At 37.2% G+C, this 144179-nt stretch overlaps 4 protein-coding genes and 1 long non-coding RNA gene across 5 annotated transcripts; 2 read left to right on the forward strand and 3 right to left on the reverse strand.

The window, feature by feature from the left end:
- Nucleotides 1-24229: 24229 nt before the first annotated feature.
- LOC134649612 (uncharacterized) lies at nt 24230-30616 on the forward strand. The gene is made up of 2 exons (XM_063504440.1): nt 24230-25185; nt 30493-30616. The coding sequence occupies exons 1-2, from the start codon at nt 24265-24267 to the stop codon at nt 30511-30513; spliced, it is 942 nt and encodes a 313-aa protein (XP_063360510.1). The 5' UTR covers nt 24230-24264; the 3' UTR covers nt 30514-30616.
- Nucleotides 30617-35519: 4903 nt separating this feature from the next.
- LOC134649670 (acid sphingomyelinase-like phosphodiesterase 3a) lies at nt 35520-103634 on the reverse strand. The gene is made up of 10 exons (XM_063504508.1): nt 103276-103634; nt 74044-74161; nt 47634-47702; nt 47180-47339; nt 46448-46647; nt 44221-44378; nt 38920-39094; nt 37292-37404; nt 36736-36920; nt 35520-35764 (listed from the first exon to the last, which is right to left on the reverse strand). The coding sequence occupies exons 2-10, from the start codon at nt 74111-74113 to the stop codon at nt 35545-35547; spliced, it is 1350 nt and encodes a 449-aa protein (XP_063360578.1). The 5' UTR covers nt 74114-74161; nt 103276-103634; the 3' UTR covers nt 35520-35544.
- A 1599-nt stretch (nt 103635-105233) lies between these two features.
- LOC134649490 (uncharacterized) lies at nt 105234-107072 on the forward strand. Its single transcript, XM_063504246.1, has one exon. The coding sequence runs from the start codon at nt 106029-106031 to the stop codon at nt 107055-107057; it is 1029 nt and encodes a 342-aa protein (XP_063360316.1). The 5' UTR covers nt 105234-106028; the 3' UTR covers nt 107058-107072.
- A 10267-nt stretch (nt 107073-117339) lies between these two features.
- On the reverse strand, nt 117340-117847 carry LOC134649866 (uncharacterized). The gene is made up of 3 exons (XR_010096996.1): nt 117707-117847; nt 117538-117615; nt 117340-117380 (listed from the first exon to the last, which is right to left on the reverse strand). It is a non-coding gene; the product is annotated as an uncharacterized LOC134649866 (long non-coding RNA).
- A 9263-nt stretch (nt 117848-127110) lies between these two features.
- On the reverse strand, nt 127111-129315 carry LOC134649867 (centrosomal protein 20-like). The gene is made up of 3 exons (XM_063504702.1): nt 129152-129315; nt 127860-128013; nt 127111-127327 (listed from the first exon to the last, which is right to left on the reverse strand). Exons 1-3 carry the CDS (start codon nt 129245-129247, stop codon nt 127146-127148), a joined length of 432 nt encoding a protein of 143 aa, XP_063360772.1. The 5' UTR covers nt 129248-129315; the 3' UTR covers nt 127111-127145.
- Between the last annotated feature and the right edge of the window lie 14864 nt (nt 129316-144179).

Below are 144179 nucleotides of genomic sequence, written 5' to 3' on the forward strand. Positions count from 1 at the left end.
AGAACATCGACAAATTATGTTCAAAGAATTAATATCAAAACAGATGTCATAATTAGGATTGGCTACTTTAAGAAAGGGACAGAGAGATTTAATCCTCTCGCTCTGCACGTTTTTCTCATTCCTCCTTGTCAAGCCAAAATAAACTATAAAATGATAGTAACACAGTACATTGTAATATTCACTTTTTCCACGGTATCATGTCATTGTAAATTACTTATGTGAAATTGTAGTGGCGTGCGACTTTCAAACTGGAGGTCACGGGTTCGAACCCCGGCCCGTGCAAGTGAGTTTTTGTAAGTAGGGACCTTTTTTAGTGGTACTTAAATATAATAACTTTTCGTATTATTGAAATAAAATATTTTATTCAAACTTAATAATATAATAATTCAAACGAATAATATCTATTAGTTTTTAATATTTATTCAATTATTTTAAATTATTTGAGCATGAAAAATACTAAATAATTTTTATCATTACAATAGAAAAAAGCAAAAAATATATTCTTATAGATATTTTATTTTCAAACAAAAATAAAGCAAAAAGTTACGGTTAGATTCTGATGGCTAAATACCAAACAGCTACCGATACATTTCCATATCTGTCGAAATTTCCTAACCCGTTGTAACTGACAAAGAGTATAGATTTCGACGTAGCATGACGTAGCTAAGCAAACACGCACACATGCGTAACGTATAGGCCTGTAAGAAGGCACCATCATAGGTTTACCTCCGATTCCGTTACTACTCAATGGAGTTACGACTCAACGTTTATTGGATATTAAAATTTTACGTAATTCGGAGCGCTGCGCGAAGTGACATAGGTCTTACCTCTTTGAGGCACGACGGCCATCTAACATTACTGGCATAAAGGATGCATTTATGACTTTGACGCATGACGGAAAGAGAAACCGAACTGCGTAAAATGGGCGTTTGCTGTTGAATTCATAAAATCAAAAATCGATAATAAATCCATCGGTAAAGGATAATAAGTTAATATTTAGTTCTTTGAAAGTTAAGACGAGATGAAAACCTTTGCTGTAAGGTGGATTGTGCTGGATATGGATGTGTTTTCTAGTTGCACGAAGCTAAAACCGAAAAATGAACACGTAAGTTTGGATTTATTTTCTATCGAGAAAATTTTAAGCATTCGTGTTTCGACTACTACGAAATCACTTATCATATAGTCAAGAAACATATATCCGAAAATCACTACTGTTTGTTTCCGGGGCTAGCCACTGCCACGTTTCTAAGATCCTGTTATTTTTCGATGCACGGCCTTAATGAATGTTGAGTGGGGGTAATTAAAATTTAAATGCTTTTCGGAAAACTTTGTAAGGCTTACCCGTGCCAAAAATGGGTCCTTATTATAATCGTTAATCACTAGAAAACGCGCGTAAGGGCTTTTTTTAAATAATTATCGTGGCTGGCCCAATTAGAACTTTAAAGATACGTCAAACATTACGTCTAGATACGATATGGATTAGATTTGTCAGTGTCAAAAGTGACGTTTCATCAAACAAAAAAGTCACTTTTGACACTGACATATCTAATCCATATCGTATCAAGACGTATGATAAAGTTCGAATCGGGGCGATAATATTCTGCTTTTCCAATAATAATTAGAAAATCTTCGTTTAAATTTTATTGTTATACCATAATATCGGGCCAGAAAAATGGTTTCACGGACTAGGTATTCTTTAATATTCATCATGATATCGAATTCGTCTCAACACAAAACACGTTTTTTTTGTCTTTATAGCTCCGAAATATTTCTTGGGGAATGGTAGAGTTTATAGTGGGTATAAGTAGTGAAAACAAAAAAGTACCCTAGCTATTATTCTGAAACAAACAACAATTTAGTCATAATGTTAACATTCAAACTACTACAAAACTAGAAATATTATTTTATGTATTAGAAACATAATTCATTGCCTGTTTTTTTATAAAATTAGATAAGAATAAGATAAACAAAATTTAAGGATAATTTTCATTAAGGTGCCTACTACTCATAAAATAATGATGGATGTAACTCGTTAACGCGTCATCCCTATACATGTAGCAGAGATATAAAACCTCAGCTGCTTAATTATTTAGCTATGTTGGTTAACCTAATTCAAGAAAACAATAGTTTAAGTTTTAGTTTTCTGTTTTTTTTCTGTTATGAAACTATAGGTCTATTCTTATTGTCTTTAAAATATGTACCTGGGTGATTCTTAAATTGTGTCCAGAATTATTTTTTTAAATATTTATATTTATTTTTCACATATTGTTTTTGATTCATATGATCCATATGGTGAAGCTTAAAACCCTCAGGCAAGGTAAATAAAATTAGTACATAAACACGGTTGTGACAAAGTGTTCGTCAGTCGTGACATTTCGGCATTTTGGCGGCCAAATCGACTATTTTGATTTATATAATAATTTTAACATAGCCTAAGTCACTCCTATGACTACGATAAACCTAATGACGGCTCATACGTTGAAATCCGTCAAACTATAAAGGCTGTACAGCGTGACAAAGAATTCGATACACATCATACATTACATACAAGCGAAAAACATTTTTTTGCTTTGGCAGTCGCTCAATAATAGAAAATAATCTGTAGCTAATAAAAATACATTTCTGAAGAGTTCATATATGCCTCTAAATTAATCAAACGAATTAAGAATGTCACGACCATGTGTCTATATGTCACAAACGTGGACTCAAAAGTCCATGGCGATGACAGATTTTTGAGGCCACGGTCGTGATAATTTGGAACATGTTCAATATTACATAAACATTTCCTTTGATTTTGCAAATGTTAAATGATTAGCTTAATCTCCAATGTGTGAGGTATATCTTATGTTACAAGCAATAACGTGAAACTGCTACTTACTTTTAAAACTCAAACGCGGCGATGACGCGTTAAGGTTGACCGTTTTTTCAAATGACCACAAAAAAATAATTTTCGACAAAACTTCTCACTTCAGCCATTTGCAAACCTGACAACAACAGTGTTGCTGTTCTAAAAAAACTTTAATAAGGCTGCCAGTAGTAAAGATAATTTTCTACCGAGTATCGCATGTTTATATTACCACACGCGGCGGTGACACGAATCCTGATCACAAAATGTATGTTGTTAAAAATTATATAAAGTCGTTATATATGCATACAATTTTAAAACAGTGTTGTAGAACAGGGATTAGTGTTTTATATTTGATATAAATTATTGCAAAATCTCTTCATATTTTTTCAAAAAAATATATATTATCACAAAATCCGGGGAAGTCACACTACACGGTCCGTGACATTTCGCACTTGTACTTGTAACTTGTAATGTTTTTAATACTCTTAGGACAATACATTTAGGTTGACCTAAAACTAGAGGTAAATTGCTAAGTATATTGATATTGAGTTTACTTATTTTCTTAAAAATATATGCTATTCTTACATGTAACACAAAAAAAGCATAAGAATAAGAATTACCCACCTACATAAACCATGTATGACCGTTTGTTTCTGAATAAAAAAAATAATAATAATAGAGGTAAGCGCGGAGGCCCCGGGTTGTAATTCTTGACCGCCAAACCAACTAATTTTGCAATATAATGTAAAAAATCCCTTTATAATTTATTGCTCTTTATGGGAGCTTGAACATACACTACTCTGACACGTGTATCTCTCTACGTGTATGTGAGGTGTGCAATAAAGAGTATTGTATTGTACTCTGTTGATGCACTTTTATATTTTCACTATGTTGACAGCTTTCCAAAGCAACAAAAGAGCGGTGCTCGACCAAGTGGCGAAAAGCTTAGATTTTTACGATTATTGTTCTACGTGTAAGTATACAGTAACCGGAGGTTGCACGTTTGCCTTTAATCCTTTTAGCTCCCTTTATGTGAATGAAAAAAGTCAATGAACTCTTGCGGTTTCCAATCCCACGGATCGGTTTAATTTCTTAAGAGCTAGAGCTTTGATTAACTGCTATCCAAATAGAATATAAAATGTTGAATAATTGCAGCATTTAATCCTCGGATCACTGTGTGCTTGCTATAAGGATTTTCAGAAAATATATAATATATCTATCAATTATTCTCTTTGCATGGTTTACATATTTAGTTGTCGAGCTAAAAGTAGGTATTGGTTAAAATCTGTATCAACAATTCAAGCAAAATTGTTCGTTGCTAATAAAACTCGCGGCATCACCATCATCGCGAATGTTATGGCTCCTCTATACGATGGGCCAACGCAGGCCACTCCAAGGGACGCATTTATGTGTTAGAGGGAGCAAGTGATATTGCTATCTCATTCTACCGCATGGCTGCGTCCCTTGAAGTGGCCGGCGTTGGCCCATCGTGTAGAGGAGCCATTAGTCGTAAATAAGTAAAATCTATCTTGTTGCTTGGGTGTCAGTGCTTAATATGTCGGTGGCAAACAATCATACGGCCCGCCTGATTGACGCTTATAAACACAGGAAGTGTCACATGCACGTCGTCGAGCTTTTAAATGTCTGTTCCCTTCTTTTTTGAAAGACGCTATATTTTACGTTATAAAGGTGGCAATTATTATTGTCAACATACAGAGCTGAAATAAGAACGTCGAATTTTCCTCCAATCGCCTCGCATTCTCAAGAAACGTGTTAACGTCCTTGAAAAAACATCGTTCCGCAATTTCATAACAGTCGTCACGTGGAAAAACATTGCGGGTAGAGTTTTAGTAGAGGGCCGCGAGACATTGAGCGAAAAAGTCGTGGCCCAAATGGAATCCATTAATCCTGGGCTCCCCGTGTCGGGACTTATCTTCCCAGCTCAACTTCCTGACAGGTAGGCCAAGCCTTGTGCTATAGTTTCTGTAATAAATTTGTGAAATGTTTAATGTTTTTATAGTTTTTAGGAAACTACAAAACTGATACAAGCTAAGCTGAAACCAATATTCAGTTGTACCTAACATGAATATAACATGCACGTGATAAAAATATAAGTACGTAAGTCAGGTACAGTAAGAAATATTTTAAGAATTTTATTCACTTGCAATGAGCTTTCCAATATTTTATATTTTTAAGAACAGACAAACGAAATAACGAATAACCTTAAAATTCAGTACTCAGTGGTAAGGCAGATTGGCACATTAATTTAACGATACGATTCGGTAAATCTCATTGTAAAATAAAAATCTTGTTTCGCTCGTTACTGGGGGCGATAAATTTTTAAGGCCAGACAAGTGGAGATAAACGGTGTGAGAAAATTTGTACGTGACGCGGACTGGCGTTATCCTGCCAATTCAATTATGAATATTAATAGTTAGACCAAGATAAGTCTGCAATAATTTTGATAGCACACGTAGTGCAAGTGTTATAAACGTCATAATTTCATACTGCCCCCTTAAGCCAAAATTTAATGCAAACATATACTTTAAATTCTTTATCTTATAATTCCATTTTCATCTATTTTTTTGAGATACCGCTAATTGACTTAAGGGGGCAGCATAGAAGTTTGACGTTTAAAATAACACTTGCACTGCGTGTGCTATCAAAATCGTTGCAGACTGTTCTTATGGTCTAACTCTAGGTGCGTTAGATAAAATGTTAGAGGCATTGTCCTAGTTGTAGATTTGCCCTATAAAACGGATCAATAAATACCTACTTATCACAATATTATGTCAATTAAGAGTAAATTTAAGAGTAAAGGACAGTCCTTATAAAAGTCCCCTCACATCTACGACCACTGGCCACCTCCTGTCATAATGTTCATGTAAGTACCATAACAATAAGTGCACTTGCGACGCTCGTGGTTTAATTTTAGGATATTTCGCTTACTCGCGTCTCCGCCTCGCCTCTCATTTGCTCACTTATTAAACAAATAACTATTGTACGGCTAAGGATTAGATTCAATCTAGTCTTCTAAAAATTATTTGATGTACTTGTAACTTCTTTTGATTTAATTTCACCGCATAAAATTTTTCCATTTTATATTTTCATATATTTGAGTAGTAGCTTTAAAGGTTATCCTCTTTTCCTAAGACTTCGCAGAGATGCTGGAGTGTTGACTTAACTCAGACTAGCCATCTTGGCATCTCGTCTAGCTGCACATTGAATTACCATAATACATTTTATTCCTGCTACAAATGTTGCTTTATATGAATGAAGGCACTAGAGTTATATGCAGCATTCATTTTGATGTAAGATACATTTTACTGCAGTGCAAGAATAACATAAATTACGCTAACGTGATTCTTATTCAGACTTAAAAAAATATGATATTGATTTGTACATAATCTTATCGCTTTTAGCCCAAACAAATATTTAAAAAGGTTCAAGAGCAGCCCAAGAAGATTACATTACTTCAGATTAAATAATGTTATTTTATTATTATACGTCTCTTAAGTTTTTTAAATTATGAAATACCTATGTATATCGTAAGCTAGCAAACACAAAATAGCTAACCGAAAACCATTTAGTATTTCTAGCATAAAAGTTTAATTTGAGACCTCAGACCCAAATTAGATACATTTTGTGTCAGAATAAGGCATCTTTAGCCAAGTAGGTGTTGACGACGGGAGAAAAAAAATGTTGCAACCAGTTTTACATACATACGAAAATCATTACACATATTTACAACGCGATACACATATATTATGATTGTTCTATGTGTCGCAAATAACAATACATACAACATACTTCCGTTTCAACCGAGGTCTCGTTGGTTACATTATAACATTTGACACCCTCACGACAGTCACGACATCAATATTAAGTGTTAATGATTCCATATTTGTTCATAAAACAGAACGTCTCCGTTTAGCACATACCTACCCTTATAAAACCCTTGTCCAGCAAGTCCGTGCTGACGCGTTTACGTCAATTTGTATCGGCAAATGTGTTGCAATATGTCTTACGATATGGACCGGATGGGATATCCCTTCGAGACCCCCGCACTCTAAAAGGGTGTGGGCAAAAATGAAAACTGACACTTCAAGAGTGTCCTGTGAGTAATAACGTGGACGTAGGTAAAGGTTTCTGTTGCGAGAATGTACTATTTGAGCCATTCTACTTTTCGTTGTGGGTACATACGTTTTTGAAACTTTTTTGTAAAATGCATATTTTAAAATACTTGGCCACTTTCACTTTCTATTTTGTAATGAAGAATGAGGCTTAACAAGGCTATCGGTTTCGATAGTTTTGTTAAATAAATAACTACTGTAAATAGTTTTAATCATAGTAAATCAGTGGCCCTTGGTTGTCTCCCGGTTATGTATGAAAATAAGCCATACTATATGAATTTGGTTCAGGTACAATTATATGGGAATACACATGCATTCAATAACTATCATACTATTTCTCTGGCAATAGATTATTGGTCACGAAAAAGTAGAATGAGCCATTTATAGTATCGCCTTTTTAAAATCAGTATTAACTATGCTAAAATGCGTTTTCTACCGTGATAGCAAATTTTATTAAATGCTTCAATTCGAACACGTTTTTGATAATTGATATTTATAAGTATTTAGTTAAGAGTGCGATTTATTTTTAGATTTAATAACAATGTAATTATTTTATTGTTACATTATTAGTTTTAAGTACTTGTCCACTTTTTAAATCAAATTAAGTTTCTACAAAGTGCTTTGGTGAAAATTAGAATTAACTACCGTTCAATAACTTACTAGATAGAAAACTATGTAGTTTAGACTGAGTTCTAGTCGCCACCAAGGTTTTCACTTACAAATGCATTCATTGTCTCCTGAAGTTAAATGGCTCCTCTACACGATGGGCCAGCGCCGGACATTCCAAGGGACGCATTTATGCGTTAGAGGGAGCAAGTGATATTGCTATCTCATTCTACCGCATGGCTGCGTCCCTTGGAGTGGCCGGCGCTAGCCCATCGTGTAGAGGAGCCAAAATACTCTCGGCCAATAATAAAGACAAATGCAGTCGCAAATGTTTATCGCTCGTTCATCCTTATGTCCTTTTATTACAGAAGACAGACCGTGGCGGGGTGTGGCGCTCGTCGTTTGCATTAAAAGGACTGTCCGGGCATTATATTAATGGATAGCTCCGAGTAAAATATAGAGTATAATACGAGATTGTGGTTTTATGTGAATTACTCTCATAACTTTAGCTATGTTTATTGAGGGTACTGCTGTGCGTGTAGGTTCGTGGTTCTTTTATATAGGTTATAATTATATAAAAACGGAAGCCATGCTTAGTACTACCTAAGCTACCTACCTTTATTTCTTTGACGCATTCACTGCCAGCGCGAGCTACGCGCTACGCTCGTAGCCGATTATGTGATTTACCCATTTTGTAGCAAAAGGTGCCTACGAACAAAGACCGCCAGTGACCAGTGACTGTGTTAGTAGTTTCGTCCTTTGACTGTATTAATGAAAATAAACTTTCACTTTAACATTACTCGGCATTTCAGCACTTTTCTTCTTCTTCTTTTTTTCGTTTATAAAAATCAGCCTCCAAATAAACACTCTGTTATAACCAATCATGTAATTTTAAGACTGAAAGAGTTTAGGATGCCAGCGCAGATTCTACACTTCACAGCCGAGTCTAAATTGATTATTTGAGAAATCTCGGTTTACGAGTCCGTTAGAACCACATCACACCCGCCGTGGCTCAGATAAAATATTGAACTCTATCATACCGTTCCATTTTTTTGCTTTCACTACTTTTTATAACGTAACTCTTAAAACAATGTTTGGAAGCTCTTAGGTGCCGACTTGCTCCAGTACTTATTTAGTAGAAGTATCAGAAACGCGGAATGACTTTCGTAACCTTGCTAAGTACAAAACAGATGAAATATTTTCAATTAAACTAAATACAAACTATTCTAAAATAAAACTAAACTAAACTAAATCTAAAAAGAGGCCCTGTGGCAAGGTCCTTATAAAAGTACATAAACTTGCTCCACTTGGTTCACAGGTATGTATAAACAAAACATAAACTAGGTAGGTTAATAAATATAACACTTTAAACTCTCGCGTTTGTACACATATTTAATTACACAAACGGGTCTACCGCGATATAATTTCATTGTTTTTACCTTTAATTCCGACGTTTCAGCTGAGTTGCACCAGCTGTGGTCTTTCCGTGACCAGCTGGTGCAACTTAGCTGACACGTGAGTGACACGTCAGAATTAAAGGTAAAAACAATGAAATTATATCGCGGTAGACCCGTTTGTGTAATTAAATAGGTTAATAAATACCCAATAAAATTCAAGAAGTTTTATTTCAGGCAATAAGTAAAGATTTAATTATAATATACCTTAAACTTAATTATACATAATATTATAGCCAATCATTGAAAAATCAGTCTTCAACATACTTAAGGTACCTACAACACGTCGTCGTTCTACATTTATTATTTAACCAAAAACTTTGTCGATTAAATACTATCTACTTTACCATTATAGGTATTCAGTAGGTAAAGATATTTAACTAAATAGTTCCTACGTAACGATAGTGTTTATGAGATGTTAGTAAAATCCAAGCACGATGAATTCGGGTCAGAACGTCGGTATGCGCGGCGTACCTTAGGAATAGGCAGCGGCTGGCAGCGGGCCCAATGGGACGGCGGTTAGCTGAACATCAGCTGCGATGACCGAGTGCTGGCGGCTTGAGCTCCCTACCGAGCTGTGTACTTGATTGGTTCACTTAGGAATTTGTTATAAATATGATCTAAATTAAACTTTTGTGAGACATATTTTAAAATATTCAAATAACAACGGCTCACAATACTCAGATGAATTATTTGTCGCTATTGGCGAAATATTTTGGACCCATCAGGGGTCCTTCTTCAGGCTTGAGTGCTCACGACGCCGTGCAATGCGCGCGCCGCCCAGCACAGTGCTTAGCGACAAATAACTGAGTGAGTGTAACGTGAGTCTAACTGTTATTATTTAAATATATGGTATATGTGTTAGATCGGCACGAACAATACAAAAAAAACAACCAGATACCTACATTACCAATCCCTATTTGTTTATAATTAATTAAATTAAAAGTTTAAAAAACCGATTTTGATAAAATATGTCTAAGAACTACCACTAGAAAACATGCTGTCAATTTGAAAATAAAACACATCTAAATTGGTTTACCTGTTAAAGAGCTACGGTTCCACAGGCAGACCGCACACATAACGGTCAAACTTATAACACCTCTTTTTGCGTCGGGATTAAAAAAATTGACTTCCAAGATTTTAAAATACATACATTTTTCGTTACATTTTATTACAATGTAGTACCTATAGGTACTACTCGATAGTTCAAAAATGTATACCGACATACTCGATAGTTCAAAAATGCTCAACGAAATTGATAAAAAGTGGTGCTCTGCCGCTCGTCAATTCCGTCGATGATGCACTATACATTTTTACCAGTTTTTTTCATATATAGACTAGCACTTATACATATCAAATCTGATTACACATCAGTTTTTATCCTAACCTACGAGTAGTACCAAGCAGTTGACAGCAGTTTTTCTTTTGATTTTTGGAGGGTTTGTCGATTCCTAAAATGCCCATACTATGGACACGCCGGATTAATATCCGGCGTGGCAGTAATCTGCCAACGTCGAAATAAACGGACCGGAACAACGAAATTGACGAGCATATTCCACTGAATTATGGAACTCATTACCAGCTCCTCATTTTCGTCACACTAAGCCGGAGTTTAGGAACAAAACAATAAAAGCAAAAAATTCCCTTAAATAAAAAGCCATATAAATAGGGTGCCCAATTTTTCCAAAGTGTCTCATCTTGGGATAGGAAGCAAACGAGAGCTCGGGAATTATACCCCTCACTAATTGCTTCTCCCCTCTTCCGTTTCCTTCATACATTTTTCGTACGTCGCGGCCTGAGCAATTTAATCCTGCTTTTACGGTGCCAGTCGAATTACTGAATAAATGCGAACTCGTTGACTCTGTACATACAGCGGGAGTTTTCTGAATGGAACTGTATAATCTTGCTTCGCCGATTCGTGGAATCCGTATGAGGAAAACTAATATTCCCGCTAAAGTATGTTTCTTTTTTTGGTCGTAAACATGTGAAATTTCATTTAACTAAAGAATGTTTCAGGACATTCATGCTTAAAATATAAATAAAATAAAAACTACATTCGAGTTCAACTTTAACCCATATCGAGATAGCCATCTCTGTCAGCTTAAAAACCAATTGAAAATTCATTGACACCATCGAAGATCATCATACTTTTAGACCAAGATAAGTCTGCAACGATTCTGATAGCACACGCAGTGCAAGTGTTATTTAAGTTATTTTAAACATCAAACTTCTATGAAATGATGACGTATAAATAACACTTGCAGCACTGCGTGTGCTATCAAAATTGTTGCAGACTTATCTTGGTCTAACGCTACACTGATCTCTACTGGTTATTCAATTGCCTGTCAGCAATTTTACTGTATGTAAAACGATACTAAAATAAGGCGAAATACGCTAAGTGACTTTTGACAATGACATTCAGAGCGGTCACTTTGCCAGGATGGCCCACAGACATGTCATTGTCATCGCTGACGCTTGGATGGCCCCATTTAGTAATCATTTTTCCTTTTTTCGTCGTACCTATATAATGTAAGAAACATTTCCATTTTTGGAGATGATTTTTAATACAAAAGAATGTTTTCAGCTAGCAAAGACACTGACAAAGGTATTTGTCTGACCCGTTTCTATTGTGATCCGAAAAAAATAGAGGTTATTACTTGACATTAAGCCAGTGAACTGATTCAGGGCTGTCTCCACGATCAAGATTGATAGCTAGGTGCCAGAGAGTGCTTTCTTGTGTTTACGGAAAGTTTTTAATGGATTAACCGAAACAAAATTTGACGTGTGTTATTCGACAGTTCTCAAATTATACTCTTTATTTATCAATTGTAATTCCTCTATTCAAATTCTTAAGAGTTTTATTTTAATATTGTTAGACTAGTATATATTGCCTATTAGTATAGTATATATTACCTGTATCCTATAACGGCTATAACAAATTGTGACGCATCACACTGTATATAAAATTGTTCATTCAATCCAAAATCAGAAGCAGTGTACTCAAGAAGCAGATGTATGATCACATCTGTATGTATAATCCAAACAAGCGAACAACGGATTTGTGTGCCGTGTTAAATGGGCAAATATTGGTGTTTGGAGTGTTAGCCGAAACGTGACTGGTAAAGAGTAAGAGCACAGTAAATATGGCTGAAACAGCCATGCAAGCTCGATAACTTTGCATAAGTAGTTTACGAACAAATAGGGAACGAACGTTTGAATCTCATGGTCTAAGTCAGGGATCGGAACCGGTTTTTTGCAAAAACTTAGAAATAACCATATTTTTCGAATTATTTTATACTCGAAATGTAGGTCTCAGTTGTGTTTTTAGGTTACGACTTCGTATTATTAGATTGCCCAATTAGAAATGAAGTAATTAGCAAAGAACGAAAAAATACCGTTTCCGTTCCCATACAAAAAATACCGGTATCCGATCCCTGGTCTAAGTCGAAAACTTATTTCTGACGTTGAGACTTCACCTGACGAAATTGATCCCTGCAGTTCCATTGGGCGTCGGAAATGCTGTCACACAATTCACACTAACAAATCGGAGGGCTCTCTAGCACCGTATAGTATCAACTTACGTATGCTCACTATAATATTTGCTAAAATTTATTGGAATAAATATTGGTTTAAGAAGAGGTCACATGACCACACAAAACCCTTTCGCATATTCGGCTAATATATAACCGTTTATGTTAATTATATTTGTCCACACAAGAAAAGTCTAAATCTTAGAGCAAATATGCATAGCAAAGTCGAATTTACGGCCTTACAAGTATCCTGTCAACCTCATAGATTACTACACGCGTAATAGTAATAGCTGCTTTTATAATATTAATTATTTTCCGCTATTGTGTTTTACTGCGTATACTTAATACGCTGTACCGTAAACGAAGGGAGCGGTTTGCACAAGAATTCTTTGGCTAACCCATCCAACACGCCCTTTGAAGTATGGATCAAGACGCGGCTAAGTATTAAGCGATCCAAGTTCGCAAACAAATTTATTAATGCTGATGGCTCCAAAATTGTGATAAATTCATTTATATAACTTGGATGAAATTCGTGGTTGACTTATTTATTGATTAGAGTAATGGAAAATTAATATGTATCGGTTTTTGGATTAAACGAGACTGAATGTCAAAGTGGTATATTTTAGTATTTTCGTTTCTTTGATAAAATCCCTTAGAAGTTTAATGTTTAGGTGGCAATCACAGCCAATTAAATTAGAATTTAGTATACTAATTTATTATCGGGATTCATCCCAGCCACTTAATCAAATATAGCAATAATATAGCAGCTTATATATACTTTTCTTCTTCAAAGTATCAATAAAATACGTGCCCTAATATGGGGATTTTGTACGCGTTTACTACAGTATAGTACTATTGTAACCAGGGATGTTGCGAATGCAGATTTTTTGACATCCGCGGATACGGATGCGGATGCGGATGCGGATGTCAAGTTTAGTTACTTAGAAAACGTCAAATATTAATTTTTTAGTATTTTTTTATTAAAAAAAAACAAAACGTTTAGTATTTGAGCAAGAATAGGTGCATTATATTTAATAAACAGTAACTTGGCCGACTTTTCTGGATCTAGACGATTTCGTTATAGGTAATGACGAAATTACCTAGCACTTACGCCGCCGTTAAGACGTTCCTTTACCCACTTGTTCGACATCCGCATCCGCATAAGCTCTGCATCGATTTTATGCGGATGCGGATGTTGAAAATAATGCGGAAGTTCCGCGGTTGCGGATGCGGATGCGGATGTTCGCAACATCCCTGATTGTAACAACAGAACAGTTCTGCAGTTCGCTTGTCTGTCCAGACGATACAAAACTCATTCGATGTAGGTACTTACGAGGGCTGTTTGATAAGTACCCGTTTTCCAAATGTATTAATATCACGGGCCGAAAATATGTATACAATCGTTTTAAGCCATTTTTCAGAGGTGGGAAAATTTAAAAAAAAAACAGCATTCTTTTGTTTTTTTCTCATTTGACAGCGATTCAGTGAAAGCGTGAACTTAAAATTGTGAAAATGGAGAAAGAGCAGTATCGGTCTGTAATTAGATTCTTGTTTTTGGAAGGAAAAACATGTGATGAAATAAAAGTAAGAATGCAAGCGGTTTACCATGAATGTGCTCCTTCTATGACAACCGTCAGATACTGGTTTAACGAGTTTAAGCGGGGGAGAACAACCGTCTTTGATGAGGATCGCCCAGGCCGCCCAATTGAGGTGACTACAGACGATATGGTTAAGAAAATTGAAAATATCGTTTTAGCCGACCGCCGAATTGAACTTCGAGAAATCGTTGATGCTGTAAATGTTCCAATCGAGCGGGTACAAAACATATTAGAAGAAAAATTGGGTATGAAGACAGTATCGGCGAGGTGGGTGCCGCGTTTACTCACGGAGGAGCAAAAACGGAACCGACTGACTACTTCGGAGCAGTGTTTGGCCGTGTTCAAACGTAACCCGAAGGAGTTTCTGCGTCGTTTCGTGACCGTAGACGAAACGTGGGTCACCACTACCCCCCGGAAATGAAAGGGCAGTCGAAGCAGTGGATTTTACCGGGTGAACCTGCGCGAAAGATAGCAAAAATCGTTCCATCGGCTGGAAAGGTCATGGCGACCGTTTTTTGGGATTCGCCGGGTATTATACATATTGAGTTCTTAGAAAAGGGGAAAACGATAACAGGGCAGTACTATGCCAATTTATTGGATGAATTTGACGCTGGGTTGAAGGACAAACGACCCCATTTAAAAAATAAAAAAGTACTGTCTCATCACGACAACGCACCAGCTCATTCGTCTAGAGTTGTGATGGCTAAATTAACACAATTACGCTACGCCCTATTGCCTTACCCCCCGTATTCTCCAGATTTGACCCCATGCGATTTATTTTTGTTTCCCAACCTGAAAAAATGGCTCGGTGGTAAGCGATTTGGATCAAATGACGAAGTCATTGCCGCCACAGAGGCCTATTTTAATGACTTTCCGAAATCATACTTTTTGGATGGTTTATTGAAGCTTGAATATAGGTGGAACAAGTGTATAGAGTTAAAAGGAGACTATGAAGAAAAATAAATGCATATAAACAAAAACAACTGATTATTTTTTTCATAAACGGGTACTTATCAAACAGCCCTCGTATGTTTATTTTAAACTAAAACGAGCCAGTTGTGCATATTGCCTTATTGAAGAAATACCTTATGATCGTAAGACGTCGTTGGCTCCGCTGGCTCGGAATGAAATGCATGATGCTGGTCTGTATAATCGTCGCCGTCGGGTTTTATTACTTTATGAGATTCCTGCATAGACTGATAATCTTGTAATAATCAAAATCCATAATATTATACATCCATAGGAGGAAAAGTTGAAATCTTGGTAACTATTTAATAGAGACGGGATCTCTACGTTTAGGCATGGTTAACTAATCGTTTCATGAAAAGTAGGTAGCAAATTCTGTAAGTAGCTATACTTACCTAATAGATTTTTACCTACATATCTGTTTACTTAAACCTAATTCATCAAACCATTACAATAAAATATAGGATCTATATCTGAATCCCAAAAGTCTTTTCTCCTATCTTTGCATTCCCTAATATTGTTTGTCATAATGATCAGTTGTCCTAACACTAAAAACCCTAATTTTGGTTTCCTAAATTATTGATTGCTTATCCTAATGTTATTAAGCATATTTTCTTTTTTGCGAGGGTCGCAGTTCTAACCCTAACCTAACCCACCTTTGTGGCAGCAAGTTCTAAAACCTAACCACTTTTCAGAACCTTACATTATGGAAAATAATCGTTATGACAATTGATCGTTAGGGCATGTGCCCATTAAGACAAACCAGTTAGGGCAAGTGACTTTAGGACAAACGTTGTTAGGTATTCAGAATGACACCCTAAAATATAAACCTTGTAAAAGTCTGCAAGTTTTTCCATAGGAAAATGTTGACATTACACCAACCTTGGAGGATACAACTAAACGGAGTATCCATTAACAGGCTTTCCCCTCTGTCGAAAATAGGCGGCCAACGGTCATACACAATGTATGGACTGACGTTTATCTGACATGGCTATTTTTACGTTACGCATACATTTGACGTTCCCCTCCCCCGCAAAAATCGGCAGACTGTTTTGTACAGAAAATTACAGACATGGCGTCTCCGTTTGATTATATCCTCCAAGACACCCACAGATCACCGGTTTTTTTAAATGTCCCATGCGGTATCAAAACTTTAACAACATCCACGAAATAGTAAGAAGCGCTCACTTTTTTCCACTGAAACTTTCTCAGCTAGAGAAGAAAGTGGGGAAATAACGAAATGTCTCTCCGCCTAGTCAGCACAAAATTTCTTTTGAGACGGCTGTCCTTGAGAATTAAGATTGATGAATTACCGTGTTGTTTTACTTTCACTTTTAGAATTTTATTTTTATACGGGTAACTGGAACAGCTTAAGACGTTCGAATAACACCGAAGTTCTTGTTCAATCATTATTTTTAAGCAGTCGGGATTTCTGCCAGGATTTAAAGAGGAATTAAACGAGTTAAGACTTGAAACGTTTGATGATAGAGAGGTGAGCTGTATGATTCGATATAGAGATAAAGTTTGAATGCCGCATCAGATATTTACTACACAATACTACCGTTGCTGTCCAGGTATTATATAGTACTATGCCTTATGGGAAACTGTCGAAGAGATAGTTCAGATCCGGAAACCGCTACCAACTTTTAGTATGTTGTTAGGCATGGTATTTAGTCTCCAAAACTGCCGGGAGACCCAATACCATGCCCAAAAACATACTAAAAGTTGGAAGCGGTTTCCGGATCTGAACTATATTCCCATTAGGCAGTGCACTAATATGAATCACGACTCTAACGAGCTAAGTAATACGTGCAAACTTGAATTTTGATTTTAACGAAGTAAGTTTCGTTTCTCATTGAGCTACGTTTTCAATCGGCAATCGGCCAATCATGCAGTAGTTGCATGACGAACGTATTGACCAATATCACTTAAACTAAAAAAGATGTCATATGTACCTACTAAAAAAGTGATAGTCCTTCAGTAGCGAAAGCCGAATTCGAACCGGGCGTCTTCAGCTTACGCGACTGACGCCCTGGGACCCCATTCCTCTTATACAATCTTACAAAGATTAGGCGTCTTTGACCAAGTCTAATTATCTTTCAATATAGCTTAATTAGGTATGTTAAGATCAAAAATGATTGTGCAAGATAGCACAACCTTTTTGTATAAATTTACCTTTTTTATTATGTTTATGGTTTTGATACTTTTTTGTCTATTTTTATTTGTCAGAATACATTTTTGTTTTCTCCTTACCAGTGCCTATTATATACAGTCGTTTATAAAAATGATAACAAATTAGTAAAATTACCTATATATTTAAAGGTTAACATTTGTTTAACTGGTATGTACCGATAATAAAAGTAATGTGTTTGCCAGTTTAAATAAAGAGCTTCAAGGAGCTTTTTATAGCAAATTGTAAAATTTGAATATCGGTCCGTAATACGCCTCCAAGTCGAATACATATTTACGTCAAAGATATTCCGTTTGAATGACAATGGAACGGAATGGATTACTCTTCGCTAGCGTTTTCTTGGAACTGTAGCTTATAGGAAGCATTATTTACAAGAGAGTGTATTATTTATTAACAATATTAATGTCCTCTGTACATAAGTATTTATGATTGGGATGCCAAAACTAATGTAGATTACATATTAACTCACATTTATACACGGGTCTATCGCGAAAATCATTTAATAATTACCTTTATTTACCGACGTTTCGACACAGGTTTCACTGGTCATGGTCGCTGCTAACTGATGTCGCAGCAAAATGTCAAAACAGAGATTTGTGCAACTACCCGACGAAAAGTGTATGAATGTGAGTTAATGTGTTCAAAACGCGAAAGTTTTAAATATTATAATGTAGATTAGATTCAAAATATGTTTCTAATAAATATGATATAGGTACTTAAGGTCACAACGCAATTACATTTAGATAAATGCATTCTTACGAGGCATTATTTATAAAATGATACAGCGATTCCGCAGTTCATTATTTGCAAAGTGAAAAGCCATGTCGCAGAACCGTTTCCAATTTATATCCCTATTTAGCGCTCTCTCAGACCCAGTGTCAATTATTGAATGCTTGCCTTTTACTACTTAGCGCAAAAAGCATGATTAAAAGTTGGTACCTAGAACTTATTTAGATGGTTATGAGTTAATTAAATACGCCAGCTATTCCTTATTCACGCAGAGGTAGCTAATTAAGCCTGACCAGAAATATATGATCATTGTCAAGAGGACGCTATCATTCTCATTCTATGGTGACAGTTCAGTATAGTATGAAAAAAATAGTTTCATTGAAATTCCGCAACATGGCGCGTGATTATATATTACGACTGGTCAGGCTAGTGCTTTTCTCAAACAAATGCGTGGAAATATTACCTATACCTATAAGCCAATATTTATAAGTAACCTAAAAGTTCAAGATAGGTACTCAGGATCTCTTTGCCTGGCAATGTGTCTCACGACGCACTACGAGTGCCAGCGGGTGGAGCAGCGGCAGCGTCATAGCTCCTCTACACGATGGGCCAACGCCGGCCACTCCAAGGGACGCAGCCATGTGATAGAATGAGATAGCAATATCACTTGCATCTAACGCATAAATTCGTCCCTTGGAGTGGCCGGCGTTGGCCCATCGTGTAGAGGAGCCATCACACGCGCCGCGCGCTAGCTGGTGCGTGCTTCGGCGCACAATACGAGCGGCGAGGGGCTACTACCGGCCAGCAATGTTTTATGAGAATTCGTTGCCGGCATGTTTCATTGTTGTCAGTGTGGACCCGCTGATAAGCACACAGGTTGCTACTCTATTTTAAAGCTTTTAAACTACCCCCATTCGTATTTACACTGTCCATTTGGACGGCTTGATGTAACAGAAATGCCATTACGGCTTATTCAATTGAGTGTTCGATGGCTGACCATTATTTCCGTTAAAAGAATTTCCATGTATCTGAATATTTATTGTCCGTGGTTTAAATAACATTCAGCAGCGAGCCGAATGTTAGGCAGGGTTGATTCTTCACTAGGGACTAGGGTTTGCAATCCGGATCCGAAATGTATGGAATTATCCGGATCTGGATCCGGATCCGCGGATATCTCATACATTTCGGATCCGTCGTGCAAACCCTACTAGGGACCTTATATTGGAACTGGAGGGTCCTTCCTTGTCATTCCGTTGAGGCAAGAAGTCGATTATTATGACCTTGATTGACAACACGGTGGAAACGCCAATTATTTCTTCAAAGTGAATGTGATTCCATTAAATCAAGATGTTGAGTTATTTTCAAGAGAATAAATAACTTCACAGGACGAAATGAGTTCAAGGACGGTTGGCGCCTCAACGTAGGTAACTGGCTTAGGCCATAGAGAAATAAGTAAGACAAGAGTGCTCACTCCATACATCAGTTCAAACTATTAATTTCAGTGTCTACATCTAGCATCGAGTAGCGGAACTATCAGTACTGCTACTTGACAATAGATGTAGCACCGACCGGAAAGTCTTATGCTGTTGAGATATGACTTTCCGGTCGGTGCTACATCTATTGTCAAGTAGCAGTACTGATAGTTCCGCTACTCGATGCTAGATGCTAATAGTCTTTTTGGTACTAAAACTGATGTATGGAGTGAGCACTCTATGTATTTTTTTTCTCTATGCTTAGGCGGAGACACGTTTTTTTAAGTTCAATATTTTGGTAAAACATGACGTACCTACCTAATCTATGCCTTCACTATTCCACAGAAGAACTTGACGAAAAAGTACTCACACATTTCAAAATTACTTACCTAACGTCTCTAACCAAGCGTCAACGTTTCCAATTGCCAAATCTTACCAAAACCAACAACGACTAATACAGAAAGGCACTGAAATATTTATCAATCAATTTCCTTTTCAGTATTCACATCGCATCACTGCGGATCGACTGAGTAACCCACCGTTTACCTTAACAAACATGGTATTTTCTCAATAACAACATTGAAAAATGAACCTAGACGTGTGGGGCTTAGAGACGTTAATCGATTTAAGGAAAATAAAAACATGAGCTTGGGAAAACGAACAGAAATGTCAATAAAAACACGTTTCTGCTTTATTTTGTTAACACTCCGGAGTCCGTATTGTGAAAGCTACGACATATTCAGATTTGTAAAATTATGACACCGATTTGAATTTGATTTCACTGTGTGGCGGCGCCACTCATATTTCACGTACATATACATGTTTATATGATCGTGACGACAATACTATACCTGAATAGCAATTAAGTTGCTATCATAACATTCGAATCTGAATATGCCTCTTAGTAGTTGACTTAGGTACCTATGTATTTTGCTTTTTGTATTAATTGGATGTATGCTTTCACAAAAGTCGAAAAATTTATATTGATGCCTTTCTTATCAAAGGGGTGATAGCTCAAAATACAGTCCTACCCGAAGAAATCATTAGTGTAAGGCCTGAGTGGACGCTCGAAGCGGAGCGTTCGGCGGGGCGTGCAGCGTGGCGTCGGGCTCACAAGTAATTTGAGTAGCGTGCACTAAGGTCGCTCCTATACGCTTGCATTTGTTTAACATGCACGTCGCACGCCCCGCTCCGCTGCACGCCCCGCTCCGCTGCACGCCCCGCTCCGCTGCACGCCCCGCTCCGCTGCACGCCCAACTCGAGCGTCCACTCAGGCCTTACACTTAAACCTCAATTGTTTTTAGAATAACGATTTAAGTACTTAACAAAATTGCAAATTAACAATCATATATTATTTATTGAATTCATTTATTTCCTTACAATAGATGTCTTTAACCCTTAAATGCATAGTGTTGCCAAATGTCTACAAAGCATTCGACATCTGACAGCTCACAGATTAAGGGTTAAACAAATTCTATTTGGTCCTATATATTATTTCAATAGTAAAACTAATAAATTTTCCGAATCATTACATAAATTTACGCAGTATTTTAATTTATAAAAATTACATTTGTTTATAGATGAAATGTCGAAAAACTTGGAAGTTGATGATTTTTAGTATGTCATTTTGGGCAGATTATTCGGGGTTTGTAATTATTTTATATTTAAAAACTTTATCATAGGTATATCACAAATAGTGTACCTTTCTAATGGTAGTAAAAAATTTCATATATCTATTACTGAAAATTACATATTTACATAAATATGATTTAGCCAATTCAACTTCTAACACTGATTTCGCAGTGAAAATCGAAGTTATATTTTTTTTACTATTTTTCCCAGAATCGGCAAACAATTATGTGATACATATATCAATTTCGGGCAAAAAGAAAAAGTCATGCATTTAAGGGTTAAAGTAAATTTGTAGAACTTATAGTTTGGAATGTGTGGCGGATATTATGACGAGATTATATATAGGTAGCTAATAATAATCTGTCATACAACGGGGGACTTCAGAAACATCTAGGACAGGTTATGGACCTACAAAAGTTGAGCTGTTAAAGAGCACCAAATGATTGTTAGAAAACTTTTTGTTATCTTGAATATTCAATAAAATACCCGTTTCATTCATAAATATACAAATGAATATATTTTCTGTTTCAAATGTCGATTAAACTTGTACGAGGACGACAAAACTGCTTAAATCTAAGCAAAAATCTGGATATATTGCACAATGGCTGATATACGAGTCATTATTTGTAAAGCGACACGGAAGCGACGATAAAACCATCATAAAGCGATACTTCATTAGAATACGCTCCAGCCTCGGGCAAAGAGGAAATTGTCAACAAGCTCGCGAGCGTATTTCCTTTTTTTAGAATTTATGAATATCGTGAGTGTTCCGGATTTCATATTTTCGGTAAAAGATTCATGACACATTTTTAGGTTAATCACTTTCTGGAATTATTCTACTGGCGAAATTCAAGTCTATTCTCAAATAAACAAGTACCGGAAAACATAATTCTATATTCAGATACATTTGCATGATTATGACGGAATAATGGTAATGTTAAGATCCAACAGGAGTGGTCATTTCTCCATACAAACGTACTCGACTGTTTCCTCCGTGGGTTTTGAAGCTAGAGTAATGTTTTTTTCAACACAGATTAATATTGTCAATATCTGTGTCGGACCGTTTTGCTTTTTTTGATATTTTTGTTTTTTAAGGCGCTAGAGCCCTTCAAAAATGGCCAAAATGGCCTAATTGACTATGCCGCAATGAGAGGCGCGCTATTCAAAACTTATATCAATTAGCCAAAAAAGCAAAACGGTCCGACACAGATAATGTCATAATCATTTAGATATCCAAATTTGGTTACGATTGGTTATATTTTGGAGGAGGAAACAGTCGAGTACGAAACCTCGATTTTTGAGATTTTTACGCAGGATTTTTCGCCTTGTCCTTATCGCACTAGTTTTAGGAGCCGCTTCCGTTAGCGAGAGGGGTATATTTACCTAAAATATTTAAATCTCAGCTCCTGTTGGCTCTTAATTTTACTTTGCACGGTTGACATAGGTACGGTGGGTGCCCCAACTTAAGTACCCAAGGTGTCATACTTCGTTTTTTTTTAGCATTAGAAATAAGGTAAACAATCTTGATGTGTCTTTTAATTGAAAAACGCATTTTAAAAATAAGTTACGGTAAATATGTAACAATTATGAATCTAATACGATCTTTTATAGTCTTCTGCTTTCATAAGTAATAGTTATTGATTTTTTTAAAGTGTTTTTCAATTAAAAGACATGTCAAAATCGCTTACCTTCTTTCAATTTCTTTGTAATGCTAAAAAAACGAACTATAATTGTATAGAAAAGTGGATACTTATGTTATGGAACCAACTGTACCTACTTAATGAATACACCTTAATTAAAGTAAACGTATTAACTCACATTTATAGACGGGTCTAACGCGAAATTTATTCAATTACCTTTATTTACCGACGTAAAGTAAAGGTAGGTAAAGTAAACGTCTCGTCAAAAACAGTCCGTTAACTTCGGGCACCTCCGGCGAACAAAGGGTGAATCACATATAATTAAAGTTTACTTAATACACCCAAGAAAATCATAGATGAATTAAGTGTATTTTTAGTTTACTTCCGATGGCTCGGGCACGTAGTACGGATGGGGGAAGATCGCGCAGTCTGGAGGGCGTACTCTGGAGTACCAAGTGGCGGAAGGCCGTCTGGACGCCCTAGGTACCGCTGGAGAGACGAAGTGCAGAAAGACCAACGAGACGAGCCAACATTTTGACCCGCGACCTCCGGATTGAAAGTGGGACGTCAGATCCACTCGGCCACCACCGCTATGCAGTATATATCATATTTTAATGAAAATTTAATGAAAACCTGGCAAAAGTTATTTCATACAGTTACTATAGCTAAAATTTCGATTTAAAAATAATATTACTCAATACCTATTATGGAGGTAGGTACGCTGGGTACGAGTAAAATAAATGGGGTTGAAACGTTACCCCGTTATGAACGTTTGAAAACACAATTACCCTGAAACGACTCTCTCTGCTATATTTGGCCAATTCTCAAAGTGACATTGACTCAAATTTACCCGATCAGATATATGCAATTTGTAAGCGTCGCTGGTTTTATCACGTGAAGATTCCCTTTCCCCTTTCGATACGCTCTGACATTAAACCGGTGTTATTTCCAACAAAATGCTTGATAAATTTTATGATACACAGCACGGTAATGTACCCAGGGGTGGTATCGTATTTTCCGCATAAGCAAGTGCTATACGAACATCTTGTCATGCAAATTTATGCAAAGCGCAAAAGTCGATACGAAGTCTCTTGATAGAACCCGGACTAGCATCTTGTAATGTGTATGTGTGTCAAGTTACACAACGTACTTCACTAACTCCATCCATTAGTCGTGTGTGAAAATCAGCATCATTATTGGCACTTGGTAAATAAAACACATTTTGGGTTCCCGTTGGTTCACTGTCATATTATGTATATGTGGGTAAGGATACTTGGTGAGAGCTACCCGCCTCTAAAAATAAACAGACAGTCATTGCTCGATCTTGTTGTTTCATTGAGGTGTTCCCTATACTTTTACATGGCGCAGCCGGTTAAAGTGATAAAAAGTGATAAAAAGTGATAAATTAGAAAGCGGAAGACAAAAAGAAAGTTAAGATTGTAAGAAATTCGGAAAAAAAACCAAGATGGAATCGGTTCTTACTCCCCCGTTGCCGTTTAAGTTTGAGGAAAATGTAACCAATATGGCGTTCGGCAGTTTGTGTGAATCTTGGGAGAAGTGGAAGAATGGTTTTCAAATATACGTGAAGGCATGCGAACTTAATAAGAAAACGGAAGAAATACAAATGAACATATTTTTACACGTCGTAGGGGAACAGTGCCGTGAGATAATAGAACAAAGTACGACGAAATGTACAACACTAGCGGCCGTAATAGCTCTAGTCGATAATCATTTTAAAGCGAAAAAAAACGTAACGGTCGAGCGTCATCGGTTTTTTACTCGTCAACAAGGTGAACATGAGTCCATAGACCAGTACGTCTTTGAATTGAGAAAATTGGCTCAGTCATGCGAGTTTGGTACCCTAAACGACGGATTAATAAAAGATAGGCTGGTATGCGGAATCGTGAGCGCAGCGATTAGGGAGCGGTTGCTACGCGAGGACGACCTAACGCTAAACAAAGCGTTAGAAATATGTCGGGCTGCCATAGTGTCGAAAATGTATTCGGAGGACATTAAACGAGAGTGTACAAGTGAGAATAAAGGTAACGAAGTCTGTGCGGTAGCTAACAAAGAAGTGTACGAGTCGAGTCGGTCAGGTGCAAGAGTCGAGGCAAAATCGAGTCGTAGGACGGGTACCGGACGAGGATGGCGCGGGCGCGGATGGGCGCCTGGCTCGGGGCGTGGCGGCGCGCCGGGCGCGGCGGGCCCGGCCGGCGCTCAGCACCGCGCGCCGTACGCGCATCGCGGAGGCGGGTGCGGCCAGTGCGGCGGCGTTCACAAGAAGTACGACTGTCCGGCATATGGCAGGAGCTGCATGAAATGTTCCAGACCGAATCATTTTGCCAGGATGTGCAGGGTGTACATGGTGGAAGAGTCCGAGGACCAGGTAAATAATATTAAAAACCGATGTTGTGACTGTTGTGAGGAGTGGAACACGGAATTAAAAATAAATAATGTACCTGTGTGTTTTAAATTAGATACGGGAGCAGAGGTTAACATACTCCCCAAAGATTATTTGATAAAATTAGGTATTTCGAGTGAGGATTTGTTAAAAACAAATACAAGACTGACTGAATACTCGGGTGCTGGTATTAATGTCATAGGAAAGATTTTCTTACGAGTCAGATACAAAAATGATTTATATGTATTACAGTTTAAAATTGTTGATTTAAATTCCTCGCCGATACTGGGACGGGATGCGTGTAAAGAGCTAAATTTGGTCAGGCGAGTTATGTCTGTCGAGCAGGCTAATGATAATATTCCGGATTTTATAAACGAATACAATGATGTTTTTCATGGTATAGGATGTCTTCCTGGCGAGTATAAAATTCAATTAAAATCAGATGCGGTTCCGGTCATTCATGCACCGAGGAAATTACCATTTGCGATAAAAGATGCGGTAAAAAATAAGTTGATAGAGATGGAGGCTCAGGATATAATTGCTAAAGTTGAGGGTCCTTCGGACTGGGTTAGTAGCATAACGGTAGTTAAAAAATCTAACGGAGATTTGCGAATTTGCTTGGATCCAAAAGAGCTAAATAACGCTATAAAGCGGGAACACTTTCGACTTCCAACCATCGATGAGATTGTGTCAAATTTGTCAGGCGCGAGGTACTTTAGTACCCTTGACGCGAGCTCAGGTTTCTGGCAGGTGCGGCTAGACGATACTAGTAGGTATTGTACATTTAACACGCCTTTTGGAAGGTACAAGTTTTTAAGAATGCCATATGGAATCTGTTCTGCGTCTGAAGTGTTTCACAAAAAGATATATGAAAATTTTGATGATATTGAAGGGGTATGTATGTACATAGATGATTTATTGGTGTATGGCCGTACTAAGGAAGAGCATGATCAGCGGTTGAAAAATGTGTTAGAGAGGTGTGTGAAAGTGAACCTTAAGCTTAATAGAAATAAATGTCGGTTTGGTTTGCAAGAGATAAAGTATTTAGGACATCGCATAACAAAGGACGGTCTGAGTCCGGATGACTCACACATAACAGCAATAAAAAATATGCCTACACCCATGAATAGGAAAGATATTGAACGATTTTTAGGGCTTATTACGTACGTGGGAACGTTCATACCAAACTTATCAGATAAGACTCAACCATTAAGAGAGTTATTAAAAAAGGAAGTTGAATGGCATTGGGATGAGTCTCAGAGTAGATGTTTTAATGATCTTAAAGAATGCTTGATGAAGAGACCAGTGTTACAGTATTATAGCATGAATGAGCCAATAACTGTTTCAGTAGATGCGAGTAAAAGCGGCCTTGGCTGTTGTCTGATGCAACATAACCTACCCGTATGCTATGCTTCCAAGTCGTTAACCAAAACGGAGCAACGATACGCTCAGATTGAAAAGGAATTGTATGCTTGTTTGTTTGCATGTGAGCGATTTTATCCGTACATATATGGAAGATCGGATATTACGATCGAGACCGATCATAAACCATTAATTAGTATAATTAAAAAGCCCATAGTGGACTCGCCATCTCGCTTACAAAGAATGTTATTAAGGTTGCAGCGTTATACGTTTAAATTGGTATATAAGCCGGGTAAACATCTGTATATAGCGGACACGCTGTCGCGCGCATACGAGCCGAGCGCGAGCGTTGAGCATGCTGGCCGCGAGGCGCTGCACGACGAGGTGTGTGCTGTGGAGCGAGCGCTGGCCGTGGTCGCCGTCGACCACTTCACCGACCACCAGTTTGTCGCGTTACAAAAACAAACTGATACCGACGACGAATTGGTGCAGTTAAGAAAATGTATTTTAAAAGGGTGGCCGGATGATAGAAAAGATTTAGTTGACGTATTAAGGCCCTATTGGACGTACAGGGATGAGTTAACTGTGGCACAGGGGTTAGTTTGGAAAGGTGATAGGATAGTCATACCTAGGTCCCTAAGAAAGGATATGTTAACAAAACTACATATAGGACATATGGGCAAGGAAAAATGTAAATTACGAGCGAGAGAAATAATGTTTTGGCCATGCATCACTAATGACATAGATAATTTGATAAATAATTGTAACATCTGTTTGTCGCATAGAAAAAATAATCAAAAGGAAGAATTGATTCCACATGAAATTCCAGATGAACCGTGGGTCAAGATAGGCGTGGATTTGTTTCAGACACAAGGGGTTGACTATTTATTATTAGTCGACTACTACAGCAAGTTTATTGAAATTACTAGGCTGTCGTCAACAACATCTGATTACGTAATATCATCACTTAAAGATATATTTTGCCGCCAAGGGATACCTAGCATAGTGATGTCAGACGGTGGACCACAGTTTACATCTTTAAGTTTCAAAAAATTTGCTGATGAATGGCAATTCACTCATAAAAAGTCGTCTCCAAGATATTCACAGTCTAACGGTCAGATAGAGAGGACAGTTCAAACTGTTAAAAATATTATAATTAAAACGAGTGAAAATCGCACCGATTACAGGCTGGGCCTTCTAGAATATTTAAATACGCCTTTATCTAATGATTTAGCATCGCCAGCTCAACTCCTGCAAAGTAGAAAAATGAGAAGTATAATTCCAATGTGTCCAAAGCTATTAAAACCAAAAATTCAAAACTACGTAAAAAATAAGTTACTTAATAAAAAGCACATACAGAAAAAATACTACGATCGTAACGCTAAAAACTTGCCTAGTTTATCAGTGGCGGACAAGGTTAAAGTTCTATTGGATCCAAATAAAAAAGGTTGGTCATCTGGAACTATATCAAAAGTTTTAGGCCCACGCAGTTATAAAATTAAATTGTTAAACGGTAACGAAATAATTAGAAATCGTCGACATATTATTAGCGACTCGCCGCACAGAAGTGACTCGCCTGATATGGATTTATTCTTTGATTTAGATGACGTAATGCCGTCCCCGTTATCAAGCGCTGCCCCGCACATTGTAAACAACACTGTACCAATACCAACTAACCAGAGGCGTATTTACAAATTTGGCGCCCCGGGCCATTTTGATTTGCCGCCCCCCTTCATCAGTGACGATATAGTATTTTATGCAACCGTTGTTTAAGAGAGGTAAAAAAAGGCGAATGGCGTGAGTAACAATTTGAGGCGAAGCCGAAAATGGTTAATAAAGGCGCCACGAGTATTTTTTGACTCAGTTAAACAACATTGCATACAATACTTTTTCTACGACCAAGCACTTACTTTGAAATAAAATTGTAAATTTAACAAATATTTTTAATTCAAGAAGTAGCAAAAATGGAGGGTACGGGCGGGAAAAGAATGAATGAATGAATGAAATTAAAAAAAACATGTCTGTGGTTCACTTATTTGTCAGAGGTGACATTTAAAATAAGGTTGGCAACACTGTATTTCATTCAATATTTTTTAAGTGGTCATTACACGAAGTATCGTAAAATCGCCAAAAAGATACTGCGTGTATGCACAAATTCTTTTTTGGGGAACTGACTAAAGACATGTCTTGACAACTATAAGGTAGGGTTTTAAAGGTGTGTTAGGTGTGTGCACGACCCTTTAAATGACAAATAAAAGTACGGGAGTAGAAAAAAGTATTTTCACCTCAGCAGCTCGAACAAGGGTACTTTGCTTCTTAAAAACAGTGAGCAAAATGCGATTTTGCTCACTGAGTGAGACAAAATGACGTTCAAGTGACTTTATAGTCAAATGTCATTTCAACATGCGGGGTTAAATACAAGTTCGAAATACTTGGGTTCTATTATCTCTGTCCCTTTCACACTGTTAGCAAAAAGAAACAGACAAAAAAATGTTAAAACCACATTCAACGGTATATTCACGGTTTATAATAGACCCCCGAAAAACTTCAGACCGCATCGTTTCAAACCACGTACGAGTATGAATTCTTAATAACTAATTAATAAAAATAAAGTTTAAGATTTGATAAAAACTAATAAAATACTATATTTTAGGTATTGTACAATTCTCAGTTCCCCTCCAAGCTGTAGCTAGTCAAAAAGACCTGGGTATCACTATTTCACATAATTTGAAATGGGACACGCATATAACCAAAATCACCAAGAGAGCAAATTCTATGCTGTATATTTATGATTCGGAAAGGAATATATAAACGTGAAAGACCTGACTGACTGACTTAAATCAACGCACATCTTAAACCGCTGGGACTAGAAAGTCCAAATTTGGCAAGTAGGTTCCTTATAAGGTCTAAGGGTCCACTAAGAAAGGATTTTTCAAAATTCATCCCCTAAAGGGGTGAAATGGGGGTCCAATTAAAAAAACTCTCCTGCGCGTGCGAAGCTGCGGGCAAAAGCTAGTTAGAATATATAAGTCATACCTTCGTCCTTTACTTGAGTACCTATGCTTTTTAGATATGGTCCCCCTACTTTAAAAAGGACATCACATTGCTGGAGAAAGTTCAGCGAAGAGCAACCAAAATGGTTATTTCATTGAAAGACAAGCCATACGAAGAACGGCTTCAGGAATTAGGTCTTACAACATTGGAGGACCGAAGGAAGCGAGGCGATCTTATCGAGACATACAAAATCTTGTCTGGACACTACAATGTTCCTAATATTATAGACCTATACACATCAAGCCAGAATGTAAGGTTAAGAGGACACTCCAAAAAACTTGTCAAACCTCCGTGTGCTAGTAATCCTAGAAAACACTTCTTACCGAATCGTGTGGTAAATGTGTGGAACTCTCTACCAGAAACTGTTGTTAGTGCACCATCGGTCAACACTTTCAAAAATAGACTGGATACACATTTTAGAACTTTAAAAAGTGCAAAATAAAATAAAATACAAGTGCTTCGATATACACGCATCAGCTCCAAGAGCTGCTAGTGTATCAAATAAAATAATAATAAAAAAATTAAAATAATGAACTCAAAAAATACACAGATCATCACGCAAAATTAATTATTTTACTTTTAAGAATTTCTACCATACTAATACTTCTTGAACGAAAATGTTGCTTAATTTAGGTACTTGTTGGTAGATATTTTAAGCAATTGGTGGGGTTTGAAGCGTTCGTTTGTTTATTAATTTAAATGTCAATTAATAAAAAATATAGCTAAGTTTGATTATAAAAGGCGCCCAGAAAAAGCCGCGAGGGGGCGGCTTCGCCGCCCCCCCGAGGCCTGCCGCCCCGGGCCATGGCCCCCTTGGCCCTAGGGTAAATACGCCCCTGCAACTAACGGTAATAATATTGTTACTCGTTCCGGCAGGATAGTGAGGGCTCCAGATAGATGGGGTAACTGGATCTAACAACAGATGTCTATGCTCAACGGAGGACGGGAGACGCATCCCAAATAACTTCTATGTACTAAAATAATCAACATAGAATACCTATTGTATTCATTACAAATTATAAACAACTTATTTGTCGTAATAAGCATTGAAATCAGCCTATAAGTAAAACTTAATTAACGTGTAGTAAATAAAACTGCAATACTATTTTATGTGTAGGTATGCTGCATGAACTAGTTAGTATGTATTAAGTACGCATGTAAGTTTTTATGTTATTAGTAATGTAAAATATTGTTTTAAGTAGATAATCCTTAAAACATTAATGTAATGATGGGGAGAAGTTCATTATTGTATATTTTAAATAAGTATCTGACATTCATGCAGTTAATTGTGAATGAGAGTTGTTGAAATTATATGTTCGAAGTAATATTACTTATTATGGAAAACGTACTTTTGTTATTATAAAACCAAACACATTGTTAACCTAATGTGCAATTATTCCGTGTGTTATGTTTGTATGTTACTTGTTATTATTATGCAATTACAATTAAGTACATACTAGCTATTATTAATAGAGACTGTAAAATAATTAAATTTATTTCAGAAGTCTGTCATGTCATGTCATATTAATATAAAATCAAAAATGTAAAAAAAAAAAACATGTTGCATGATATTTGATATTTAATTTTTTTTTCTCTTTTTGTTTTTGAAAAGGGAAGATGTCATATTATGTATATGTGGGTAAGGATACTTGGTGAGAGCTACCCGCCTCTAAAAATAAACAGACAGTCATTGCTCGATCTTGTTGTTTCATTGAGGTGTTCCCTATACTTTTACATCAGAAAGTTGCTTCTGATATTGCATTTTGTGTCTTGTTTGTAATCTTGTCGCTATAAATGCCTCAAGTATTAACTGAGTTAACGTGTTTTCGTCGTCTGAATATTCATTCGGTGTTTAATATTTAACACAAACCTTGGCCGACGGATTATTTTCTGCTTGTCATATCACTCCGTCTACCCAGGAATATTGAAGGTTTAAGAGATATAGGCATCAATTATAATTTAAAACTTTTATTACGTGTTGATATACAAAAGCGTTTAACTCTTAGAAATATAATCAGTTGGTGAACAGTTGAACCACTAGGTATTCGGGTAGCTACCAAACTAGCTGTAGGTACTTTATACAAGTAATTTGCCATAGCTATTTTCAGATTATTCTTAAATCATCGAGTCATTATTCAACAACAACCACACGCAATCCACAACAAATACAACGACAAACTTACCTCACTAAACTCGCAATAAACATATCAATCAAATACTCGATTTTTCACCACTCAAGCATTACTTGGACGGTGGCCATTTTTACTTGATGATTACCATTTTCTGCGCAGGAACTGGCAGTAATTTCGTACAAAATGAGCCGATGTTGGCAGCGATAAACACCTTAATTTTGTCGTTTTCACCTCACTAAAATGAATATAGTATTTATATTAATAATGGATAAGATCAAAGGTCGGCTGTCGCGTGTGCTTTTCCAAAAGCTGGCAACTGTTGTAGGTAATTCGTATTAGGTAGGTACACTGGCCGATCAATGGGGCATGTTTATAATAGGTATATGCGATGACGTCCTCGCTTACTTTATACATTGATATAAATATTTACAAAAGCAATAGCGGAGCATCTAATTTTTCTGTAGATTAATTCAAATTATATCAACGTAGCTGATTTAAAACATCTACGAAGGTAACTTTATAATTATTTATTAAAACGCCAAATATTGATTACAGTCGTTTATTCAAAAATTAATTATCAAGACACCCAGCAGAGTAGATACGGGAACATCCATAATATGTATTTATTACAATAAAGCAAAACCAAATCTACTACGAATACCGGCACAGTCGAGTGCGGAAAGTTATGAATCCTCTTCTCGCACGAGAAAGATGTAAATCACTTCAACGTTTTATTTCTCTTCCGTTTACAAAGCATAAATCACAAAATTTTAATAAGAATTCGGAAACTTTTAACTTCCATCAGCGTTTTCCAAGTTATTTTGCTCTCGACTGTACTATACATAAAATGTTGCATTGGTGAGATTAGGTTTTCAAACGCATTTTCGTTAAAATGCGAAAATTTCGGCTCACGGGCAAAGGTGGATTTTTTATTATTGTACTTACAGACATTATTTTACTAGGTACGTCAGTGATACACAAGCACTCATCCGGCCTGATGGTAAGCGGTTAGTGGAACCTATGAATGTTTAAAATGTGTATGTAACCATAAGTTGATTATCTACTTGTTTTTTTTATGGACAGATACCACGAAACTAATGTTAAATCCTTTGAGACCCAAAATACAAGTAATAATAAAATTGCAAAGAAAAAAACTTCTTTAAATGGCCACTTATAATATGTAAATGTTAAAAGTAATAAAACGCAAGAAGCCTTAGTTTACTTAGAACTAATTGTTCCTCATTTACAGTAGACCTACAATTCTAAATTAGATATCTATGTACACGGCTCAGATTATGCTCACACTTTTCCGACAGTTTCATATTTATTTAACGTACAAATACTTATGATAAAATCACATTTGCCTCCAAGCATCGCATGCCAAATGAATCTTAACCTCGTGCCGCCCACCATACAAAATTATAGCCAAGGAAGTTTGAATCTTGTTGTATTTTCAATTGGGTTGAATTTCATTTGTTCGAAAATATTACGAGACAAATGAAATGCTACCTTCTTTGTTATTAATTAAGGTTGACATTCCATCGAAACTGAGTGTATATCCTAATGTACATTGGGCGGCACGAGGTTAAGTACCTAGTACTATTTATGTTAAATTACTTACTTCCACTACCTACATTTAATAAAAGTTCACTTCAAATATTTATATACCTAGTTTCAAAATCACTTTTGAACATGGAAACATGAGTTCAAATAATAGCTCATGAAACAATATTTTTACGGAATCAAAATAAATTTCAAAATTAAGATTACGTAAGTACGATACTTATTTTAATACTGGCGTATAAAAATCTCCGACATTAAATAGGATATATAGAATTATGACTAGTTACATCATATTTACATTTCAACAAACATGGTCACCAATTTAGGGTCGTTTGATTAATTAACAGACTTGTGACATGACATTTTGATCTACTGTGTAGTTAATTAGACAAATCGTGTCAAACACACGCATGCGGGGACTAAAGGCAATACCCATTTATTAAACCAAACAATTACTCTATAATTATAGCTGTCTATCAGTTTTATTTACTTAATGTAAACAAACGAAAATCACACTTTAATTACCATTGTTTACCTACTCTAAAAATAGTATAGGTTCTGGTAACGTAATGATCATACCAATTCACTAGACAGTAAATATAGAAACCTTTTTTAAAATGATTATTTTATTAACAATAATTACATTTAGAATTTATTCCTTCGTCGCCTATTAAAGATTATTTAATATCAAATTTAATTTTAAGGGTCTCATACAACAATAACATAATAGGTACCTATTAACATTTTAAATATCGAAGACTCGAAGAACAGCGTACATTTTTACATTCAGTAACTAGGTAAAATTGTTAACTTAATTATACTAATGTATAAAATAAGTACGTTTAGAAATATTTTAACTTATTTCAATATTTAGCAATATCACAAATTGCCATCTGAGCGTGTTTACTTGGCTCTCGACTCGTTTCTGAAAAAGTTAACTTCATAAACCGAGTGTATTACTTACAATACAATTTATAAGGAAAAGTACCCAACTGTCCGGCTCCGATTTGATTGAATTTGATATACAGTATGTAACTGAACGAAAAGCAATTACTTAAAAACCCGTTAATGTTTAGGTCCTACTGAGCAACTTTTACTATGGGACCAACCCCGAAAACGCGGAAAAAAAATTGGAAGAATGTATGAAACATTTTGCTGGTCTGATGTTGAAATTTCCTATGAGAGAGTCGATTTTTTTTTCGCGATTTCGGGGTTGGACCCATAGTAAAAGTTGTTTAGTATGACCTAAACATTAACGGGTTTGAGGAATTGCTTTTCGTTTAGTTACATGCTGTATGTTAGATAGTAGTATAAAATAACAGTCACGTATTTCTTTTAGCTACTCAATCTCAACCTATTAGGAGATAGAGTTGGGTACCCACCTGTCCTTGTTAGCAAAATTATATCAATGACATCGTAAAATAACATTCAATATTTTTGAATGTTACTTGAATAACAAACATAGTAATATTACGTAATAGCTCTTGATTTCATATTGTTTTATTCTCTGAACAATCAGAAACAAATGTTAGATGTATCTCCAGTTATAATAAACTCTCGAACCGTGGCTTTTACCTGCCCTCCTTGAGGCTTATTCTGACTGTAATAACAGATTATTTTTATGATCTGTCACTGTTGACCGCTGTGTGTCACTTTCTTACAGATAGCTAACAGAAAATATCGTTAACAAGTCCAGATCCAATTCATAACCTGTTATTACAATCAGAATAAGCCTTCTCATCTGTAGTAAAGCCACTCACCTGAAATCTATATCAAAGTTAGCTGAGAAATGGACGCAGTTAGTAGTAGAACTCTCTGAGCAAATAAGTTCGAGGGAGAGGAATGCTTTTAGTTGTTAAATGCGATATTGCTTCAGTTGCTAACACACGCCCTTGCGGCCTAACGCAGTGCATAAGCTGCATCCATTTTATGACCTTAGGAATAGAATACTCATGAAGTGTTTTGTCATGATTATGGCTTAATTAATACTGTCGCCTGAACAAACATGAGTTCGAGTCTTATTGTTAGAGATGCCAACGTTTGATCCTCCTAACAATAAGTACAAATTCCGGTAGACATAGTAGCATAACGGCCAGTTTCAACCTGGTATATAATGACGCGGAATTTGTAATTTAATAGTGACTGTCAAACTCGAGCTTGGCTCTTTTCGGTAGAGATGCCATGACATTTGAACTTCCCTGCAAAATCCAAATCGATTGACATCACAATGGTCCTATAGCAAAGTTAGTACAGAAATAACCATAACCAGGAGCACAGCGATGGGTGTCTCGAGCGAAGCGGCCCGCTTGGCGGCGGCCAAGGCGCTGGCCGCAGCTTCTACGCACTGGCGATATGCGGCTAGCTCAAGGCAGGTGATGGCACAGAAATGCTGGTGAGCACACGCGCCATCGCACTCTGAGCTATCATGCTTTACGCTGTAGGCGCGGATGTACCTGTAGATAAAACAATTATGAAAACCTAAGAGACAAGGGTGATCTCAGCAGAATTTTTAAGGACCGGAGGTGGTAATCGGTATGAGGATATATTATGCAATTGGATGACTTTTTGCTTTTCGGCGATATATACTGAATCAGGTTGTACTCAGTGGTGTTCTAGACTGATTTGTATAAGTAGTCTCATAGTGGCAGGCATATCCTCAGTTTATCAGTCAGGTCATCGAACGCGTCAGCCATAACTAGGCAGGTTTTATTCGTAGTGCTGATTTAGGTGGTATTTTGTAGTGTTCTAGACTTACTTGTTGAAGGCCATGGTCTCATGTGGCGAGCCTATCCTCAGTTTGTCGGCCAAGTTGTAGAGCGCGTCGGCCGACACTTCGTGCAGGCCGTAGTATTGAGTGAGGTTGTATTAGGTGGTGTTCTAGACTTACTTGTTGAAGGCCATGGTCTCATGTGGCGAGCCTATCCGCAGTTTGTCGGCCAAGTTGTGGAGCGCGTCGGCCGACACTTCGTGCAGGCCGTAGTATTGAGTAAGGTTGTATTCTGTGGTGTTCTAGACTTACTTGTTGAAGGCCATGGTCTCATGTGGCGAGCCTATCCGCAGCTTGTCGGCCAAGTTGTGGAGCGCGTCGGCCGACACTTCGTGCAGGCCGTAGTATTGAGTGAGGTTGTATTAGGTGGTCTTCTAGACTTACTTGTTGAAGGCCATGGTCTCATGTGGCGAGCCTATCCGCAGCTTGTCGGCCAAGTTGTGGAGCGCGTCGGCCAACACTCTGTACAGTGCAGGCCGTAGTATTGAGTGAAGTTGTATTATGTGGTGTTCTAGACTTACTTGTTGAAGGCCATGGTCTCATGTGGCGAGCCTATCCGCAGCTGTCAACCAGGTTGTGGAACGCGGCGGCCAACACTTTGTGCAGTGCAGGCCGTAGTATTGAGTAAGGTTGTATTCTGTGGTGTTCTAGACTTACTTGTTGAAGGCCATGGTCTCATGTGGCGAGCCTATCCGCAGCTTGTCGGCCAAGTTGTGGAGCGCGTCGGCCGACACTTCGTGCAGGCCGTAGTATTGAGTAAGGTTGTATTCTGTGGTCCACTCGGCTGCTCCGCCGCGGTTGGCGGCGGCCAAGTCCAGGTAGTACTGAGTGTAGTCCAACACCTATTAAAAGAAAAAAACGTTTTATCTAATAATTTAAGCACCACGAAAGATTTATGCCTCTAAGTGAAGTTTAGTTAATAGTTTAATAGCTTTACAGTAGCCAAGTAGCCAACTAGGTAACCATGATACGTTAAACTATGAGTATACAGGCTGGGATTTTCATACTAAATGTATGAAGAACATTTTCTTTCATTGTTGGCTTTTCTAGTGAAGTTAGAAGTTGTAAAGCAAAGCTTAAACTCAGGCCACGCTAACTTTACACGAACTTAACAGCGATAACGCATACATATGATAGGTACATATCCCTATAAAAGCTCTATAGGTACTTGATGTAGCACTTGGCATGAAACTTAACGTGGGTGACTACGTACCTTGCCAGTGTTGGTGTCGAACTTATAAAGTCTAAGGCCGGGATTAGAGGCACTAGCTGGCTCGCGGTGCGGACTCACCGACGGCGCCAGCAGTGCCCACGACACTGGCCGATCTGCAACAAATTTAATGTGTTTATATTGTTTGGCAAAAGTTGCTTGTCAGTGGAGAATAGGCAGAGATAATCATACTGTATTTCTCTTATGCTAATAAAACCCTAAAAACAGGCATGAATATAGTTAGCATTAAATACTGATCCTAATGTTTAAAGGAAATCTATAATCCAATTTGTCCTTTTTGAAACGTGACGTGCATCGTACGTCACTCTGAAATTTAAAAATAAATATAAACTTTTATCTCATCGGCATTTCAGCCTTTTACGGGCAATAAACGCCTATTAAGGCCTTTTTTCGTGTACGCCACTTATCCCAGTCAGGAGCTAATTGCATCCAGACAGACACTCGCCACTTTCTATTTATCACTTTTTTGCATTTATTTTATAGCAGATTAATTCGGGACGAAAACAAATGTGGCGTTCCATGCCTAAACAGTCCTCATGATCCATGCCCATAAGAACCCTTTAGGCATGGGACGTACCCATTGATGCAGTAACGAAGCCGACAAGCTGTCAGACACAATTATCAGTTTGCGGAGTCTATAATTAAACCTGATCATTATCATTAATAGATCAAAGTAACAATATTTGATACGTGACCTGATCAGTAATCACTGATATAGTCTGGATTAAACCTTAATGGAGGAAAGTGGGAGGAGAGTAATCGTTGCGTCCGAGATTTGAACGTCGAGTGATAGTTTCGATACGCTCTGACGTTACTTTCAACAGATTGACTGAGGCGATGCACTGATTAAGTAGTTAGCAATACACAACATAACTATACCTTTTCTAGACAAATGAGAATTCGTGAGTTCAAGTCTTGCTTGATTAATAAGAGCAAAAAAAACTCTACGTAAAAAGTACAAATAGGGGATGTAAATAAGGTATCTTATAAGGTGTCGTTGCCAAGAAAAAGGTCATGTCATGCTTGTATACGCTGGTCTGTAGTATATGATGTTAGAAGCAGACGCCCCGAGTCAATTGTTACTAGCAGACACTGTTATCAAACTTTTCCAATTAGCACGTTGTGTCTCGTCGCCCTAGATATTTGCCTAAAGCCACGACGTCACGCGTCCTATACAGTTTCGCAAACAAGGCTACACAACCATATCCAGGCCAATTCGAAATACACTGACATCAGAATGATGTCTAAATTATGTAATTAAGTTATCGTGCCTTTCGCTCGTACTTGTCTGTATGTGTATTGGCGCGAGCGAGACGCATGATAACAAAACGACATTTAGATATCAGTTTTATGTCAGCGTATGTTCGAATTGACCTCTTAAATTTAGTACCTACGTGATTATACAAAATATGTTCATACACTGCCGCTTTTCAATAACATAATTAGAAGCAACGATTGACGACAGTGTTCCTGGAAAGGAACCTTTCACTTGGGCTTGCCAAATTTGACTTAAAGGGATCCTGATGTGGTAAGGTCTTCATCAAAGTGCAGGCTAAAAAGTAACCAGCTTCTCGACAGCTGATTTAATTGCCATAAATATCTGCACTGACCGTTATCATAGATGACGCGAAAGGTGTCAGCGTGAAGATGCCCGAAGAACTGTCCAGCGATGATGCGCGCGTGCCGACGGACGGTGCGCAAGTATTGCGCGTTGGCTCCTGTGGCGTGTGCGTCGTACGCGTGCCGCGAGTCTGACCCGGGCGCCGCGTGACCCACTATGTACACCTGAGACAATTACAATGGGTAATTTGTATTTAATTACATTAGTCAAGAAATGGGCATCTCGTTCGGTCATCTCCCCCCTCCCCCATTTCATATCTATATTATTGTACCTCTATAGACGGAATGAAATGATTTAAAATGAAATGAAATTGTTTTATTCCGGAAATCGCTTCCATAAAATTACAATAAAATAAAATTAAAATTAAACTATTAGACTGTGCAATAAAATTAAATTATTCACTAAAGTCTACAGATAAATACAAATTAAAACTTAATAAAAACAGCGCCCGCCAGGCGTTATTATACAACGTTTGAATGAACGTTTTTAACACGATAGCAGTGACAACGTAGCAAATGTGTCAAGAAAATTTATAGCGATATCGCATGCGCTACGTCAATGCTGCCGCAACAATAACGTTACAATAGTAAAGCTACTCACTCACCATTCGAATTTACCACTTAGGCTCAAATTAATCGACAGATTTCATAACAAAAAAGCGGTTCATTTTCGATGTGATAACGTCTTATAAATCGATAAACACGGGTAGCATGCACGAAAAAGTGTCACGTTGTGGACAGATCTCCATGGTAACGTTGTGGACAGATTTCCATGGTAACGTATAAAAGTATGCAATTTTTCATCAATATTTTTTATGACGTTATCACGCAAAATTATCGTCCGTAAACCGACTTTATAGACAACCATCTTTTTTTAGAACACGGCACATAGCTGCTAATCTTTTAGAAGCAAAAATAACAATACGATTTTCATCTAATCAAGGCGCATGCCGCCTAATGAAGGCTGACCCACTTCTGTGCGTATGAAGCCACTCTCATACATCACCCGCTGTATCAAATTACGCCACATCCGCAGTACTGTACCTTAGTTATTTGCATCCCCTATTTTATGACTGCCCGGACTAAGGAAACGCTATGGAATTTGCTCGGAATATGTCGACGGAAATATAATAATTAATAATTCATTATTATAACAAGAATTCAAAGCCCACGGTAGAGATAAACTCAAGCTCAAGTAGTATTGTACATAATTGTAAAACTGTCAATAACATATCAGTAGGTAATAAAATAGTCATACTGATTGTCTTTTTTAGCCAAGAAAGCAAATATTAATCGTGAGATATATTTTAGCGTCAGGTTTTTCGCCCGCCAACCCTCATATTAAGACACCTTTTCTATTATTCCATGTCCTATTATTTCATAAGCATAATTATAAACTAAACTTAATTACTAAACCTAAATACGTCTAAACTTTAACATGTATATTATTATAAATTATACATGTACCTATCTATAAACATGTACCTACTGTTACCCATCCCGGGCTGCTCCCGACGCAAATGTACCCATCACGCCCGCATTTTATTCTTATTTTAATTTTATTCTACGTAACGCCTTAAAACTTTTGATAGGTATGATTTAAAAATTCTGTTATCTAAGGTAGTAAGTAATGAATATTATAATAATGTTCACTGTAATCATACGTTTCATAACTATCCTAATAAAAACACAGAAATAAATCCCTATATACCATGTATGTTTCTAAATACATACATCAAATTACTTCGATGCAAGTAATGGCGCCTATTTGTGTGATTCACGGGCCTGGCGCGATAATTCATACCGTTGTTCGTCGAGCCGAGAATTATGTGGCAACACTGGAATATGTACTAGGTACCTACCAAACATATCATGCTTTCTGAGGTAATTGGCGTACATATTATTGAATCAATTCAATATTAATATTATGCCCATGTGACACGTAGTTACAAGGTAGGTGTCAGTGCTTATATTATTACAAAAGCAATTAAATGTGTTGTCAAACTTAAATAAAAAAATTACTTACTATGTTAAATACTCATACTTATTAAGATTTGTTTTATTTTAACTGATTATAATTAATATTTTTAAACCATACATTTATAAAAATACTGCCTAGTTCTTCATTTGACTTAACTTTAGGAACGCACCAATAACTGCCGTAGGTACCTATTCGAACTTCAAGATATTCACAAGAGACGACACGTACTAGATCCATTCTAGATACGTTATAGTTTAGATTTCAACTAGTTCTCTTTTGCAGCGCAATTCGGGCAACCAATGTCACTTTTACGATAGATCGTGTTAGATATCTATTAGATGTGAATTAGATCTCTAAGTAATATCTTGTGGAAATCGTTCAAGAGTATCTCCAGAATCGCAGAAATGTCAAATTTGACAGGTTAGATCTTAAACATATCGTTATCGTATCTTGGCGATGTCTAAAAGATATCTAATAGATGTCTATTACAAAATCCGAATCGGGCCCTAAGTTTAAAACGCGGGCGAGATGTAGGAATGCAGGGGCTTTCTTTTAGCCTTTTTTCAGCTTCAAATGCTAATGTAAAATCACATTTTTACTCTAAAATGAATATGTGGAATCTTCAGATTCAGGCCCTGGATTTACTAAGTCGTCTTTAGGGTTCCGTACCAAAAATGTATTCCTATTGGTCTCTAAATTCGGTTTCGTACCTAGTTCCTAAAAACGAATTTACCTTGCCTCTGGAAATTATAATATCCAATATTCCTTCACTATCCCATTGGATTAAATATGATAGGTTGTCCTTGCCGTGTAATTATTGGATATTACAGACGAAGTAGCTTAAGGAGGTATCAAATTTGGCTAAATTACTATCTTTATCATAATAATACGGGAGATAATGATTGGTATAATACCAAATATTGTACCTACGTTGTTCAAAGGATATCGCAATTAGGCTCACGTTTCACGTTGTTTCATTACTGTAAGGGACTAAGAATGAATGAACGATAATTATAGACTGTTAATGGTATATGTACCTATAATAATTATTAAAAGCTGGCTTCGTGCTTTCCTAAAATTCAGAGTCAGATCTAGTGCATGGTATCTAGATACCATGGTAATATTAAAACATATTACACCCAACACGTAGCATACATAATATTTTCATACAAAGGAAAGTGTTAAATGTAACTATGGGGCTATTCATAAATTACGTCATTTCAAATTAGGGGGGGGGGGGGGTTTGGACATCGGATGAATGTAGCATGACGTAGGAGGAAACGGGGTCATTTTAAGCATGATTTTTGGATGATTTAAGAGGGGGGGGTCAAAAATCGTCAAAAATAGATGACGTAATTTATGAACAGCCCCTATGACAGGTTCCTTGTCTTATACAATTGTTCATAATTTTATTACTACCAGCAAATTACAATTGACTTAACATAATATACTGAGTATCAGATAACCATACGTGTGTAAATCGGAGCACGAATGCTAAGTGATGTACTATAACTATAAATATTTTGTCGACATCTTATGTATCAATATCAAATCCCTAGAACGTGCCCCGAGTAACGAGTACCACACGTATGCAGATAATTTGTATCTTCACCAAAACCATGAAAGCCATGTAAGCAACCATTTCGAGGCCTACCGCGAACCACGTTCGACGTGTTGCCTCTCTGTCGCACTTGTAAATTCGTACGTAAGTGGGACAGGGAGGCAACACGTCGAACGTAGTTCGCGGTAGACTCCCAGACTCTTAAAAACTATCCTGATTCCGAACGAAACCAAAAACTTTTCGCAAAAAAAAAGAAGAGTCATAACTTATTTTTAAATAAGTCGTTGAGTCTTACAACGATAATTTCTTTTAACCCAGCCATCCATACCCAATTTAAAATCGCGCCATAAAAAATAACCACCCAGAAAATTAACAGGGTTATAAATTCAAAAATAAAGTCAAGTCCCTCGTAAGCCAGGAACTCTTTGTAAAATTACGTTTTCCCTTGCTTATTTGAAAGGCGATTAGATTAACGAGTTTCTAATCTGTAATTTATTAGAGAGGCCGACGCCGGATTTCCTCAGCCGTCCTGGCTGGTAGTTATGACTCCGGGCTTTAGAAATATGCCTTTTGCGCCGGGGCCGTAACTAACTAGTGACGCTCACGGCAAGTGCTGCATGTTAATGGAAATCTTATTAGTAGTATTCCTTACTTTACGTTAAAATAAGAAGCACGGCTTGAGATTCGTTATAGGACAAATGAATGTCCGTGTTTACTGTGGATTTTTCTGACGTCGTCGGTCGTTATTCTAAAAACTACGACTTTGTTAATTCAACATTTACAGTTTGTAAGTAGGTACTAAACTTTTTTTAAGGGAGGTATAAAAATTGTGTGGTACTGTTTATGCTATGTCCTTCACGGCCGTCTTATTTTTTTTTGGACGTAAATATTAGACATGACCATCACCAAATATACCTACGTCCCATTGCTGCACAGTCCTCCTCAAGATGAGATAGATCAGTCATCACGCTAAGTCTATTAAGTGACTCAAGACTTGGTCGTATTACCACAAAGTTTAATTTTTGAAAAATCTGGAACCTCCCTTGCCTATGTAAGCTTTCGGTTTTAGCAAAAACACATTTTATTTCCACTGCCTTCCGCACCCACCACATTCGAAATCCTTTGTCCTCCAAAATAGTAAAAGAAAGCGGAACTATCGGCGGAACACGTTTAGAACACGTGTCCACGGACTCAAAGCCATGTCGCCGCCTGGCAGCCGAGGATTTTACAGATAAGTCCGTGGAAACAGAATGTGTTTATCCGTATAAATGTTTTGTGTGCGGTAGCTTGGCGCAGATAAATTTGGAAGATTATAACACGATACTAATCTACCGAATACAGAGAGATTCTGCTTTGTTATGCCTGACTGACCAAACTCAGAGAGGTGAACATGTATATCATGCAGTACAATGTTTACTATATGACCTTTCCCGAAATTGCTAAAATAATCAGCTGGTCCAGAAGTAAAATAATCAACACACAAGTCGCCGAAATGTGGAAACAGCTGGTTGATATTTCGCGTCTGTTTGTTTGCAACTTGTAAGGGTAGAATTTGGACTACTAACAGTACAACCGACTTCAATAATTAATCTAATTATTAGATTATCGGTAATAAAATCATAAACAGTTTTTCTGAAACTTTCATTGTATAATTTTGACCTAGAGGTCGTATAATATCAGGTAGGACTAGAGAGTTATTCGTTAATCAATTTTGGTAAATACGAGGATTTTGGCGCAAATACTACTCACCATTTCACTATGAGACGCAGCCTTCTCGAGTACAGCGTTGAGCCAGTCCCACTGCGCCTGGGCGGGTCCGCCGTTCGATTCCCGAACACTGAACAGGTTGGTGTTCAGCGCAACTATCCTAAGCTTGCTATGTGACTGCTCTATTGTATAGTAGCCACCTGTTGACAAATATCACACAGTTAACAAACCAAGTAAGTTCAATAGGGTATAACCTTTAAAATATATATATTATCATCTCCATCAATAGTAAACACTTATAACAAATATCAGCTTAACGAGACGCCAGCATGTGGCTGAATAATATACCTCGCTAATACAATTATTTCGAAATACAAACTTTATCCAACTAGGTCTTTTTACGATTTTGACATACGGTTTATCAAATCCTTCCATTCAGATTAACCGGAAACCCTAACCGCAAGCAGAAAAAGTCGAATTATATTAAAGTTCCAAAATCACTTAAAAGTTGAACCCTCATACCAAATAGCCAGATGAATAGAAGTTAATTGGATAAAACTCAGGCAGGCAAGATTCAGATATAACTCTGAATCGATTCAAGCCGACTTTAATGGAATCTACTTTTTGCGTCTTCGGTTCGCGCAAGCGTAGATAGAAGTTAGCTAAATCATTGTGTGTTGAAACCCCTTTTACTCCTTGTATGATAAAGCGAGTCCATTTATATGCAATTTGACCCCAGCCGTGGATTTCTGGCTATTACTTATCACCTAAAATATGGAGAAAAGTAACGTAAGAAGTTAGGGTTTGGGGTAGTTATTGCATGTGAATATCGACGTGATAGAGCAAATGTAACTTTTTAACATCGCGCGATTGATAAAACCAGTAACTGTTATTTAATCGCGCTATCGCTTAAATAACGGCAACCATTATACCCAGAGGTGAAGAAACTGTAAATATCAAATAATATATCGTACGAAAGTCCCGAAATAAAACTCATTGGTAACAGCGGGGGTTTCATACCGCGAACTGCGAATTTTATTGTAGTAAGTCGCATGCTCTCTTAACGCTAGGTTACCAACGCTTTTTGTGTATTAGTAATAGATTGCCTGCTGCTGCTGCTGCCAGCCTGTTCATTTTCCTCAGTCGCTATGTATATCTGGGGGCACGGTAGTGCCCCCGCCAAGACGAGCAAAGCGAAGCGCAAGGGCACTACCTACCTTTTCTCGAAGCGCTTCGTCGTTTTTTTGAACCCTCTTAACTTGGGTTTGGATTATACCAGATAAACAAAACTCTCGGGATATGATGTCAATAGTGGACTTATTAAGCATAAAAAATTTCAATTGCATAGCTCTTATACTTTGGATTTTATTGATCTCTAAAAAACCCCGATTTCGTCACTGACTCATTCACTCATTCACTCACTGTTGATCATCAAAACCTCTAGGGTACTTCCTGAAGTCCTAGGAAGCTGAAATTTGGTATGTGAGATAGTATTAGTCCACAAACAACAAAAAAATTCAAAAACTTGAAATTATTAGCCCCTAAGGTGGTGAAAAGGGGGGTGGAATTTTGTATGGGAAATCGATAACCGCGGAACAGATTTAGTTGAAATTTGGTATGTAGATAGTTATTGTTATGGGGAAGGATACAAAATAGTTTCAACCCCAAAATCACCCCGTAAGGGTGAAAAGGGGTGGAAAAAGGCGTTAGGGGAAAAAGGGGGTTGAAGTTTGTATGGGGAATCAGTAAAGATGCCCCCCAGGTACGTATTTCAGTATTTTTAATAGTAAATCACCCGCAACCCTTTAAAAAAATCAGAAGATTGTCATAAGCAACTTACAAAAAGATGTGATATCCCACCAAAAACATTTTCATGTAAAATGTTGCCAAGACGAAACCATAAGGCTCGCACTGACAAAAAGTTATCAGATATCTTGTAGAGCCAAGCTTCTAAGCTAACTCCAGGCCCTACCTTCACAGACTCTACACCTTAGTCAAAACATGTGGCTTGGCCGTTTCATTATTACAAGAACTGTATTATAATAAAAAATAATGAATAGTAAATTAAATACATATTTCACCTTACGCCCATATGACGAAGCGGTCAAGCCACATATTTTGACTAAGGTGTAGAGTCTGTGAAGGTAGGGCCTGTGGAGTTAGAAGCTTGGCTCTACAAGATATCTGATAACTTTTTGTCAGTGCGAGCCTTATGGTTTTGTCTTGGCAACATTTTACATGAAAATGTTTTTGGTGGGATTATAATTACCAATCTTAAAAGTCTGCAGAGCCTCCAGTGGCAACCAATGCCCCCAGAGATTGGTCAGGTTCTCCGACGGCGCCGGGTCCAGGTGACCCAGCACGGGGAACACGAAGTGCGAGCTGAACGTCCTGCCCATCAGGTCCGTCATGTTCCTTATGGCCTGGAATCGCTCTTCGTCGCTGCCGTACCGGGACGCTATGATGTCACTGGGGGAATGATATTTACTTAAATGCTATTTTGGCTTACCTTAAACTTTCTCAAAAACAGTGATTCTCTACCAAATAGTAGTCAAGTCAGGTATGTAATATGCTCATATAAACTTTAAACTCGTTACGGAATACTATTCAAAACTTATTATGAACCTAGTTTATAAAGTACGCTTGCAGTAACGTACATAGGTTTCATTAAATTTATATGAGCGAAACCTGAATGATGGTCTTTTGGAATAGTTACGCTCGTGGTTGATGTGACAATTTTTGGGTTGAACTTCTTGGACTTTCCACAAACGGTTTTAGTCTGAGATGACAATGATGATAGTGATGTTGGGAAATACGTTGATGAGCAATATTTATGTTTTAAAGGCGCCCGATTCTGATTACAAAAATCATAATTGGGCTCTAGAGCGTAATATAGTCAAAGTATTTAGTTAAAGCGGCCTCGACGCTCAATTTGCCTAATGATTCTGGTTAGCAATGTTGTTTCTGATCTTCAAGGTGTAATAAAGGGTTAAAAACTTACCCAGTCCATAGTACGAACTCGACGTTCTCAGAGTGTCGCGTGCGCATGTGGCGCGCGGCCGACTCGATCAGCTCCAGCGAGCTGTCGCACGAGTAGTCGCCGAAGCGGCCCAGCGCGCGGTGGTGCCCCGAACTGCCGCGCTCATCTGCTCGACGACAATCTGAATAATAAATATATGTTATGATCTTGGTTGTGAAAGTAAGAACCGAAGGCTGGTTCGAATACGGTCTAGGCCACAGGAGAGCTTGTCAGCTTTTCTTTAGTTTAAGACATCTATTTTAGTTATATCCATTACATTTTTATCTATACTAACCTATCCGTGTAGTTAGGTAATGGCAAATTAACGTTTGATCACGGATTGACGATACATCCATGCCTCTCTTATAAATTGTGGTTGTAAGTATTATAGTTGTATGATTACATAAATGTTATGTGTAGTACACTTTATACCTACGTCTTCTAGTGTCGCCCTGTGATGTGTATAGCGGATCATAATGGAAGTCCGTGATGTGCCAAAAATAACCTGCAACAAAGAAACATAACCGTTACATATTTATTATACAAAACTGTCTATGGACCGGTCAGTATTAATTTAACTAAGGATAAACTAAGTAGTCGAGCTGTGCGCGAGTCCACTAACAGAAACGCACTACTACCTACCAATAGGAACGCATACCTACCAGCTTGCACCGATATACAATCTCGCACAGCTTTGGTGGACGCTCTTTTTACCCTAAGTTACTAGTATACTATTACGTACGTCGTTATGTGTGTGTGTACATACATTAACATGTATGTATGTATACATCGTTGGATTCGTTGGAGAACAATGAGATTAAGATGAAATGATGTTAGACTAGAATAGCTTAGTAATGTGTACATATTGTCTCTAATACTCGCATCAATTACCAGACTAATTAGTTATATTTAGTGCTTCAACTAGCGGCCGCATTCGAACAATGTTTCTAAAGATCACTGTAATAAGATACCGATCTGTACTGACGGATCGGTATCAATTGGCACTGGTAAACGTTACATTTCTTAAAACAAAACCGTTACTTTTGACACTGAGTGATCTCTTAGAAGCATTCTTCGAATTGGGCCATATGTAAACAATTGAAAATTTTTTATCCGACTACGAGAAATGTCCAGTTTAATACTAGATTCATGAATGCATATAAATGAGGCACCATTCGATTCCGTATTAGGTATGACGCAAGAGACGTAATCGCCGTCACCTATAATTTTTAATGTAGTTGAAAAAGGAGGAAGGATTTTTACGAAAAAAACTGTAAGTATTTGGGTTAAAGTTTCTCAAGTAATTTACTTGTTTAATCACAGTTTTGTAATTGATTAAGATCTCCGGTAGCTCAGCCGTCTTCTTAGCTAGCTTCTTATAGTTAATGTGATACTGACCCAGGAGAAAAACTTTGGTAGCAAGAAAAGGAAAGAGTATTTTTGTTATTAATTATTAGCCTGTTGTGTCCCACTGCTGGGCAAACTCCCTCTCTTTCTTCCACGCGTCTTGTTCTGTATGGCAACATTTAGGCCAATATTTCCGAAAAACGTCAAGATAGTCCCGCCAACATGCGTTTTCTGGCGGTCTAGCATGAGTTGCGTTCTCGCGCGCGACTCCATACTTACATCTAGCGCGACCTCAAGTATGGACTCGCGCGCGAGAACGCAAGTCATGCTAGACCGTCTGAACGAATTATAGAGAAAATAATATATTGTAATATAACGTAAGTACCTACAACACGCCTTCTTGAGCTTACTGTGGGACTTAGTCAATCTGTGTAAGAATGTCCTATAATATTTATTTATTTACGTAATTTTGTATAATTACCCTTATGTAGCAGTCACATAAACTACAACATATTAAATCACACTATAGTTCAATTTATGTAATAATGTATGAAATAGTGAGATATGAGTCCTAATACTTGACACTACCCCATAAGCTGGCATCTTCAATCGTGTTATCAATTAAATATTGAAACGTTTATCTTATAATTACGCAAATTCTCCTCCTCATTAGATTAGAGGCTCCCAGTTTGCTCAGTCAGGTAATCTGATAACTGTCTGTAAACAGGATTTATGTTTTCAGAGCTTATGTTAAACTAAAGGGGAAAGTAATTTTAGTAATATCTACGATTAGAATTTTATAATGAGCAAACACGTTATTATTAAATAAATAGCAGTGCATAGTTTTATACTCATTCACTTAGAATTATTTTTGGTTTATTTAATAAATCATAAAAATAACTTCTATTTGTAACCTGCCTTTCCATGAAGCACTTCATTACAGAACACCCCCACATCAATCCCTACTGTCTCCTTTCGTGTGTAAAGAAAGCACTATACTTAGATCCATCCCATTTCACAAATATAAAAATACAAATCTCCCTGAGCAATCCCACTTTTCTGACGCCTACATTACCCATTAAGACGCACTCGGGTCGCCGTATAATAAATTAAGACAATTTAATCCGGCGCAATACAAATCTCTTGTCTAATTTATTTCGCAAGTCGAATTCAGCGGGATATAACTTTTCGTACTCGAATGCGTCGATGTCGGGAATCTGGAAGAGACGGCTTCGCATATCAGCGATTGACTCCAAATTCAATTTATTTTCAGGAACCGTTTTTAGAAAGGAACGTTCAATGGCACTGAACTATTTTTCATCGGAATCGCATATATTTCCTATAGATTCAAGAATACTCGTAAGTACTTGTCTCTAAAACAACGCAATGTAGGTATATGTATATATCGTCGGATGATCGTAAAATCCGCCAGATCATGAAATTCCTACTAGTCATATCACGAATGTGCCTGATAAAAAATACGGCAGATCGATAAGAGCAACGTATTCATCGATATACCTATCTAGATAACAGGCACATCGTAAAACAGTCACAAGATGATAGTGGAACAGCATGAAAGAGTCAATCGCTGATATGCGGAGGCATTAAAAACAGAATCTTGTTATTTTAACCATAGTTTTGTTATAGGGTAAATTATAAGTTTATACGTATACTTGCCCTGTTGTTGCTCTTAGGCTCGACACCGGAAAGCGATCATTTTTACCACTGTTGCCTCAACCGACAGAAATGGCGTGAGAAATATCCGCTACGTTAATTCCAACGCAGTGACAACAAAATAATTAGAAGACCAAAATTAGCGCCATGGAAATGCAAATTAAACTCACAAATTTCGACGCTGGCGTGGGTCCAACTCAAACCTACGTGTCACCAGCGAGCCCTCTAAAATTAACAGCTGCACAACTTGTAATGGCTTTATTGCAATAATTACAATACATCTTTGAAGGACTAGTCAATTCACCTATATTTAAATACCTATGTTACTTATGCATATATAATAGTATTTTTACATTTTAAATTTACAATTTTATTTCAAAGTAAGTGCTTGGTCGTAGAAAAAGTATTGTATGCAACATTGTTTAACTGAGTCAAAAAATACTCGTGGCGTCTTTATTAACAATTTTCGGCTTCGCCTCAAATTGTTCCACTCGCCTTTTTTGACCTCTCTTAAACAATGTTGCATACAATACTTTTTCTACGACCAAGCACTTACTTTGAAATAAAATTGTAAATTTAACAAATATTATTCATTCAAGAAGTAGCAAAGAATGGAGGGTACGGGCGGGAAAAGAATGAATGAAATAAAAAAACATGTCTATGGTTCACTCATCTGTCAGAGATGACAATTAAAATTTATAAGTGGAAAAATTACTGCCTTGGGTGTGACATGAACTCACGGCCTCTGGATCGATATTCCAGCCCTCTGCTAACTGAGCTCCCAAGACTTCACCCATAGCCAGCGAATCTTTTCACCCTAGTGACATACACTTCTTAAACGGCTACTGGAGTTCCAAGTCACGCCCTGCTTTATGAGGCGACTCCCGATTGCATATCGTCAGCACTAATCAGCGCGAAGCGCTAACGATAACTGGTGCTAACGGCAAAGTCGTATCAAAATAAGATAAAAACCTTCTCAACTTATTATGTCAGAATCAGCCTCCAGAATACTGCACCAGTTCTAAGGCTTAGTTTTCCTAGTGAATAATGGGCTACTTTAGGAATGCAACTGAGAAAGCGTTGAGTTTAAGAGTTTTCTTTTTTCTTAAAAATTATACTACAGCTAGCTATGTTCAGCAATATGGATATTAAGTACTTTAACATAACAACGATAAAGGGTTAGTGCCAAGATAAGATGCGCGAGAGGCGAGAGCCAAATGCGCTGTTTTGGCAATGTTCGCGTAGAAATAACGAGCAAATGACTAAAAAGTCGCTAAACATTGTCCTATAAATGGAGCCATGAGGATCATCTTAAACATTCTACTTTTTTTTTCTTAAATGACTCAGGAATCAGGATAGGATGCATTGACGCAAAATTTAATGTGGTAATGAGAACCGACTTTTATTATGATACTTAATATTAAATTTTGGGCCAGTCTACGTATTTACGAGTAAGAACTGTTTTAAGTAGGTACAAATAAAACGATTCGCAGAAGGGAACGATTGCAACAAGCAACTTGGATGTGCGCAGTTTTCTGGTAAAATCTAATCTGTCTTTTCCAGTATTTTGTCTTATACATCCCCGCAGTGTTTGAATACGTAACGTGTTCATCAGCCGCCTACTCTCTCATTAATCACACGTTTTTGCTCCGTCTCAGGGAAACGCAAACTGTGATAAATCCCGACGAATTACTACGACCAGAGTAAGCTTACATAGAGTAGTGCATCCTCAACCAAAGCTATCACGAGAGCAGTGCGCATAAAATAATTGGCGACGCAAGAGTACATAGCTCGCCTGGGTTAACCTGAATTAGGATGGACAAGCTGCTTTTGCTTCTATGATTTGAACCAGGGATGTTGCGAATATCCGCATCCGCATCCGCGAAACTTCCGCATTATTTTCAACATCCGCATCTGCATCCGCATCCGCATAAAATCGATGCGGAGTTTTATGCGGATGCGGATGTGGAACAGGTGGGTACAAGAACGTCTTAGCATCGGCGTAAGTGCTAGACTGCTAGGTAATGTTAACAACAGTTAACAAAAAAATCTATTAGAAATGAGCAGTCAAGCGTGAGTGGGACTTAATGTACGGAACCCTTGAAACGCGAGTCCGACTCGCACTTAGCCGGTGTTTTTAAATAAAAATTACTAAAAGTAATATTTGACGTTTTTTATGTACCTATCTTGACATCCGCATCCGCATCCGCAGATGTGAGCCTTTAAAAATCCGCATCCGCATCCGCATCCGCGGATGTCAAATAAACGGCATCCGCAACATCCATGATTTGAACATCGAACGTGAAATTCTAAATGTTTGAAGGTAGGTTACTACTGTCTGTAGTCCTTATACTGTGGCACGACTCCGGTTACGTCGCATTGCAAAAACATAACGCACACGAGTGACAAATTTGTTTTCGGTGGGATCGATGGAATATGTGATTGAATTTTTGATCGACTCGAAAACAATTCGCTTTGAAGACATATATATATTCGTATAGATAACTCGAAAATTTAGCTCGTAAAAATATCATATGCATGCAAAGTATGATGTTATTTTTAAGTCTAAAAAGAAACGTTCAACGTTATGCAGGTACTCGTTAGGCTAATTGCATAAATTAAATAATTATATGTAAAAGATGTACAGTCCATTTCAGAACTTTTATTACTTCTGATCACGTTGTGACGAGTAATTACTGCTGCTTTCTCTGCTGATTAATTGTTTAATTATTAATTTGTGAGTTACAGATAGATACAACGATGAATCCTATAAATGCGGACAGAAGCTAGTACACTATACTCGTAAATACTATTGAATATCGTATAACGAGGTGAGTAGGTTTCGCGGGGAGAGGTGGGTTATGAATGGGGAGAGAAGGTTTGAGAGGGGGTGAGAAGGGATTTTAAGGCTACTGCTCCAAAAATAATGTATTCCATACACATAATAAAAAAAATCGATCCAACAATCTTCCAAAATCACCTTTGTATGAAAACCCCTCTCACCCCAAATACGAGGCACTACGGGGTGAGGTGGGTTTTCCTCTTTATCGTCAAAGTTATGAAATGGAACTACCCAAAATAAAATAAAAACTAAAATACAAACGTCCGGAACACTTATTATATATGTCGGCGGCAGATCGTAAAATCGGGCATATCGAGATATTCCTAGGCATATCATGAAACGCCGCCATTTCATGATCTGACTAAGTTTAACCCAGGCGTATCACGATCTGCCTTATAAAAGAGGCGGCAGATCGGTCAGACCAATGTATTCGTTGATATTCCTAGCTTTATACCGGGCGCATCGTAAAATAATTGATGAGATATTCCTAGGCATATCATGAAACGCCGCCATTTCATGATCTGACTAAAATTAACTCAGGCATATCACGATCTGTTTTATAAAAGATTCGGCAGATCGATGGGAGCAATGTATTCGTCGAATTCCTAGCTTCATTCATACCGATCGCATCGTAAAATAATTGCATTTTTTGCCACTGGTGGCGCTGCATTCTATATGGCGCTGCGTCAGAGTCCAGTGTTGCCAGATCGTACCTTTTAATACAAGTTTACGTTCCTTTTGAGCCTTGAGGTTTGCTCGATATGGCTGGTGGTCGCTAGGCAGATCATGAAATGCCGGCGTTTCATGATCTGCCTAGGAATATCACCCATTGAGGTTTGCACGATATGGCTGATGGTCGCGCTAGGCAGATCATGAAATGCCGGCGTTTCATGATCTGCCTAGGAATATCACCCCTTGAGGTTTGCACGATATGGCTGGTGGTCGCTAGTCAGATCATGAAATGCCGGCGTTTCATGATCTGCCTAGGAATATCACCCATGAGGTTTGCACGATATGGCTGGTGGTCGTCGCTAGGCAGATCATGAAATGCCGGCGTTTCATGATCTGCCTAGGAATATCACCCCTTGAGGTTTGCACGATATGGCTGGTCGTCGCTAGGCAGATCATGAAATGCCGGCGTTTTATGATCTGCCTAGGAATATCACCCCTTGAGGTTTGCACGATATGGCTGGTCGTCGCTAGGCAGATCATGAAATGCCGGCGTTTCATGATCTGCCTAGGAATATCACCCCTTGAGGTTTGCACGATATGGCTGGTCGTCGCTAGGCAGATCATGAAATGCCGGCGTTTCATGATCTGCCTAGGAATATCACCCATTGAGGTTTTCACGATATGGCTGGTGGTCGTCGCTAGGCAGATCATGAAATGCCGGCGTTTCATGATCTGTCTAGGAATATCACCCATTGAGGTTTGCACGATATGGCTGGTGGTTGCGCTAGGCAGATTATGAAATGCCGGCGTTTCATGATCTGCCTAGGAATATCACCCCTTGAGATTTGCACGATATGGCTGGTCGTCGCTAGGCAGATCATGAAATGCCGGTGTTTCATGATCTGCCTAGGAATATCACCCCTTGAGGCTTGCACGATATGGCTGGTAGTCGCTAGGCAGATGATGAAATGCCGGCGTTTCATGATCTGCCTAGGAATATCACCCCTTGAGGTTTGCACGATATGGCTGGTCGTCGCTAGGCAGATCATGAAATGCCGGCGTTTCATGATCTGCCTAGGAATATCACCCATTGAGGTTTGCACGATATGGCTGGTGGTCGCTAGGCAGATCATGATATGCCGGCGTTTCATGATCTGCCTAGGAATATCACCCCTTGAGTTTGCACGATATGGCTGATGGTCGCGCTAGGCAGATCATGAAATGTCGGCGTTTCATGATATGCCTAGGAATATCACACCCTACTTATTTGATATGCCTGAACGTCGCTAGGCAAATCGTCAAACGTTGATGTTTGAACGATATGGCTGGTAGTCGCTAGTCAGATCATGAAATGGCGGCGTTTCATGGTATGCCTAGGAATATCTCGATATGGCCGATTTTACGATCTGCCTCCGACATATACACAATTCAGTTTTCATATGTAAAAATAAAATCTTATCGAGGTTTGAATTTCATTTTTGACCCTACTCACCCCATTTTACGGTACAGAATTTTTAACATATATATTTGTTTTGATTTGTATTCCATAGTATTCATAGTACAAGTGACCATGTTAGCTTGAAATCATAATTATAAAAAATTCAGAAAATTAGATTTCAACTTCCGAAAGAACATTTTCAGACGAAAGTTCATCACCGAGCTGAAGTCTTCGTCACATAATTGAATATTATGGATGATCCTAAAAAAATATTAAGAAACAACACACGCACCGAATTCGTGATCTCTAGACGAATTGAAGGAAAATAAATTGTCGTCCTGTGAATAAGTAAGGGTTATAAAAACTTTATGGGAGTTACGAAAAGGTCGCGAGTCATTATGGTGGATTGTGAGTAGACTACATATAATTCAAACAATTCATATTCATAATATTGTTAGTACAACAAATCTTAAAATAACTCAAGGCTAGTGACATTAAAAATACAAAATAATAATAATAAGCCTATCTACAAATAACACAAAAAAAGTACATACTAAAAATAAATAAAACCAGGCAACCTAAATGCACCATTTTTCAACATCTGTGGCTGCCACATGCAGTCCATTCCAGTGCATGAGCAATGGTGCATCTATCTTTCCTGCCGTTTTCAATATACTATTGGTACTGCCACAGTCTCTGGATAAGTGACGCCGATCTGTTGCGTATGATTGCAAAAAAGTCATCCGTGTGCGCCTCCGCGAACATTCCAGACGCACTACAGTGACGTGTCAGTCCCATCAGCATCCTGAAAACGTTGTTATATTGTATTCGTAGAGCATTGTACGCTCGCTGAGTATAGCTAGCCCACAGGGTGCAGGTATAAAATATACATTTTTTTTTTTATAATATAAATATATTATATTCTTCAAATTAAGGTGCAGTGGGTTCAGGTCCTCCTAACGTAGCTCTCTGAGCACTGAGCGGACGGCCGTGTCGTGTGTGGCCGCGGGTCGTGGATATCATTATTTAAAATATTTTTAGTTATTTTTAACAAAAAGGTAGATGTGATGGTACATGGAGTTACATGAATTCACGAAACTGCAGTAGTTTGTACTCAGGATTTAGAGGTTATTTATTTTGGATTTTTTTCGAATTGCTGTAATTCCTTTCAAATATTTTCCTGCTCAACGTTTTTTCCCCAAACAACTACCAGAAACTTAAAACATCACTCAACGAATCGTGCATATTTTACTAACTTATCACGCGAACTTTGACTCCAACAAAATCAGGGTATCGCGCTTAATTTAAAAATAAATCTCGCTTCAACCACATCACACGTAAAAAGGTCTTTGCTCTTTGGTACGTGTAGAATATATGTAAGTCTCAAACGTAATTTTATGAAAACTCCACATTTTATTCTAAACAAAAGATAATTATACTTAATTGCATTTCGTGTTATAAAGATACAGTTGGATTTCATAGGTTGAATATCTAATTAGTACCTATTATAAAAGAAGCAATTTTCCAGTTTTATTCCTAAAATAACACAGAATTAACTGGGGTTCTAGCCAAGATGATAGTTGTCAATTATTGAGAAAAGCCAATCGAAAAGTAAAAATTTATGAGGATGACAGATGTGACGATAAGTCGCGTCATTATTTAAGTTTCAATGGGCGTTTTCTATAAATGATTGTCACTTGGGTCCTTTGGTGTTTTTTACGATATTTTAAAATTTACAGTTCTTAAGTGAAATGATTATATTGTAACAGTGTGTCAAGTTTTCTGTTAAGATTTTCCAAAACTAAAGTACCCAGAAGTACTGCCGGACTGCCTATCAGTGTAATTTCATTAAAAACCTTCTCGAGTAAAGGCAAGCGAGGTCACTGAACTTGTTAGAGTGGCCCATCTCATTTTAATAAATTTCAATGAAATATGTATCTCCTGTCGGTAGAAATAATGGCGAGACCCGCTTGAATACTAAAAATAAATCACCGCGGTTTTTTAATGCGCGGGAGAAAAGACTCGTTTCTCGTCCTTGCGAGGAAAGTGATTTTCTTACAAAGGAAACTGACATAAATATGATTTCTAGTCTGTAGCTTTGTGTTGGAAATTATTACGCTGTTATCGCACAATCGCAATGTTTTGGTTCAGTGAATGAATAAAATGACAATGATTGTGATAAATGACAATGGGTTGTAATTATTGAAGCTACGAGTAGAGTCCGGTCCGTGGCATTGAATGTTTTAAATAATAGGCACATGTCCTATTTGACGCGAGTCGATAAACATGATAAACATTCAGGATTCTATACAGTCAGGATTCTATACGAAACTCATTTATTTTAATGAGCACGATTATAAAGTAAAAGCTCCGATCTAAGTGATACACGCCTAAATATCATTAAAGTATTGATACTTCTCGTAATTATTTTTGTCCAATTTATATAATTTAAGTAGGTACTTGTCTTACGCCTTTCTATGCTTGTTTTATTTGCCAGGTACACTATAATTAAACATTACTATTATTCAGATATCACGCAACCAATGATAAATGTGTCTTGCAAATTCACGTATTGACTTATAATATCTGGGAGACCGAGCTTTGCTCGGAAAACATACAAAAACTCATAAATGCGCGTTTTCCCAGAAATAAGACTATATATAGCTAGATCGATTTTTCGCCCCCGAAAACCCCCATATAGCAAATTTCATCGAAATCGTTAGAGCCGTTTCCGAGATCCCCGAAATATATATAAATAAACATATAAATAAATAAATAAATAAGCAAGAATTGCTCGTTTAAAGGTATTAGATAGATAGATAGATATTTACCTATCTATGTACAGCGATATTTAACATTTTATGGAAATCACCATAATTTGGTGAAGTGGAACTGCAGATGAAAACCATAATCTGTTTTATGAAGTTGGTTATTACTTTGCTAAAGTACCGTAAAGTCACAGAATAAGTAATAGTATTATCATAATACAGAACGGCCACGCACCGCCCCGCCCCGACTCGCATTACCTCGCCCCGTGCTCGCCCCGCGACATGAATCTGGCGGACTTCTGGCGTACTCTCAGTAAAGCGACTTACCCACACATACACAATGACGCGTGTACAGATGTGCCGCGCACACATATAATTGCAAATGATTTTTGATGTATGGCGTGTCCGCTCTGTGGTAAAGTGCGCGGTTGTTTTATGCGATAAGCGCAGCGTTAAACGCAATGCGTTTGCCGCACACCAATCATTTTATATCAGATAATCTAATGACACTACATTGTTTTACGCGGTAAACTCAGCAGTAAGCGCAGTTTTCCAACATTCCATTAACGCATGCGTTCAACGCTGCGTTTATCGCAAGTTCCTTCATAATTTATTTTATTCTGATATTCAGATCTAGAATAAAAGATCACTGAGTAATCATCCTTGTTTATTTTTATCTTGTTAAGAAATTTTCTAGTGTGCCATGCCAAACGATAACGAGTAAGTAGCGTTAAAAGTCACTACAACGTTTTCCACTCGTATATGGCCGCTCTTATGAGACCAATAACTGTATTAGCGTTCAACACGGTTTAGCTAATACTGAGATAGCTTCATTTTGTACGTAAACATTCTACACTTACACAATTTAAACTTATGGTTACAATTTTACTAGGTACGTGAGGAAAATTTTCAATCATCTACTTATTTAATTCAAGTTTTAAAACATTAATACGACTATGTGCCGACGATTCTGTTTTAAACCATAAGTGCAGAAGTAAAGTAGGCCAGCGTAATAAGATGGAAAAGGATTATGAAAATCAACTTTTCAAAATAAGTCTCGTGGACCTCAGCTGTTCGATCTAGAAATCAGATCTAGAAAAAAAGATCTATGAAAATACTATTTTTAAATGTGATAGTTACACCTCAACGCATAAGATAACTAAACGTCACTTACTAAATATGTATTTCATTTTCAGGGACCGGGTTCGGTGTAGCGGGGGTCGTCACTTAATATGCGTACATGTGTTGTGCTAAAGTTGCCCAAAACCCTCCCAGAAAGTTCTCGAAGCGGTAACATAGTTAATCAATCAGTCTTTGTTTCACCTCTGGATAATATTAATGGTGGTTAGAAGCGGTTAGGTGATTTGTTAGGCGGAATCGCTTTTTGTCTAGCGAAATAAATGAGTTCTTCAGTTGGAACGGCGGTGTTCAGTTATTATTGCCATTGCCACCATTTGTTCCTCCAGTATTTAGGTAAACCAAACTGTTAGACAACGTACCTACCTAACGACGTTACCTTACGATAATTAAAAACATATAATTTTGAATTCATTTTCTACTGGGCGATCTAAATGTAATAATGTAACCATATGGTAGTTTTAACGCTAGGGATATATATTATGCGTTATATAGCAAGACTGCGAACTAACCTGTAAAAAATCGTAACGTTAATCTCATTATGAATTTCAACTTTTTTGAAATCTCTCGCACTCAATTACAGGCTACTGGCCAGCCAGTACAATTGCTGCCTGATATGGGTAATTAAATACTAAAGTAATAATATCGTGAGTTATCCTTAATATGCGCAATATGAAAAGCAAATGAATCGTATATCGTATGTGATTCTCAGTAAATGTGTACGTTAGGCATTCTAAGTATTACATTAATATATAGGCCACCAACTTCACAGTCTTGGCACGCACTTTATTCACAAAAATGAGCTTTATCAGCGACACAATGTGCAAAGTATATGACACCGCATCATCACCATCAAGTAAAGTTGTCTTCATGATGGCACGTACCAATTCTTGTTCAGCTTTGGCGTAGGTATTAGTTCTGTGGCATGCGCGCACGTATACGCAAAATGGTTGCCAATTATCTTGCCAGCGTGAACTGGCGTACTAAGTTTATCGTGGAAGGGCGTCAATCAAAGCACTTTGCGGCTTAAGGGTTGTGTGTACACTTGATATGAATAAGAATTTTTTTGCTCTAATAAGTTGATACTTAAGGGTAACGGTACTTATGAATTATGTCGGGTTGGGAGTCAATGTGATGAATTGATGATAATTATAGCTTGCGTGCGTACGGTGACGCAAAATATGTATTGAGATGACATGAGCTGTCATCGTACCTAAGCTAAGTAAAAATATGATAATTTGACATTAGTTACAATATTTATCTCTCATCATATTTTTAACATTGCATTACGTTATCAAGATTCAATGCGTAGCCATTGCGTAGCGGTAAGATTACTCCGGGCTGCGGCAGAGTACACTTAAACTTAAATAAGGCTAGTTCGAACGTGTACTGACATAAAAATTACATCTAAATAATGTCATTCAGTCATCGTGCATTTTGATAGTACCTGTCTGTACATGTACTAGCGCGAGCGAGCGAGGAAATATATGAACGAGCAAGACGCGACGCGACGATATTAAAATCAAATGTACTGAGACCCCGCTAAGTTGCACCGGCTTGGTACAATGTATACCTACATCACCACCACCACCACCATCATCACCATTCTTAACGCAGCAGTGCGTGGCCATTGTTTTATTTCTTCGTATGGCATTTACAGAGTCGGTAATTATAAATTACAATATTTACAATACGATATCTAAGTTCTTCACCCATTGAGCAGCGTGTGCATTAATAATTAGCAGTGGCCATGAAAACTTAGCTCAGTCCGACTCTAGAGATCATGTTGTAAAGCTATAATACGGCGCAAAACCCCAATCGACAGTGCTTGCTCCATTTTTAGGGTTCCGTAGCCAAATGGCAAAAAACGGAACCCTTATAGATTCGTCATGTCTGTCTGTCTGTCTGTCTGTCCGTCTGTCTGTCCGTCTGTCCGTCTGTCTGTCCGTCTGTCCGTCTGTCCGTCTGTCCGTCTGTCCGTCTGTCTGTCCGTCCGTATGTCACAGCCACTTTTCTCCGAAACTATAAGAACTATACTGTTGAAACTTGGTAAGTAGATGTATTCTGTGAACCGCATTAAGATTTTCACACAAAAATAGAAAAAAAACAATACATTTTTGGGGTTCCCCATACTTCGAACTGAAATTCAAAAAAAATTTTTTCATCAAACCCATACGTGTGGGGTATCTATGGATAGGTCTTCAAAAATGATATTGAGGTTTCTAATATCATTTTTTTCTAAACTGAATAGTTTGCGCGGGAGACACTTCCAAAGTGGTAAAATGTGTGTCCCCCCCCCTGTAACTTCTAAAATAAGAGAATGATAAAACTAAAAAAAATATATGATGTACATTACCATGTAAACTTCCACTGAAAATTGGTTTGAATGAGATCTAGTAAGTAGTTTTTTTTTATACGTCATAAATCGCTTAAATACGGAACCCTTCATGGACGAGTCCGACTCGCACTTGGCCGCTTTTTATAGGTATATTACCAAGTTATTGAAGTAGATCCCAATATGCGTACGTTTTGTCTTATATTAATATACTCGTACCTAATTAAAGACAATAGGAACAACGTTTCAAGGTTATCATTTCTTAATTTTTAGGGTTCCGTAGCCAAATGGCAAAAACCGGAACCCTTATAGATTCGTCATGTCTGTCTGTCTGTCCGTCTGTCCGTCTGTCCGTCTGTCCGTCTGTCCGTCTGTCTGTCCGTCCGTATGTCACAGCCACTATTCTCCGAAACTATAAGAACTATACTGTTGAAACTTGGTAAGTAGATGTATTCTGTGAACCGCATTAAGATTTTCAGACAAAAATAGAAAAAAAACAATACATTTTTGGGGTTCCCCATACTTCGAACTGAAACTCAAAAAATTTTTTTTCATCAAACCCATACGTGTGGGGTATCTATGGATAGGTCTTCAAAAATAATATTGAGGTTTCTAATATCATTTTTTTCTAAACTGAATAGTTTGCGCGAGAGACACTTCCAAAGTGGTAAAATGTGTGTCCCCCCCCCCCCTGTAACTTCTAAAATAAGAGAATGATAATACTAAAAAAAATATATGATGTACATTACCATGTAAACTTCCACCGAAAATTGGTTTGAACGAGATCTAGTAAGTAGTTTTTTTTTATACGTCATAAATCGCCTAAATACGGAACCCTTCATGGGCGAGTCCGACTCGCACGTGGCCGCTTTTTTAAAATAGTCGAGACCGGTCGAGGCCTCTCGCATATGTCACTCCATAGCCGTGATTAAAATGCATCCCAGAAAGCTCTTTCGATATTCTTGCTGTTTTTTGGAATAACTTTTATAGACAGACGCCAAATCCTATAGCCCCTTTTCCTGCGAGCCCCTGAGGGCGTGCGTGCACCTTAATAACTACTTGATTGATGAACATATCCATTATCCAAGTTTTCCAATTACACTTATTGTTCGGTTTATTATAAACTCGTGCGAAATTAGTTTGGGCTCTATTCGCTGAATACACAAAGCTAAAAATAAATTAATTAAAAATTAAAAAACACGACTGCAGTTTAAAATCGAACTGAAAAGCTAAAAATAATTTTTAGTTTTGTTAGGTACTCAACTTAATGAATGTAAAATAGAATATAAGTGTTCAGTCCGGGTCATAAACAGCAAACGGAAAAGTTTAGGCTCATTTAGGATCGTGACTGCACCTGCATATTTTATTTCTATTGCAGTCGGGGACCTTGATATATTGAAATTTTCCCATTCACAGGTCCCCGACTGCAATCGAAATAAAATATACAGGTACAGTCACGATCCTAAATGAGCCTAAACTTTTCCGTTTGCTGTTTATGACCCGGACTGAACACTTATATTCTATTTTACATTCATTAAGTTGAGTACCTAACAAAACTAAAAATTATTTTTAGCTTTTCAGTTCGATTTTAAACTGCAGTCGTGTTTTTTAATTTTTAATTAATTTATTTTATTTTATACATTTTAGTGACCATACAAACCAACCACATTTTTTATGATTAAAGGAAATTTAGTTGCTTGAAGGAGCTTTCATCATGTTGATCTTTGATATGTTAGCATAAAACGTGCTTAAATACCTAAATAGGTCGGACCCAAAAACCAGACGTATTTAAAAGTGGCTTAATATCTCTGTAACTACATAATTATTTCCTATTAGTTGGCTTTCGGCCTTCGCAATTAAGATACTTGGGGAAGCTGCAGAATGCGTGCACCTTTCTTACGCTCCGGGCCTTCGGCCCTACGCGAAGCTCGGCCTTTGGCCTTCGCAATTAAGATACTTGGGGAAGCTGCAGAAAGCATGCACCTTTCTTACGCTCCGGGCTTTCGGCCCTACGCGAAGCTCGGCCTTCGGCCTTCGCGATTGAGAAACTTGGGGAAGTTACATAAAGGGTGCACCTTTCTTACGCTCCGGGTCTTCGGCCCTACGCGAAGCTCGGCCTTCGGCCGTCGCAATTAAGATACTTGGGGAAGCTGCAGAAAGCATGCACCTTTCTTACGCTCCGGGCCTTCGGCCCTACGCGAAGCACGGCCTTCGGCCTTCGCGATTGAGAAACTTGGGGAACTTACATAAAGCGTGCACCTTTCTTACGCTCCGGGTCTTCGGCCCTACGCGAAGCTCGGCCTTCAGCCTTCGCAATTAAGATACTTGGGAAAGCTGCAAAAACCGTGCACCTTTCTTACTCTCCGGGCCTTTGACCCTACGCGAAGCTCGGCCTTCAGCCTTCGCAATTAAGGAACTTGGGGAAGCTGCAAAAACCATGCACCTTTCTTACGCTCCGGGCCCTCGGCCCTACGCGAAGCTCGGCCTTCGGCCTTCTCGATTGGGACACTTGGGGAAGTTACATAAAGCGTGTACCTTTCTTACGCTCCGGGCCTTCGGCCCTACGCGAAGCTCGGCCTTCGGCCTTCGCGATTGAGAAACTTGGGGAAAATACATAAAGCATGTACCTTTCTTACGCTCCGGGTCTTCGGCCCTACGCGAAACTCGGCCTTCGGCCTTCGCAATTAAGATACTTGGGGAAGCTACAGAGAGCGTGCACCTTTCTTACGCTCCGGGCCTTTGACCCTACGTGAAGCTCGGCCTTCGGCCTTCGCAATTGAGGAACTTGGGGAAGCTGCAAAAACCATGCACCTTTCTTACGCTCCGGGCCTTCGGCCCTACGCGAAGCTGGGCCTTCGGCCTTCGCGATTGGGAATCTTGGGGAAGCTACAGAGAGTGTGCACCTTGCTTACGCTCTGGGCCTTCGGCCCTACGCGAAGCTCGGCCTTCGGCCTTCGCAATTGAGTTATTGGGGAAGCTGCAAAAACCGTGCACCTTTCTTACGCTCCGGGCCTTCGGCCCTACGCGAAGCTCGGCCTTCGGCCTTCGCAATTAAGATACTTGGGGAAGTTACAGGAAGCACGCACCTGCCTTACGCTTCGGACCGTCGGCCATATGCGGAGTTCGGCCTTCGGCCTTCGTAATTAAAATACTCTGGTAAGTTGCAGGAAGAGCCCATCTATCTCAAGCTTCCAGTTTTTGCCCCCTACGCGGAGCTCGGCCTTCGTAATTAATATTCTTGGGAAATTTGGAAGCGCGCACCGAGCCTGTCTTATGCTCCGGGCCTTCAACCCTACGCGGAGCTCGGCTTTCGACCTTTGCAATTTGAATACTCGGGGAAGTTGCAGGAAGAGCCCATCTACCGTACGCTCCGGGCCGTCATCCCTACGTAGAGCTCGGCCTTCGGTCTGACACTTTTACACCTTGTTCCGTCAAAGTGGGTGCAGAGTTATATCTGAAGACGGACTCTACAATCTCAGACTCTCTACAAAGAACTTTTACGCTTTTCTATTCCTTTAGCGCAATTTAGAACATATTGGCTTGGTTTCAAAACAAGTAAAATATGATTAATAAAATACCTACCTATGTATAATTTTTTTTATGATCAGCGGTCAAGCCACTTCCTTTGAATATCCCAACAATAGGATAATATTTGGTTTTATAAGATTAGCTTTTCTTACCATATTTTGTGAATTCTTACTTTCTCGAAATTAGACTTAAACCCTCATATTGTATATATATTATTGATCGTCTTTCAAAGCGCTTCATTTTGATGCCCTACTCGATGGGTTTGCAAGATATTTTTTTATAAATGTTTCGCAATATGGCGTATTTAGTCCGCCATATTGTTTTTATAATGACGTCATATAGCCTATGTCACTCGGGATGACGTAAGGATTCTAATGATACATCATACATCTAAATCGGTTCAGGCATTTAGCTGCTAGGGTGGAACAAAGAAACTTACATACCCACAAACATGAACGCTGAAAACAATACACTCCTTTTTTTGGGCAGTCGTGTAAAAAATCAAAATATTTTAAATACAATTATCATTATAAATAAAATAGCCTTTTGTTGTTACTTCTGTGAGACTAATACTTATATAAAATCTAGATTTGTACAGTCGTTTTCTCCCGAATATGATACTTCACAGCGAACATACATTATTCAAGATGGCTGGCCCACGAGGTGACACAGATGAATGGCATTGGCCCCAAACCAGCAACTCATTCAAAGTCAACAATGGGACAGGGAAACCGCATAGAAATTACAAATGCTGTAGACTGACAGCTTTAAAGTTTGTATATGTTTTTCTACTGGAGAAAAACACTGAAATGAGAAACTGAGAGTTTTTATTTAATATTAGTTTTTCAATTCTTTTATTTATCTAATAAATAAATAAATAAACATCTATTTTAGATATAAGTTTAATGAATAAGGGGGTTAGTGTTTCTATCTGGAAGGTTATGACTTATGGCTGTCATATGATACAGATTTCTTAAATCTAGCTTGTAATACAACAAAGTAATAACCAATAAAGTATAGTTTGCTTCAACTCTCCTAGGTCAATGATTTATAACTCAAGATAGGTTATAGGCGTTCCAAAATTGAAGCTCTTACCTTGTGACAAATTGGACGAGTTGCCTTTAGACGCGGCTGAACAAGCGGGAAATGTGCACGTGCCAACGAGCTCCCGGCTCCCGCACAGCGAAAGAGAAAGAGACGACCTTATGTTTAACAACGAGTGTGACAAAGATGGATGGAATGAGAAAATTAATCAAAAATAACAGATTTCTTCGTAGGCACAGAAATAAATATGGAAGTATTTTTTGTGCTCCTCAAGTATGAGTATAACTTATCTATGGTTATACAATATCATTGTCCTAGGTCTCTTCTACATTACAGTGACCGTACTGTATATCTACCTCTACACACAGTAGGAGTACGCGGTTTTTAATCAATATGTTAAAATTGTGTGTTGTTGTGTGCTGGGCTGGACATGTCTGCCGCATGCACCCAGAAAGGTGGGCCAAAATGGTTACTGAGTGGGACCCACGGAACACAATAGACGGTGCAGGCCGGAGTTCAGGCAGACCGAAAAGGAGATGGCGGGACGACTTGGACGCATTCTACCCCAAATGGTGGGAAAATGCCGATGACAGGGTCGAGTGGAGAAAACGAGGGGAGGCCTTTGCCCAACAGTGGGACACCAAAATAGGCTAGAGAAAAAAAAAATGTTAAAATTCAATCAGCAAAATCTACGATAGCGAAACGCATAGGAAACAAATCAAATTACTTATTTTATTAATGTTTTAGCCGCGTAAGCTGACGACTCGCTACCAGACGGCTTGGCAATCTTTTTCTTTAGTAAGTATATGAAATCTTCATAACGCATATGTGACGTTATCTATGAAAAGGGACCTTATTGTCGATAGCGCTTACGCCATTATTAACGATGCTCCGATATAAATACAATGCAGCGCGACGCTGTGCAGCGTAAGCGCCATTGAAAATAAGGTCCCTTTTCATAGATAATGCCCCATATTATATTGAAGTTACCCGCCTAATACCTACTTTAAAGTCAAAAGGAAGCATTATGATTTTAGCGGTCTTCGAATGTACGTTAATATTTATTTTGGTAGCATGTGCTCCATAATAATGTCGAAATAACTAAGACGATTACTGAGTGTAATGTGTGTACACTTATTAATAGTAACGTAAATCATAGTGGCTGGCTGAGACTGAATACAACCACAATATCTAAACTAATGATACGGTAGGGTATGTATCTGTCGATTGGAAACACACAGACACTGTTATTACAAAGCTTGATTATTCCATAGAAACACATTCTAACCATTCATATTCCTAATTTAAACGTCCAAAGCCAGCCAGACTGATATACGTAACAACCAGTAGTGTAAAGCCGAGTCTATACGTATTTAAAGCAATTTCTAAACGATGTGGTAATTATTTTAAACGTAATAACTGCAATCTTTTATTTACGGCTTTAGGTACTTTTATTTGTACAAGAATCAACTTTACATCAAGCCGAAACTCGAATATGAGCTAATTTCTCAAAAATTCACATAACAAATGAAGTAATTTCAGAAGATACGTAAGACTGATACGTTTGTTCGAATATGAGTTAATTTCACAATAATTCACATAACAAACGAAGTGGTTCCACCGGTATGTGTATACCCGACTTAACGCACGCACGTATAAATTGTAATTGTGTAGGCGCGAGTAGATCATCAATCAACTCGCGCCCTCGACAAAGAGGTAGCCTGTGATTAGCAGCCTAAATTATCTAGCGTGTGCTGTGTTGTGTGTGAACAAGACGATATTTTTAACACAATGTAATCCGAAATTAGATCGTAAATTTGATAGCAGAAACGGCGGGGTAGGGTAATCTAATATTTCAATGTAAATTATATATGTACAAATGTTTCAACATCCCATAATAACATGTATACAGCTTATATACATATCGTATAATATGTACATATATACTTATCGTAATAGTAATACATAACCAAGTAAAGCTAAAACTCGACGACGGCTTTCTTTATAAAACACAAGCTTTTATAAAAAGCTTTCAGCGCCAACCACGACACGTTTTCGTTTCGTCTCTATGAATAATTTTCAGTACATATCGGAAAACCCATGTCACTGGCTACGATGCGTGACGTAGCGCTACGGCTGTAGTCACTGTCGCCCGGGAAGCAAGTAAGAATCGAATGGGTACCTTATCTTATTCATCGAAATAATACCTCATCCATTATAATCGACGGTGGAACACGCAACACAAACATTTAATATAAAATATAAAAACTTCTATAATCATATTTCAGTTTTCTTTAAGCCGGTAAAATGGTAGATCCATATGTTTTTATAAAAATGAAGCCAATTAATATAATGTCCATAAATAACCGCAATCAATAACTTTACACAATCGAATTCACTCTCATTGCCATTATAAATGTACCTGAACGGCGTGTGTTAAGCGTGCGATTAAATTTAATGTAGTTTAGAGCGTTTATTTAAAATCACCCGCCTCGGCCTGATTTATGTGTGCTCCTTTCCCGGTGCCCCACTTTCAAAGGGTGGTATCAGCACGGAATATTGCAAGTGAGGTATTTCACGAAGATTGCAATTTTGGCTCCGAACTTGTTTAGTTTGTTGCGCAGATTTTGTTTTCGGGTTTTAGATTATGTATGTGGGTTAGATAAGATTTTGTTCGTTTTGCGGTACATTACATTGTCTTCTGCATCGAATTACGCCAAAATTATTTTATCTCTAAATAAAAGTTTGGCCGGCAACAGGTACTTTAATTAGGTACTTAGAATAACAGTTTTGAATAATTCACGGTTAGTTTCTCAGTTTCAATATCGGGAGCGCAAAAACAATACAAAAGGTAATCACGGTTCATATCGAGGTCGATAACTTAGAAATCAAGTTTTATACCAAAAAAAAAGTTGAAGTACCTACTTATATAATTAAAGATTATACGTCAAACTTCGTGATGTCAAAGTTTTACTATAGCATGTATAATGTATATCAATAACCATACTAAAAGATTGTGGAATTATACTACAGAGGGCCTACCGCGAAACACGGTAATCGAAATATCGTTATCTGTCTCTCTATCGCTCGAATAAGGAGACATAGAGGCAGATAATTTCGAGTTACGTGTTCCGCGGTAGGCCCTTATACCTTCATATAAAATTCATATGACAGACATTATCCTGTTTACTATTTGGAGAAAAGGGAATCAACACTCTCCCTTCGTCATTCATGGTGCCCCAGTGCCCTATTCACTGAATAAATCATTAGTATGATTAAAGTTAAAATTCAAGCCTTCTCGGCTCTACTTAAAGCAGTGATTCCCATCGTTTACCAACAGCAGGCAATATTTTGTCTCAAGCCCACTGTAGTTCGTTCGCGCTAAGAGTCCGCAGCAAGCTCGGTTCTCCAAACAAACGTAGTTGCTCTCATTTTAAAACAGATGGCTTTGAATCCCGTCGACTTGTGGAACTAGATATCAGACGGGATGAGCTGAAAGCCCGACCACCAGCGGCTATTAGGTATAATTATATCATGGTGTCTTTACCTGCCTGTTGTCTGCACGGGTTTTTGCTAATCTCTCTTCAGCAGCGGAGTTGAAACAGTCGCAGTCAGTGGTCGAAACCGGCCGGGAGAGTATATATGTAGCTTCAGATATCATAGTTAAATAAATAAAGCGAAATTAAGTTGTTCATACAAAATTTCTTTTTGCTCCACTTTGTTTGTTTTGGAGCTATATAAACTAATTACATACATAAGTCTTACCTCATGTCATTTTGTATACAAAATTTCAAGTTTCATTATGTTTCATTTCAAGGTTTAATGTCGCATTATTCTTATTTTCTTCAGCTGATATTCTTACCATAAATGTTTTTTTTAAATAAAATAAAAATAAAAAGTCATTTATTGTCGCCAAACACAGTAACAAAATAAAACAAACAAGGAAAAAGAAAAAAGACACAATAAGCACATAAGTCCAATAGGGTTGTTGACTGTATAAATATATAAAATGTTTAAATATAACTAAATGTAGATTTTCGTAAACTATTACCATGAAATATTGATGCGGTCACGGCCTCGTATAGGCAACCCTGATTCGCTTATTGTTTAGTATTCCTTGGTCTGAAGCCACGGTGAACGAAACAGGAATTTGCTCCATAATATGGTTCGGTAATACAACTGCGGGAAAAATGTTACCGACGGCTGACCTTCACATTTCATCGAGCTATAGGTATGCCACCAAGTTATATTTGCGGTTAAATACGACCCGACCTCCGCACAAATTGTAGCAGTTAGCATGAATCAACGTGGCATCCAAATTTGTCCGCGTGCACACATAACGTTGTTCACAGCCTGATTAAGGTTGCCGCTTCATTAGTCTTTCTCAGTTTACGTTAGGTGTTATTTTGCTTTGTACCAACGGACGGATAAACTTGTCGCAAGTGTAACATAAAGCTGATTGTTTATGGGGGTACCGTTAGGAAATCAAGTCACAGGTACCTTTGCCGTTAACATAAACAAAGCAAACAGATGCTGGTGCGGGAGGGCCGATTCTGTTTATGTAATACTAGAAACAAAGGAGCTTGAACTAAACTGTAACTTCTATGTAATTATTACGTATAAAATAACACTTACACAATCTGTGCTACCAAAATCGATGCAGAGTTAGCTTGGCCTGACTCTCCAAGCACAGACAAGACATCCTCAAGACTGAGCATAGTAACGCTACCCCCTCTGCCACTATATACGGTAGTTTTACTCCATCTTCGAGTCAAAGTGACAGAATCCCGTGCCGTGATTGGTCCGTGTCTTTGAACGGACCAATCACGGCACGGGATTCGCTCACCTCGTCCCCCCGCACCCCCGTATTTTTGGCAGCATCGGTTTCATGAAATAATTGCTCTAAACTCCGTCTAGAGGATTCCTAGTCTTGTTGTTATACATCTGTAGACCTAAAATGATCGAGTTTTTATCGTCAGAAACAGAAATTCATTGCAAATAACCATCACCCTAAGACCGTGATAGCTTATAACACAAGCTTATCCGACAAGGAGTGCCGTTTGTCGGAGCAAACGACAAATACCATTGTCTACCCGGAAATTGGACCAAGCAATTGATCTATCCATCTTAATTTGAATATCGAATGTCTGTTTATCTAACCCGACTATCAACCATTGGATCTGATTAATCTAAGGGCTCATTTAGACCATGTGAGAACTCGCATGCGAGTTTCATTACATTGCGGGTTTTGATCGGTTGGTTGAATTGGACGCAACCAACAGCCCGCAATGTAACTAAAATCGTATACGAGTTCGCGCGCCGTCTAAATCAGCCCTAAGGGAGAGCACATGTGATCGAGGATGTAGGAGGACTTGCGACTGTTTTGTATTGTGTTGTGGTAATGGGTGGCCGTTAGAGTAATCCACTTTTCGTGAAAATGTATGTATGTAGACAATCTCTAAACAAGTTAACATTCTATACAGAGATAACCTTACCTAAGAATAAATACTCATTTTAATCACAAGTATCACAACATACAGTCATGGTGAATCAAACAATTAAAAGAAAAAATAAAGTTTGCCGTTTGCAAATACTTTTAAGTTTTAAGAATCAGGTAACGAAAATATATTTTGTTCAGGAATTTTCGGGAATATTTATAACTGTAGCATATAACTAGGAAGGATACAACACTACACGCAACCATATAGCAGCGCCCTAGACAGTACAATAGGCATCACCCCAGCCCTCAGTCAGAATGATAAATACGTCAGATACCCGACCCACAAAGGGCAAAGGTACCATTACCAGTACCATTCTAACAAATCATTCACACACAAGGAGAACTCTATTACGTAAACTAACTTTGAAACGAGATATTCATACGGTTGTATGTGCGTAAAGTACCGGGTATACCTACACTTATTCTATACCTACATTTTTGACAATTGACACAAATATGATATACTTATACAACATTTCACGACCGGTCTGGCCTAGTGGGTAGTGACCCTGCCTGTGAAGCCGCGGTCCTGGGTTCGAATCCCAGTAAGGGCATTTATTTGTGTGATGAGCACAGATATTTGTTCCTGAGTCATGGTTGTTTTCTATGTATTTAAGTATTTGTATATTATATATATCGTTGTCTGAGTACCCACAACACAAGCTTTCTTGAGCTTACCGTGGGGCTTAGTCAATTTGTGTAATAATGTCCTATAATATTTATTTATTTATTATTATTATTATTTATTTATTTCACAACAATGTATTGTGAAAGGTTGAGCGTGCTTTTCCTCTCCAGTATTTACTACTCCCAACAAAAACATTTGGTGCATATTAGTTGGCATCCAATTTCACATTTACTCCGCCAAGTACATGTAACTTAAACCACAAACATGGAACCCTTGAAACTGTTGGCTTAATTTCACTAGACCACTTCAAGTCTATCATGTTTACTTACAGACAATACGTACTCGTACTTATGTTAATACAATAATAAATAAGTATCATGCCAATTTGAACTTTAGTGCCGATTGATTAGGTAAATAATTGTGTACGCTAGTCAAGACCAGTATTTTGTATTATAAATTAGACTACACTAGACAGGCGTGGTGCGAGTTAATACTCACTGAATAATCCTAATGGATTAACGAGTTCAATTGTGCGAAATTAACAACTCAATAGATGAAAACGACCATCACAATTGTGATAATCCCTTAAATACTTCATCGTGAGCTTTATACATAAGGTACCTAAATACATCAGTAGGTACCGGTATAAAAGTATCGTTTGTCTTTTGTAAAGAATATTTGTAATTGTTATCAAAAAGGATTTAGGTTACAAAAGTAACAAAAAATAAGGTTTTTCAGGTCAGTAAGAAACTGACGGCCCGATTCGAACTTTAAGATACCTACGTCAAATATTTTTTTTGGTTTGAACAAACGTCACCTTTGACACTGACATATCTAATCCATATCGTATCTAGACTTAATATTTGTTGTATCTTAAAGTTCGAATCGGAAATTTATTTTTTAGTGAAATCTAGTTTTAAAGCGTTTGCTATGCATTATGTTATGTTACTTTTGACTGCAAATGGCTGCCTACTTATGTTTTAAGTTCACGAGATATTTATAATTTATAATATTGTTAAATTGGCTTTTGATGACATAAATCATGTATTGATTTACAAACCAATTGTACAACTTACTAGTCAATGTTCATCTTACTGCTTAGCCAAATCAATAATATTGACTTTGATAGATTGTTCAAACAATGTCTTCGGCTATCTAAAGCAGGATAATTAGACGTTGAGTTTGAGTTGACATCTAAATACTAGTAACTAAACGGTATCTGTATACTATTGTTGTTACTACTATCTACTGTTGTTCACTCAAAATTCCCCTTGTTAAGTATTCCTAAGTTTCTTGTATTATAGAAAAATACGAGTATATAAAATAATGTGAAAAATACACTCGGGTAAGGCGCGAATCCATTTGCACCACTCAATAAATTTATATAAATTTACATTCGGAGTGAGGTGCTACCTTAAGGACTCTTGTGATGAAGCTTTAATCCCATTCGGGGCAATTTACACAGGGTGTCCAGTATAATTAATGGACAACTTTCTAACCACCGACAGCACCTAAACGGCTGGCAGAAAATGGACTTATAAATAGGTCTAGTAAAAGTTTCACGATTTTAGAGATATTCAAACTTTTCTTTCTTTTTTATAAGCTAGCACTATACTTCGCTTTAATCACCATCCAAGCCGTATCTTTATTTGTAAAGGTATAAATAGCATGTGTTATACCATTTTAGATTCAGTATATAAACTTTTTTTTTTTAATTTGACCACTCTGTTCCTCATACATTTTTATATCGCAATTCTCAACCGATTTTCGTGATTTTTTGTGAGTAGGTCAAATATTAAGGTAAACCAAAAGTTTTTTCCCGATTCAGTTTTAGGAACTTTTTCAAAATGGCGGAGCCATGGGGATTTGAAGGTCTACAGCTCACATAGACACTAGTATTATAATTATTATAAATTAAAACAAGATCACTCACCTATTTTGGCATGTGTGCAAGTGAAAGAGATGACGCACGTCAGTGTCAGCACGAGGTGCGCGGTCTTCATGGTGAGACACTAAGTCACCCGCATTTTCACTACCACGTCGATTAGTACCTGGAGAGTTGAGAAAATACATCAATGTTTTTTTTTCTTTATTGGGGAAAAAACAGACAGGCAGATAACAAATACAACAAAGACGACATATTATTATACATTAATAAGTGAGACAAAAGTGGCATTGTCATCGGGTTGAGGCATGAAATGTTTGCTCATCAAAGAATATGTAGTGTGACACAAATCAAAGTAAATCATTGCTTTACTTAATATTACAGGCGTATTCTAAACAAACAAACAAACAAACAAACAAACAATAATTTATTTGCAAAAAAAGGGTAACGTTTACAGGTATTAATGTAAGTAAACAGTAGGTTGTTTCACCTTTTCGGCTGTATACAACAGCATGCAAATCCATGAAGGCATAATTACATTTGAAAACTTAATGACTATAAACACCTTTAACATTTTATTAAAATTATCATATATTATTTATTGTAAACGCTCTTGAACTTCTCAATAATAAAACAAAAAGTTCAAAAGTGTATTTATGGTACATATTAATTACAAACACAATGGAGAAAAAAAAGAAACTAAACGTTAAATTTAAAACTAAAATAAAACAAATCTTAAACAAAACTTATAAGTAAAAAATGCTCCCCAGGTCACCTTCATCATGCGATACGGTGCCCAGAAGGCTGGCAGCGTTTCCTTTTTGGATGGCCAGGCTTATCCTCTGTCCGAGGTAGCTGCCAGCCCTATATTATTATATTATATATCATATATTATATAGTTACAGCCATTTATATCGTGATCGCAAAGCCATTATAGACATTTATATATAAATTTATACAGACTATTACTCTACGTTATTAAAAAAATCTTGAGTACTATAGAAGCACCGATCAAGAAGCCAATTTCTTAAAGTTTGCTTAAATATATTGCCTTCTAGAGCTTTTATTTGAACAGGCAACTTGTTATAATTCTAATTTTAAGTACAGGATGAATTCGATCCCTATCTAATCCAGGTTGAATTCAATAAATAAAAGGTTGAATAAAATTAGAATACCTATGCCTGTTAGTTAGTGGCATCGTATTAATATTAATAATGCTTGTTGTATATAGTCCATTATTATAATAGATACAAAACGTAGCATATTCAGAAAACGCATATTAGGTTAAGAAATATTATTAGGTATAGCTTTCCTCGTTTAAGGCTCCGTTAACGATTTTAGAGCCAAAATGTAAAATTGATAGATTTAGTCGTTGAAATTGTACTCCTTTTGTTACGTAATATCTAAATAACAAGTATTGGTTTCTATTAACACGTCTTCTCATCTTGCTTTTTAATAATAAGGTCCCGAGCGTGCGTCACCGGCAATATATGACGAGAAGGGGCAGTTTTTAAAAATTCATCAAAAAATTATAGTTATAAATTATAAAAAATGATGTATAAGAACAGTTTCAGGAAATGTTGTAGATTGTTTAAGTATCAAAATTACGTTGAAATTAAGTCGATTTTCACGAAAAATGTTCACTTGTTTTGAAGTAATTTCTGGTGAAAATTGATTTCGTCTAACTTTCAATTACTCTTGTTCAATATCATATAACAAAAATGTAGTCTATGAAAGTTGGAGTACAGGATATGTGTAATACAAAATTACCATTTTTAGCAGTCCAAACTTCACGAAATTTACAAATAAGATCGACTAAATCAGTGCTTTACGCGCGTTTACCTAAACGTCCATCAGAAAAAAAAACATTACTAATTTAGTGAGTCAGTTTTCAAAAAAATGATCTGTACAAATGCAAGATAAGAAGACGTGCTAATAGATACCAGTACTTATTGTTTCTATTACGTAACAAAAGGTGGACAATTTCATCGACTCAATCTATCAATTTTACATTTTTGCGACTAAAATCGATACCGGCCTCTTAAAATGACATGCCTACTTGCCTACCCGATTCTAAAATATAGTCAGAGTATTTTAAACTTTGTATAATTGATTAACTAAACTTTGGATAGCTTACACGTACAGTATAAAATCAACAAATGTAAAAAGTTGTTTGCAAACTTAAACCACGTTAAACTTTCAAGTATGAGTGCATGTTTATACAACGAGTATTCCGAAAACTCGTAACGTTTTAAAAGTTCTAAAACGATATTTTACTCGCTTTAGTTGAGAGAATGTGCCCCAGAAAATACGGCTCGCTTGAAACTCAACGCGGCAATAAAATTAAATAAATTATACGAGCACTTGTCCAAGGTAAACTCATTTAGAAGAGAGCAAACACTGCCCTTTAAGAATAAAAAAACATTAACCACGTCGTTAATTAAAGGCACAAAAAGTCACAAAATAACAAAAAAATAATTGCCACACTTGATACTAGCCAGATTTATACTTGAAATAATTCAACGCGGATCAAAAGTCATTAATAGAAAGGTTTCGTATTTCGGACTCGGCAAAATTGTCAGTAATTGAGCCACGTGTAGGAAAGGGTAATTGGGATAAGTTCACAATAAAGATTAATGTAACAAAAATAAATCACGCTTAATAATAGTTTATAATTTTATTTAAAAACATGTTCGTTGTTGATACCTACATCATAGCGTTAGGATTTTGCCGTCGATACGTGTTCACTTTCGAGAACATTAATGATTTATAGATATTATTTATTCATAATATTCATTCTAATTACCGAATCAAAAGCATTCCTATTGAATGTTCAATTATAATTAATACGATTGTACTTTGATACTGACATCCATCGATTATATGAAATATTAACTAAATTTTATGTTTAGAAATTGATACAGACCGCGATAAGTTACAAAACAAAACGTTTTAAACGGTTTGGTTTAAATATAGTTTGGATATAGAAAATTACTTCGGCAGATTTAAGTTTTTCTGCTTCCGAGAAATTTCTTTGAAAGAACGCTCTTTATTTTATTCTCCCATCCACCTGCCAACATTATCAGTCCTAAACAAACTTCATACAACACTTTAAACTCTCGCGTTTTGTAGGTACCTACACATAATTAATGTCATTAACGGGTCTAACGCGATTAAATTTCATTATTTTACCTTTTTTCCTACGTTTGCAAATACAAACAAATTCTAAACTTCATACAAATGTTAACCTTATTACACTAACGAGCCATTATGTAGCTAGCAGCACAAATCTCAATTATCACATTATCCGCACTAATGCGCAACACGTACATCATACAGTACCTACGTATAATATTTTCAAACATTCCGGAAAGCTGCAACTCGGCTTATTATCTATTTTTGGCTTTGTGTGCTCTGCTATTGTACGTACCAACTTCCACACAAACTCGATTTCCACTGGTTTTCCTTATTTTCAGACGTAAAAACACATTTCCCAGAAAGAAAAGAAAATTAGGTCCAGCTTGCCTACGAAATTTTTTACGCATGTAACTTGTTGTAAAAAGTGAAAATTTGTAGTTACTTTCGCGTATCTATCTATGGTATTTGCTAAATATGCCCCAAGTTGCCTCGATCCACGGGCTCCTTTCGGATGCAATCGGGAAAGTAGTAAAATGAGAAAACGAAGAGGAAGAACGTACATATGAGTGAAGTTTAATTGATCACCACCAATCCAAACATATCCAGTTACCCACATTCCAACATACCCAGTCAAAATCACAAGGTATGTACAATAGCGTGAAATTATAAACGAAACTAGCTGTTGCCCGCGACTTCGTACGCGTGGATTTGTATATTGGTGGTTATATATTCTACATTAGCTTAGAACATTATGCAGCAAGAGATTGCGGTAGGACGGTTAATCATTTCTTAATTATTAATATTATACAACGCATGAGACTTGTCTTTCACAACCTACGAAGTTTCAAGCCCCTAACTGAATAAAATTGTCCTCGATGTAATCCCTCTAAACCCCCTTAGAAGATTTTCATGTCCTCTATTTAATAAAACCTACTACCTAACTACCTATTTACGAAGTTTGAAGTTCCTAGCTTTAAATAAAATTTGAACCCTATACAAACTTTCAAACCCTTTTTAACCATTTTAGGGGATGAATTTTTTAAAAGCTGAAATTATTTTTCTTGGTATTCTAAGGTATTCTAATAATATGCCTTTATACAACGATTCTAGTCCCGCACTCAAAAAAATGTTTGGCCTCCTCTGAAATTAGTTTTCTTCTGTTTTGATAAAATACATTTTTACGAAGTTTCAAGTATGTAGCTTTAAATAAAATTTGAACCCTATACAAACTTTCAACCCCCTTTCGACCCTTTAATTAAGAGATGAATTTTTATAAACGCTGAAATTACTTTTCTCGTATTTTAATAATATACCATTTTACTACTCACAAAAATGTTTGATCTCCATACAAAATTATAAACCCTTTTTCACCACCTTGAGGGATGAATTTTCGAAAACACTAAATGAGTTTTCTTCGCTTTTAATAAAATACCTTTTTACGAAGTCTCGAGTTCCTAGCTTAAAATATAATTTGAACCCCATACAAACTTTCAACCCCTTTTTAACCCTTTTAAAGGATGAATTTTTAAAAACGCTGAAATTAATTTATTGCCCGTTTAAAATAATACCTTTTTACGAAGTTTCAAGTTCCTAGCTTAAAATAAAATTTGAACCCCATACAAACTTACAACCCCTTTTTAACCCTGTTAGGGGATGAATTTTACAAAACGCTGAAATAATTTTTTTCTGTCTTCTAATAATATTCCCAAATAGAAAGATTCAAGTCGCGCGTTCGAAAAAATGTTTGATATCCATACAATCTTTCAACCCCTTTTTCACCACCTTAGGGGATGAATTTTCAAAAACGCTGAAATTAGTTTTTTTGTATCTTAATTTAATACCTTTTTGCAAAGTTTCAAGTTCCTAGCTTAAAATAAAATTTGCACCCTAAGACGAACTTTCATCCCCTTTTTAACCCCCTTAGGGGTTGAATTTCCAAAAACGTTGCAATTACTTTTTTTTGTAATCGGCTATTATGCCTTTCTAAGAAGTTTCAAAGCATTTGTAATGGATTCAATCTTTCAACCCCTTTTTAACCCTGTTAGGGGATGAATTTTACAAAACGCTGAAATTACTTTTCCTATATTTTAATAATATCCCGAAATACAAAGATTCAAGTCCCGCGTTCGAAAAAATGTTTGATATCCATACAAACTTTCAACTCCTTTTTCACCACCTTAGGGGATGAATATTCAAAAACGCTGAAATTAGTTTTCTTGTATTTTAATAACATATATTTTTACGAAGTTTCAAGTTCCTAGCTTAAAATAAAATTTGAACTCCATACAAACTTTCAACCCCTTTTTAACCCTGTTAGGGGATGAATTTTACAAAACCCTGAAATAACTTTTCCTGTCTTCTAATAATATCCCCAAATACAAAAATTCAAGTCCCGCATTCTCAAAAATATTTGATCTCCGTACAAATTTTCAACCCCTTTTTTACCACCTTGGGGGATGAATTTTCGAAAACGCTGAAATTAGTTTTCATGTTTTTTAATTTAATACATTTTTACGAAGTTTCAAGGTCCTAGCTTAAAATAAAATTTGCACCCCAGGACAAAGTTTCATCCCCTTTTTTACCCCCTTAGGGGTTGAATTACCTAAAACGTCGCAATTACTTTTTTTGTCATCGGCTATTATGCCTTTCTAAAAAGTTTCAAAGCATTTGTAATGAATTCAAACTTTCAACCCCTTTTTAACCCTGTTAGGGGATGAATTTTCAAAAACGCTGAAATTACTTTTCCCGTCTTATAATAATATCCCTATATACAAAGTTTCAAGTCCAACACTCACAAAAATATTTGATCTCCATACAAACTTTCAACCCCTTTTTCACCACCTTGGGGGATGAATTTTCGAAAACGCAGAAATTAGTTTTCTTGTTTTTTAATATAGTACATTTTTACAAAGTTTCAAATTCCTAGCTTAAAATAAAACTTGCACCCCATACAACCTTTCATCCCCTTTTTAACCCCTTTGGGGGTTGAATTTTTCAAAATCGCTTCTTATCTCTTGTACACTTTATAAATTCAACCTAGTGTGCAAATTTCAACTTTCTAGCTTTTGTAGTTTCGGCTCTGCGTTGATGAATCAGTCAGTCAGTCAGTCAGTCAGGACACTTGCATTTATATATATAGATATATGCGACTGGATCCAACACTTAATTCAGTCACGTATATTTCACAGTAGCGTTACTCATCCGTTACCTGTCATGTGACAGGTTATATGGAAGCTACCTACCACGTAGTGAATGAAGCAAACAGTCGTCACGCCCAGATTGAATGCAAACGACGCGGAGCGACGGAAATGACACATAGCAGGCTTGTTGTACATATCGCTTACCTATCGCGGGCCAGCGTTCGTCAGACAAACCAGTTAAAGTTTGACCTCAAAGTACCCGATCCAATCGTGGGAATAGGCTCCATGTAATTTAGATGTTGATAAGTGTAGGGATTTGAAGTAATAGTGACCAATAGATGGACGAGTTAGTTTGAGGGCCGACTCTTGAAGATACGAGTCCATTGTATTACAAAGTATTTCATGACTATTGTGAGGAAAATAATTCATTATATCGTTCAATATCTTTTTACGGGAGACAAACTAACCAGACTTAACTCAAAATTAAATACAACCAACCTCGCAGTTGGGCGTAACTGTCGCCTGCGTTATTTCTGGACCGATGCGGCCTTCTAAACTTCGAGAAAATAACCTAATCCGAGTCCGTTTTTAAAGACGAGAGGGTGTAGTGTATAAGTTTATATTATCATCAGGTATTGACGCTCGCGGTATTACCCTAGCGTAAGTAGCACCCCATAACGCAAGAGAGAAAATACATAACCGTAATATACGGCTACAACAAGATACGGCTCTCGAGACCATAATAAAGGTGACGTTCTGATGTTTATTGCAGCCGCATTACTGTTGCCGAGTCGGTGTTGGTTACTGTTGCGGCTACAACGACGCTACAACAGTAATGCAGCTGCTTGCAGTTCACATCCAAACATCACCTTTATCTTTGTACAATGCTTGCCTGTGCTCGGTAAATATGAATAGGAGGCCAGGTGACAGGCGCTTCTAAAACTGGGCTGGGCTGGGAAAATACCGAGTTCGCAACTCAGTTTAATTCACACGACTCAGCTTTGAAGTTAGCAAGTATTATCTGCTATGTGATATCTTATGCAATAATGAGTATACTATTTTGATATTTGATTTTGAACTCGGAGGATTTGAACTTTGATACAGCCAATTACCTACTGCCTTGCCTTGGTTGCCTTGGCAACCAATCATAAGTTGATCATGTCATGAGTTGATCATTGAGTTACTGCCAAAATTTGATAACTTTAATGTAGTAATAATTTAAAAAGTCCCCTAAAATCCTGTCCACGGATCGTCATTTCTACAGCAGGAAAGTACGGGAAGCCATTGAAATCAAAAAACATAGTAATTTCTATCGGGACGAGGGTTTCAAGATCTCATCCACATGGAATCCAGTCATTAGTAAATGTAAGCGTAAACGAATATCGACAGTCGATAAATCGAATATCGTTAGTGTTGTGTGTCGACAGAGTGACATCCCTAGTGCGCAAAACGTTCAAGCGGATAAACAAGACCAAGTGCGGGTATAGTTAGAAGATGCTGATGTCAACTTAAGCCAGTCTTCTCCGAGACCACGGGGACAACGCCGTCCTCGAAACGTTGGAGGTAAATCTTAAAAACTTAGATACGCGATTAAGTCCCGTTGTACAATTTAATAATTTAAAAAGTAGGTATAGTAAAGTCGGCAATCACTTAAACATAGCATATACATAATAAATTACGCGTACTAAACTAGTAATTATATAAAAACAAAAAACATCCTATAAATTGTCCCAAAGCACTGTTGTGGCAATTTCCGTTGTAAAAATTCAATAAACGTTAGAGTATCGTGCTAGAATGACAATTTGATGTATTGGAAGCGCACTGAAATTTGCACTTCCACTTATACTAACACGAAACAAAATGTAAAAAAAAAATAACGCTATGCGACACGCGACGACCAAATGAATAATATTATGAACAGCGATCGCAAAAATAATCCCAGAACAAAACAAGCATATAAAGTAGGTACGCAATAAAACACAATCCTGACATATATTTTTTTATTCAAAACATACGAGGTTATTCTTAGCGACCCCTTTTATTTCCTTTAAGGGAATCACCGCGTCAGTGATATATGCCACGGAAATGAGGGCCGCGCCCGTAATGACGATAAATGGTCACTGCAGACTACACTACATATAATCAGCTACCATAATAAATAATAATGTCACGCGCAGTGACTTTTGATATTTGTGAATAAGAGAGTGAATTCGTCTAAACGGCAGTGGCACACCTATGCACGACTGTTACTGTTGTGATCGCTCTAGTTTATACATAATTAATTTAACGCTGTAGCGTAAGATCAGGCAGATCGTAATGTTCCTGTGTAATGTTTTGACGATAGTGACATTTAACCAATATATAGGTAGGATAGGTTCGTTTAGGTTGCTTTAGATGCCCGAAGGGCAAACTGCCCAGAAATAGGAGCCCCGCGTAGCGGGCTAGCGGCGGGGCTCCGTCGACTCAGGGAACGGGTCAAAGATTTTCACGTTTCACGATATGCCTGATCTTACGATCGACCGCCGACATATATACGATAACCATCACGTGCTAACAAAGTACGTCAGGGCGACAACAGTGAAGTAAATAATTTATTTAAGCCGATAATAGGTTGAGATTGAACATGACTAGAGGTACAGTGTTATAGCAGACTACTTGATTGTAAATATGTGTAACAGTTTAGCTGTTGTTTAGAATTCTAGAAAGTAAAACAACTAGTACATAATAAAAAAAACTATATTAAAAACAAAGAAAAACGATTTTGTAAAAATATCCAAAGTTGAGGGTAGGTAGATTAATAGATCTCAGAGGTGGTTCTTTATACAATTTAAAGCGAGCCCGTATTCACTTGCACGCACTTATGAACGAGTGCCACTTCCCTGCTGCGCGCTTGGTGCTGTGGTGGTTGCGCATGTAAGTGGTGGTGACGTCACGGCCTTGAGGTCTTCACGGGTCAGCAGGACAGAAAGTGGACTCCTGGAATTTATCATTATTGGACATTTAGTAAAATGTCCGATTTTGCGTTACTGCCTGCAACATTTCGCCGCGTGAAGGAAAAGCGCAAGATGAAAGTGCAGAAAGCAGGAAGGCAAGCTCAAAGCATTAAATAGTGATCAGTGATGTGGTAGAAACATACAAAATCAACTCAGTACTATGGAGTAAGTACTTATGCAGTGAAAACTATTAAATTCAAAACATGTAAAGTGAAATTTATATTGAAAAACAATAATGTTAAACTATAGCAATTAAGTTTTACTCTAGTTGTATTTAATCTACACATTTATTTGGAAATTGCAAATCATGATTTCACTTTTAGGCAAGAGGGTAGAAATTCATTACGTTACAAAGAACAAAGGAAACCAATTGTACAGAATTACTGCGGCGAAGCGTAATAAAAGGATCTTAACTACAAATTAAGCTAGGCACACACCTTATTAGGAAGAAATAACTATCTAATGATATAATTAGCACATAGTAGCTATAAAATATAATTTTCACCTCAGCAGCTCGAACAAGGGTACTTTGATTCTTAAAAACAGTGAGCAAAATGCGATTTTGCTCACTGAGTGAGACAAAATGACATTCAACTGACCTTTATAGTCAAATGTCATTTCAACATGCGGGGTCTAATAAAAGTTCGAAATACTTGGGTTCTATTATCTCTGTCCCTTTCACACTGTCACAAAAAGAAACAGACAAAAAAAGTTAAAACGACATTCAACAGTATATTCACGGTTTATAATAGACCCCCGAAAAACTTCAGACCGCATCGTTCCAAACCACGTACGAGTATGAATTCTTAATAATTAATAAATAAAAATAAAGTTTAAGATTTCATAAAAACTGATAAAATACTATATTTTAGGTATTTTATTGTACAATTAAAATAACGAACTCAAAAAATACACAGATCATCACGCAAAATTAATTATTTTACTTTTAAGAATTTCTACCATAGTTGACAAATAGTACGTATCCGCAATTCGGACCGTATCTTACAAAGATTTTTTTTGTTGTCAAAGTTGGCGATTGAAGTGTCAGTTAATGTTTGTTATTTCTATATTATTTTACTGGAATTTATTATTACGTTTTGTTTTTGTGTTCCATTGCGGTAATTAAACGTAATTGTTTGTATATCTTAAGAAAACATGAGTGCAGGTATTAAGTGATGAAGAAGGATTACATTTTTCAAGTTGTCTAATAGGTATGTTCTCACTGCGCTGAGGTGAAAAATGTTGTGTACTACACGAGATCAAAGTTATTTACATCTCGTGCGCTTTTGAGTCCCTTACTACGCTCAAGATTCTAAATTAGATTCACTCGCTACGCTCGTGAATCTATTATAGAATCTTTCGCTTGTTCGGGACTCAAAATAAGCACTCGAAGAAATATCAAACTTTGATCACTTGTTGTACAAATAACTATTTGCAACACTCACCCGAGCGGGGGAAAACACTAACGCAGAACATGATAGTTTCTAATGCAATTAATTAATTTTCCGACGACACATTTTGGAAAGGTTGCATGAGCCCATTATTAAAAATTTAGCTGGAGCGAACACATCGCGCCGCCGCGGAAGTCCAAATGGGCGAGCTCCATGCACGGACACCCCTCGCCCCCGCGATGACGATACACACGTCACATACGTGTTTCGCGCTGGATAAGCGCCTACATCACCACACGAGCAAATATTACTATAGAATTATTTATTTAGTTAGGCACTTATATTTTAGTTTTACCTAATATAATTTATTTAGTTTTAAGATTATTCTTAGTGTATTTTATGACAAAATTGATCATCCAAGGAGCGTCAAGACGCTAACGTTACATATGATAAGATAAGATATCGTTTATTTGCGTGAATTATGGTAGTTAACAGATGTTACATAGATTTTATAGGTCACGACATAATATGTGTCGGTATAAAGTTATTGATGTATGTGTCTCTGTCTATTTTAATATGCCTGCCCCCTAATGCACTACATTCGATCAGGTAAAGGTATAGCTATCCACGGAAGCTATATTTAAACCATGTCACTAGAGTAGTTAGCTTAAAAGCCTGTCATTGCTCTAATAGATTGATGCTTTATTTTCGAATATATTTTTGTCTTTAATTGACGTAGGCATATGAAAAAATACACAATAACGCATGTTACTTATATACCCAAACTGATAACAGTCAAACCGGCACATATCTAAAAACGTGTCTAAATTTTTGTCATACATTTTACCGCTAGGCTGAGTAGCTATGTTTGCGATCCCTAATGCTCAGTAATCGAATGTCTACGACCCCAATCAAATTATCAAAATAGAATTCATTCATTATAAATTTATCAGTGGAAAATATTTATTAACACACACACACACACACACACACACATATATGCTCTCACAGATAAAACTAAAAATTTACCCGGATTAATAAATACCTACTGAATCGCGAAATCAATCAAATTATCTCGAAAGGTACAGTACTAGTCGCATCCCGGATACGGGCCGAAAGCGGCAAAAATAACCGAAGAATAATCGGTTTACCGGAATTCGGCACCGAACTATCTTTATTGGATTTCCGAGATAGAATTTATTAGAGCGGTCCAGCTTACTTAACGCTCTTTGTGGGGTCATTGGCACCGTGTCGGTACTTTGACATAGGGTTAGTGATTATATTTACCAGTGTTTTTACTAAAATATCGGTCCAGCTTACTTATCGCTCTTTGTGGGGTCATTGGCACCGTGTCGGTACTTTGACATTGGGTTAGTGATTATTTGCCAGTATTTTTACTAAAATATTTTTTCTTGTTTCGGTATTTACCTTAAGACATTTTTCCGTATTCGAAAAAATTTAAGCTAATGACGTAGAATTTTACACTAGCCTATAAACATTTGAAGTGGTTACCTGAGTGCACTAGGTATACTTTATTATAAAACAACCCGAAGTAAATAACTCAAAAATAACGATATTTTAACCTTTGAAAATAAATCTAGATTAAATATCAAAGAAATTCGGCTGTCAGATTTTAAAACGCATACCTATGCTTGAATTATAAAACATCAATTTTAGTAATCACTTTGTCAATCAGGTTTTCTTAGATCTTTGAAAAGACGTTTAAAATTAAATTTGGAACTAAGTGTTCGACTTTGATGTGACCGCCAGACAAATCGCCGGCTGAGAATACGTTTGTGCCATATCCATTTTTGAGCAAAACCGTTTTTTAATGATTTGTAAAACAACAAAAAACATGCTATAATTTACACTAATTGGTTTTTGAAAAATAACATTTTTGAAAAATGTTGTGCCATATCCGCATTTTAGTGTAGGATATTTACACTCGGTTAACAGAAAATTATCACAAAAGTGTGACATATCCAACACTTTTGTGTCATATTGTACGTTTAACATTTACTCATCAAAAACGGATATGGCAATAATATAAATGCTTTTATTTCATGATTACCACTATATTCACAATATTTGTATGATACTATAAATAGTAAACATATTATGTGCCTAAATGTTAAATAAGTTCAATATTTCCTAAATGTAAAACTTTTCGAGTAACATTTTTTTTTGCTTCTTTTCACTCTCCTGTAAACCAATGTAAGTGGCGTATGGCTAGGGTTTGCACGAAGGATCTAAAATGTATGGGAAGATCCAGATCCGGATAATTTCATACATTTCGGATCCGGATTGCAAACCCTACGGGCACAAACGTATTCTCACCCGACGAAATATACCCGCTTTGTAATAGTTTGAAACTAATCAATAGATTTTACTTAAATGTTGATTTAAACTAACACGATTTTCTCTGATAATTTTAAAACTCGCACGCAGCAACAAGTAGATGTTGATACAATATACCTCGCCAGTTTGCCTGTGACCACAAACATAACGTCACGTTCGAAACGTCAGGCCATGAAATGCCTGACGTTTCATACTCATACTCATACTCATATTTTATTAATAATATAAATTACAGGTCAGGCTTACATGACTAATCTACATTGTAGGTAGATAAATACACAATTTTCATATTCAAACATTTGAGAAACATAATTAAATTAAATTTACAAGTCAATTATTGCAACATTATTTACTGGCATTATTATTTATATTATTTAATTATTTCATATTCATTTAACCACTTATAAATATTTACAGGTCAAATATTCCTCGACACTATAAAACGGCCGCCCAATAAGCCAATTTTTGAGTTTAGCCTTGAAACTTACCAGACTAGGCGCATCAGTTATGGATGCTGGTAGGTTATACACAGCGGGGCCCATAACATGTATAGATTTAGCCGTTTTGGCTAGACTACGTGGCACTGCCGCTAATTTGTGTCCATAGCGAGTTACACGGGCGCTTTTTTCACCCCGTCTAGGATATTTATCGAGATTCTCCCGTGTGTATACGGCTGTCTGCAGTATTAGGAGACCCGGCATTGTGACGATTCCTAAGGCGGTGAAGTGTGGCTTTGCCGACTCATGCCATGGTACTCGAGCCAAAGATCTTACGGCTCGTTTTTGGAGCCGGAAAACACGCTGCCAGTCGGCCGCGCGTCCCCATAGCTCAAGTCCATATTGTATAATGGACTGTATGCTGGCGTAGTAGCAGCTGCGGACTGCCTGCCGCGGGAGAACAGTCGTCAGCCTACCTAAGGCGTAACAAGCTTTTCCTAGTTTTCCGCACAGGTATTCGATGTGGCTCTCCCACGTTAGACTTTGGTCAATATGAAAGCCCAAGAACGAGGTGCTATTGACTTGACCGATGACACCGCTGGCAAGTTCTATATGCAGAGGGCGGCGCCTGCGTCCGGACAAATCGAACTGAATGAATTGGGTCTTGGTTAAATTTAAAATGAGACCGTTATGTTCAAACCAGTCCGATAATTGCCCGGCAACCGTGTTTAAATTCGCCTCCAGTTGGTCAATGCTTGGAGCGGTCACAATAGCAGCAACGTCGTCCGCGCACATATATACCTCGCCCCCACTAACCGCCATGGGCAAGTCGTTGAGAAGGACGGAAAAAGCCACATTTGACAAGGACGATCCCTGGGGGACGCCAATGGTGGTCGACAGCCCATTTGAGTTCAGACTACCTCTTTGGCCGGTTACGTACTGCGTCCGGTCGCGCATAAAGTCTGACATCAGGTCTTGCGCAGGGCCCCGAACACCATAATGGCAGAGCTTTGAACAGAGTAAATTGTGGTCAACTACGTCAAAAGCTTTCGAGAGGTCACAGAAAAGGACTGCGACCTCGAGCTTTCGTTCACGCGCTTGAAGAATAAGGCGTACCACTTCACGGGCCATCATTGTGGTGGATCGTCCTGATCTATATGCGTACTGGCGTTCTGATACGCAGTTATTGTTCGACAGGAACTGAGATAGACGGGTTGTTAGTCCGTTCTCGAAGATCTTCGCTACTACTGGTATAATACAGATCGGACGATAACAACCAGGGTCTTCTTTCTTCCCCTTTCCTTTGTACAGCGGGCTGACTCTTATTTCCTTAAGGGACTTCGGGTATCTCCCAGTTCGCAAGCATTCGTTGAAAAGTTTAGCTAATGGATGAGCGAGTGAGTGGCCGAAAGTCTAATAAGTTCTACTGATATACCGTACAGATCTTGGGTGGGTTTATTTGCGATATAGTTCACTATGATTTTATGCACCTCTGCCGGTGTGAAGTGCTTAAATAGCAGCGAGCGGTCAGCGGCGGCACATGCGTGCGAGAGCGAGGCAAGGCGCGCGGGCGCTGTGCAGGTGGCGCTCCGCACCGACTCGCGGCCCACACAAACTGCTCGTTCATAGTGTTTAATAAATTTAAGTTACTTGAAAATTCGGAACCATCTGGTTTTTTAATTATCTCTGTATAGTCAACGGCAGAAGTTTTGGTTTTGTTCGTTTCTGTGTTGACCACGTGCCACATAGCTTTAATTTTATTATCACTACTATTTATTTTGGTGGCGTAGAATTCCGATTTAATATCCCGCGTGAGCTTATTATACCTACTGTTAAGTTCGGCTATTCTTTGATCTAACAAATCTTCCTCGGGAAATTTGTTTTTCAGATTAACAAGATCGAATAGCAGTCGCTTCATGTTATATACTTCCTCCGTAATCCAAGTAGTACTTTTAGAGGCCTGTCTGTAATAACTCGACAAGTAAGTGTGCGCTCGTTACAATAATCTTTCTTTTTATACTACGTCGGTGGCAAACAAGCATACGGCCCGCCTGATGGTAAACAGTCTCCGTAGCCTATGGACGCCTGCAAATGCAGAGGTGTTACGTGCGCGTTGCCTACCCTAACACACCGCACCCTCGTTGAGCTCTGGCAAGTTGATCTTGATAAGTATTCGATGGTAGTAGAAGGATTAATTAAAGCCTTACAGCAAATAATTAAATTAATTGTATCTAATAGTTTTAGGGTTTTAAAGTTACCTAATATGTTCCTAATAAAGCTTTATCAGAGATATAACTTAATACGCTCTGGAGAAATGCGGCGTACAGTTTATAAAGGCTTATTCTAGCTTATATTATCACAAGTGGCTTTCATTTGATGTCTATCCAGACACTTTAAGTTAGAGCTTCGCTAGGCTGCCTTGTATTTAGACTGCTTAAATTGAATTAAATGCTAAACCAAAGCTAAAAAAAAAACAATACACAAGTTGCAAAGATGGTACATAAAAGAAGTCATCGGGTAGGTCATTCTGAGTTGTAAAACGTTTACTATGTCAAATAAATCTTTGCGTAAAAAGTAATCGCCGCAAAAAGTAGTGCGAGTTGAAACGTGACTATGGTATTAGATATTTTTTTGATATGTTCTTGCATGTGTCGCAAAACATGAAGGTTTTTTAATGGCTATAATTCTGTGTCACTATATTCGTTTTCTGTTTTTGTTGTGTCATATAATTTTTTTTAAACAGACATATGACAAGTCTGGCCATACATACAATGATATGTCGCTTATCTAATCTATCTATCTATCTAATACCTTTAAACGAGCAATTCTTGTATATTTATTTATTTATATCTATATATATTTCGGGGATCTCGGGAACGGCTCTAACGATTTCGATGAAATTTGCTATATTGGGGTTTTCGGGAGCGAAAAATCGATCTAGCTAGGTTTTATCTCTGGGAAAACGCGCATTTTTGAGTTTTTATATGTTTTCCGAGCAAGACTCGGTCTCCCAGATATTTCTTATTGGTGCCAGGGCCAGTTTCTATACAAATCTGCTCATACTCCTTTTATATTGAATTTGACAACAGGAAGCGACACCATTGTAATTACATGTTATTGGGGACTGAATTTGAATTATCAGTGCGTTCCGTTTATACTTACAGTTATTTATTTTTAAGTTTGAACCACAGGAAGTAATCAGTACGAAAGGCGGCTATTGCAACATTCCATACTAATTACCTACTGTGTATTATATCATATACTAAACTCGCGTTACATCCAACTCGAGCTACTACGCTAGAATCTATTCTATCTAAAGTAATCTTATAACATGCAGTAAAAAGGCTACACCAAACAAGGCTTTAGCAAAACCATTCGCGCGTAACCTCATAAAAGTGTAGCGGCAAAGCAATCCAGCAAGATATTCAAATACCGGGCACAACAGTGTTCTAACGCAAACACGGGTAGCTACATGCACACTATGTTTATCGGTGCTTCATGCCGGCGTGCAAACATGGACTGCAGGGAAGAGTGGGGCTCAGGTAAATGGTTCCGTCAATTCATTACATAATTTCGCAGTCAAACTATAAATTGTACCTTTAACTCCCTATACCACTAACGACTCGATGACATTATTAGTTGAAACCAAAAGGTGTGTGCCCCAACTCGGTTATTCTAAGATTATAATAATTAATAATGTATTTACTTAAGACGACAGTGGACGACCGACCGATATTGCTTTTATAACCAGGTAACATACTCATATTACGCCGGAGGGTGACTGACCAACTGGCGCCTTATAACGTCTGCAACCTAGTTCTATAAGCTTTCCACAGCACCCGCTCTAAGACGAAGCGGATCGTCCTAATGTAAGATTTTCGTTTGTAGCTTTGGACAGTTAAAACGTCTATTTTGATTAGTCTGTCATAACCTCTTAGATCCGTGTCCAGGCACAATGGAACGTTCAGACGCATAGTGCCAGAAACGCAAATTACCTTATACGCGGATGACCAGAATTTCATACGCAAATTGCTTGGTACGTAGATGACCTGAATTTTATCACGCAAATGGTCAGGATGCTAAAATTACGCAAAGTTCCAGAAATGCAAATTACCTCTTATTATATAACAACATATTATTATCTCTTACGTTAAAAAAGGAACAATCAATGACCATTTTATAAAAAAAATCTTAAAGCAGTTTTTCGTTCCTGCGAAGGGACCCTAACAATAGTTTCCTTTGTACGGTAATATTATGTAAAACGCCGGTCAATACGTAGGTTATTCGATTCACCCAAGCCGGCCTGGATTTTTACACGGGAAATTGGATTCATCCGTTCATAAATAGAGGGCTCTAGCTGTTTGTTCCGTTTTAGGAATGGAAAATGCATATTCACATATTTTGAACAACGATTTCTCGTTATTGGTATTTGAAATCAGATTCAATCATTTTTAGGTTCCGTAGCCAAAATGAAAAAAACGGAACTCTTATAGTTTCGTCATATCCGTCTGTCTGTCTGTATGTCACAGCTATTTTACTCGGAAACTACAAGATATACCTACTTTAATTAAATTTGAAACGTACGAGTACTTATTTTGTAAATCGCTACTTATTCAAGATGTTATAATTTTAAATAATACATATTATTTTAGGGATCGGTCCATAGGTACAGTGTATTACAGTTTCAAGTAAAATCAACGTGTTTCACGTCATTCGATAGGTCTTTAAAAACTTATCGATCATTAAGGTTACTAAGAGGGTTTTTTGATTCAGTGAACACTTTTGGAAATAATCGCTCCATAAGTCAGGAATATTGTGTGAAATATGATTAAAATTTATTTATTTCTACAAATAATATGAAATTACATTATAATTTATTTTAAGCGAATCTATACGAATCTATGCCGTATTAAGGATGACTCATGTTAGACCGGGCCGTGTCCGGGCCGGAGCTTCCGGCGCTTACTTTTCTATGACAGATGACAGGTGACCACGTGATGATTTTCATAGAAAACGAAGCTCCGGAAGTCAACATTTTCTGTCAAAACACCTAACAACACCTAACAAATATTTATCTACCTATTCACATAAAAGCAAACTACACATTTTAAAGCAGCCAACCTCTAAGGAAGCATTTACCGCTTGCCGTTCCCTGTATTTAATAATGTCCACTTTTTATGCACGGGCCGCGATAAGGCACAAATTCCTCCTTACATTTGTATGCAAAAAGTGAAGGGGCCATCTATTCCAGGATTAGATCTCGGGCAGAGATTTACCTCGTTAATTCAGATTCTATACTGAATTTAAAAATATATGATGAATATCTTATCTTAAATACTGGTTTATTTTTGTGATGGTCCTACATTACCAAAGTTTATTATGCCAGGTTTAGTATGTTTTGGATGGTCTTTACATCACCTTCCGTGCTTCATTTAACGATGACGTAGCACGCCACACTTGGCAGAAGTGGTAGGTAATGTTACCTGAGCCCGTACTATGAGTCACTGACAGTGTCAAAACTGACATATACGCTATCGATAACGTAATTTACTTTCTTAACATCTCGTTCGCACTAATATGCGAGTACGAGCGAGATGTATAGAAAGTAAATTACGTTCTCGATGCGATGGCGTTTATGTCAGTGCCAAACTGATGGTAGCTGTACTGAACGTATATCGCGAGAATTAGTTTCAACGTTTCGCTTGCTTAGAACTTAGTTTTAACTGACGATATATTTTTTATACCACTACTGACATTAAATAGAAGCTTACCAGCACGCTTTATGCATGTAAGAAACACTCGTGCTATTTAGTTATGTTATGTACCTATTCAAGCATGCATAATACGAGCAGTAATCTGTTGGTACCTACTTACACCCTTGCCACTAATAGCATGCCTTTATCGCAGGCGTACGAATGTTCGATAACTTGACTAATTCGACAGCAAAGACAAACAGCACCTGCTAAGAAGAATTTCCTCATTACCCGAGCGAGCGATTGCAGGTTGAAGTGAAATTTCATTGGAAATTAATCGGAACGGCCAAAACTTATACCTCGTGCCATTCGGCGGCACGGTCCCAGGTTTTTAATTAAAGCCATACCTGGTTCGGTTTACATATAAATTATAGTTATAGAAGTTTCTGTAGAGAAGCGACCGTAGAGCCCGATTACCACTGCTATGCCTTACTGTGGACATTTTTGCTATCCTACAGTATTTTAATTAAAATTGTATACGTAGCAAAAACAGCATGAACAGTGTGTATTACGAGAACGTGCAGTCAGTATCAATAGTAGTGGATGAAATACGCAAAAGGCCCTGCCACCCTGGAATACTTTTCCAAATAGAAAACTCTACAGTTCGGGTTCACAAGTATTTACTGCAATCTAATTGTCCTATATACAAGAGACTTGGCGTATCAAGGTTCTTGAATACTTATGACGCGTAGTCTGATCCGCTAGTTTCGAAGCTGACTGTACACCAGAATAATAATAATTTATATAACAGCAGTGCGAACCATTATTTATATAATGGGTCGCACAGCTGCTAAAAATCTTATAGCTCAAATTTATTGCTGCGTGTATTTTTAAGAAGGCGGATACCAACGTATATTTACGTAGAGCGAAACATAAGCACAGTTTATGTACCTACACACACAGATATTAAATAACTTTTTGGCAAAAAAATCTTTTTTGGCACAAACTTTTATGGCTGACTGTACTTTTCTTTCCAAAGACAACTAATACTCATTGAGACAATTCTAACAACCCCAAATACCCCTTCTTTTTTTTTTTGTCGATGTGGGAATGCTGTTACGCATCGTCCCCCTGGCCCAGACGTGGGCCCATAATGGGGGGTATGTGGGACTGTCTGTGTATGTGGACTGTGGGAGGTGTCCTGGGATCGCGAACATTCTACCAGGACGCCCCCAACCCCCCCCCCCCCCCTTACCCCAAATACCACTTTAATAAGGTTGCGTTGTTTTATCAGAGTTCCCATGGCCACCTCCTGTCTCCATTATCAGATCAGCTCTATTTTATTTATCATAATATTGCATTGTTATCCGATTTACATAAGATGTATGCAATATTTCAGCTCAATCGGACATCGCGAAGTAGGACAAATTTAGCTTCCAAGAGTTGACCCATAATACCAACAATACTTCTAAACTTTCTCGCTAAAAACTGACGGAATATAGTTCGCAATTTAGTAGTCCATATTTTTTTTTCAGTCTAATGGTTCAGATGCTAGGTTTTTTCTTTGTTTTTGTTTCTTTGGCTGAATGCCAAACTTTATTACGAATGCTGCATTTCGGACTCAATTAGAACTTTAGTGTAAAAAACCTACAAATATGAGTTAGACTTGGCGGCTGAGCTTCGAATGGTTCTGTTGCTTTAATTATTAGTGATATAAATACTCGCAACAAAATATACCAATACCGAAACCTAATTTCACTGGTAGAAATACCATGACTAATTTCTAACAGAAGTTTTTTCCTTACATACCTAGTAAAATATTAAATTTACTTATAAGGAGGTATTATGTTGTCTATGCCTATAACTGTGTAAAAATATACCTTTCCTTTTTTATACCCTGCGAGCTTGGAGGATATAATCAAACGGAGACGCCATGTCTGTAATTTTCTGTACAAAACAGTCTGCCGATTTTTGCGGGGGAGGGGAACGTCAAATGTATGCGTAACGTAAAAATAGCCATGTCAGATCATACATTGTGTATGACCGTTGGCCGCCTATTTTCGACAGAGGGGAAAGCCTGTTAATGGCTACTCCGTTTAGTTGTATCCTCCAAGCCTGCGAGTGAGAATTAATATTATGTAGGTGAGTAATACTGTAATATGTAATAATACATATCTTATACAGAATAGCGTTGTATGGTGAGGTGCTACTGCTATAGGTAGATAGTTAAATATAGAATAAACCTCTTTTAAATTTCACAAAACATTAAGCACTGGATTCTCCGATTTTCGTGAGCTGACAAATGCGGGTGCATTAGGAAAACATCAAAGTTTGCCGATCGCGGCGCCCGAGTAATGACGCGCGATTTAATAAAGTGATCGTCCGACGACATTTTTAAACTTTTAATGGAAGCAGGCTTTTTTAATGCCAAGCTGTCAGTTATTTTAATGATCTTTAGGTTTATGGAGATAGTAGAGATTGTTTTTTAATTTACTGCTAGGGCTAAGGCTAAGGGCTTGCTTTTGTTTATTGTTTATTCATACAAACTTACAGATGAATACCAAGACGCTTGCATTTTACAAGCTTTTATTTACTTTCACCTGACCGTCGTCTGTCTGTAATCAAATCTTGCAAGTTAAATTTGACTCACTTCCCGACTTCCAGTGAAGCTGAAAATTTGCATACACATGTAAGTCGAGTGCCAATGCAATATTATGGTACCATCGAGCTCTGTGAACATCGGGCCATAGGAACTCTGTGATAAAACAACGCAACCTAATTGTGTTTGGGGTTTTTAGAAATGTCTCTATGAGTATTAGTTGCCTGTGGAAAGAAAAGTACAGTCAGCGATAAAAGCTTGTACCAAAAATGAAATTTTTGTCAAAAACTTATTACATACATAATAGATACTTACAACATAAATATTATTACCCAAAAAAAGCTAGACGGCATGTGTTCCAAATGTTTTTCAGTTTTAAAGTAATTTGTTGCTTGTACTAGGTACTTCAAAATGCAAAAAGCATTATATTATTTTGTGGAACCGCGTAAAATCAATTAATTTATTAAATATTTAATTTATCGCTTGAGCGTTTACCGAAAAATTGTCATTATCGGTATCGTATTTTTATTCCAGATCATTGAAGCGAGCCGCGACCGCATGATTCAATTTCGACAAAATTCCGACCAAAATGTTTCGTTCGCCACAACTGTAACAGCCGACACACATTTGTTTATAACAATTACGGATAATGCCCGTATAATACAGGTTTTTAAATTCGTTTTAATATTTTGGAAAAACAATTTTAAACATTTTTTTTAATATGCGATATACAACTGCGTTATTTTATGCGAATTCAAGGTCCATATGATTGAAACCTGTAGACGTGCGTAGGTTCATAATCAAAGAATATTAAATAAAATCCCTCGCGTATGAAGCGTCCTGTGAACGTATGAACTTGAAATCGACCAAAACGTATATTAACAATAAATATGACGCCAGACGCCCGTTTCTCAAAAGCTTGTAACATAATTGTAATGCAAGTGGATGTCACTTTTTGTCAGCTTTTGTTAGAAAGGGACTTCCACTTGTATTACAAGTTACAAGCTTTTGAGAAACGGGCTCCAGGTTTCATATAAAGAATTGTCAAAAATACAACAAATTAGGTAACGCTAAACGAGCTTCTGAAACGTAACTATAAAACTAGTCCTTATTTTCGAGAAACGCGACGACATTTGCATTCTCCCTAAAGATCAAACAAAAAAAGGACACGACGAGGGTAGGGTTTCACGTTTCAACTGCCATCTTTGACCGAATATTTGCCGTTTGACTGATATTTTGTCCTTGCGTTTATCGTACAATCTATGGTATGGTACCAGAATTACTAAGTTATTATTTAAATAATTAAAAATTTAAGGTGTCATAGTGTGACTTATTTCATCTTTGTAATTTTGATACATGTCAAGTATAAATACACACTAAAAAATAACTACTTACTAAAACCCGTCCCGTGCTGCCCCCGACGCAAAGGTGCCCATCACGCTCGCTGCGTTGCCGCGTTGGATTGCGATGGACAACCTTTGCATACATATCAGCCAGCCTATTATGGATAGCTTTATCCATCTTTATCCACGTGATAAAATAACTGTCACTGTTTAACACCGTGGGAAAGAAAGTGACGGACACCGTTTTATCACGCTGTCACGTAGACAAGAACGACCATCATATCCGTACAGGTATATCATTTTATCAAAATAGGGAGAACTGTTGGCCAGAACACTGTACTGATAGTTCATATCGATCATCATCATCATTCTAAGCAGACGAAGTTGCGGGCAAAAGCTAGTATCGAGTATGGGGCCAGTATTACCGAAAAAGTTGGCGTAACTGCGTGTATGAAACAATGTAGGAAACTTCCCCTCTAACTACTTGTTTCACGCTTATCCTGCGTTTCCATTAGAACTTTTGGATACAGTTGAGTGTAACCGGTCTTTCTTTACCGATAGTTCTTATAATAATAGGTGAAACTTTTTCTTAATGATAATAGTTGGTTATTGAATCGGTTACGGGAGTTTCGGTAATAATAAATGAATTAGAAGGTATATTAATATTTATTTATATTTGGTTATAGAAAATGAGAAAGCAAATAAAGTACAATTTTTGCCTCTTATAGAAAAAGTTTTGTTTATTCATTTGCAAGCAATTTAAACAATCAATGGAACTCTTTCATTAGAATTGCCTTGATGCAAGGTAAGAATCTTAGGGCCACTTGCACCATCCCCCTAACCCAGGGTTAAGCGGTTAAACCGTTAACCCATTGTCAAATTGTACTGGTAACCAATGGTAACTCCAGGTTTAACTGGTTAACCCGGGTTAGTGGGATGGTGCAAGTGGCCCTATACTGAAATAACCACAGAACAAGTTAAAATGGCGATGCGAGCAGGGTACGTGTCGCCGCCGGTTTTGAGCAAACGCTCGCATGCTACTCGCCCGCGCTGACCGAAAACGAAGTAAACATGCCGTTTTGCGCCACAATAACCTTCAGATTAAGAAGCCAGACATCAAATCTGTCTAAAGGAGGCGTATCCATTCACCACGCACACAAGTTTTTACTACAAATGTGGAGAGGAACGAGCGGCGACACCGGTTCCGATACTAACTGCGCGCGATAGCCATTCTAACCTCTTTAATAATGTTCTGTGGAAATAACTAGTTATGTACAGTGAGCGAGGTCTCTTTCGCTTCGTTAAATAGTTTATTAATTCAAAAGGATCAAAGTTATGTATTTCTAAGGCTCTGGGTTGGAAATAGTGATAACTTCTATTCGCCATTAGTTATGTTTATTTATATTCTTATTAATATATTTAATATCGATGATCAGTCGGATATTGTAAAATATTTGATAATAACACCTATAAAGACTTTGAAAGAAAAAGGTTTTTTAAATAAAAGTTGCGCAAAATAAAGTATTCTAAAATACGCATTTCTACGAAATGGAAGAAAACCCTTAAGCGTTCCCAAACCTACGCGTCGTAAGAATGGCTTATATTAAATAACATATTTTTGTATATTTTTGTTTTATAAAAGAGCAAAGAAAAAGGATTCTGAAAAACCGAAATAGTAAATATAATACTTAGATATAAAGGAAAAGTGGAAAAGCTCACCGTCTCAGGCGAATCTCGAACTCGCGACTTTGGGATACCAGCCCATCGCTCTACTAATTGAGCTAACGAGACTTAAAGGCAGCGAATGTCTCCACCATATCTTATCCTCTAGCCGCCCAGAGACCTATAAAAAGGTCTCCTGTTCCATTCTAATTTGAACTTTGTGTTGACAAAATAAAATTTCATTTTGCTTGGCAAGGTTTGACGTATATGGGCGGCTAGAGGCAATCATGTCGCATATTATGAAGAATATGGTGGATATGAAGAATCGGTAGCTCAGTTGGCAGTGCGATGGGCTGATATCCCAGAGTCGCGAGTTCGAGTTGGATATTTTTTAATGACATTAAATTTTATCTTTTCTTATAAGCCTCTGGGCTCATTTACTTCTTTCCACTGTATTCATTTCATTAGACAAACTGTTATTTTTGTTAGATAAAGAAATGAGTCATATTATATCAAAACCTAAAATTTGATGACTTCCGTCAAACACCGAGGGAGACTTCTACCGTTTAGTCTAGACTCTCGTTGTAGTTTAGACCTGGGTTCAAATTGCGGTAAGGACATTTAAAGATATACGTAAATGTTAGTTTCCGAATCATGGATGTTTTCTATCTAGCAATCTAATGGGCTACACGATGGGCCAGCGCCGGCCACTCCAAGGGACGCAGCCATGCGGTAGAATGAGATAGCAATATCACTTGCTCCCTCTAACGCATAAATGCGTCCCTTGGAGTGGCCGGCGCTGGCCCATCGTGTAGAGGAGCCATAATGCGACTACATTTCCGCTTGAGCAATAATGCTCCCATTCGGCTGTTCTATACAGGATGCATTTCTAAACCGATTTTCGTGAAATTTTGAAGTGAAAACTTCTTTAGCGGCGCTGGGCACTTTTTGATGTGGGGAAAAAATGATAAACTTGAGACAGCGTAAGGCGATCACGTGACCGTAAGGACCGTAAGGGGCGTAACTTGGAGGATATAATCAAACGGAGACGCCATGTCTGTAATTTTCTGGGGGGGAACGTCAAATGTATGCGTAACGTAAAAATAGCCATGTCAGATAAACGTCAGTCCATACATTGTGTATGACCGTTGGCCGCCTATTTTCGACAGAGAGGAAAGCCTGTTAATGGCTACTCCGTTTAGTTGTATCCTCCAAGGGGCGTAAGGTTTAGATGGCCGTTCATAATCGGGGAGTGGTGCTCGGGCCCGGCGCCCCGGCGCGGCGCGGATACGGGCAGCCTCGCGCGCCGCGGTAGGGTGCCGCGCTTCAATAGGATAGGTTTGGTTAGGTTAGGTTAATTTAGATGGCATTTAAATCAATAAAGAAAAACTCAATGTTATTTGACATTTATGTTGCGGACTCCTTTTCAAGACTCTTTACCTACGTTCAAATAATTTGACGTTGTCATGGCAGTATGTAAATGAACATGTCAATGAAAAAGTGTGATCTTATTTGAGAATGATAATAATATACATATAATAAATAAATAGAATACCTCCGCTAAACGTATGTAGCGTGTTACCGGGCGTCGGTAATATAGTGAGGTGAGTTTTCACTTCTATCGGCACTCCCGGAGTGCAACTGTTGTTGCTTTTTGAGCAGGTTAGTGTAAAGCCTGAGTGGACGCTCGAAGCGGAGCGTTCGGCGGGGCGTGCAGCGTGGCGTCGGGCTAACAAGTGATTTGAGCAGCGTGCACTAAGGCCACTCCTATACGCTTGCATTTGTTTAACAATGCACGCCGCACGCCCCGCCCCGCTGCACGCCCAACTCGAGCGTCCACTCAGGCCTTACACTTAGATATTTTATAAATGTTTTGTCCATTAAGTTTATGCTTTTTTTTTTCAATGGAGCTATGGCAGTTCGCGCGATGACTACAGCTCACAGAGCCACTAGTATAATTACATTGTATTGAACTTCAATAGTTTGTTTCGACTTAACTGCCACATATTATAATACTTTATGTATTCACATGTAACCGATGTAAATTGTTCTTGAATAAATAAACTGAACTGAAGTATTTAATGCCCGGCTAGCTTGGCAATTGAGAACTTCAAAAAGAGATACATATTGATCGACATAAAATAAACAATTGAATATCCGACAAACAAAGACACTTAATCGCGCGATTAATCATTTTAATCGCAGACGCAAATTATAACGGCCCCGGCTACCATTAGAGCAATGCCAAGTCGTGTTTACTTTCTCGGTCACGCGAACATGAACCTTACAACTTTTAATAATACGCGTATTTTAATAACCTGTAATTTTAGTAAATCGGTGCACGCGGGTATTGTGTAGTTTGTATCAAATCAATCTACTCGTGACTTTGCGTAATATTTTTAAACCTAGTTTCTACGAGCAATGTTATAATGTTATAAATAAAAGGCTGCTTAACCTTTTGGACGCCAATGACCGATATATCCGCACCGTAGGTTCAACGCCAAAGACCGATTAATCGGTCACATATCACAGAGCAACATAGACCTACGTGCATAGGTATGCATAAAGTTAAATTTCAGTTTTGACACTTCGGTGACGTGGCGTCAGCGTGACAGCTTTTGTGTTTGACACGGCGTCGAAAAGGTTAAAAGGGGAGCTAGAAGTATAATACTTAATTTATAATGCACAAACTCACAAAATACTCCAACTCCAAAAACATTTAAAGCGATAACACAATATGTAAATGTGTTAGTTACATCACATATTACATATATTAAAATGGAAGCCTCACGGAAGTTTTGTTATTAAAATAGTTACATCACATTGTTGTTGTGTAGCACCGTTATTGTCAAAGTAGCAGAATTTGACAATGTAGGTACTTATTTAATATTATTTTGGATAAAAAATGCAATTTTATTAGAATAAGCTTGAGTCGGAGTCAGAATGACATTTGCTAAGAGAAAGTGTGGTAATGGCATCATAAAAATGGTAGTATATTAAGTATTTACATATATTATAGTATTTTTATTTGTGTATTCTATATGTAGTTTATTAAGTATTTCAGTTGTTTCCAAAGTTCTAATAATTTTATTCTAACCTGTTTTAATTTTCTCCTTGCACCATTTTTACATGCCTCTGTGGCCCGATGGTTCAATGGTAGAGAATGCCATTAGTCATTAAGTTCGCCATTTGTAATTTTTTTTGTGTGTTTGAGCAATAAAGTTGATATAAATAAGTAAAACCCACTTTTAATGAAAATATAGATGGTTTACGAATGTGACACATATAACAACGACACGATATTCTAATTAAACATATACTACCAAGGACCACTTACACAAAAACTGAGAATTCAAGCTTATGTAAGAAAAATTTAAACTGATATAAAGTCAAAGTGCTCAATCAGTTATAAAAAATGCAAGCGTGCTACGTTTCTAAGTGCTACGCTTGACTGCTACGCCGTAGCTCGTAGCGCTGGCTCATGAAAGTAAAAGCAGTGTCTAAAGCGTAGCAAATCACTTTAGTACTTTTGTTGGTTCTATTTCTCTTTTTTAGGGTTCCGTAGCCAAATGGCAAAAAACGGAACCCTTATAGATTCGTCATGTCTGTCTGTCTGTCTGTCCGTCTGTCCGTCTGTCTGTCCGTCCGTATGTCACAGCCACTTTTCTCCGAAACTATAAGAACTATACTGTTGAAACTTGGTAAGTAGATGTATTCTGTGAACCGCATTAAGATTTTCACACAAAAATAGAAAAAAAACAATAAATTTTTGGGGTTCCTCATACTTTGAACTGAAACTCAAAATTTTTTTTTTCATTAAACCCATACGTGTGGGGTATCTATGGATAGGTCTTCAAAAATGATATTGAGGTTTCTAATATCATTTTTTTCTAAACTGAATAGTTTGCGCGAGAGACACTTCCAAAGTGGTAAAATGTGTGTCCCCCCCCCCCTGTAACTTCTAAAATAAGAGAAAGATAAAACTAAAAAAAATATATGATGTACATTACCATGTAAACTTCCACCGAAAATTGGTTTGAACGAGATCTAGTAAGTAGTTTTTTTTTATACGTCATAAATCGCCTAAATACGGAACCCTTCATGGGCGAGTCCGACTCGCACTTGGCCGCTTTTTTTAGAAAACGCTATCGCTACCGGAAAACTTTTACGTTTAGTCATCCGAACCGATTAGGGATAAATAAAGCCAATTTTCCATTCCCTCTAAAATCAGATCATCCGTTTGACCAATCAAAACTTTTGGGTTCGAGCGTCTGAGCTTAGTCTTACTAACGATGGCCCTAAATCAGATTCACCTAATTATACAGAAAAAACACTGGTACGAGGAAAAATATCCTTTCGAACAGGTGTTGGCAAAACCAGGGTAAAATAATGTAAACAAAGGTACCAAATTAAGCTGAACCGAATGCAAAAAGTAGAATAAACAAAAACGTTCCTTAATTGAAACAGTCAAAGGGTTTGCAAATTAGCATATAAATATTCGAAAACCGAATATATTTTATACTGACCTTACAACGTCCTACAATGTATTTAAGTCACTAATGTAGGGTGTCATCACGTCAAGTAACACTTAAAAATATCACTGTCACTTAACGCAAATATCGCGGCAGCGAAGGCGCGAGGGCGAGCGACGTACGTTCTCCTCGGCAGCTCGCGGCAAACTGAGCTCCGACTTGCTAATGTTCCAAGTTTGAAAACCGTTCGGCAGTTTCCGCTGAAGATCGGGTGCAGCGTTATTCTGTTTTTGGTGTTGCAACTCAAGTATTTGCAGGTTGCAGGACCGGCGATGGGTGAAAGCACTCGTAAATCTGAAGAGAATCATCCTTCACTTCACTGGCGGGGAATAAATAAGACTGGTGCAACCGTCTTAAGAAGAAACAGGAGCTGAGATTTAAGTATTTTAGATAAATATACCCGTCTCGCTAACGGAAGCGGCTCCTAAAACTAGTGCGATAAGGACAAGGCGAAAAATCCTGCGTAAAAATCTCAAAAAGCGAGGTTTCGTACTCGATTGTTTCCTCCTCCAAAACTTAACCAATCGTAACCAAATTTGGAAATCTAAATGATTATAAAATTATCTGTGTCGGACCGCTTTGCTTTTTTGGCTAATTGATATCAGTTTTGAATACCACGCCTCTCATTGCGGCATAGTCAATTAGTCCATTTTGGCCAGTTTTGAAGAGCTCTAGCGCTTAAAAAAACAAAAATATCAAAAAAAGCAAAACGGTCCGACACAGATATTGACAATATTAATCTGTGTTGAAAAAATCATTGCTCTAGCTTCAAAACCCACGGAGGAAACAGTCGAGTACGTTTGTATGGAGAAATTACCACTCCTGTTGCCTCTTAAGATATGTACATGTAAAACGGCACCTAAGCAGTATATTTCGCAAACTCGTAACACGTAGGCAAGTTTAAATGAAATTGAACTGTAAGATCATTTAAACTCGGTATATTTCTGCTTTTGTTAGAATAGAGACGAACTTATCTAAATTTACTTATCTCGATTTAGCTACAAGTAGAAATCGAAGAGAGTCCTGACAACCATCCAATTTTGTTTAGACTATCCCTAATCGGATACTTACTCGTACAGTCAGCGTCATATAGAAGTAGCATACAAAGTATTCGAAGAGTTCAGTACACTATAGAATAATTATTTTTCTATGATATAGGAGGCAAACGAGCAGACGGATCACCTGATGGTAAGCGATTACCGCCGCCCATGGACACCCGCAACACCAGAAGGGTTGTTAGTTCGTAGTGGGTTGTAATTGAATGACGTAGCGAACTATTTGAACACTCTTAACATAATGAATTCATTTTCCATCAGGCGTGACTAGGGTCAATATTGGGGATTACAACTAATGCACATATTGTGGATTACCAATGCTATTGCTTAATTCCCGCATGCCTCCTCTCATATCCCCTTCAGTGGAAAGGCAGCCTCATTTACAAAGCGAATAAACTACAGTAAGACGTTTGTGAGCGCTTCAGTATATAAATAACCATCAGCGGAAGTAGTATAATATTGGGCATTTTAAACCAGTTTTACTCGCTTCGCTCGTTCACTGGTTTAAAACGCCCAATAGGGGTTTGGTAAACCAATCCTATGACCTAAAATGTCTAATTCTCACTTTGGTCTAGACTTCCCAATCGGGTTTGTTTAACCATCACTCGCTCACTGGTTTAAACTTCCCAATAGGGGTTTGGTAAACCAATCCTATGACCTAGAATGTCTCATAACATGTATGGATTGGAGCGGTTAATTCACATTTTGGTCTAGACTTCCCAATCGGGTTTGTTGAACCATCATGATTAACAGACCATCGAGCGGGGAGCGTTTTATTACTTAATTCGAGACTCCATTCCAAGTTCCTTTGGTGGATTGGGACTGCGTTTAGGCTGTTCCAGTCTTCCATTTAGATGTTATTGTAGTTCAAAATGTAATACCTCATTATAAAAAAAACATTCATAAACAAAGGACGCGTTTGTCTTTAATCCAAATATGAAATTCATTAAGCAACCCCAAACCTTACAGCTCGATATAGTAGCTTCGAACAGTCAGAAACAAAATTCCTACCATGGAAAACTTTTACCAAACACAATCAGAGCCATAATTTGTGGACCTTCTAATTGTGGTAAAACTAATTTAATGATTGGTCTTCTTTTACATGAAGAAGGTTTGCGTTTTCAAAACGTTTATGTATATTCGAAAACTCTGTTTCAGTCCATGTACGTTTATTTAGACCAAGTGTTGTCATTAGTTCCTACAGTAAACTATTTCAAGTATCGTGAAAGTGATGAAGTGCTTAACCCTCAGGAGGCTGCTAATAACTCTATTATCATATTTGACGATGTTGCTTGTGAAAAACAAAACAATATTAGGGATTACTTTTCAATGGGGCGACACAAAAATATTAATAGTTTTTATCTGAATCAAACTTATAGCAAAATACCTAAGCAGTTAATAAGAGATAATGCAAATCTTATTATTTTGTTTAAACAAGACGAAATTAATTTAAGACATGTTTATGATGAACACGTTGGAACCGATATGCAATGGAATCAGTTTCGAGAGATGTGCGCCACTGTATGGGACAAACCTTACAATTACTTAGTAATAAATAAGGACTGTACGAAAGATTCAGGTTGTTATAGGATGGGATTTGATACGTTTATTACTCTAGATTAGTGTATTTAGTGTGTATGATTTTTCATTAACAGTCATTGTTTAATACAATTCCAACGAGGTTGCATTGAAATGAATCAAGAGAAAAAATTAAAGGAAAAGTTACTTCAGTCAGCTGAAGTTGTGAAGAAAAAGGTAAAGTTAATTCGTGATATGAAGACTACTAACGATATGGCATTGGAATCAGTTCTAAAGCCAATAACAGAACCTCTCAATGAAATGGCTAAAAATAATAAAAAATCTACCAAGAATCATTTTGATAAAGATTATAATGGTTATTTTAAGAATGATTACAAAATGGATGACCGTGGATGGAAAAACTCTGCAAAGCGGTTAAAATTTAGTCCTGATAGCAAAATAAGTGACAGTGATAGTAACAACCAAACTGTTATGGATAATTCTGTGGACTTAAAACGTGAAGATATATATGACGAAAGTGATAGCACTTCGAATTGTAGTATTAATAGTGATGAGTCAGATAAATCAAATGAGACCTCTTTTAAGACTTCTGATTCTTTTTCTTCTCCTGCAGACAATGTCGAGGGACAGAACATTTCCGATAATTTTGAAAACATTCCTTTTGGCGTGCGAAAAGAACGTGGTAAAATTATGCTTGGATCTCATGTGGTAACTATTAATAACAAAAGACTTGAAATTAACGGACGTAGTTATAATTTAACCCCTGGCTTGAGTGAATTGCTATTTAAAAAATTACCTGATTTAGAAAATATAACTGATGAAGATAAACGTAATTACAAGTTTCTTCTCTTAGAAACAAACGCTCATAGACGTGATTTTAAGCCTAATAAACCCATAAAGAGTAACAAAGGTAGAAAATATCTGCAAATCATAAGGCCCATGTTTAAATTTTCAAAAGAGCGCTTAACTAGTAATGAGAGCTATACTCAGGGGCAAGGACTCCCGATTATGAAAAAAGTATGCAATGATGTTTCGTATGTTTATTGGGATGATCCAAATGAACTAGTTGATAGGTTAAAATTACTGATCGCATCCCGTGATGCTGGTAATACCGGCTTGGATAACGAAATAATTTCGATAATTGAAGAATTACATGAATCAGGTATACTGAATAATATATAACACGAATTTTATTACATTGTTCAACAGTAGATTTGTAGCTCTCCATAAGAAATTAACAAAATGAATATTGATAAATTCGGCCACCATGTTCACAAACGCTTACGTGTGTCTGAATTTAATGATAAGGCTTTACTTCGCACTGAGAATGGTGATTTTGATTTACAATCCTCACGACTTAAAGGTGTGGCGTCTCCTATATCATCGAGTGATGCAGTAAATAAACAATATGTTGATTTGCTCCTTGATAACCTTTATGACAAGAAAAAACTAGATTCTTTATTAGAAATTATAAATTCACAAATCATACAACTTTCGCGTCAGTTGAAACTAAACTTTTATACAAAAAAGGAGATAGATGATATTGTAACCAGGGTCAGTAATGTCGAAAAAACAAATAGTAAATGAAATTCATAGGTCAGCACGCAAAAATTTCCCCCGTCGTTCTGTCGTTTTGAAGGGTATTGATGATTTATGGCAAGCCGATTTACTTGATTTACAGAACTTTCAAAATGTCAACAAGGGGTATAAATACATTTTGGTTGTTATCGATGCATTTTCAAAGTATGCTTGGTGTGTTCCAGTAAAGTCAAAGACGAAATTAGAAATAAGAAGTGCCTTCGAGCAAATAATTAAAACCACCAAACGAAAGCCTCATCATTTACAGACAGATATGGGGAAAGAGTTTTATAACAACGAATTTAAGCATTATGTAAATTCATTACATATAAACCACTATTCTTCCTTTTCGATTAAAAAAGCGTCCATTGTTGAAAGGCTTATAAAAACGCTGAAGAATAAACTTTATAAATATTTCAGCTTTGTAGGAAATTATAAATGGGTTGGAAAACCTCTAAATGATATAGTAAATACTTATAACCATACATTGCATAGTACAACTAGGTTTAGACCCGTTGATGTTAATTTTGACAATGAATTAGAAGTAAAAGAAATATTTAAAAAATCGCGACCTAGGCTTCAATTTAAACCGAAAAAATTCAATGTAGGAGATACTGTTCGTATAAGTAAGTACAAAGGAAATTTTCATAAGGGTTATACACCTAATTGGTCAACGGAATTATTCACTATAAAACAAGTTAATAATACTCTACCAGTTACGTATCACCTCGAAGACCAACGGAAAAATGCTATTTTAGGTACATTTTATGAACAGGAACTTCAAAAAACTAAATATCCTGATGTTTATCTTATAGAGAAAATCATTAAAAAAAAGGGCAACAAATTATATGTCAAGTGGTTAGGTCTCAGTCATAATGAAAATAGTTGGATTGGGAGGAATGATATTGTCTAGTTGTATTTAAATTATTTTTGGGTTATCGTCTTATCACTATTATATTGGCTATGAAAGGAAGAGGTCTTCTAAATAGCCTCATCAACAACCTACCGTTTGAACTACACTTGCCTGGATACAATTATTGTGGTCCTGGCACTAAATTGCAAGAACGCTTGAGAAGAGGTGACAAAGGAATCAACGGTTTGGATTCTGCATGTATGCAGCACGATATCGCATACGACCAATATTCTAATTTAGCAGATCGTCATATAGCTGACTTGGAACTTTATAAAATGGCCAAACAAAGAATGAAGGACAAAAGTGCAGGGAAAGGAGAAAAACTAGCATCGTGGTTAGTTAGCAAGGTTATGAAATCAAAAATTAAGTCTGGAGCAGGAATAAAATCATTTAAACAATTAGTGTCAAAAATAAGGACCGAAATGAAAAAGTCTAAAAAAGGGAATATTATCAACCGCGCGTATGTCGCTGCCAAAAAAATATTTCCTAATACCGGCCGCATGCGAGTCCCTCGTTTGATACCAATTCCGAAAACTGGTGGCATATTACCGCTGATACCCATATTTGCAGGGTTATCAGCATTGGGTTCATTAGCAGGAGGGGCAGCCGGAATAGCTAAAGCGGTTGGAGACTACAAGGCAGCAAGAAAAGGATTGGCAGAATCAGAACGTCATAACAAAATGATGGAATCCATAGCGCTCGGCAAAGGATTACATATAAAGCCATATAAAAACGGCAAAGGATTATGTTTGAAATCTTCAAAAAACTAAATAATAGGTTACCCAGACGAGCTCTTACTAATATAGATATTATGAACCATTCGTCGCACATACCATTCTTTAGAGGTGTTTTTATGAGAGATTCTTTACCAAAATATCCTAAAGTTAAAGAATGTGCTATAGTTAATTTAGACGAGTCTAAAAATCAAGGAACTCACTGGGTAGCCTACGCAAAAGATGGAAATTATTGTGAATATTTTAATAGCTTTGGCGATATCAAACCACCGTTAGAATTGATAACATATTTGAAAAGGTTTGATATTTCATATAATTATAGGCAGTTCCAACAATTTAATACTGAAAACTGTGGTCATTTATGCATAAAATATTTAAGAAATTTTTGGCAGAGACGTTTAAATTGATGATCTTAATAAAAAAAATATCATTTACACGATGTCTTTCACTTTATCCATAACGGGAACCTCTTCTAGCCTAACAACAAATCACTCACCTGCTCTTCAATTGGAAGGTGAATACGAGTGTGGCCTATTATATTTATCTACATTTAATTCGATACCTAACATAGACAGTAGAAATTGCAAATTTTACTATGGTGACGATGACGTAATTGAGATACCCGAAGGCTCCTATGAACTGCAGGATTTAAATGACTATATAAAAAATCATGTTCAAGGATGTACTTTTAAACTGATGTGTAACAATAACACACTGAAAACATCTATATTATGTTCTAAGGAGATACAATTTGGTGGCGTTAACTCTGTAGGTAAAGTATTAGGTTTCGGCAATGAAACTGTTCCAGCGAATATATTAAAAGAGTCTCCATTTCCTGTATCCATTCTATCTACGACTATAGTTCGAGTCGAATGTGACATCATAAGTGGGTCATTTATCAATGGAAAACCTAGCCATATAATTCATGAGTTTGTACCTAATGTGCCTCCTGGGTATAGAATAATAGAAACACCTAAAAACGTTATTTATTTTCCTGTCACACAAAATAGTTTAAGCTCCCTTAAAATCAGATTACTCGATACAAACAATCATTTGGTTAATTTACGCGGAGAGGAGATCCAAATATATTTACATCTTAAGAAAAAATGATTGTCTTCAATAAAACAGCAGTGAACTGTGATAAGCCTATCAGTACTCTTGGTGCTATCAAGAAAAGAAGACCTAAAAGCAGACTCACTAGTGAAAATATATTGTTTCTCAAATCAATCGGCTTACTAAAATGAACATTTTGGATTTAGAAAACTCATTTAGTTATGATAACTCAATCGAAAGTTATGAATACCACTCATACAAACCTTATGTCACGAGTTTTAATTTGAACGATGAAATTCGCATACCAATCAACCAGCAAGACATGTACGTGTTGTCCTCAGCTAGCACACTATACATAGAGGGTACCATTAGCGTGATGAACCGAGAAACTAAAACTGCTGTGTCGAGCGTTTTGTTTACAAATAACCCTATTCTTCATTTCTTTCAAGACATTCGATACGAACTGAATGGAATTGAAATAGATAAAATAAAAAATGCAGGAATCACTACAACAATTAAATCTCTTTTATCTATGAATGAACATGAAGCGAGAATGGCTAAGTCATGGGGGTGGGACATAAAAGGTACTAAAGTTACGCAAGGATCATTTTCTGCCTCTATACCATTAAACAAAATTATGGGCTTTGCTGAGGACTACAACAAAATTATTATTAATTGCAAACACGAACTTATACTTTTACGCTCTAATACTAACCTAAATAGTGTTCAATTGAACCCAAATGAATATATAGATAATGTTACTTTAACGAAAATAGTATGGCGTATGCCTCATATTAAGGTTTCCGATCGGGAAAGATTAAATCTGCTGAAATATGTGGAAAAGGATCGCGCAATACAGATTGCGTTCAGAAACTGGGACCTCTATGAGTACCCGCTACTGCCCAAAACTTCCAAACATTCTTGGGCTATCAAAACATCCTCTCAAATCGAAAAACCGCGCTACGTAATTGTCGGTTTGAAAACTAACAGAAAAAATTCATCAGAGAATGATATAACACGTTTCGATCATTGTAACTTGAGAGAGGTTAAAGTTTTCTTGAACTCAACATACTTTCCTTATGAAAATTTAAATGTTAGTTTTTCTGATGAGAAGTATGCCATATTATACGAGCAATATTCTAAATTCCAACAGTCATATTATAACCGTAGTCAAGCGCCTTTGTTAAGTCCACACGATTTTAAAGAAATAGCCCCTTTGTTTTTCTTGGATTGTTCAAGGCAAAGTGACACTTTAAAATCGGGTGTTGTTGACGTTAGAGTTGAATTAGAGTCTAGTGTGGATATACCTGATCTCACCTCCGCATATTGCCTTATTTTGAATGATTCGGTCATAGAGTATAAACCGCTCAGTAATATAACGAAAAAAATATCATGAGCACCGAATGTCTTATCGTAGATATACAAGGCTTCAAAACACTAAATAATGAATTTATAATTAAGGAATTTGCTCTCAGCACAAATGAATATACGCAGGTATTTTTAATAAAACCTCCTTATTCGTTTTCTTACTTAACAAGTAGTGAAAAAAGAGAAGTAATTTGGCTAGAGAAAAACTATGGTATTTTATGGAGCCAAGGCTATATCGACTACAGAGAGTTCCGAAGAATTATTGTAAATTATCTAAATGACAAGAAAATTTTCGTTAAAGGCTTAGAAAAAATTAAGTGGGTAAATGAGTTGTGTTCCAATTGTACGGTTGTTGATCTAAACGAGCAAGGAAGTCCAAATTTAAATGTTTTATCAGCAAAATATTGTAATGATATTCAAACTTATAATTGTGTTTACCATAATAAACATTGTGCATTAAGAAATGTTATATGTTTAAAAAAGTTTTGTTTAGAAAATGATATATTAAAATGATAACTACCTATGTTGTAATTAACTCAAATAAATGTATAAATAATAATACAGGCATTTTTATCAATAAACCTTTATTTATAAATCCCTAGTAGAAAATACAATTAAAAATTATCCTTTAACAACGACTTTGATATTTGATTTATTAAACTTAATGCAGAATCCATAATGTTGTCCACTTGGTCACGCACTATGTACTGAGCACTATATATCATATTCTGATCTTCTCCGTCGCTGTCGGGTGAGATTTCATATTCGCTGTTTAAATCCACAACTCTAATTTGAATTAGACGATTAGAATTTGAATTAGATGGTCTACTCTTAACAAACGAAGACGAAGGTTTTAATTTCCGTTTAGATATTGTACGCTGTTTCCGTTTGATTTTCTTTGGATCAGCAGATGATGTTGATGCTAATGGTGGAGGACTATGCTGTGGTTTGTTAGCCAATTCAGGATACGCTTGCTCGAACGTTTGAGTTGTCTCCCAGGGGTTCTGAGCATGGTCGAATGGGTCCTCGGGATCACAATGCTCACACATGATGTTATCTAATTTAAATACAAAAATTATCAATTAGAAATTTTATGCCCTTTTTACTAACAAAACTTCTAATAAATGAAAAATAAAATATTTACTTAAATATTGTAGCTATACTTACCAGTAAATATGTGTTTTCGGTCGAGTTAAAATTTTTTGAATGAATAAACGTAAAGCAAACTACAATAACATTTTGCCAGCTTCGCATTTTGCAATTAGGTTAGCATTGCTCACGTTTTATAAAACATGTCTTATGTTGTTTACCTAACATCAAGCTAAGTATTACGTTGCAAATTGCGCTTAGAACGTTGACCTATTTGTCTTACTGAACACAAGAATGTAAAATCAACCTTAATATACTTACATATAAGCTGTATCTAGTCTGGTAAAATGATTACTTGATGTATATCTTTACATGTTTATTTTAATCGTTTATGCTCTATTGTAATTAATTACTAAAATAAAATAAAGGATTAGTCGCTCTAGGAAGTAAGGTAAAAGTAGACAAACTCAGATTTTTTGTTGTTTAAAGTTTATTGGATTAAAATCGCAAAGAATATTTCATATTGGAAACGTCTTAACTAAAATATACAAAGTCGTCATAATCGTAACATTACAATATATAAAGTTCAAATAAGGTAATGATTTCATTAGCTCTAGATAAATCTGTAATACTCGTCACAAAAAACAACTGTTTCCCCAAGCCATGGTTGAAACTTTGTCCGGTAATATGATCCTTTTGTCATCTGAATTGGATAAAGCAACTTTGTTAACCACCTGAGTAAAAACCTCATGATTAATAGACTTAAACAGGACATTTTTTTTCCTAATTATCTTATTGTGTAAGAGCAGTACATTTTGGTAGTCGTCAAGGGTCAACTCTTTAATAGCAGCCGATTTTGTACCTTTTGCTTTTTTAATGAAATATTTTTTTTCGTGTGTACTGGTAAGGCAGTACAGCTTAGAACGTAATCCTACATACTCAGTTATAAGTTCTCCTTCTAATTCATCTTTAAATAGACCAGGAATCTTTTTGTTAAGCAACGGAATCTGGAAACCATTCGAAGGGCTATAATTACTAGTGTCAAAAAAATCTAAGAAATTATTTTTTAAATCGCTGTAAAAGTCTTGAACTTTAATTTCATAAAGAAAACTGTCAGTGTCAGTGTAGCAAAGACGAACACGTTCGCCATAGTAAGGTTTTATTACAGAGTAGTGGAAATCATACATATGTTTTTTGGAAAGTTCTAATACTGTAAATCCTACGTAAATAGGTTTATCTAAAACGACTCTTTCTGGTTTCATTTGCACGGCAACTAAGTTCTCGCTAAATACTGTGGCGCTGTGAAAATTCGGTCTAGCTATCAATTTATCTGCTGTAACAAACTTTTTCGTGGTGTTTCGCTCATCACACCACTGATTTACTAATTTAACGTCTATCCGTCGTTCACTGTCCTCGAGAGTTTTCCCGAACACCGAGTTGTTCATTAATTTAAAAAGGTCCTGTTGAAATTGTGTATGTGCATTTTTTCTTAACTCAGTATTTAAGTCGATATATTCTTTTAAAAAGGGGCTTTGCCTGAAGGTGAGCACACGGTGTATTTTTGAAATAACTAAACCATGCTGCACGCACGTTTTTAAGTGTACGTAATGAATAACGTACTCATATTTATCATACAAATTAGGAATTAATTTAGTAGTTTTTCCTCCTGGGGGAACAAACTTTTCTGCGCAAAAAGGATAATCGTTGTGGGCATGATGCAAATATTGAGGATATAATAAATCAACCTCAAGTATATAGCCAAATTCTGAATTGTCTGAAACTGACATAATATCTAATTGTGAAATTTCAGAGTTATCTAGAAAGCGAAAATTTGACACGGGCAGTGGTTGAGACATTGCATATCCATACAAATTATTACAATCAATGTATATGATAAACGAATCCGGCGTTTTTGGATCATAATTTTTTAGGTATCTATTATTTGCAACAGCATGCCTATGTGAGCACATACAAATTCCTCCACGAATGCCTTTTTGAATGAAACGAATAATTTCTAATTCCGATATTAACTCTAATTTGATACCTGTCTTTAACAACATTGCGTCAAACGAAAGACTGGGAGAGGTTAAATAGAATGCAGGATCTAAGCGATAATTAATCTTGCAAGTTTTGCGAAAATTTTCAAAGATGTCTGATAGGAGCAATACGTCCGTTTTAAGATAGAGGTCGGTGTATTCACCAAGATTTTGAATATCAAATGTATTCCACACTGTTTGTGCATGATTATAATCTTCATCGCTAATTTTCTCCGCGGTTACCGAGTTAAAAAATAAATCTTGTGAAGGTAGCTTAGTCTCCGTAAACGTATCCCAGCATGTCATATAATCATAAGGATAGACCCCTTTCCGAGTTAGTAAGTTAAATTTGACTATATCATCCGGAAAAAAAGTGTTTAAGTGAAGGAAATCTGGTTTAGTTAGTCCCTTGGCTAATTTTTCTAAACCAGTGTCCAGAAATTTAAATGAATCTACAAAACGTATTCGCACATACTGGTCATCAGACATCTTTAAAAACTTAGTAAAGGATATATAGTTTTCTTTATTTTTTGGTATTATTTTCACAGGGCCTGAACATTTGCCTAACTCTTTTATAAATAAATGAGAATCATAACCTGATAAGTTATGAAAGAATACAGGAATAAATTTTGGGACGCTGTAACGTAAGTTACAATATTGATGGGCGGCCCCGCGATATAAACCCGTCAAATGACAGTGATCTCTTACTTTGTCAGCAAATAAAAGTTTGTGGCAAATGTGACAAAACTTAGCGTTCCTGTGTGCCAAAGCATTGGCTTCGGTAAAAATCAATGGTATTTCGTTATTTAAGATTTCATATATTTCCTGAACATGTCTGAACAAATACTTTAAGAATTTAGAAGTACAGTCAGATCCTCTATACTGGACAAAACGGTTTAGGCTTTTGTCATAAGAACAAACTATATGGTAAGCAAACGCTGCTGGTATATGCTTTTGCTTATTTAAAGTAAAACTCTCCGCTGATTTCTGTTCAAGCTCACATGGTGGGAAAGGTTTTAAAATTGATTCAAAATCGCTGTAAATTACGAAAGGCACGTCTTGATGGCGTTCAAAATTTTTAAATTGAAGATATGTACCATTTTCGGGTAGCACTGTTGCAATTCCACTACAGGTATGACTCTCAATCGTGCCTTTAGATGGAAAAAACAAGAGACACTCTTCACAAAAATAAAGCTTACCATGATGCTTAGTTACTTGTGCACGAACAAGTCGTGACAAATTGCTTATTAAAACGTAGTGTGATTTATCACCCTTTTCAATTAAGAGTAAGTTAATTCTCTTATTTCTATTATACTCAGATCTATAAAGAGGTCCAACAACTGTGCGATTATTTTTTAAGGAATATACATTGATGCTTAGATCAACATTATTACGCTCAAAAGTACGAATACCTGAGAAAGTAATTGGAAAATTTATTTTATCAATATTCAACACATCCTTGAAGTGAGGGTATGAGGTTGTACGCTCTTTATGATTTTTAGAAGGATAGAGAGCAGCCACAACACACCACAGAAAGCAAAAATCATCCTTATTCTGTATGTTAATGCAAGATCTTTTGTTCTTAATACACTTGGGTAAATCTATGTACGAAGATCCTTTTAATGGCTGATATTTATTAATATTTATTTCCAAATATTCATTGGTTAGGAAAGTCCATCCGCTGTCACGTTGTTGGAACTCTTCAATTTTTTTATTTAAGTCACATATTACTATTTGGTACATATCATCAAAATCATAATTTTGATGTATTGCGAAATTTTTCGTAGTAAAAGATTTAACTTCCTCTTTATTATCTTTGAATAATAAAAAGTTGCAGAAGTACTCAAAGTTAATTTTCAGGCAAATGTGTCTTAGCAGACGTGATTTTATAATACTCTCTAATTTTGATTTTAGTGATTCTAAAAATACTTCAGGTTTAGCAAATCTCAATTCCTCGGACCCATGTACTCTATAAGACGATATACGCCCTCTAAAAGCCGACGTAATTTCAACCACGCCATCAGTTAGTGATGTTTGAGAATTATTCTTATGATTAGTACTTCTCAAGTGCCCTACCCATTTATTTTTTGCGACTTTAAGCGAACAATTGTAGCAGAAAGGCATACCTAATTTAATTTATCTAGAGCTGATTAGTTAATTAATAGATCAAAACCATATGAATTAAATGTAAGATAAATATCCCGTCAAGTGACATACTTCATATTATTGAGTTTGTAAATTTTCAAATTTAATTGACGTAATTGCCCGGAGCCGGTTCCTGCCACTTGAAGGGATATTTAAATACAAAACAAAATACTACATTTAAAGTAAACCCAACCCAACTCAGAAAGAAACCACGATTTAATCTTTATTGAGATAAAATTTTGCTTCGGTGTCTTTAAAAAGTGATTTTATATGTTTAGTGAACTTAATCAAACTTTCCCATGGAGGAGTATCTGAGTCAAGTTGAGTTTTAATTGACAAAAGAGCTTTTTTCCATCTATTCTCGGGTAACTCACGGCGCACGTCGTCAGTTTTGTATACGCGTAACTCCACGAAAAACGCACCGTCAAGCTCGAGGGTCCGTTTCGTCAGTCCGTTGGCCACCCGCTGAACGATAGAGGAGTCTAGCAGCGATGCCGAGGACGCTTCTAAACCTTCATCTTCCGGAAATAGCTCGAACGGGTTATCGATCTTCGAAGCCTTTTTCTTTGGTACGGCGGTGGAGGGCGTTCTGCAACCAATAGTTAGTTGTTAGGAATATGATCATACTAAATAACGAATAATTATTATCACATATTGGACATCACAATAGTTTAAGTTTCATTATTATATTCTTATTATTATTATTGAGTTGAAAAAAGTCAAGAATAAAGTTGTGACATTAGTACCTGGTTGATTTTGGTTTTGAGGTCTTTTTCCCTTTTTTCTGTTTCGTCGTTTCCTCGAACTCCCCATCCGACTCGATCCTGAAAAGTATTTATACAGTGTTATTTTATTTTCCGGAGTATAATTACGTTAAAAATACCTAATTAGCAAATGAACAATTTCAATATTTACCATGAAGCATCAGGTTTCCTTTTTTGGCTTTTTTCTTTATTCGATTTTGAGCCCGTTGCTGTGTTGCTAATGGAGGCAATGCTTTCGAATTCTGAATCGGAGGACCTAGAACAAATTAAAATGTTAATATTTTAATAGAAACAATAACAAAACACAGTTACGCCGTATGAGTTGCAATTTAGAAATCACTTACTAACAAACCTATGTATATTTTAGTAACACAATTTAAATACACCGAAAAAATTATATGAAATATTAGATAATACTTACGTACATTGTATAAAAATGTTACAACACTGTAAAAACAACTTCGGATTGGCCCAGTGCACTGCTGTGTTCGAATCGCAAAGAAAGAAACAATTAAGCAATCGAGTAAATTAATAGACATTTTTTGATGATTTAGCTAAAACAACTAGGGCTGTCAAGTTCCATATTTCTGCCTACTTGCAGTAAATGCTTGTAAAGTATTATTTTGTCCACAATTATAATTTGCAAGGTATAAAGCAGGGATCGGAACCGGTTTTTTTTTTTTTTTTTTTGCAAATACCATATTTTTCGAATTATTTTATACTCGAAATGTTGGACTCGGTTGTGTTTTTAGGTTACGACTTCGTATTATTAGATTGCCCAATTAGAAATGAAGTAATTAGCAAAGAACGAAACAATACCGTTTCCGTTCCCATACAAAAAATACCGGTATCCGATACCTGGTATAAAGTTCTTCCTGTCTTAAGTTATAAATTGCCAACCCTACATTTATGTTGATGTTAGGTTAGTGCACGTATCATATAACTAATTATATCCGTTTTAACATTGCGAAATCAGTAAACATGTTTTTAACGATTTGCGCAACCGGTAGCAAATAAGTATTACAAAGCATATTTAAATTATAGCACTAACCCTTGCCCGTGACTTCGGTTGAGTATTCTGAGGATAAAACTTTATTGGTAAAATCTTACATTACATTAGTGACTGTCTACTTGCTTACCAGTAATTTTACAGCTGATAGTACTCAATTGCGGAAGTATATTTAAGTATGATAGATTATAGGTTTAACATTATAATGTTCACTTCTAACTGAAAGATGCGATTTTCTTAAAACTAAAAACACAAATTACTTATATTTGTTTATTCATTTGCGAGTCACAGATCTGAACAAATATACAGGCTTAGTTCGTGATAGACTTAAAATAAAATAATGACTACCCTATGTATGTATATATATATATATATATATATATATATATATATTTATCATACAAATACTAGACACTATGTATGAAATGCAATCTAATTTGAAACCTAAAATCTGCGGGCTAGGTCTGATATGGCACTATTACGTAAGTAATTCATTAAGACATTTAGAACTAATCATTCACTAAAGGTGCCTTGTTGAATAAATTTTAATTACCGTCTCAGATTACAAACAAAGTGCGCCTCGACATGTGTCGCTTTATTTCATTACGTATTAATATGCAACATGATCCGTTATAGCGTGAGTAACGATACAGAGGCGTCATGTGTACCAATTGTTATTGTTACGTTGAAAATATTTTTAATTCTTATTCCGATATGGAAACACAATGAACTAATATTTAGTACGATTTTTATTCACATAACTTGTTTTCGGAGATAGTTTTCCCAGTTAGGTAAATTAGTGTTAGGTATATTTTCCTCAAGGTTTCCATACATTCGGATTATCACATATTTTATTAATAATAAATAACAACCAAATGGTAGAGATCATACTTTGAAATTGCAGTAAAAATTGTGAGGTTTACCTTACAAAGGTAGAAACAGTTACCAGTCCGTTTATTTTATTCTATGATGTGTAATTAGATATCAGCTCACGTTGAATCTACGGTATGCCATACTCTGTCACTTGTTTATTTATGTAATATGCTTGAAGTATGACTGGGACGAAAGCATAGACTCGATTATTGAATGCAGTTCCGTGTTTTGTCTTGTGTTTACATCTACCTATGAAACTTTATACTAAAATAAATTTGATCTTTATTTTTCAATGAGTAAGACTGATTTTGCAATAACATGACTTACAGATGTAACTGTTTTACACCATACTACTGATTTTGCATTAGTCTCATCGTAATATATTTTAAACTTTAATACGATTAAACTAAGATTCAAACAGATTCGCACATAAACAAAATTCAATTCAATCGTCATACCCACGTCACAAGTATCAACCAATGACAAGCTCAGGTCTACATCGCGCTTATGAAGTTTTTTGTTATGTTTCATATAAATAAAAATGGTGATGGCTAGGTTGCTGGATGTTGACGACCGGACATCTCAACACGTAAATCATGCTTTGGCCTGGCCAACCGAAGAATGTAGTGTTGACCACGTATCTAGAGGGGACTCTGTACCTACGCGGTCGATAGGTATGGATAACCACACCCGGAGGGGTTTCACTCATGCACGTAAAATGCGACCTTACGCCGGGGTTCAGCACCTTGGAGGTTCGTTCATGTTCTGTGACGCTGACGAGCTGATCAGTCATGTTGTGTCAAACGCCATAGTCAACCGAGCAGCAGCTTGGGGCGCTATGAGGGCTTACGCCTGGGTTGAGCACCTGGGAGTCCTTGCATACATCTAAGACTGGCCACCTTGGGATGTGTGTTGCGTTAAGCTTTTGCTATTTTTGAACAACTAAATAAAATTAGTTTGTTTCTAATCCTAAGGAAACAATCCTGTCGTAAAATGCATTTCAAACTACCTGAATATTTATAACAGAATCAAAACAGGATGAGTGTTTAAAATCACACCAAGCACGATACAAAAACATATCGCTGAGAAAACGCTAATTCTGAACAATCGGAACGCAATCCCAATTGAGCATTCGTTAAACGCGATTGAGAACGGAACGGAGTCTCGTTCGAAAATTAAGTAATAAAACGCTCCCCGTTCGATGGTCTGTTAATCATGATGGTTCAACAAACCCGATTGGGAAGTCTAGACCAAAATGTGAATTAACCGCTCCAATCCATACATGTTATGAGACATTCTAGGTCATAGGATTGGTTTACCAAACCCCTATTGGGAAGTTTAAACCAGTGAGCGAGTGATGGTTAAACAAACCCGATTGGGAAGTCTAGACCAAAGTGAGAATTAGACATTTTAGGTCATAGGATTGGTTTACCAAACCCCTATTGGGCGTTTTAAACCAGTGAACGAGCGAAGCGAGTAAAACTGGTTTAAAATGCCCAATATTATACTACTAGCGGACACAGTGATCTCTAGCGCGCGTTTCCATTTTCTCAACTAGTCAATATATAAGTATAAATTTAGAACAACCTACAAAGCACAATTTATTATTTAGGAAAGAATATTGAATTTATTTTGTTTTTGAATTGAACGAAACTATTTAAAGTTCCTTGTGAGGATAATTAATATAATTATTATTAATACCAACAAAGGATTTTTTTCCATTGCTTGGTGCAAGTTTTAAAACCCACAAATATAAAGCTCTACCGACATTCTTTATAGACGAAGCTAGTTATCTGTATTATGACAACAACTTTACTGCTGGTGCCATAGTGCTTTTCAGTTCGCGTTTGATGCAACATTAGGTAGTGGAAACCTAACCTAGTGGAGCCTAGCGAGTATTTTCAAAGATAACTGAATTTAGTATACGAGCATCCTGATGCGACGCTTGAAATAACACACATCTACAATTCTTATCACCAAAGTGGAAGGTATCCGAATTAATTTAATCAATATATCTATGCACTATGACTAGCTATGACTAGCTATGCAAATCAATTTTAACTTTTTATAATATGCTCGATAGAAAACCGATCTACAAATATTAATAAGTAACACTGACTACTCACCCTCAGTAACACAGACAAATTCCTCAACCAGCCCCATCTGGGGCTGATAGATGTAATGTATCTACATTACATCTAGATTCTAGATTCAAGGTACCTAACTAATAAATATCTAAAAGCCAAACGCGCCCGCAATGCTTAATACCCACACATTTGTAACTGACTGCATTACGGGACTGCGCTCTATCAGGACACAAAACCTACAGAACAGAGGGTTTGCTGCTTACAACGCGCGATTACCTCCCGTAAAGGCAGGTGCATCGATCCGTGAGAGACTTTGAATTGACTTACCCTGCGTTCATTTGGTATGAAAAGGACTTTCTGTAATTTGTATTTCTGTTGGAGATACTACTAGCCATTAAAGTTATAATCGTTTACAGTTTATCTTGTGTGTATGTGTATAAGAGAAATTTTAAGACCAATATAATCGGTACGATTTGTTAGTAAATGCCAGACAACATGTATCCGATTTATTTAGGTACCTAAGAGTTTGCGTCATACATGATTAACCGCTTCAAGGCTTTGATAGCATCTTATTGTTATTATCATAGGCACAGAATAAATAATAGTACAAGTACAGAAGTACAAGTACAGAAGACTCACTCTCTAACAAAACGCGTCTGTTACGATCAGCACAGATATGACCGCTAGGTGGCGACAGCGCCACGCGCGGCTTATGGCTTTCCCCAAAATTGGGGCCGAACGGATGTACTTTTAGCTACCTGTGTAGCAAAGCGACGAAATCGCGGAGTGAGACACGCCTGTCATAGGTACTACACACTTTTTGTTGCTGTATAGCAATGCTTTTATGAACTACGGCGCGGCGCAGCACTCGCGTAGCCGTGGTGTCAAGGGTCAATAACGCATAAGTGACACTTCTGAGACATTTATGTTGATTGTATACCCTCTTCTTACCAGGAGGCTTATCTTATCTGCCTTTTTTACCACTTACTAAAAAAATGCATCGATTTTTTATGTAACACTAACATTGAACCGTTAACATGCGTCACACTATATAAAAAAACAAACAACTAATTCAAAAAGAATACCAATGAGTCACGTATTTTCTAAATCCACCGAACGCACACATCCAATACGCTTTCCAAATGAAGGTTTAAATTGCCTACCTATAATATTTCAGTACGCTCTTTGATATTTCAAGATAAACACATCAAGGTTCACACAACTCGGTCGGAAGAAAAAATATTTTCGAGCCGAGATACGCCGAATCATTTGGCACATCATTTGTCATTTGTCAAAATCGCTAGAGTCATTTAGCGCGGCGGAAAATAGAGCCGACATTAAACCCAGTTATGTTTATATTGACTCATTCTTCGCTTTATTTTCCGGTTGAGGTTTCACGTTACGTAGGCAATGGGCAGTTGGAAATGTTTTGATTATACTTAGAAACAAATTAAACGTAGAAAAATTTACTGTCTTGGGTGGGACTTGAACCCACGACCACCGGATCGCTAGGCCGGTGCTTTTTCGTACGTTCGCTGACGTTTCTGAGGGTTTTCAGAAAAATGGTACCGTTTAAATTTTTTCGAAAATCCATCATATTTTGGGTTATTTCTACTCAGAATCAAGCATCAAGGTTTTTACACTTTTAAGTGAAAATACCCTTCTGCTTGATACAAAATTAGTTTTGATTATGGTAGGTAAGAGTATCAGTCATATTCGAACTTTAAGATACGTCAAATATTAGATATCTATTAGAGTGACGTTTCTTCAAACAAAAACGTCACTTTTGACACTTGTTTGACACTGACATATCTTGGTGATGTCTAATAGATATCTAGTTCAAAATCCGAATCGGGCCCTATGTCGGGATAAGATCGGATGATAAAAGTCAGTATAATTTATTTTATTACTAAACTCGACACTTTTTTCAATTGTTCACGTTCAACCTGAACACGAGCATTTTTGAAGATCTAACTCCATTAGATTTTAGAATATAGTCCATTTAAACGAATAAATAGGTACAAAAAGATCCGATCTTCACCGCTGTTTACTTTTTTAATCAAAACAAAATTTCCTTCTTGCTTATTTATAATAACTTTATACGCAGGGCAAACCTAACAATAGTGAAGATAATAACTGTAATATTTGTTGTTATGTACTCGTATCACATGTTGAACACAGCATTTTAATATGCCTACGGTTTTGTTTAAAAAGAAACCTGCGCTTTGTTATCGAATCGGATTGGTTTAACGTTTAACGGATTGGACCGCATTTGCCAAAATCGGCTTAGTAATTATAACTCTTAACATGAACGTACGTATACATATATACCATATATACGATTATACGTAAGTACCTCGTTTATACACATACAATAATGGTTAAAATCACCACTGATCTAATATTACATTATAGCAACCAAATACATATAATTAAATCACGCCAGTAAAACGCAATCAAGTACTAAGTTGGAACTGGAATAACCATTAATTATTAAGTAGGTACTAATTATTAGAATTACAGCCAATGTTTAGTATTTTAGTCAAATGCGAAATCATTACTAACGCAATGAATTTACTAAATTGGTTCTGCGAGCGGGTTTCGGAATAAAAACTGGGTAAGTCGTTATTGTGTAAAAAAGTAATGCTGGCACACACACACACACAAACACGAAATTAACGTTTTAGGGTTCCGTACCCGTTCCGTTTCTGTCTATCTGTCTGTCACCAGGCTGTATCTCATGAATCGTGATAGCTAGCCAGTTGAAATTTTCACAGATGATATATTTCTGTTGCCGCTATATCAGCAAATACTAAAAACATAATAAAATAAATATATAAGTAAGGGCTTTCATATAAAAAACGTGTTTTTTTTTTCGTTATATGAAAGCCCGAATCCGACTCGCACTTGGCCGATTTTTTATTTTTAAACACCAGCTCAAGATAAGCGACAGTAATACCTACTTAGATAAAAAATATACCTAACTAGGTACGTAAATACGAATTGGTCCCTTAATTTTTCTGTGATCTAAATATTTCTACTAAAATTGTTAAAAGTTTCAACTAGGGTTTGCTCCCGGTACTGAGTTTGTATGGCGAGAACCGGGAATTCCGGAATTCCGGAATTCCCGGTTCTCGCCATACAAACTCAGTACCGGGAGCAAACCCTAGTTTCAACCGAGAACCTATAAAATATTTTTTTTTAATCTACAACCCGGCTAAAATATTGGTCGTTTAATGGCATATACGAGTAAATTAAGTAAACAAAATACGTGCAATTCCCAAAGCGTCTTTCGGAAGGCATTTTTAGTCCCAGAATAGATGTTCGGTAAGTCTCAGTAATAAAGAAACGGATGTTCCCGTAAGCTAAGGATTAGAGCTGAATCGCTATTCGTCGCAGAATTTTCTTCCAATTGCGGATCTGCCGTTGGGATAAAAAAAATACCTAACTGGGGCGATTTCCGCTCCAGGAGGTGAATTGTACCTTTTGAGAAGCAAGTACGTTGCAAACAAGCTAAATTGTAGACTGTATCGAAAAAGCTTAAACCTCTATTTTTTTACTTTTATTAATTAGTTATTCCTGAATACAAGTCTAGTGATGGGCCGAATACGAATATCCGTAGAGTGGTCGGTTTAGATCTTGCTGAACCGAATATTCGGCTAAATTAGTCAGTTCATACATTCTTTTAAATCATCCGAAAACGTAATTACAATCGTACCTAGAGAGATTAACCACTCCCTAGAACAGTGGTTCCTAACCTGGGGGTAATTACCCCCGTGGGGGTAAAACTAGTATTTTACGGGGGTAAATAACGTAACCTAATATAACAATACAACAAACGTACACGTTTTATTTTTTATTACCATTGGGAGGAGGGGTAAAATCAGGTTCTCTAGTTAGTCATAGGGGTGACCGGACTGAAAAGGTTAGGAACCACTGCCCTAGAACCTAGAAGCAATCAAGTTCCGTAAAAGGCAAAGCTGCAAAGGACTCACAAACTTTTTTTTACACTCGTCTAATGATACTAAAGTCCTTTGGATACCTACCTAGTATTCATCATAGGTACATACTACAGTGTTTATTGTACAATTGTATGTTATACGTTATAACAAGGCAAACACAAAAAAATTGCCGAATATTCGGCATTATAACCTACTTATTCGGTCGAATACGAATATTCAAAACCTTGCCCAATACCGAATATTCGGGCCATCTCTAGATTCAACAAACTTTTGCCGTACGATTAACTTTTACGGAAACCTGAAAGCTAGGCACCGTCTGAACTTTAAGACTATTAGGAAGAAGGATGACTATTAACATTAACAATTTAATCTTTCAATCCGTTTCAATAAGGATTAAGTTAGTAAGACCGGCTACGCTAGAAATCCGAGCGGTTTGATCCAAAACGGCTTCACAATACTGTACCGAAGTAAGTACCTGTTTAGATTGCTTTACCGAGTAGGTATTAGGGCTTTAAACTAATTTACTAGCAATAAGGTAGGCAGGTAACTTATCAACTCACTAGCTGTTCATATGTCAACTACTAATTTAAGGACCAGAATTTCAAAAATTAAGAGGCTAAGCAAGGAAATTTAAAGCGGAGGAAATGGCCATCGCGTGGGTTTTTAACTTTTATCCCAATACACTGAAAATATACTCCGGCCATTCTCATCCAGTTTTGTGGCAGCCACCTAGCGAAGATTGTCACCCCCTTGTCTGAGCTACTTACATTTATTATCCTTCACAAAGCTTCATTAACCTTTTAACCGCCAGCAATTTTTGATCAAGCCTGCTCGTGTCGCCACCGACAGTAATTGTACCACGCAGAGTAAGGTTGGCATAGTTACGGGAGTTATAAATGTGCTGTAAAAACAAAATCAGATCTTTGTCTTATTTATCAGACTGTAGCGAAATGAACTGGATATGTAATGTCTTATATATCAGACTCTGGCGGTTAAAGGGTTAAGGTGCAAGATACGGTGCAGCCAGCAATAAAAAAATCATGTTTAAAAAACTTTATTAACCTATGATTATGTATTTATCGTACGTGCAAGTAGACAAATTACTGTTATTCATGGCCAATTTACCTTCAATTCTTCTCACAACCACCCGCCGTTTCGATCGCCCAATTTATTACTTTAAATCACCCCATTTTAAGAAGTGATTTGATTTTGAAATATTGCTTGTTACGACTGCAATTCGCGTTATTTTTCACAAACTCGTTAATCATTGTACCTTTGGTTCCAATTTCGACTTTGTTGCTAAAAGGTAAAGATTGCTTTTCAGATTAAGAGGGAAATAAAATAGGAAATACAGGCAGTTGCTTGTCGAATTTGGAAGAGAGTCGTTTGAGACACGCGAGCTCCTTGCCCTTTGCGAAATTGTCTCTCAATTTAAACTTCTATTACTGAAATCGAATCACTTAAGGAGTTTGAGTTCAGATGCATTTGTGGTTATTGTGCTTCGCTTATTGTGAGTAACTGTCGTGATTTGATCGCCAACCATGTTGAATGGAAATGATAGATTCGTCTACGTTGGGCATTTGTTTAAATGAGAATGAAATGTGCACGTATATTTTTTTATTAATTCAAACTAAATTTCACTTTTATTAAAGACCTAATCTACCCATCTCTCTTACTCTTGCTGATCTTGCGTTTGATGCGCTCTATGTACGCGGCCACAATGTTGGACAGTAGCGGAAGCGAGAGAGACTTCTCGTCGTCTCTCACTCCAACCTCGGCGCAGAGCTCGGTGCGCTTGCGGCGTTCGGCTGGCATAGCAGCTTCAGATTCCATTACTGACGCTGAAAGTAAGAGATAAGATGAGAAATAGCGCATTTATTAGTGAAGGTGAATTTTGTTTCTTGTAAGTGTCATAACGGCATAAATGATTTGGCGTCCGTCGAATCGTAATAGAAGAATGAGAGGCACTTATTTTCCCAACAGTAAGGTCACTCTAAGCAGTTATACAAAATAAAGACATTGTTTAGAGCCCCAAGATCCGGAAACGTGGAAAAAATGCAAAAATATCCTAATACAGCTTACCAACCCAACGCCTCCGGCAGATTCTTTTCTACTCAGGACACGAAGCTAAGAATGTAAGAATTTAGTCGAGGATGTGGTTGGAAGAAAGGGTGGGACTTCCACCGACCTAACAGACCGATATAGTAAAGAAGGCCTACCAAGGCCCTAAACCGGTGCCTATCCAGAAGACGGAAAATCATGCGGACTGTAGAGCCTTGATGAATACAGCAATTACCCCATCATGTAGTCGTCATCCACAGTTATGAGGAAACGAGAAAAAGAGACTACGTAAAACATGATAATTTTAGACACCTGTATACAAGTACCCGTTCCACTGCAGGTATTCAAGAACGAGCTCGTTGGTGAGCAGCACAGCATCGGTTGGCGCAGGCGCGCTCGGCCGCTGCGTACCAGAGCCCATGTATTCCTGCCTTTCCTGCAGAATCTCGGTCACTTTGGCTCGAGTCTGAAAAGTTAACCGGACTAACACCAACACATTGGTGGACCTTGTGTTATTTGCAATAAGGTTCGAATTATCAGTTAACACATTCTCTGCAAGCCGAGTTCTCTGTTCGTAGGCGTTTTTAGCTTTTCCTGTGTTATCGGCTACGCTCGTAGCGCGCTAGCGCGTATCTCACGCTGGCACTGATAGGCCAATCCGAACGTACACTGACATCAGAATGATATCTGAATTATGTTACATATTTAGTAACCGTGCGTCTCACTCGCGCCAATTCTAAAATATTTTCTAAAATAAACTAAATAAATGATAATAATAAATGTCAGTAACGGGATTAAATTTCATTATTTTGTCTTTTTTCCGACGTTTCAGACGACGTCAGAAAAAGGTATAATAATGAAATTTAATCGCGTTAGGGTCTATAATATTAATTAGGTATATGTACAAAACGCGAGAGTTTAAAGTGATATCTCTAAATGATATCACAATGTAACTTAGAATTGGCCTTGTTGGCTGAAATGTTGTTTTCGGCACTTAAAAGGCTTTATATTATGAGAAACTTATTGGGTTGGGGTTAATCATATTAATTTACACACCGAATAGATTTGTGAGTTTCTTTACGTAATAATGTTACACATAAATTACTGAGGCGAATTTAAATATATACCGAAATTATTTTACTACATATATGTAAGGTACAAAAGCGAACAATTTTCGTGGAACACCTATAGGTAAGTAATATAAAATAGGATGGTAAGGTTATATCTTTGCTTATCTTAGCTTATGCTTAAAGAATAATGTTTAAGATAATGCTACAGTGACTAAGACATCAATTAAAGGATCTATGGGATTACGTAATAGTACATTACGATACAAGTGCGAAAAGTAGGAAATTCGCAACGCGTGGCGATAAAAAAGCACGACCGAAGGGAGTGTTTTGAATCGACACAAGTTGCGAATTACCTTTTCGCACGTGTATTGTACCACGTTTTACAATATATATGGCCCTTACAATTTTCGACATACGTAACTATAACGTATCGTGCTAGTTGCCGCACGTATTAATTAGCACCATTTGTACTGTAAATGTATAATACAGTATCAAAATTTTAGGGCACGTTGTATTACCAAGAAAACAAATTACCTCCGCTTGTATTTTATCGAGATGTCCACTATTTTTTAACAATTTCTTTATCGCATCTAAAAGGTCTTTCTCTGAAGTATCTTCGTTCATATTCATTGCGAAAAATCGTTCTAAAACAAATAATATTTCATGAGTCCTATGAATTTATAAAATTGGCAGGCATGTCTTATTTGACATCAATTGACATCATTTGAAATTTATATTTTGATTTAAGTAAAAAGTTTGACAATAGGGAATATTACGCGAAAGTCTGGCGAAAGCGAATAGGGGGCGCCACATCAACAACAAGTAAATGAAACAATCTAAGGGTCGACCGCAAACGAGAGAGTCGACATTTTGTTACCTAACATCTCTATCACTCTTGCATATTCGAGCGATAAAGAAACAGTTAGCCGAGTTTCGATTTCGCGTTTCCCGGTAGGCCCTTTGTAAGCAAACCGCCTTGATGTATCAATGTCATATTTGATTGTCTGTGAAAACTTGTCAAAAAACAGTTTAAGGTACAGTATGTATAAGTTACTCTATGGTATACTTAAGTCATTAGTGCTGCACTCTGGCGGCCAAACATTGCAGTAATACTAGGGAATATTACGCGAAAGTCTGCGTAGGGGGCGCCACTGCAACAACAAGTAAACCATAGAAGGTAGCATCCTATAGAAGTGGTCTACGCGTGCCTCCGTGAGGGACAAAACATACAAATTCGACCTGCGACGCTATGATTGGTCGAATTTATTTGTTATGGTGGGCAACAAATAAATTCGACCAATCATCCATACTAATTTATGGTGGGGAATAAAGAAAAATGTGAGACTGTGACAAGGACAAACAATAATAGCGCTTTCGCTGCTACTCCTACTGAAAGATACATAAGACTATCCCGTTCTGTCAGTTATCCCCACCACTCATGCCCAATCCAGTTTAATACTAGATTCATGAAGTAAACAATCTAAGGGTCTACCGCAAACGAGAGTCGACATTCTGTTATCTAACCTATCTATCACATTTGCATATTCGAGCGATAAAGAGGCAGATAGCTGAGTTTCGATTTCGCGTTTCCCGGTAGGCCCTTTGTAAACAAACCGCCTTGAATGGCCTTGATGTATCAATGTCATATTTGATTGTCTGTGAAAACTTGTCAAAAAATAGTTTAAGGTACAGTATGTATAAGTTACTCTATGGCAGCCATACTCAAAGTGTGTTCCGCGGAACCCTAGGGTTCCGCGACTCCCCTGTAGGGGTTCCGCATGAATTTAGAATTATGCTTATTTAATTAAAAAATACACTTCTAAAAACTATTGTTTTATTGTAGGGTTCCATGATTCCATCAAGTAATTTGCTTTCCAAAAGGGTTCCGTCAAAAAAAAAGATTGAGAACCGCTGCTCTATGGTATACTTAAGTCAATAGTGCTGCACTCTGGCGGCAAAACATTGCAGTAATACTCCTTATTCATAAAGTATGATTTATTAGTAGAGTCTGTGCGGAAAGAGAAGAGTCGTGGAATGTATGGGGCCCAATACAATCCACGACTCTTCTCTTTCCGCACAGACTCTACCTAGTATATTCCGTTAGAGTACAGAAACAAAGCAAATATTTATATTTACTGATCTAACTAATCCGGAACCCAGGTACTTGACCTATAAAAAATATTATACATGCTAAACTCCACGGGGTAGCAAGATATCACTCATAATACAGTCTGTACGAAAAGAGAAAAGTATATTACATTCCACTACTCTTCTCTTTCCGCACAGACTCTATATAGATATGACGGATGCATGCAAAAATGCCACACCTCGTACCTACCTTCACCCAACTACTTGACGTTCCAAAGCCCTACCTGTCATCTAAGTTCAACAATACGCCAAAAGATGGCGTTACTCTCTACGCAACTATTATTCCGTTACAACCAAGTATCACGTAGCCAAACATTGCTAATCGATTTTATACAGGCGTCTAAAACTATGAACTGTAACGCTGCAATACGTCCTTCTGGAGTCACGCCGCGACAGATAGAAATAGAAAATATTTATTTGGCGTAAAAAACATACATTATTTAGGTACAACAGAAAATTAATTAAAGAAAGGTACACCAAATAGGATGCCGTTCAGCATAAACAGTGTCTCTAAGACACGGCGCTGCACGGTGCGCTCGGGGCACCCAAAATTAAAAGCTAAACCTTAAAACTAATACACAAACAGAACAGATAGAATCAGAACAAGACAGATTAGACATATCACGTGTAAGAAGGAAAGAAAGAGAGAGAGAGAGAGAGAGAGAGTCGACAAATATATCTTAGTCTACTTACTTGTTCACAAATTTTCAAACAATATCTTAATCATATCTTAATTTCTGATTCTGATTCAAATCTTAATATGACGCGTTGGAGTAACTACAAAAAAATCCCCTCTTTGGCTGCCCAATCATTTATTTGAAGTGCACGTCAAACAAAAACAACTAACATCGACAAGAGACTTCCATTAGCACCTACAAACTTACAAACATAACCTACGTCTAATGTCCCTTCATCCACGCCCAATAGGTACCTACATTGAAATCGAACACAGGAGTATTACGCAAATGTTCCAACTTTGAGGCTGGATGAAGGTAAATTAAGCACCGACAAGGGTGAAATTGATTGCTTAAGCCGGCTCGAGCGGCCATTCAGGCCGAGTGTGGTACGTTTGGCCTACATGAACCAAGGTGCTTAACGCCTGCGGCCATCAGCGTTTTAAAGGATAGCTAATGTTATGCCATCAAAACTTTTAACCCGTTACTGCATGTAATTATTATTTTTTTAACTTTAATAGCTGTCAAAGAGTTGAATACCATATCCATATATGGCTTCGTATGGGGTAACGGTTTAATTCATCGGTAGGGTTTCTTTTTATACCGCAAAAGATTGTGGCGCAGCTGCTCATACAGCGTAATGACAATCAAAGGATTGGTTCGCTGGCAATACACGTTTACTCAATTAGATATGTTACTACAATTACCCTCTAGCTGCCCAGAGGCCTATAAAGACGCCTTTTTTCCAGAGTTGTAAGTCTTCTTTTTTCATGTTTTTTCTTACCTAATTATACGCTCTGTATGCTCGCAATAGATAATTACGAGCTATGTTTGAGCCTATCTAAAATTAAATGTTTTTAAAATGCATGTTTATATTATTAATACCCTTAAATAAGTGCCGGTTAAACGACTCTGCTGGTTATTCCTACTATTTACCACCAAGTTTTTTTAACAGTGGTAACAACTAATACAATTTCTAACTTGTTCTCAGTGGCAACAACTGGGAAAAAAAACCGAGTAACTAGTTACTTACCACCAACTCACTTTACTATACAATAACCAATGGGATTTTTTTCCTCAGCTTTTACCCTGGGGACAACTGAGGAAAAAATACCAGTAGTTACCACCAACTCACTTTACCAGTTTATTACTACTGTAGTAGTAGTTACCACCAAGATTTTGTTAGTGTTTAATATGAATAAAAATACCAGCTTTTCAGATTTCGTTTGATATCACGTTTGTGAAACTAACTAGCAATCCTTAAACTATATTTAGAGCTAAATACAGTGCACCCTTGACTCGAGCGCTAGTGAAAATTTGCCGTCAGTTATTTCAAAGAGAACTATGAACTCGCTCTGATAGAATTTAGTTCGTAGTTGGTTTATTTACACCAAACATGCTTTGAAACCATAAACTACCGCCCTGTGTCCGAAGAGCGTTTAGCACCACATATAGGCGCTTTTTTTTTACTTGTTTCACAGTTTTTCACAGTGTAATGCTATTACTTATTCTGTGGCGGTGTAAAGGATGACTCACGCTAGACCGAGCGCCGGGAGCTCCGGCCCGGCCCCGACCCGGTCCAGCGTGAGTTATCCTTTATACTATAACAGCCCATATTTACTCCAGACTGTGTGTATTAGGTAAGTACCTAATATATGTCACCAAAACTTTGAAATGTTTCAAATTTTCTGAATATACAAACATTAACCTATCTAAATAATATTATGCTAATTTTATATTTTAATCCCAACAAAAGAGTAGGTAAAATCAGCAGATACGCAGACGAAAACGCAAGAACTTCAAAAAAATATGTTTGCAACTATTTACAGTTCTTGCTATTATAATAAAAAATCTAATAGGTACAGTCGCCATCAGATATATCGGAGCGGCCAAGGTGTTCACAATATCTGAACATGCACTCTAACGCCTTGATAATAGAGGGGTGTTCAGATATTTGTGAGCGCCTTGACCGCTTCCATATATGGCAACTGTACAGGCAAACGAATGCGCATAGAGGGGTAAACATATTGGTCGTAACGTCAATATATCCACAGAGGAAAATGGACCTCCGTTTGTATGAAGAAGCGGCCGTTCACCTTCATCTGAAGTCGATAGATTACTTGCAACATAGTACACAATATACTTAGATTACACATGCGAATAACCTAGCAGGCCAATTCGAACGTCTAAATGATGTCATTCAGTTATCCTGCATTTCGCTCGTATTTGTCCGTACATTTATTGGCGCGAACGAGACGTAGAATAACTAAATGACATATGAGTCAGATATCATCATGATGTCGGTGTACGTTCGAATTGACCTCCTAAGTCCTTTAGCGTCAGAGTGGCTTACCTCACTCAGGCCCATTAAGGTACAAAGGGACATCATTTATTACGATACTGTACGGGCACGTGTACGTGCCGTTAATTTGATTTGCCTCGTAGCTACATTCTCGCGCCGATAGAATTGGATTGAATTATCCACTGATTTGGCGACCATCTCACTCTCACGTACACATAAACAGTTGACGGGTAAGTTTTATATCTATAGGAAGCGTGCATGAACTATAGGGATAAAGATAAAGATAAAAGATAGTTTATTCAAGTAGGCATAATTACAATGCGCTTATGAACGTCAAATAAAGCTAGGTAGACCGGCTCCAACCCTACACCTCTGCCCCGAGAAGATTTAAATCCCCCCTCAATTGGGGGAGGGTATCCCAATATGGGACCGGCAACAAACTCGGCGGGACACATCTTTTCAAAAAAAATTACATCTTAGGGAACAGCATAGGAGCCGTCAGATTTTTGGTGCGAGGCCTAAATATGATGTTTATGCTTCCGAGGTAGCCCACAAGATGGCACACCTACCTACTATGCACAAGAAAACGTATGAGAACGGTAAATGGTAGAACTTGCGTTGGCAATCTATGTTTATGTTTTCGATTCAGGCCACAAGATGGCAGACCCTCCAACGCGCACGGTTCATGTAGCAATTGTGGTAACGAGATGATCCAGACGTGCGACTTTCCGACAGTCGTAGTTAGGTACGTTTTATGTGTCGATATTGAGTATTTTTTTGTAAGAAAATGTCGTTAAAGCCTTCCTCTTGGTTAAACGTCATAATGGCAATCGATTTTGTAAACAAATCTATGCAACAATAAACGAGAATGCGCCAAATCTATAGATTGGGCTATCTAGTGGACCTCTAACTTTGTTATTAGTATATACAACTGGCTAAGTTTTAACAGAGGAGATAAGCAACGAGAATTGAATATGAATTAAATCATTAACAGCAGAATTTTGGCTTTGAAAATGTATAGACGTTGCTTGAAGTACAACTATTCTGTGCTTTGTATGTAAGATGATTGCGTTCCTGCAGGTACGTGGAGAAATGTTCAGAGAAATCTGGCTTAAGGCGATAGATTCTGAATGACAAATAATGAAAGCGCATTATTTTAGTATGTACACGAGTAAAACGCTGTGAACGAGCTCGATGAGATTTGAGCAGGTGTAAAATTTCGTTTACAAAATACCTTATTACAATACTAACATTATTATACCCAACGGGCCGATGATGTCTCTGAAGGCCTACCGCGAACCACGTTCGACGTGTTGCCTCCCTGTCACACTTACGTACGAAATTACAAGTGCGACAGAGATGCAACACGTCGTACGTGGTTCGCGGTAGCCCCTCTGATGCCATCATTTTCTTTTCAGTTACAAAGGTCTTAAATATGTTTTACTCAGTATCTCAAAATAAACTATTTATCAAATCATATACTCCGATGAACCTTCGCCTTAAGACTTAAGCGATAATTTCAAGACTACCTATTAAACCAATATGCGAGCCTCAATATTCGCTCAGGATTAGTTCGTGCTCGTTGCCATATTATGGTCAAATAGTCATTAAGTATAAGTATCTGCCCCACCACACATGCCTCTTTCCCGTTCGTTCTTTGATGAACGAGTATAATTATATGACTTTTCAAATGTCTGATAAGGTTGTATGCGTGGTGGGGCAGAAATATCATCAAACCCTAACGGACAGTTGTCTAAGGGCCACTGGCACCATTCACTAACCCTGGGTTAACCAGTTAAACCTGGAGTTATCATGGTTACCAGTACAATTTGATACTGGGTTAGTGGAATGGTGCAAGTGGCCCTAAGACTTCTCACCGTAGACGCCATTAATGCCAAATGTTTTACAGGAACATTAAAAAACCCTGAAAAAGTTGCGAACACCTTTTTGCACATTTTAAGGACAACAAGCCTATAAAAATATTTTGAGGAAAAAAGTACGGGTGTAAGACGTGATGAGACGCGAATTTGAGGACATAAATAATTTCTTGAAATAAAAATGGGTACCTGAGGTCACATTGAAATTAGAATGTGACTTAACCGAAGCAAGCAAATTAGCAAGCCCTTAAATAAGGTTCATTAAGACAGTAAAAAGTACGAATATTTATAATCAACAATCGAAGACACGCTTTACTCAATAAATAAAAGTATCATTCCTCAGTCCTCACCCATCAATAGCCGAAACAATAATTTTTCCGAAGACTGATTACACCAATACACGCGGTGAATAATCGACTAGATAGATAATAAATCACTTACACTTAGTGATGACTCACAGACCACTTTCCTACTAGACGAATTAGGTACATAAATAAAACGACTCACTATCACCACACTTTAACTTCTACTAGGTATACTAACAAGGAATAAAAGCGACCCCTCTCTTATTTCAGTTGTCTCAATCATTACGACCTTTACACCATGTAGGCTACAAATGTCAACAGAAAATGCGTTGTACGTTATTGCAGTATAAAATTTTATACGTTGCAATAAGATAAGTGGTGCGTCTTACGGAAAAGAACATAATATGTAAGAATAAAAGGCGTTTTCTGTAATGACTTCATGTATTCATAACTATTGCATAACGTCTGCGAGGTAGTTTGTGTGGTGACTGAACAGTAAATAAATAATGTATAATTCACACTGGCCTTACTAAATGCCAGTCAAATTGAATAAACATTTAGATTTCATATTTAACTGGCGCTACAAAGCATGGATTTCTATTAAATACTTATTGGATACGACTGCCGTGTCTTCAGTTGTAACCACGGAACCTGTGTGTCACTGTGTGTCACTGTTGGGTGCCAACGGATATCTGGTTAATAATTATTAATGGTTGGTACATAATGCGGAGTCTATGGGGTAGTTTGTATGCCTGACGACTGAATAGAGAACAGTCTGGCCTCCGTGTATTTCATAGAGAAGTAATGTCGCCACTAGTGTAAGGTGACCTCGGATTCCATAGGCAATAGTTCATAGTCGGAGGGTATGGGTACACTGATTTACCTGAGATTAATCTATTCACTCCAGCTTGGAATAACACCCTGAGCATCGATCACCTGTCCGCTAAGGATAAGTGCTTGGATATTCATACTACTTAACACATTAACTGCCAGCGACTCGCTAGGGGAGTTCACTGTTCGTAGGCGCTTTTCGCTACATACAGTTTTTTCCGTGTTATCGGCTACGCTCGAGGCGCGTAACTCGCACTGGCACTGAATGTGTTAATGATATCTATTAGAATTATGATACAACCCAGACCCATTACATTAACCCCATTTTACTTAGGAGATGCTTCCAGAATATAAAGTATCTTTATACTTTGGTCCAGATTATTTATAAGCTACCTGCCTATCCGTAGGTATAGTACATAGGCCAAATTTAGTGTTTCCTTACTTTATTTAGCCGCTTTTGTCTGATTGAGTTACTTACATTCAAACATCTCAACATACAAATGGTCTAGGTAAAACAAGGTGCACATAATATTACATCGCCTGAGAAACTAAATTAAACCTGAAAATCTTAAGTGGTTTTTTTTTTAATAAATGCTCTTAAGAGCATAAAACTCTTCGTAAGTATAAAACTCTGTACAATGCCGCAAGCAATCATTTTAAGTAGCAGTTGACTCTTTATATACATTTTCTATTGTTCATAGTTACTATGTATTAAAAATAAATTTTATATCAACCTTTTATAACTATACGTACCTAGCAAAGATAGGTAAATCCCAGAGCAGCCCTCGCACGTCAGCCCCGCAGCCCCCGGGACTCGTAGTAAGTATGGCTAATCCATTAAACACATTAGCAGATGCAACTAGCGTAATTAACAGCCACTGCAGCGAGCCATGTCGACTTCAGACAGATTCATTTAGAGCTATGTTAATACTAGCTGTTGCCAGCGACTTCGTCCGCGTGGATTTGTATGTTGGTGGTAATATATTCTACATGAGCATAGAGCATTAATGCGGCAAAATATATTATTTATTTTATTTTTTATTTTAATCTTTATTGCACAATACATGAAGGTACAAATGGCGGACTTAATGCCTTAAGGCATTCTCTACCAGTCAACCAATGGGACAAACCAGAAAGATTAAGTAGGTGCAGTGTCTTTTAGAATATATTAATTTGAAAACAGGACTATATCATTATGAATATAAACTATATTGATAAACTTACACATATACTTAATATAGAAATAAACCTACATATATACCATACATATATAAACACCTAGTGTGAATCATTAAGTTGACGAAGAGGAAAGTTTGTCAAGGAAATACTTGCGCAGCATGCGCTTGAATGTGAATTTGGTCTGCGCTTGTCTGATAGGGAGTGGGAGAATGTTCCAAAGTCTGATAGCCTGAATAGTGAAAGAATTGGACATGAAACCCGTTCGATGCTGGGGGACAATGAGCGTAAGGCTACGGGAAGAGCGAAGATCTGTAATACCTGGACGTGGAGTGACAAATTTAAATTTCGACCGGAGATAATCTGGGGCGGACGGGTCAAACAAGATTGAGTAGAGAGTACACAGAGTACGAAGGGACCTACGTTCTCGTATAGGGAGCCAATTAAGTTTTCTACGGAAATAAGAGATATGGTCATACTTACGAAGTCCGAACACGAATCGAATGCAGCTGTTAAGTAGCCGGTCAAATTTATTTAAAGAATCTTGAGTGATATTAGTGTAACAAACATCAGCATAATCAAGGACAGGCAGAACAAGAGCTTGGACGAGGAGAGTTTTTGTGCTGACCGGGAGAAAATGTTTATGGGGATAGAGTGCTCTTAGCGTGTTAATTACTCTACGACTTACGTCGGACACCTGAGGTTCCCATGTGAGCCCACTGTCGATTGTTAGCCCCAGGTTCTTCACTTGCGATGAAAGCGGAATAACTTCTGTTTCAAAGAGAACCGGTGCCAATTCAGCAGTGTTTACCAAAGAGAGTAAGCGGGTGCTGCCAAGTAATATGGCCTGGCATTTGGCTGGGTTAACTGTGATACCAAAGCAATGTGACCAAGTGGAAATGCGGTTAAGGTCTAAGTTTATTTCGGCAATTGCCTGGTCCAGATCCTTAGCACTCGCTTGGGTATAAAGCTGCAAGTCATCAGCATACAGATGGTAAGAGCATTTAATTTTAGACGTAATAAGGTTGATAAAAATCGAGAAAAGAAGAGGTGAGAGTATTCCGCCCTGTGGAACTCCAGAAGTGAGAGTACACCAGTCAGAAGACGTACGATCAGAGCGAACCGACTGACGGCGGTCCTGAAGATACGAAGAGAACCAACCAGCCGCAGATGAAGATATATTCAAGTGCCTTAGAGTGGCCAGCAACAGATCATGGTTAACAGCGTTAAAAGCATTGGAGAAATCGATAAGGACCAACACTGTTAACAATGAAGAGTCCATACCCAGCCTCACGTCATCGACCACTTTGAGCAAAGCGGTGGAAGTACTGTGGCCACGACGAAAACCAGACTGAAAAGAAGAAAGTAATTGATTGGAATAAATGTAAGCGGACAGTTGTTTATGGACAATAGCTTCTAAAATTTTTGAAAGAAAGGGGAGAATAGAAATGGGTCTAAAATCTTTAAGTGCACTGGGGTTGGAAACTTTAGGCAGAGGAATGACATAGGCGTGACGCCATAACGAAGGAAAAAATATAGTAGTCTTCTTCTTCTTCTTTAATTACCATGCCCTAACGGATGTCGGCGACCACCTAAAGAAGATAGCAGTAGGGACTGTTAATAATTATACAAAGCATGAAATTTGTCTGTCACAAACTACTCATGAAGTTTCAAGCTCCCTAACTGAAAAAAAAAATTCTCGATAAAATCCCTCTTGCGTGGCCCTTAGAAGATTTTCAACTCCACTATTTTAAAAAAAAATCGCGCCCGATGCATACTGTCAACCCTTTTTCACCACATTGAGGGATGAATTTTCAAAAACGCTGAAATGAGTTTTCTTCTCTTTTAATAAAATACATTTTTACGAAGTTTCAAGTTCCTGGCTAAATTTGAACCCCATACAAACTTTCAACCCCTTTTTAACCCTTTTAACTCATGACCCGCACCGCACTCACAAAAATGTTTGATCTCCATACAAATTTTCAACACCTTTTTCACCACCTTGAGAGATGAATTTTCAAAAACGCTGAAATTAGTTTTCTTCTCTTTTAATTAAATACCTTTATACGAAGTTTCAAGTTCCTAGCTTAAAATAAAATATGAACCCCATACAAAGTTTCAACCCCTTTTTAACCCTTTTATAGGATTATTTATATAAAACGCTGAAATTACTTTTCTTGTATTCTAATAATATGCTTTTGTACAAAGATTCAAGCCCCGCACTCACAAAAATGTTTGTTCTCCATACAAAGTTTCAACCCTTTTTTCACCACCTTAGGAGATGAATTTTCAAAAACGATGAAATTAGTTTTCATGTATTTTAATTTAATACCTTTTTGCAAGGTTTCGAACTCCTAGCTTAAAATAAAGTTTGCACCCCAAGACGAACTTTCATCCCCTTTTTAACCCCCTTAGGGGTTGAATTCCCGAAAACCTTGCAATAACTTTTTTTCTAATCGGCTATTATGCCTTTCTAAGAAGTTTCAAAGCATTTGTAATGGATTCAAACTTTCAACCCCTTTTTAACCCTGTTAGGGGATGAATTTTCAAAAACGCTGAAATTACTTTTCCCGTCTTTAAGTAATATCCCCATGTACAAAGTTTCAAGTCCAACACTCACAAAAATATTTGATCTCCATACAAACTTTCAACCCCTTTTTCACCTTCTTGGGGGATGAATTTTCAAAAACGCAGAAATTAGTTTTCTTATTTTTTAATATACTACATTCTTCCAAAGTTTCATATTCCTAGCTTAAAATAAAACTTGCACCCCATACAACCTTTCATCCCCTTTTTAACCCCCTTAGGGGTTGAATTTTTCAAAATCGCTTCTTATCTCTTGTACACTTTATAAATTCAACCTAGTGTGCAAATTTCAACTTTCTAGCTTTTGTAGTTTCGGCTCTGCGTTGATGAATCAGTCAGTCAGTCAGTCAGCCAGCCTATTATGGATAGCTTTATCCATCTTTATCCACGTGATAAAATAACTGTCACTGTTTAACACCGTGGGAAAGAAAGTGACGGACACCGTTTTATCACGCTGTCACGTAGACAAGAACGACCATCATATCCGTACAGGACACTTGCATTTATATATATAGATAGATTACGGACTCTTTACCATTTTTTAATCCGATTAAGTAGCAATGTAGTAAAAAGGCGTGGGATCTTAAGACCAACTATAATCATATAAGTGTGCAGATCTCTTTCTGTTCCTTTTTTATGTTCTTACTAATCCGATTGAATTATGTTTGATATATTATGTAAAAAAAAAAGCTCTGGCTCATGTAGGGATAAATATAGACATTTCTTTTAAATCCAACCCTTGAGTCAGATTACTTTTCTATTCTTTCTTGTTCTTCTATACTCACCAGGCTTATTTTTCTATGAACACCATACAAAAATTTGAAAAACCTCTCCTCAATTGTTAGGTGACAAATCGCCTGTAAACAAATACCCCATAATATTTTAACAGTTTTAAACCCTATATGTTGTTACTATTAAATTATGAGATGTGTGTGTTTACAAACCAAGTCGAGGATCACCACCCCCGAGCAAGTTAGCAGAGTTTACAGTAATAAATAAGGACTACGACACGCAAAGAATAATTACCCAATCGTATTTCGTATTAACTATCGGCTTTCATATCTACTAGTAATATTACTGTAGGAAACTGCTACTCATACATACATATAAGCGTACCCCACACATACGTAAAACCAATCAAAAAACCTGATATCACAGCCGAATCTATCCGAGCATTACCATTCAATCAGCGAGCTCAATTTCCGTCTAGAACGTTCAGAATTAGCTTAATATCTTTCCACCATTTTTGAAATGGCCACTTGAGGCGATCACCGACAATGACGCGCTGCGAAGAGAACATTTATCTTGTAAAATCTGTTCTATTGAATGGGATGAAAGAGCCATTGTGTCCCTTTAACTGATTACTACAGGTAATAGAAGCGAAAATACGCCCTCTACAATGGGATGTTCATAGCCCACTGTGGAGATTCACGGAGCGCAAGAATGGATCACTTGATTTTATCGTTTCAACATTTTTAATGATCTCAAGTTTCTTTTGTTAAAATAAATATCTGGGCATTGAGATTTATTCAAATGTTGTAATAATTATCTCTGTTTATCAAAAACGAATGTCTAGAAATTCTGGAAAACTGTAGGATCCAATACTAAATCATCGTAGTTATATATAGATCACTATCTCGTTTGGATTTGATTTTATTATTTCGGTAAAACCAGGACGGAAATAGAAGTTAGATATAGGTATACTTACATTTATGATTGCTATTAGTATTAACGACGAACAGAATGTAGTTGTGCATACCTATCTCCTAGGTCCAGTTTATGTTTTCAACGTATACAACGTTTATTTATCTTGCTTTGTGTAACTATGAAAGCGGTGACTCGGACACACTTGACCGAGTGGTCGTAGGAATATGGGTCATCCAAAGCTGTGAAAACAGTTCTCGTTATGCGTCTTCATCTATCCCTGTCTGAGAAACGTTGCAACTTATTGTAGAAATACAAGCTTTAGGTATCTCTGCTTTCACTTAACATTCAGTCTTAATTCTTAACAAGTTCATATATTTAAAAGTTCGGCAATAAATCTACGAGTATTTCTTTTTTTTGTACATGACTAAAAATTTGCTGCAAACCTACCTACCTATCTACTCATGAAGGCTTATTCTGATTGGATTAATAGGTTATGAATTTCATCGGACAGATCATATCCATAACAAATCCGGATCAAGTTACGAACACCGGGAATGCAATTTACTTAATAATTTCTTAAAAACTACCCACACAAATTGCGACTGATTGAAATTGCGAGCGTGCGACTTGCAATCCGAAGGTCGCGGGTTCGAACCCCGGCTCGTACCCATGAGTTTTTCGGAACTTATGTACGAAATATCATTTGATATTTACCAGTCGCTTTTCGGTGAAGGAAAACATCGTGAGGAAACCGGACTAATCCCAATACGGGCCTAGTTTACCCTCTGGGTTGGAAGTTCAGATGGCAGTCGCTTTCGTAAAAACTAGTGCCCACGCCAATTACTGGGATTAGTTGCCAAGCGGACCCCAGGCTCCCATGAGCCGTGGCAAAATGCCGGGACAACGCGAGGAAGATGACTAGGTATCGATTTTAAAAACTGACAAGAACATTTTCTGTTTTCTCTACTCGAGTACAAACTATCTACTGTTCTACTTGTCGTCCGTCGAGCTAGCTTGTGTCACATGCGTAAGCGCCGTGGCCCGTCGAATCAATTTGCAAGGATGAAAGCAGCCTGTAAACGGTTACTGGCCCTATATTCCCATTAGTTTCACAAGCTCGGACCAGTATAATATAACGTCAAGTTCTGTAACAACTATGCTTATTTGAAGAACGTCTTTAATGCTTTATCAAAGCGATCAACAAGGCGCGCTCGGCGAGTGATCGCAATATTTTTACGGCAAATATTAAGTACGTACTTATAAAATAACACTATTCTAACTGGAACTAACCAACGTGTAACCCAGTTTGCTCGACCGGCGACTAGTGTGCTGAGGCCTGAATCGAGTTGTCTGCCGTCGGAGCGTGTGGACGTTTCAATATCCGCCGTTGTCTAGGTCTAGAGCGGACGGTTGGAAAAATGACTCCAGCAATCCGTAAGGAACTGTTTTATAACAGCAAATGCAGAACATGTGGCCGTGTTTTATTGCAAATGCAGAACATGTGGTCGAATTAGGCAACTTACTCGTATTTTGCCGGGACCGCGAACATGAAATATTAGATCTCGAATTGTAAGGGTAGAATGAGAAAGCGAGAACAATTTCAAACTTATATAAACCTTAAGTTATGGCATATAGCTTAGATTTAAGCGAGGCGTAGACTATTAAGAACTACTATTAAGAGAATATAATTTACGTTACATTGCCGACTACTAAGGTAAACTGCATTTAAAAGTGTGATCAGATACGTCAATGTAATGAAAATTGAAGTTCTTGCTAGTCTAAACCTCGGTTTAGATAGTGACACAGAGTTCCAAGAATTTAGGAATAGTAAAAGTATACGCGGAAGTCTAACTGGCTTCATGAAGCGTATTCGTAAGGGCTCCCAAACACATAAGATAAATACAGTAAGTAAGTACTTAGTGCAAACTGTTACATAGGTATGATTCACAATTATTTAGTCAGGTTACATTTTCGGAAGTAGCGCGAGCACGGTTCTAAGTAGCACGAGTCAAACTT

The sequence above is a fragment of the Cydia amplana genome, chromosome 7, assembly GCF_948474715.1.
Source record: "Cydia amplana chromosome 7, ilCydAmpl1.1, whole genome shotgun sequence".
Taxonomy (NCBI): domain Eukaryota; kingdom Metazoa; phylum Arthropoda; class Insecta; order Lepidoptera; family Tortricidae; genus Cydia; species Cydia amplana.

Excerpts from the sequence above, each read along its gene's own strand:
- LOC134649490 (XM_063504246.1), top strand. The coding sequence starts at position 106,029 with ATGAATCAAGAGAAAAAATTAAAGGAAAAGTTACTTCAGTCAGCTGAA.
- LOC134649612 (XM_063504440.1), top strand. The coding sequence starts at position 24,265 with ATGGAATCGGTTCTTACTCCCCCGTTGCCGTTTAAGTTTGAGGAAAAT. Across the intron at positions 25,186-30,492 it reads TGGAAGAGTCCGAGGACCAG|GATAGTGAGGGCTCCAGATA; the intron begins GTAAATAATATT and ends TCGTTCCGGCAG.
- LOC134649670 (XM_063504508.1), bottom strand. The coding sequence starts at position 74,113 with ATGAAGACCGCGCACCTCGTGCTGACACTGACGTGCGTCATCTCTTTC. Across the intron at positions 47,703-74,043 it reads TTGCACACATGCCAAAATAG|GTTATTTTTGGCACATCACG; the intron begins GTGAGTGATCTT and ends TCTTTGTTGCAG. Across the intron at positions 36,921-37,291 it reads TCGACACCAACACTGGCAAG|GTGTTGGACTACACTCAGTA; the intron begins GTACGTAGTCAC and ends TTCTTTTAATAG.
- LOC134649867 (XM_063504702.1), bottom strand. The coding sequence starts at position 129,247 with ATGAATATGAACGAAGATACTTCAGAGAAAGACCTTTTAGATGCGATA. Across the intron at positions 128,014-129,151 it reads TCGATAAAATACAAGCGGAG|ACTCGAGCCAAAGTGACCGA; the intron begins GTAATTTGTTTT and ends TTAACTTTTCAG. Across the intron at positions 127,328-127,859 it reads GAACGGGTACTTGTATACAG|CGTCAGTAATGGAATCTGAA; the intron begins GTGTCTAAAATT and ends TCTTACTTTCAG.